Source organism: Hemitrygon akajei, chromosome 4 (assembly GCF_048418815.1).
Source record: "Hemitrygon akajei chromosome 4, sHemAka1.3, whole genome shotgun sequence".
NCBI lineage: Eukaryota > Metazoa > Chordata > Chondrichthyes > Myliobatiformes > Dasyatidae > Hemitrygon > Hemitrygon akajei.
In genome coordinates this window covers 148,225,248-148,369,426 of record NC_133127.1, presented here as the reverse complement: position 1 = coordinate 148,369,426, position 144,179 = coordinate 148,225,248, and the positions used below count along the sequence as shown (strand labels likewise).

The following is a 144,179-nucleotide window of genomic DNA, read 5'->3' as shown; positions in this document are numbered from 1 at the left end:
CCAAAAGATATAACATTCTGCAAGAAGAATATTGATCATGTCATGACTGGACTGCTTTAACTGTGGAGGTCAAGGTTCTGGAAGCAAATTGGAAGACACAGGATATATATATCACAAAGAGGAAGAAGTATTCTAAAGACAAGATGGCGCAACTGTGGCTAACAAGAGAAGTCAAAGAAAACATCAAAGCCAGAGTGAGGCATATAATGGAGTAAACATTAGTGGGACGTGAGAGGATTGGAAAGCTTTTAGAAACCAAAAGCAGGCAACGAAAAAGTAATTAAGAAGGTAAAGATAGAATATGAAAGTAAGCTATTTAATAATACAAAAGAGGATACCAAAAGTTTCTTCAGATATATAAAGAGTAAAAGAGAGGTGTGAGTGGATAACGGACAACTGGAAAACAATGCTGGAGACGTAGTACTGGGGATCAAGGAAGTGGCAGATGAACTGATTAAGTATTTTGCTTCAGTCTGCACTGTGGAAGACGTGCAGTATGGTGGAAGTTCCAGGTGTTAGGGGTCACAAAGTATGTGAAATTACCTTTATTAGAGAGAAGGTTCTTTGGAAACTGAAAGGTCTGATGGTAGATAAGTCAGCTGGACCAGATGGTGTACACTCTAGGGTTCTGAAAAATGTGGCTGAAGAGATTATGGAGGCAATAGTAATGATCTTTAAAGAATCACTAGATTCTGGAATGGTTCAGGAAAGTTGGAAAATTGCAAACATCTGCCCACTCTTCAAGAAATGAGAGAGGTAGAAGAAAGGAAATATTAGCCAGTTAGTCTGACCTCAGTGGTTTGGAGGATGTTGGAGTCGATTATTAAGGATGAGGTCTCAGGGTACTTGAGGGCACATGATAAAATACGTCGTAGTGAGCATGGTTTCCACGGGGGGAAATCTTGCCCGACAAATCTTTTGGAATTTTTTGAAGAAATATCAAGCAGGATAGACAAAGGAAAATTTGTTGATGTTGTGTACTTAGATATTCAGAAGACCTTTAAAAAAGGTGTCACACATGAGGCTGCTTAACAAGCTACAAGCCCATGATATTACAGGAAAGATTCTAACTGTGGCTGATTGGCAGGAGGCAAAGAGTGGGAATAAAGGGAGCCTTTTCTAGTTGGCAGCCGGTGACTAGTGTTGTTTCACGGGGGTCTGTGTTGTGACCGATTTTTTTAATGTTATATGTCAATGATTTAAATGATGGAATTGATGGCTTTGTTGCAAAGTTTGCAGACGATCTGAAAATAGATGGAGGGGCATGCAGTTTTGAGGAAGAAGAGGGGCTACAGAAGGACTTGGACAGATTAGGAAAATGGGCAAAGAAATGGCAGATGGAATACAGTATGAGGAAGTGTATGGTCAGGCACTTCAGTAGAAGAAATGAAAGAGTTTACTACTTTCTAAATGGAGAGAAAGTACAGTGAAAGTGTACTTGGGAGTACAAGTACTCCCAAGTACAAGGGGACTTGGGAGTCCTTGTGCAGGTTTCCCTAATTTGCAGTTTGAGTCTGTGGTGGGGAAGGCAAATGCAATGTTAGCATTCATTTCAAGAAGACTAGAATATAAAAGTAAGGATGTAATGCTGAGACTTTATAAAACACAGGCAAGGCCTCACAGAGTATAGTGAGAGGTTTTGGGCCCCTTATCTTAGAAAGGATGTGGTGAAAATGGAGAGGGTTCAAAGGAGGTTCATGAAAATGATTCCAGGATTGAATGGCTTGTCATATGGAGAGTGTTTGTTGGCTCTGGGGCTACGTTGAAACCTATTGAAAGGCCTTGATAGAGTGGATGTGGAGCAGATGTTTCCTATGATGGGAGAGTCTAAGATCAGAGGACACAGCCTCAGAATACAGAGGCATCCTTTTAGAATTGAATAAAAACACAAAATGCTGGCAGAACTCAGCAGGCCAGACAGCATCTATGGGAGGAGGTAGTGATGATGTTTCAGGCCGAAACGTCGTCACTACCTCCTCCCATAGATGTTGTCTGGCCTGCTGAGTTCTGCCAGCATTTTGTGTTTTTATTTATCTCCAGCATTTGCAGATTCACTCGTGTTGCTTTTAGAATTGAATTGACTTTATTTTAACATCCTTCACATACATGAGGAGTAAAAATCTTTACATTACATCTCCATCTAAATGTGCAATCATAGTAATTTATAATAATTTATAATAAACAGAACAGTCAATGTAACAAAGAAATACGCACAGATGAGTGTGAGTTAGTCAGTCTGTTGGCCTGGTGGAAGAAGCTGTCCCGGAGTCTGTTGGTCCTGGCTTTTATGCTGTGGTACCATTTCCCAGATGGCAGCAGCTGGAATAGATTTTGGTTGGGGTGACTCAGGTCCCCAATGATCCTTTGGGCCCTTTTTTCACACCTGTATTTGTAAACGTCCTGAACAATGGGAAGTTCACAACTACAGATGCGCTGGGTTGTCCGCACCACTCTCTGCAGAGTCCTGCGATTGAGGGAAGTACAGTTCCCATACCAGGCAGTGATGCAGCCAGTCAGGATGCTCTCAATTGTGCCCCTGTAGAAAGTTCTTAGGATCTGGGGGCCCATACCAAACTTTCTCAACCGTCTGAGGTGGAAGAGTTGCTGTTGTGCCTTTCTCACCACACAGCTGGTGTGTGCAGATCACGTGAGGTCCTCAGTGATGTGGATGTCGAGGAACTTAAAGCTGTTTACCCTCTGAACCCCAGATACATTGATGTCAATAGGGGTTAGCCCATCTCCATTCCTCCTGATATCCATAACCAGCTCCTTTGATTTTGCGACATTGAGGGAGACGTTGTTTTCTTGATACCACTGTGTCAGAGTGATGACTTCTTCCCTGTAGACCACCTCATTATTGTCTGTGATTAGGCCAATCAATGTAGTGTCATCGGCAAATTTAATTAGCAGATTAGAGCTGTGGGTGGCGACACAGTCATGGGTATACAGGGAGTAAAGGAGGGGACTCAGTACACAGCCCTGAGGGGCTCCTGTGTTGAGAGTCACAGGGTTGGAGGTGATGAGGAGGAACTTCTTTAGCCAGAGAGTGGTGACTCTGTGGGATTTTTTGCCACAGGCAGTTGTGGAGACCAAATTTTTATTGTATATTTAAGGCAGAGGCTGATAGATTTTTGATTGGTCAGGGCATGAAAGGATATAGGGAGAAGACACGGGATTGGGGCTGAGAGAAAAATTAGATCAGCCATGATGAAATGGCGAAGCAGACTCGATGAGCCAAATGGCCTGATTCTGCTCCCATAGCTTATGGTCTTATGGAATTATATTGACCATGAATTTTCTCACCATAGGGCATTCCATGTGGCTGCTGTCAATCTCTGTCATATCTACCAATCTGCTGCTCACAGTGGCATCAGAGAGATGAATCAGGATCTGCATTCACAAGATCTTTTCATTTACTTTGGTTTTAATGGTAAGCAGAGGGCACCTCGAGCAGTGGCTACCTGAGGGCAAGCACACTTTGATTGTCATGGATAGTGTTGCTACTTGACTGTTCCAGTGATCTGGTTGTAATCTTGTCTTACGTTGTTGTCCATGTTGAGGTTGTGCATTGTTCCCATGGTCAGGTGTTCCTGTTCCCTTCCACATCCCAAATCCGTGCTCTTTGATAAGCCCATAAGACATAGGAGCCGAATTAGGCCATTTGACCCATTGAATCTGCACCACTATTCCATCATGGCTGATTATTAACTCTCTCAACCCCATTCTCCTGCCTTCACCCCTTAACTTCTGACACCCTTTCTGTCATGGACTTGAAGCTGTCACAGGGTTTTGATTGGAATGTGTGACTGTCCTAGTGTGCTAGGTTAATTGGATGCTATAAAGCAAAAGTACTACTAGTGTAGAAGGATGGTTGGAGAATGAGGGGGTAGTTTTTGGGTATGTGGGAGAGAAGCGGCTACAGTGAAATTAGTAGGGTTCAAGATTGTCTTGAGTGTCACATTAACTTGATAGACCTAATGACCTCCTCCTATGTTATAAGAACATATACATCCAAATGGGTGTTATGGTAGTGTAGAAGTTTGCCATCTGAAAGATTGAGGATTGGTTCCTGCTGCTGTCTGTAAGGAGTTGTATGTTCTTCCCATGACCAGATGGGTTTTTCTCCAGGTGCTCCAGTTTCTCCCCACATCCCAAAGGCATACAGTTAGGGTGAGTGAGTTGTGGGCATGTTATGCTGGTGCCTGGAGAATGCAGAGACTTACTGGCTGCTCAGCACAGTCCTCACTAATTTGATTTGATGCAAAAGACGCATTTCACTGTATGTTTCGATGCACATGTGACAAATAGAGCTCATCTCCATCTCTTTATCCTTCAAAATGATTCCATTTAATAAACCAAACATTTAGATACCAGACAGACTTCCATTCCCTTGGTATGCAGGTTGTTAATCATGAGAAGAATTTCCAAATGGGTGAAATGCCCTTTTCTGGTAACCATGCATGAATCCTTCATCCTGAGGATACCTATGCTACCAACTAGCTTTAGCAGTCATTTCTGTCCAAATCGATAGATTCTGGGGGGAGAAATGTTATTCTCCACTTCCCTCCTTTCTCACATAGATATTCTGTCTAACGATACTGGGCAGGGTCAGACGTTGGAAGAATCAGGAAAAGAAAGAAGTTGTTCAAAGTTCAACGTAAATTATTATCAAATTATGTATATGTCACCATATACCACCCTGAGATTCATTTTCTTGCAGGCATTCACAATGGAGCAAATCAATACAACAGCATCAATGAAAAAATACACATATACAGCACTATGCAAAAGTCTTAGGACATATATATAGCCAGGGTGCCGAAGACTTTCGCACAGTACTGTAGTAATTTATGTATTGCACTGTACTGCTGCAAAATATAACAAAGTTCATGACATATATGAGTGATGATAAACCTGATTCTGGTATGTATCTCTTGTGGACTAAGAGTGGCAAAGAGGCAGAGAGAGGGAAATCATGGTTGAGAAAAGGAGAAGGGAGAGAGGAGCGAGTGGGAGGCACCAGAGAGATATTCTGTAATGATCAATAAATCAATTGTTTGGAATTAAATGACCTTGTCTGGTGTCTCAGGGTTGGATATGTCTGCACCCACACCACCCCGCCCCGGCACTCTTTCTCTGCCACCTGCTCCACACCCCTCCCACAGCAATTCACCCTCCTCATTCCCAAAATCCTTTGATCCCGCCAGATTTACAAACTCGCTCTCTGCTCCATGTTGACAAACGCAGTACTGTTCAAAGGTTTTTGGCAACCTAGCTATAGTTATATGTGCCTAATACTGTACAAAGACTGACAAACAATCAATGTGCAAAAGAAGACAAACTGTGCAAATACAAAAAAAGCATTTATTTATTATTTTTTTATTTGTTCATTGGAAGTCATTGATCTCCTGAAGATGAGACTTTGTTGCTGATGTAGGATCTGGTGATCCTTGCCAAACATGACAAGCAGTTGCTGCCTCTACAATCCCCTTGTGTTAAACTTGTTTTAGTCAAAAAGTTCCTGCTGCTGCCTTAAGTCTACCGGCTGCCATCATCCATCCATCCGGTAATGGACAAAATTCCTCGGAACTTCTCTCTGCCATTTACTGTCAAATTGTCATTTTGCGAACCAAGTTAAATGTAAGCTTCTGTGTGCCCAGTGAGTTGCATTGAATCCATTTGTTGGTTAAGCACCTTGTTTAAGGTTTCAGCTAAGTTGTAATGTCAGGATAAATCTTTTAATGTCACAATATAACGTTGATTGTTTCTCCTATTCTTGAATGCTTTGAGTTAAACCTGTAACTCTCAGCTTTTTCAAATAGCGGAGGATTACAATAAGCCTGCAATTTCTGCAGGGTTTTTGTCAATGGAACACTTTTGGCTTTCTGTAGGTCTACAAGATTAGTGATCATGTCCTAGGTCTTACAGCCAGTCTCTGTCACGGCCAGTTTATGCAATCTGAAAGTATTATTTGCTATCTGCACGTTTTCAACTCTACTTAGTCATCAAAAAATCTGTATCTTATCAATTTACAGTGAGGAAGATTCAAATGCTTGATTTTATACATATAGGTGCTTGTATAACCTATGCTAAGAAATCATATCATTCTCCTTCTGTCCTAAATAATCAGACTGCAAAACCTGGTGCGAACCTGGTGTCCATGGACCCCTCAGTTAATGGTAAAGGTCTATGGCATAAAAGAAGATTGGGAAACCCTGCATTAGACATACCTAGCTATGCTCACTTTGGGGTTCCATTCTTTTGTTATCAACATCTCTCTCTGGTCTGCAGATAACTGATGTCTGTCTTTTTATTTTAATTTAAATTATATACAAATGATGTGAAATCAAAGTTCAAAGAAAATTTATTATCAAGCTACATATACATCACCATATACTACCCAGAGATTTGTTTCCTTGCAGGCATTCACAGCAAGACTTACAAGCAACCAATGCAAAAGACGACAAACTGTGACAGCTTAGAGATAGTTTGACCACCAAAGTCACTTTCTTCTCCCCACTTTGGAGTCTGAGTTCCTGTGGCCAGTACCGTTTCTCCAAACTCTTCTTCGGTCTACTATTTTATCGCCAAGCTGATACTGATTAATTTGCTGCCAGTCGAGGCGTAATAAAAGTTAGTCTTACTTTGGTGTTGTAATGCTTGTAAGATGCATCTATAATTATCTGATTAAGGAGTTGGAGCTGGAGCTGGATGAACTCCAGATCATTCAGGAGGCTGAGTGGTTGGATGACAGGAGATACAGGAAGGTAATTAAACCCAAGGTGCAGGGCACCGGGTGATCGTCAGGAGAGGTAAAGGGAATAGGCGCCGCAGGGAACCGTACTCTCTCCGGTCCTGTTCACCCTGTACACATCAGACTTCCAATATGACTCAGAGTCCTGCCATGTGCAGAAGTTCGCTGATGACACGGCCATAGTGGGGTGTGTCAGGAATGGACAGGAGGAGGAGTATAGGAAACTGATACAGGACTTTGTGATATGGTGCAACTCAAACTACCTGCGTCTCAATATCACCAAGACCAAGGAGATGGTGGTGGACTTTAGGAGGTCTAGGCCTCATATGGAGCCAGTGATCATTAATGGAGAACGTGTGGAGCAGGTTAAGACCCACAAGTATCTGGGAGTACAGTTAGACGAGAAGCTTGACTGGACTGCCAACACAGATGCCTTGTGCAGGAAGGCACAGAGTCGAATGTACTTCCTAAGAAGGTTGGCGTCATTCAATGTCTGCAGTGAGATGCTGAAGATGTTCTATAGGTCAGTTGTGGAGAGCGCCCTCTTCTTTGTGGTGGCGTGTTGGGGAGGAAGCATTAAGAAGAGGGACGCCTCACGTCTTAATAAGCTGGTAAGGAAGGCGGGCTCTGTCGTGGGCAAAGGACTGGAGAGTTTAACATCGGTAGCTGAGCGAAGGGCGCTGAGTAGGCTACGGTCAATTATGGATAACTCTGAACATCCTCTACATAGCACCATCCAGAGACAGAGAAGCAGTTTCAGTGACAGGTTACTATCAATGAAATGCTCCTCAGACAGGATGAAGAGGTCAATACTCCCCAATGCCATTAGGCTTTACAATTCTACCTCCAGGACTTAAGAACTTTTTAAAAGCTATTAATGCTTTTTGAGACGGTGATTTAGATGTATATCATATTTTTTTTTACTGAGTTAAGTATTGTATGTAATTAGTTTTGCTACAGCAAGTGTATGGGACATTGGAAAAAAAGTTGAATTTCCCCATGGGGATGAATAAAGTATCTATCTATCTATCTATCTATCTATCTAGGCAGTATCCCTGTGGCCATTCCCTGCAACAACACATATACCCCTTTGGATACTATTTGGGGGATGACCTAGCAGAGGAGAGCCAGAGCAGTCACGTCTCTGGCACCGAATCCGGCTCTGTGGCTCAGAAAACGTGGAGGGAAAAGAGGCGAGCTGTAGTGATAGGGGATTCAATAGTTAGGGGAACAGACAGGAGGTTCTGTGAACGAGGACAAGATTCCAGGGTGGTATGTCGCCACCCGGGTGCCATGGCCAGAATCATCTCAGATTGAGTCCACGGCATTCTTAAGTGGGAGGGTGAGCAACTAACGTTTGTGGTTCATATCTGTACCAATGACATGGGTAGTGTTACGTACCCCGTAACTGGGTCACTTACCTGCAAAGATAGAGAGGTCCGTTGAAGTCTGACAGTACTATTTTTAACAGTATTTATTGATAAAAATACACAAAAATAATATCAATGCAAACATACAGATAATATACGTCGTCAATACTAAATCTAAAAGCGCGGGTATAATAATAATCAATAAGAAATAGCTCTATCGTTGTCTAGGGGATAGTGTATTGTCCGATGGAAATATAAAAGTCACTCAAGTTCATTCAGGCTGCAGCTTTTGGTTGGAGAGAGAGACGGATTTTTAGAACTTGCCCGTTTTCCTTTTTATGATGTCGATCCTTCGAAATGTCGTCGGTGGTGATCTCTTCTTTAGCTAAGGCGTCTTCCGTGGTAAGGCCCCAATCCCAGGCAACGGGAAAGGACACACGTGGGCCCTCCACCGGCTGTCGCTATTAAACGCTGTCACGGGATTTCTAGCATTTCTCCTGGTGCGTCTAAAGGGGTTGTTCCCCAGACCTTCTTTTATCCTTACTCACGGGGTCTCAGATGTTAATCAGGTTGGAATGATGCCACCCCTCAACCAGCCCACTTTTGGTCATTCCCTGAGGGCTTCAAATAAATAGTACAGTACTCAATACACAATTCCGTCTCCAAGAGACAATGGCCATTTCCCGTGGCTTTGTATCGCTGAGGGGCCAGGACATTTCAAACCCCTTGTGGATTCTGCGTCTCTCTCTCATTTCCTGGGTCTCCTGACCTGAATTAATAGCGATCTTGTGATTCTCAAAAAGGAGGGGGCTACTTTGTACCCTTTGGCCCCTCAGAGTTGGGGCACAGGCGTAACACCCCCTTTCTTCAACACGTTTTTACCATCGGTAAAAACAAAGTAATACAGAGTCTTACAGGATTTTAGAATCTAACACAATACAAAAGTTTTTTTTTCTACAGAGTAATACAGTTATACATTCAATTCAGCATCTAAACAGTTACCGATTACATTGTCACTTCCTTTAATATCTTAACATCTTGTACCTTACTAAAGTCTTGTAGCAACAGACTCCAGTTTAATAACCACCTATTTTTATTTCTTATTTTCTTTAGCAAACAAAAACTAAAGAGTTGTGATCTTAGCTTACGGGTATACTACAAAAGTTCATGCAAATACTAATCTTTATGTTACTTTCAAACTTAACAGTCAAGCTTCCGTGGGGGTTGTCTTTATTATTCACAGGCTTTGTCGAAATCCCGTAAAACCGGCTTCTGCTATTTAAAAATGGCGTCCCATTAACCCTTGCCTCTTTTCCAGTTAATTCCCATGTGGGGAGCTTGTGCACCCTGGCGAAATAGGCTTTCGCCCGCTCCTTTCATAGGAGTTATTTTATCAACAATGTGTTCCAAACTTAGACCATTTTCCGAATTTCCACACAATTCTTTAATTTTACGCAAGTTGCTAGTTTTCTCTTCAGGACCCTTCAGGCGATTAGGTCTCAATGCCAGCGATCCCTCTTTGTTCAAACAGCCTTTCGAGTTCTGCGGTTTCCAACCACACCCTGGAATAACAATAGCGTGTGGCGCCCCTTTAACTTCCAACTCAATCTGTAATTGATTCACAGGCACCGTGTTACCAAGCCATTGTCTCTGTAGCCTGGTTGCTGCGTCTGACATCAATTCAGACTTTAAATTTTCTTCATTCGATTTGGAAACTACACTTTTCCCTTTTCCTTCAATAATAATATTCACCTCACCACCTTTTATCTCCTCACTAACTTTTAACACACCTTCGAACACCAACAACTGGGAATTCTCACTTCCCACTATTACCAAGGTTAACCCTTTCTTCACTGAACCAAGTCCATCTGACCCACAAGGACTGCATTCCTATTTAACTGAATCAAATACCTCAGACTTTTCCTGAGTTTCATTACTAGGTTCAGTAACACGTGCATCCACTTCTTGAACACACTCAAACGGGACATTTGCCTCTTCCAGGCTTTCAATACCCGTCCCCTTTTCAAATTCTAAGTTCCCCTGATCCTCCCAGTTACTCTCTGGGCAACTCCCTTCCGGAGTAAACTCAACCCCGCGGGCTGAAACAACCTCATCTGCCAACCCAGCAGACTCCTTCAAGGTAATGGCATCCTTTTCATCTAGGACTGCCCTCATTTCATTATCGGGAACACCTTTAGAATTTTCAACTTCTTCAAACAGTTCTGCCAAACCAGACAGATCATCCATGTCCAACTCTGGACCGTTTAACAGCTTTATCTGTTTCTCATCTTTATTTCGTGCCTCTATAAATTTTCTCCTTGCTAAGGGAAGGTCTACCTCCTCTCCCTTACTCTCTTTCACTTTACTACTCTTCGTTTTACCACCCTCTAACTCCTCTTGGTACAGGGTCAGTAAAAACGTCTCGTGCAATTCGATACTAGCCGGATTTAAACTGCTCTCATTCTCAGCTGCCTTTCTTAACATGCTGCGAGTGATCGCGCATGCGGGATAGATCTTGGAATCTAGGGGCGGGACCTCCACCGGCTGTCTCGTTAGCTTCATTGCTGACCAAACCTTACCACCGGCTAAATCATTACCCAGAAGGACGTCCGCGTCAGTTCTCGGGAATTCAGATCGCACCCCTATTTCAACTGGTCCAGATGCCAGCTCACAATTCATAATGATCCTATGCAAGGGCACCGTTTCTGTCCCTTTTCCTATTCCTTTCACAGCTACCATTCCCGTCTTGTGACCAAAATCCAGTACCTTACTGCTAATCAATGACAGTTCAGCTCCCGTGTCTCTCCAGATCCGCACGGGAACTGGTGGGTCTCCCTCTCTCACAGACACGGTTCTGTTTGACATACAAGTCTCAGACCCTTCTCGTACTCTGTCTACCTGGGGCTCTCTTGTCGATTTACTGATTACCACGGCACATCCTATAGGGACAGCTGCTTTCCATTTTCCTGTCTCCTTCCTCAGAGCAAAGCAACTAGATGCAATATGTCCCCCCTTTCCACAATTAAAACAGGTCAAGCCCGGAAATCCCTTTCCGTCTTGCCTCTCCTCAATCTTACCACTAGCTCCCGGCAGGACCTCTGCCTCAGCCGGCGGGCTTTCTCTATCGTTCCCATGGTCTCTCTGGTAACTTTTATTCGAGGAAAACTTTGTCTTGTGGGTTAGGGCATATTCATCTGCGAACCTAGCAAATTCGGAGATGGACTTATTCGGCTTCTCATTCAAATACATCCGGATATCATCCAAAACACAACCTTTAAATTCCTCAATCATTATTAACTCCCTGAGATGCCAAAAATCTTCTTCCACTATTTCTGCTGTACACCAACGATCCAAGAGCACACCCTTCTCATAGGCAAACTCGGTATACGTCTGATTCCACCCTTTCTTTAAATTTCTGAACTTTTGTCTATACGCTTCAGGTACCAATTTGTAAGTCCGGAGAATGGCCTCCTTTACTTTCTCATAATTCTCAGACTCCTCCTCCATGGACAACGCCGCATATGCCCATTGTGCCTTCCCTTTTAACACACTTTGTAACAGCGCCACCCACTGCTCTTTGGGCCACTTCTGATTCACTGCCACCTTTTCAAGAAGCAAGAAATAACTATCAATATCCGTCTCCTCAAACGGAGGTACTACCCTCAATTCCCAACTAATATTAAACTGCTCCTCTTGGTCTGACCCTTGAGCTCTTCGCTCTTGCCTTAACTTCTCCAAATCCAAGTCATGTTGCCTCTGTTTCTCTGCCTCCCTTTCCTTCTCGGCTCTTTCCCTCTCTTTTTCAGCTGCTTCCAGCTGTTTTAACTGAATTTCATGCTCTCTTTTTTTCTCAGCCCTGTCCTGCTCTTTTTCAGCTCTTTCCTACTCCCTTTTCACCTCCAACTCCTTTAGCTGGAGCGCATGCTCCCTTTGCTTGTCAGCCCGTTCTTTTTCTCTCTCGGCCCTTTCTTTCTCTTTCTCAGCTCTTTCCTTTTCTTTTTCAGCTGCTTCCAGCTGCTTTAATTTAATTTCATGTTCCAACCTTAATTTCTCCAACTCTAACTGAGCCGTCCCACTAGCTGGTACCTTTTCAGGGATATTTTCCAATACCTCAGCTGCAAACACATTCTTCCCAATATAATACTGAGTTATGGCCCTCCGCACCTCCCGCTTTTTCATCGACAACCTCACGTCTGCGAGATTTAGTCCCTTCGCAATATTTATCAAGTCCGATTTGGTGGCCGCCTCTAGCGCCTCCACAGTCGGGTTTTCTATAAAATCACCCACGTCCATCTTTGCTGGTTTCCCGTCTGGCTACCCGCGTAACCAGATCCAAGTTTGGACTTACAAGCCCGATTCACTGGCTCCCCAATTTGGTATCAAATCCCGAGACGAGAACCCCAAGTTGTTACGTACCCCGTAACTGGGTCACTTACCAGCAAAGATAGAGAGGTCCGTTGAAGTCTGATGGTACTATTTTTAACAGTATTTATTGATAAAAATACACAAAAATAATATCAATGCAAACATACAGATAATATACGTCGTCAATACTAAATCTAAAAGCGATGGTATAATAATAATCAATAAGAAATAGCTCTATCGTTGTCTAGGGGATAGTGTATTGTCCGATGGAAATATAAAAGTCACTCAAGTTCATTCAGGCTGCAGCTTTTGGTTGGAGAGAGAGACGGATTTTTAGAACTTGCCCGTTTTTCCTTTTTATGATGTCAATCCTTCGAAATGTCGTCGGTGGTGATCTCTTCTTTAGCTAAGGCGTCTTCCGTGGTAAGGCCCCAATCCCGGGCAATGGGAAAGGACACACGTGGGCCCTCCACCGGCTGTCACTATTAAACGCTGTCACGGGATTTCTAGCGTTTCTCCTGGTGCGTCTAAAGGGGTTGTTCCCCAGACCTTCTTTTATCCTTACTCACGGGGTCTCAGATGTCAATCAGGTTGGAATGATGCCACCCCTCAACCAGCCCACTTTTGGTCATTCCCTGAGGGCTTCAAATAAATAGTACAGTACTCAATACACAATTCCCTCTCCAAGACCAAGGAGATGGTGGTGGACTTTAGGAGGTCTAGGCCTCATATGGAGCCAGTGATCATTAATGGAGAACGTGTGGAGCAGGTTAAGACCTACAAGTATCTGGGAGTACAGTTAGACGAGAAGCTTGACTGGACTGCCAACACAGATGCCTTGTGCAGGAAGGCACAGAGTCGAATGTACTTCCTAAGAAGGTTGGCGTCATTCAATGTCTGTAGTGAGATGCTGAAGATGTTCTATAGGTCAGTTGTGGAGAGCGCCCTCTTCTTTGTGGTGGCGTGTTGGGGAGGAAGCATTAAGAAGAGGGACGCCTCACGTCTTAATAAGCTGGTAAGGAAGGCGGGCTCTGTCGTGGGCAAAGGACTGGAGAGTTTAACATCGGTAGCTGAGTGAAGGGCGCTGAGTAGGCTACGGTCAATTATGGATAACTCTGAACATCCTCTACATAGCACCATCCAGAGACAGAGAAGCAGTTTCAGTGACAGGTTACTATCAATGCAATGCTCCTCAGACAGGATGAAGAGGTCAATACTCCCCAATGCCATTAGGCTTTACAATTCTACCTCCAGGACTTAAGAACTTTTTAAAAGCTATTAATGCTTTTTGAGACGGTGATTTAGATGCATATCATATTTTTTTTTTACTGAGTTAAGTATTGTATGTAATTAGTTTTGCTACAGCAAGTGTATGGGACATTGGAAAAAAAAAGTTGAATTTCCCCATGGGGATGAATAAAGTATCTATCTATCTATCTATCTATCTATCTAAGAGACAATGGCCATTTCCCGTGGCTTTGTATCGCTGAGGGGCCAGGACATTCCAAACCCCTTGTGGATTCTGCGTCTCTTTCTCATTTCCTGGGTCTCCTGACCTGAATTAATAGCTATCTTGCGATTCTCAAAAAGGAGGGGGCTACTTTGTACCCTTCGGCCCCTCAGAGTTGGGGCACAGGCATAACAGTAGCAAGGGTGCCAAGGTCCTGCAAAGTGAGTTTAGGGCGTTCAGTGCTAAGTTTAAGGATAGGACCTTCAGAGCTGTGATCTCAGGATTGCTCCCCGTGCCACGTGTGTGGTAGTGAGGCGAGAAACAGGAAGACCATACAAGTTAATATGTGGCTAAGGATATAGTGCAAGATGGAGAACTTCATATAATTAGATCTTTGGGCTCTCTTCCAGGGAAGGTGGGACCAATACAGGAGGGACGGATTACACCTGAACTGGAGGGGACTATTATCCTTGTGGGAAGGTTTACAAGTGCCGCTTGGGGTATTAAATTAGAATTGCAGGGGTGTGGGAAGCAGACCACCAGAGCAGATAGTGGAGAGGTTGTGGGGAAAGGTGTTGTTAAGTCTTCATACAAAGTCAGTAGTTGAAAGGTTGAGCATGGTGGCACTAATGTTTTGAGTTGTGAATATTTCAATGCAAAGAGTATTTTAGGAAAGACAGATGAGTTTAGGGCATGGATCAGCGTGTGGAATTATGACATTGTAGTGATTAGTGAGACTGGGTTGCAGGGGTGCTTAAAGGGGAAAGGGTCACATTACCAGTTAGGAAAATAGACCTTCCCAATAGTCAACAGGATTTATAGGAGCAAATTTATAGAGAGATTGCAGACTGTTGAAGGAAAGGTGACTTTCCACATATTGACTCGCACTCCCAAACTGTAAAAGGGCTGGATGAAAATGAGTTGGTCAAATGGGTTCAGAGAAGTTTCCTTAATCAATACTATGAGCTTCAAAACATGGGTCTACAATTTATTGCTGATTAACACAACTAACTTGAATGTTTAGGTCGCACGTTTAATGATTTACATTAACAACATGTGCTGATGATATTAAACCTGATTTTGAACGCTTGTACACTTCCCATTTTCAAATTTACACGCAGATTTGAAACACTAGAGTCCAGATGATACCTAATATTCTTCACAGGCCCTGTTTTGAAAATTTCCCAGCATGGATTAAACACAAGAAGTCATGATGAATGACTTAATAAAACGTTTTTGTACTTCCACTTAAAAGACAGTTTATTAAAATTATTATTTCAACACAAAATGCACTCTCCTCAGATCAGCTCCATTCTTCAGGTCTAAATATCAGTAAAAGCTTAAGCTCGTTAGGCTGAGTGCAATGGTATATAATGGGAAGGGAGATACATTGAAGAGCCAGCATTTCAAAGCTATGAAGTGCACAACCATTAAGTGATGAGAAATGGCCTAGGAGAATCTGGTTGAGCTCTTTCTCTTGGGAGTGAAGGAGGTTGGGAGATGACTTGATAGAGGTGTATGAGAGGAATAGATTGAGAGGGAAGCCAGAGGCATTTTCCCAGACAAAAGTACAAGGGGGCATAATTTTGAGGTGATTGGAGAAAAGTATAGTGGGGATGTCAGAGATAAGTGCTTTGCAGAGTGGTGATTGCATGGAATGAGCTGCCGGGGGTGCTGGTAGAGGCTGATACATTAGGGCTTTTAAGAGACCCTTGGAGAGGTATATTGATGATAGAAAATGGAAGGCCACGTGGGAGGGAAGGGTTAGATTGATCTTAGAGTGGGTTAATAGGTCAGTACAATATCATGGGCTGAAGGGCCTGTATTGTGCTGTAATGTTCCATGTTCTTGTTATGCCATTGTGTAAACTGAACTTTTGAAGGTGCACAGATGTACACACCTGATGAAATATCAGCAGCAGAAGAACTGTTCATTTATCTTTCAACAGCTGGGCAATTTGGTGTCTCTCTTCCCTGTGCCAGCAGTCACATTTCATTAATGCTCTCAACTAATACTATCTCTTTTAATTTCTCATCTAAAAGGGGCTCTCAGAGAAGGGACAACTCAGCTCATCGCACAGCTTTCCTCTTATTTCTCTGTCTCTTTAAGGAGGTAGCCATGATCATTGCGGTTGGAGAAAAGCAGGGGATAAGATTCATGAGTATCATAATCAACCACACTTTGGAGCTGATGCAAACATTGCCAGAAAAAAACATGATGCCTACAGCATGAATCTAATTATTTTCTCAATCACCTGATCCACTGCAGTGAGTCAATCATTTTCCTGGGGTAGCTCCATTCAGTATTACTTGGCAAACATGCTTTTGTGCAAGTCTGTTCATGTTTTTTTAGATTAGCTTTATCTGTTACATATGGCACACACACACATTATCAAAAGTTTTAGGTGAAAGATCACAAACTTTTCAGTAGTGCCAGCAAATGCCAGAGGTGTGTGCGCGTTATATTTGCACGACGAAGTATATTACTTACCCCGCTGCTCCAGGCAGTGCAATCCCAGTTCCTCTCCAATTTCCCCATGTCATGTGGGCCCCACCACCGACTCACCCTGCCTTGCGCAGCTGGATCCTGGACTTCCTGTTGGGTTGCCGGAAGGTGACTTCTGCTCATCTGACCCTCAACACAAGAGCCCCCTCTTTTACTCTGTGTACACCCATGACTGTGTCACCATCCACAGCTCCAAAATGCTAATTAAATTTGCAGATGATACTATATTGATTGGCCTTGTCTCAAATAATAATGAGCCAGCCTTTAGAGAAGAAGTCATAACCCTGACACAGTGGTGTCAAGAAAACAACTTTTCCCTCAAAGTTGCAAAAACAAAGGAGCTGGTTGTGGATTACAGGAGGAATGGAGACAGGCTCACCCCATTGACATCAACGGATCTGGGGTTGAAGGTGAACAGCTTCAAGTTCCTTGGCATACACGTCACTGAGGATCTCACTTGATCTGTACATACCGGTGTGTGGTGAAAAAAGCACAGCAGCGAATCTTTCACCTCAGACGGTTGAAGAAGTTTGGCATGAGTCCTCAAATCCAAAGGACTTTCTACAGGGGCACAATTGAGAGCATCCTGACTGGCTGTACCACTGCCTGGTATGGTAACTGTACCTCCCTCAATTGCAGGACTCTGCAGAGAGTGGCGCAGACAGCCCATGTATCTGTAGATGTGAACTTCCCATGATTCAGGACATTTACAGTGACAGGTATGTAAAAAAGGGCCTGAAGGATTATTGGGGACCCAAGTCACCCCAGCCACAAATTGTTCCAGCTGCTACCATCCAGGAAATGATACCACAACATAAAAGCAGGACCAACAGGCTCTGGGACAGCTTCTTCCACCAGGCCATCAGAATGATTAATTCACACTGATACAATTGTATTTCTATGCTATATTGACTGTTCCGTTGTATATCTTGCTGTACATACTATTTATTACAAATTACTATATTTGCACATTGCAAATTCAGATGGAGACATAAAGTAAAGATTTTTACTCCTCACGCATGTGAAGGATGTAAGAAATAAAGTCAATTGAATTCAATTCATTTCAGCCACCTACACTAACTTACAGTCATTGATTAATATACCAGCCTATCAATGACATGAGTAAGAGGATGAGCTCAGGGAGTTAGGCGCTAAGTTAAAGGACAGAACCTCCAGGGTTGTGATCTCAGGATTGCTACCTATGCCAAGTGCTAGTAAGATCAGAAGTAGGAAAATCATTGAGCTTAACATGTGGCTAAGGAGTTGGTGCAGGATGGAAGGTATAAGAGTTTTGGATCATCGCTCTCTTCTAGGGAAAGTGGGATCTGCACATGGGATGGTTTACACCTGAACTGGATATCCTAGCAGGAAGGTTTGCTACTGCTGTGGGGGGGGGGGGGGGGGGGGTGTTTAAATTAGAGTTGCAGGGAGGTGGGAACCAGAGAGCCAGAACAGATAGGGGAATGGTTGTGGAAGAAGATGTCAAGCCTGCAAACAAAGTTAGGAATCAAAAGATTGAGGATGGTGGACTGATGTTCTGTGTATATTTCAATGCAAGGAGTATTGTAGGAAAGGCGAACGAGCTTGAGGCATGGGTTAGCACAGGGAATTATGACATCGTAACCATTGGTGAGACTTGGTTGCAGGAGGCGCAGAACTGGCAGCTCGATGTTCCAGAGATCCGATGCTTTAGACGTGATAGGGTGCGAGGGATTAAAGGAGGAAGGGTGGTACTACTAGTCAGGGAAAATGTCATGGCAGTGCTCAGTCAGGACAGAGCGGAGTGTTCACTTAATCAGAATCAGAACCAGGTTTAATACCACTGGCATATGTCACGAAATTTGATTAGTGAAGATTTATGGGTGGAACTGAGGAATAAGAAAGGTATGACCATGTTAATGGGATAATATTGTAGTCCATGGGGGGAAGCTGGAGCACCCGGAGGAAACGGGGAGAATGTACAAACTCCTTACAGGCAGTGGTAGGAATTGAACCAGGGTTGCCTGTACTGTACGCTGTTCTACTAACCACTATTCTGCAGTGCCATTGCAGCAGAAATATTTGTACAGAGATCACAAACTGTTGCAAGAAACATAAGATTATAACTTCCACATATTGACTGGGATTCTCATACTCTAAAAGAGCTGGATAGGAAAGAGTTTGTCAACCGTGTTCAGGAAAGTTTCCTTAATCAGCACATAGAAGTCCCAGTGAAAGAGGATGTGATACCAGATCTCCTGTTAGGGAATGAGACAGGGCAGATGGTTGAAGTTTGTGTAGGGGAATACTTTGCATCTAGTGATCTCAATGCCATTAGTTTCAAAGCAAGTATGCAAAAAGATAGGTCTGATCCATGGGTTGAAATTCTAAATTGGAGAAAGGCGATTTTTGATAGTATCAGAAAGGATCTGACAAGTATGGACTGGGACAGGCTATTTTCTGGCAAAAGTGTACTTGGTAAGTGGGAGGCCTTCAAAAGTGAAAATTTAAGAGTACAAAGCTGTATGTGCTGTCAGAATAAAAGGTAAAAGTAGCATGTGTAGAGAACCTTGATTGTCAAGAAATATTGAGGCCCTGGTTAAGAAAAAAAAGGTGGTACATGGCAGGTAGGAACAAATAGGGTGCCAATGGAGCATAAGGAATAGAACATAGAACGTAGAACAGTACAGCACATTAAATGCAAGAGGACACTGAAGAAAGCAATCAGGAGGGCTAAAAAAAAGGCATGAGATTGCCCTAGCAGTCAAGATGAAGGAGAATCCTGCCAATATATTAAAAGCAAAAGGATTGCAAGGGACAAAATTGGTCCTCTGGAAGATCAGAATGGTAATCCACGTGTGGAACCAAAAGAGATGGGGGAGATCTTAAATGGGTTTTTTGCATCTGTATTTACTCATTTGATGGAAGTGAGGAAAAGCAGCAAGGTCACGGACCCTATACAGATTACAGAGGAGGAGCTGTTTGCTGCCTTGCGGCAAAGTAAGGTAAATAAATTCCCAGGGTCTGACAAGATGTTTCCTCGGACCCAGTGGAGGCTTGTGCAGAAATTGCAGGGGCCCTAGAAAAGATATTTAAAATGCTCTTAACCATGGCTGAGGTACCAGAGGGATAGCTAATGTTGTTCTGTTGTTTAAGAAAGGCTCTAAGAATTAGCTAGGAAATTGTAGGTCAGTGAGCCTATCATAAGTAGTGGGAAAGTTATTGGAAGATACTCTAAGGAAACAGATATGTAAGTATGTATGCATGGTAGATCATGTCTAGCCAATCTTATAGGGTGTTTCAAGGAAGTTACCAGGATTAATGATGAAGGCAAGGCAGTGGATGTTGTCTGCATGGACTTTAATAAGGCCTTTGACAAGGTCCCACATAGGAAGTTGGTCAATAAAGTTCAGTTGCTAGGCGTTCAAGATGAGATAGTAAATTATATTAGACATGGGCTTCACAGGAGAAACCAAAGAGGGGTAGTAAATAGATACCTTTCTGACTGGACTAATGGTGTGTTGTAGGGATCGGTGCTGGGTCCATTGTTGTTTGTCATCTATATCAACTATGTGGCTGATAATGTGGTAAACTAGATCAGCAAATTTGTGGATAACACCAAGAGTGGGAAATTAGTGGACAGCTAGAAGACCATCAAGGCTTGCAGAGGGATCTGGACCAGCTGGAAAAATGCACTGAAAAATGGCAGATGGAGTTTAATGCAGACAAGTGTGAGCTATTGCACTTTGGATGGACCATCCAGGGTAGGCGTTACACCGTGAGTGGCAGGGTACTGAGGAGTGTGGTCGAACAGAGCAATCTGGGAAAACAGATCCATAATTCCTTGAAAGTGGTGTCACAGGTAGATAGCGTCATAAAGAAATCTTCTGGTACATTACCCTTCATAAATCAAAGTATTGAATACAAGAGATCGGATGTTCTGTTGAAATTATATAAGATGTTGGTGAGGCCTAATTTGGAATATTGTGTGCAGTTTTGGTCACCTACCTACAGGAAGGGTGGAAATAAGATTTAAAGAGTTCAGAAAAAATTTACAATGATGTTGCCGGGGCTTGAGGATCTGAGTTATAGGGAAAGATTAAATAGGTTCGGACTTTATTCCCTAGAGCATAGAAGATTTGATAGAGGTATACAAAATTATGATAGGTATAGACAGGGTAAATACAAGCAGGCTTTTTCCACTGGGGTTGGGTGAGACATACTAGGAATCATGAGTTAAGGGTGAAAGGTGAATTGTTTAAGGGAATCATGAGGGGGAACTTCTTCACTCAGAGGGTGAACAAGCTGCCAGTGGAAGTGGTGGATGCAGGGTCAATTTCAACATTTAAGGGAAATCTGGATAGGTACATGGCTGGGAGGGATATGGTCCGGGTGCGTGTTGATGGGTCCAGTCAGATTAATGGTTTTGCCGCAGACTAGATGGGCCAAGGGGTCTGTTTCTGTGCTGTAGGATGTAGAGGACACAGTTGAACCCCATGCATTAACATGGAGATCATGTGCATAAACTGCACACAGACAGCAGCTGAACCGGGATCAGACCTGCGAGGAAAGAGCACAACTGCTGAGCCACTATGTTAATGTCCAAAGATACTTTGAATTGAGATTGGTCTTCTTGAAAACATCACAGATCCCTTTTCAGTATTTCGGTCTGGAAATTAACTGCCCCAATACTTCTTTAAAAACTTTTCGATCAACTCTGAGATACTAAATTTCCTTGAGAGGAGGATCTTATTTGGCTTTAGCACTAAATGGATCAATGTTGAAATCTAATTTCTAAGCAAAGGTTCCTTCCCTTGGGTTTCCTGTCACTTACAGTTCTTTTCCACATGCTAATACCTTCCAATGGCTCATTGCCTGATGAGACATTTAAAGGTGTAAACCATCCCCATCCCTCACCACTTTCTGCCGTTTTTCTTATTTGTTCAAAGTCCCTTTAGATTTTTGTCTCATTATGAATATTCCCACCTTACCCTAATCCAAATATTCTAATTCATGACCCACAGACAACATTCTCATGAAACTGGGGATTTGTTTATTTTCAGATTAAACTGCAATTCCCAATTCAGAATTTTAAAAATACCTTGAGAAAAATAAGAAAACTTAACAAAGATGTTCTGGTCTAGAATAAATATTACCATTTCATTTTATTCCTTCTTTAGTCAGTTTTATCTGATCATAAATTATTGGATTTGCAATTTGCTGCAGGTAACTGTAAATTGTTGCCGAAATTACACTTCTTATGTTATCAGAAACAACATGAACATGTAGATAACGAAACTCTGTGTGTGTGTGTGCAAGCGTGAGCATGTGTCTGTGTGTGTGTGTGTGTGTGTGTGTGTGTGTGTGTGTGTGTGTGTGTGTGTGTGTGTGTGTGTGTGTGTGCGTGAGTGTGAGCATGTGTGTCTGTGCATGTGTGTGTGATTCATTTATGCTGTTTAAGTGCAGAAGTTGGCTTCTGTAGGAGCTGGGGAGCAAAAGAAAGAAGTAGTCTGTTTTTTTCCGATTAGCATTGAACTATTTTTGTGTGAGAGCAGTGGGGGTTTGCTTCGTCTGTGCCAGCACGTAAAATGATATTCCTCTGCCTTCTGTTCTGCTATGATTGACATTCTTTTCAAACTCCACATCACTGCTTTGCCTCATCTTATCATTTATCTCTCTTGTACCTTGAGCTAATATCAGAAATATAACGTTGACCTTTATCTGAGCATGACGATGCTCATCATAGGTCACATGACTCTATTCTTGCCTCTGTGAGAGGATGTTGGGTCTAGACCCACTTTGGTGATTTTTTTTCATTTTAAATTTTATTTGTAAAGAGATAGCAAGAAATACAAAAACAAACCACAGTGAACGGCTTCCTTTGCATTGGTAGGGTCATTCAGTCTATACATTCATAGTTTCCAGTTCTGTATATTTGTGATGTGAGCACGTTTTGTGTACAGGGAGCACAATTGCCATCCTCTGTGCCACCCCCACCCCCCATATGCTACAAAACATCTTGTGTTTAAGAGGCTTTTACACTGGGCTTAACATCTTAGTGCCTAGTGGTACAGGGGCCTTAGGCTGCAGTCCTTCCCCTCCTTTGTGTTGGCTGCACCAGTGTATCCCTCAGTATGAACTCCTGCACTCTGGCATTCCCTTATGGATGTCTTGATTTAATGAGAAATTAAGTTTCAGGAAGACCAAAGTGTGTCTCTCACCATGTTGGTGATCTTCCAGCACCCCTGGATATCGATCTCTGTAGGTATCCCTGGGAAAAGTCTGCAGAATACAAAATCCTCTGTCATGCAGCTGCTCAGGATAAGCCCCACGAAGGTACCTTACATCTCTTTCCAGACCTTTGCAAATGCACAGTTCACAAAAAGGTCTCTCTCAGCAGCCATTCCAGGGGCAGGGTCCATTGGGACTGAGACTCCAACCATGCAGGAAGGATCTGATGAGTGGAGTTCCTCTCACTGCCAGGAAGCAAAGACTTATTGCTTATTGGTGAGTTCTGCTCGTGCGGCATTATGCCAAATGGCTTTGACTGTCTACTTGGGGCATAAAACCTCATGGAATCTACCACATCCTTCTCCCGCCGTGCTTATAGGACGTTCAGTGCTAACCTCTGCCTGATGGACTTGTGGGGAGTCCGCATTTTCTTAATTCCCAAAATAAACTTTGTTCATAATAAAATATACATTTGAAAAGAAACACGGTGCAAGTCTTTATGATCTTAGTGTCATTTGATCAATGCATTCAGTAGTATTAGCACTTGTTTTAATCATTTGACCATTATTACACTTATGTATGGCTCTCTGGGGAGATACATACTTTCACTGGCCTTTTCTCCTTGGAGCGATGGAGGATGAGAGGTGACCTGATAGAAGTGCATATGATGATGCGAGGCATTGATCATGTGCATAGTCAGAGGCTTTTTCCCAGGGCACAAATGGCTAACACGAGACTGCACAGTTTTAAGGAGCTTGGAAACAGGTACAGAGGAGATGTCAGCGGTGAGTTTTTTACACAGAGTGATGAGTGCGTGGAATGGGTTGCTGGCGATGGTGTTGGAGGCGGATATGATAGGGTCTTTTAAGAGACTCCTGGATAGGTACGGTACATGGAATTTAGAAAAATGGACGGCTATGAATAACCCTAGGTAATTTCTAAAGTAAGTACATGTTCGGCACAGATTTGTGGGCAGTAGGGCCTGTATTTTGCTGTAGGTTTTCTATGTTTCTATTATTTAAGAGCCTTCCCCACCAGACTCAACCCCTCAATGTCCATTAGCAGAAGATCCCTAGACTTTAGGCCTTCCCCACAGGGCATTAGCTGAACCAAGCCTCTGTGCATCTTTTAACACCTGTTGCTGCAGCCTGGACTGTGGCAGTTGACAGCATTCCCTGGCGGACATTTTGCTATGCTGGAAGACCAATGAGTTTTGGGCAGGTTAAAGAGTGTCTTTCACTGAGTTAATAATCTTCCAGCCGGGGGCGGGGGGGGGGGGGGGGGGTGTGTGTGTGTGTGTGTGTGTGTGTGTGTGTGTGTGTGTGTGTGTGTGTGTGTGTGTGTGTGTGTGTGTGTGTGTGTGTGTGTGTGTGTGTGTGTGTGTGTCTGTCCCTGGCAATATCCCGTAGATCAGAGAGCCATCTGTACACACCTGCTTGAGATGAACTGAGCCGAAACCCCCTGCATCCTTTTCCAGACTCTCACAGCAAATCCACAGTCGGCAAAGAGGTGGGTGACTATCTCCTCCTGAGTACAGTATATGTTGGACATTATATTTCGACCATAAAGGAAGGGTCTGACTAGGACGTCCCTTAGCATTGCCGACAAAGCAAGTTGACGGTGCTTGTTGGTCAGTTCAGGTGACGAGGAATTCGGACAGATGATCTGGACGGTACACTATCCACTGGGTCGTTGTCCCACAGTACCTGCAAGACATCAGCACAAAGATCTAAGATGTTTTTTTACTTCAAAATTAAATTTTACTCATAATGAAAAAGAACAAACAGTGTAAAACATTTTACATTCATGGTCAATATATTCAGAACTGTAACTTACTTTAAAAAAACACGGAACCATTGCCATTCATGTGGCCCTCTGGTGACACACCATTGCAATGTATTGAGACAAGGACTCTTCATGCATCCTAGATAATCCGCAGGGACTTGCCCACAGATCTACGTGTGAAACCTGGCCATTCTTTGCTCTGCAGTACAGACTGAATGCTGCACTGCTAAAGGTGCCACGTTATGCCATGCTTCCTCTTTCAGACCACGCGGCACTAGTCTGAACGGGAAAAGGTGGTTGCCTCCTACCTACTGGCAAATATCTTTTCTTCCTGTCATCTATCACTGAGACTAATTATCTGAATATTATCACACTTTTGCTGTGGAAAATTGCAATATGCAGTTTGGCCCCCTCATTTTCCACGTTACATCATCGGTTGCATATTAATAGCAGCTTGATGATAGTATAGTACTTCAACGGGACTTCAGACTATGACACATTCTGCAGACACAAGAGAATGCAATTGCTGGAATCTTAGAAACCAACTGCTGGAAGAACTCAGGGAGTCAAGGAAAATCTGTGAAAGCAAAGAGATGGTTTGATATTTCAGGATGAGGGGGATTCTGATACAGGGGTGAGAGAGATTGGCTGGTTGAATGGTGTTGCAACAGCAACCTTGCACTCAGTGTCAACAAGACCAAGGAATTAATTGTGGACTTCAGGAAAGAGAAGTCAGGAGAACAATACATTAGTCTGAATTGACGGCTCTGTGATTGGGAAGGTGAGGAGCTTCAAGTTCCTGGGTATCTACATCTCAGAGGATCTGTCCTGGCCCAACGCACTTATGTAATCACAAAGAAGGCACGCCACCAGCTCTACTACACTCGGAGTTTGAGGAGATTTCTTATGTCACCAAAGGCTCTTGCAAATTTCTGTAGATATACAGTGGAGAGCATTTTGACTCGTAATGCCGCGGCTAGGTATGGAACCCCCAACGCAGAGGATTGCAAGAGGCGGTAGAGGATTGGAGACTCAGGTATCTCCATGACAGGTATAGGAGGAAGCTTGAGTGGGAACTCCAGCAGAACAACATGAGAGAGGACTGGAATGGGATGAGGACCATCACTGGGTTCTGGCAAACTAGCAACAGAGGAGCTGAAGGCAGTGTGGACAGGGCCAATGAACTTAACCTGTTCTTCAACAGATTTGACACTGTGGCCCCTGCCCATCCCCCACATGATTCATCTGTTGTCGGCCCCCAACCAACACATACTCCACTCTCCCCTCCTACCCCTCCTCACAGCCCCCCACCCTGCTCTCATGACTACACCCCTCCCCCACCTGAAACCACCACGGTGGGCTTCACAGCTGAACAGGTGAGAAGACAGCTGAAACGTCTCCACCCAGGTAAGGCTGCAGGCCCAGATGGTGTCAGCCCCAGGGTGCTCAAAGCCTGTGCCCCCCAGCTATGTGGATACTTCACCATGTCTTCAACCTGAGCCTGAGTCTCCAGAGGGTTCCTGTGCTGTGGAAGATGTCCTGCCTCGTTCCTGTACCGAAGACGCCGCGCCCCAATGGCTCCAATGACTACAGACCGGTGGCATTGACCTTCCACATCATGAAGACCCTGGAGATACTTGTTCTAGAGCAGCTTCGGCCTATGGTTAGGCCACACTTAGACCCCCACCAGTTCGCCTACCAGCCCCGACTAGGAGTTGAGGATGCCATCGTCTACTTGCTGAACCATGTCTACGCCCGCCTGGACAAGCCGGCGAGCACTGTGAGGGTCATGTTTTTTGACTTCTCCAGTGCGTTCAACACCATCCACCCTGCTCTGCTGGGTGAGAAGCTGACAGTGATGCAGGTGGATGCTTCCCTGGTGTCATGGATTATTGATTACCTGACTGGCAGACCACAGTACGTGTGCTTGCAACACTGTGTGTCAGACAGAGTGGTCAGCAGCACTGGGGCTCCACAGGGGACTGTCCTGTCTCCCTTTCTCTTCACCATCTACACCTCGGACTTCAACTACTGCACAGAGTCTTGCCATCTTCAGAAGTTTTCTGATGACTCTGCCATAGTTGGATGCATCAGCAAGGGAGATGAGGCTGAGTACAGGGCTACGGTGGGAAACTTTGTCACATGGTGCGAGCAGAATCATCTGCAGCTTAATGTGAAAAAGACTAAGGAGCTGGTGGTGGACCTGAGGAGGGCTAAGGCACTGGTGACCCCTGTTTCCATCCAAGGGGTCAGTGTAGACATGGTGGAGGATTACAAATCCCTGGGGATACGAATTGACAATAAATTGGACTGGTCAAAGAACACTGAGGCTGTCTACAAGAAGGGTCAGAGCCGTCTCTACTTCCTGAGGAGAATGAGGTCCTTTAACATCTGCCAGACGATGCTGAGGATATTCTACGAGTCTGTGGTGGCCAGTGCTATCATGTTTGCTGTTGTGTGCTGGGGCAGCAGGCTGAGAGTAGCAGACACCAACAGAATCAACAAATTCATTTGTAAGGCCAGTGATGTTGTGGGGGTGGAACTGAACTCTCTGACGGTGGTGTCTGAAAAGAGGATGCTGTCCAAGTTGGACAATGTCTCCCATCCACTCCATAATGTACTGGTTAGGCACAGGAGTATGTTCAGCCAGAGACTCATTCCACCGAGATGCAACACTGAGCGTCATAGGAAGTCATTCCTGCCTGTGGCCATCAAACTTTACAACTCCTCCCTCAGCGTGTCAGACACCCTGAGCCAATAGGCTGGTCCTGGACTTATTTCCACTTGGAATAATTTACTTATTATTATTTAATTATTTATGGTTTTATATTGCTATATTTCTACACTATTCTTGGTTGGTGCGACTGTAATGAAACCCAATTTCCCTCGGGATCAATAAAGTATGTCTATCTGTCTGTCTGATAGGCACAATCCTCTCTGCCATTGAGGACATCGACAAGATGTGGTGCTTCAAGAAGGCACCATTAAAGATCCTCACCATCCAAGACATGCTCTCTTCACATTACTACCATGGTGGGGGGTGTGAAGACCCACACTCAAAGTTTTAAGAACTGTCTTCTCCCTCTGCAATTGGATTTCTTAACGGTTTTCATGAACACTACCTTGTTATTTGTCTTTTGTACTATTTATAACATTGTAATTTTTATGTATTATGCTACACTGCTGCTGCAAAGCTACAAATTTCATGACCTCTGTCAGTGATAATAAACTGATTCTGATTCAGCCTCTGTCACACCACTCCCTCAATCCTATATACACTGGCACTTTTCCTTTTACACTCAGTCCTGATTCTGTGCCTTGACCTGACACATTTGCCATTCCTTTGCCTTTTCAGATGGTGCATGACCTGCTAGGTTCTTCCAGCAGTTTATTTTTTGCTGGTGAAAGATTCTTTCAGATGATCTCACTTTAAAAATAATCCTGCCAATTTATTTTGTGTACTTTGTGCTCCGTAGGCTGACTAACACAGCATGGATACAGGCAGAGGTATACATTCTCAGCGTGTTTTCGGTTTGACCCTAATTATTCTTCCAGCATTCATTAACAATTCACACGTGGCATCTTTGCACCTCATCCAGGCACGCGCCAAGGTAATTGCAATCAAGTAAAAGACCAAAAGGTTGAAATTAAGCTTCAATAAAAGTGGGGATCTTAAGGATGATCTTATAAATGTGGCAAATAAATAATCAGAATTCTACACAGTGAAACCAGAGGAGTGCAGTATAACTTTACAATATTTGTATAAAACTTCCATAGCTTTATGTAACTTTGGATGTAAGGTCACTGCTGTCACCTTCTTCTTAGTCAGGCCCTCGGGGCTGAGGATGATCCGCTTCCACCCCAATTTCATTTATTCTGAGGTAGTTCATCCTCTGCAGGGCAGACTCAATGGGCCAAATGGCCTAATTCTGCTCCTATGTCTTATAGTCTTAATGAGACTAATGTGGAAGTGCTGACTCTTCCATAGATGGAGCCTGACAGACGGCCAGGTGGTTAGTGTGTGAGTTCAGGTGCTCCTTTTGGTGTTTTTCCCATCCTTCCATGTACTCCTGATGCATACTCTCAACGTTACCCGGAACGTTCTTTCTCCACCTTGAGCAGTCAAGGACAAGGAATTCCTAACGGTTAATAATGATTTTGCATCGTTGCACCGTTTCCTTGGTTCATTGGGAATATGCTTCCTGTGAAAGGGCTTGGAGTAGACAGTCTGTTGTGAGACTCTGGCATTGTACTGACTGGGTGTAATTTGGGCCTCAGTTCTGGGAATATTGGCCTGGGGGAGGATACTGATGTTGGGTTGCTTACCTGCCAGTGAATCTGGAGGATTTTGCAAGGAATGCACAGGTGGCATCTTTCCATTGTCTTGAGGATTCTGCTGCAGGTTTGCATATCTCAGAGGTAGATATGACAGATCTCTACTGCCCGTTGACCATGAGCTATGCTCCAGGCCTTAGGTCTTGACTTTCAAGTATCCATTTCCTCAATTGGCCAAAGCTCCACCTGGCACATTTTGCATGATCAATGTCCGACATTTTCTGCGTGTCCTGAGATAAGTGGGGCACACTTTGCAAGTTCGTACCTTGAACCTTCATCGTTGCAGTGCAGTGAAATGCAGCAGGGGCAGGTTAGTGAGGAGCCTTCTCGTGTGATTGTTGAGTCTAAGATAAACAATGGCCTGGTGCTTGGATGAACAGAAGAAAGACAGCAGCAAATTATTATCCACAACATACCAGTGAAACCCACTCCTGCGAGCTACTACTCAGTCACTCTATTCTCAATACTCTTAGCCATTAGCTAGGTGATGAAATGTGTCAACAACAGTATTGTCACCTTAAAATACATCTCCACACTGATCTCCCCCTGGTGCTCCCCTCCCCCTTTCTTTCTCCCTAGGCCTCCCATCCAATGATCCTTTCCCTTCTCCAGCTCTGTATCCCTTTTTCCAATCACCTTTCCGGCTCTCAGCTTCACCCCACCCCCTCCGGTCTTCTCTTAACATTTTGCATTTCCCTCTCCCCCTCCTACTTTCAAATCTCTTACTATCTTTCCTTTCAGTTAGTTCTGACGAGGGGTGTCGGCCCGAAACGTCGACAGCGCTTCTCCCTATAGATGCTGCCTGGCCTGCTGTGTTCCACCAGCATTTTGTGTGTGTGGCTCTCCACACTAATGTTCATTTTGGGTTCTGATGAAGTCGCACAGTTCCAGATTGCATTCTATATTTATCTAAATATGGGCAAAGGCACCTGATGTAAAGATGGTCGCTAAGTATCTGATCAACAGGAAGCCACAATAAAAACAAAATCAAAAGAGAAAACTAGTCAGGCTGCCATCGTGCCAGTTGTGAGCTGATCACCTCAACTCTAGAACACCACCACAGCAATTCCTTAGGCCAGACTAAACTATCTTCAGGTCTCTTTCCTTAGTATGTCAGAAATAAGAACATCATTGATGGTTGCATAATGTAAATTTAATTTACGATTGCTGATGTAACGAACTAGCTATGTCCATATTTAGATGTGGGAATAGTTTGTTAAACAGTAAATAATATTTGGGCCGACAAGTGCCAGGCAATCTCCATCAACACAGGGTTGAGCCACTAGCTTTTACATTAAATGGCGATCCAGTGTTGGTCCTTCAGTATTGACGTGCTGGTCGCCGTCACTGCCTGAAACAATAGGACCAGCCGGAAATATAAACTGTGGTTGGAAAAGCAGGTCTGGAGCTTATCTGAGGAAATGTGCTTGCCTTCTTACTCTATCCATCATCTAAAATGTACAAACCAGGAGAGGAAATCGAACTAACTCTCCACTAGCCTGGATGAATGCAGTTCCGGCAACATTTAACACGTTTGGCATCATTCTGGAGAAGCCAACTTCATGACTCCCTCCATCACCTATGTAATGAAGATTCAGTGCATCTCATCTACAAGATGCACTCCAGGAGCTCAACAAGTCTGCTCACAACCCCCAGACTCAATACTCAACACCTCGCAAACTTCTGAACTTTATCACTAAGATGCATGTTCCCTTCCCAGCCACACACCATCCTGACATGAAATTACATCACTTCTCCTTCACTTATTAGAGGGCCTAATCTTGTATCTCCATACTCAATTATTCTAGAAAGGATAAAAACAGAGAAAGCTGAAAGTAGGTTCCGCTGCTTGAAACTGTGGAGTATTTTTGTTCACTTTTTATTTCAGAACTCCAGCATCTGCAGTTTTTAAAAGTTTTCACCAGAAGGACTGTAGTAACTGAAGGTGGAGGCTCATCATCCCCTTCCTAAGTGCAAATAGAGATGAACAATAAATGCTAACCATGTGAAACCATAGTTAATTTAATTTAAAAACAAGGTTCCACAAGCAACAATAATAAAATGATCAACTAAATTATTTCAAAGGTTTCAAAGGTACATTTAATGTCAGAGAAGTGCATCCTGAAATTCTTTCTCTTTGCAAACATCCAGGAAAACAGAAGAGTGTGCCCCAAAGAATGAATGACAGTTAAACGTTAGAACCCCAAAGCACCCCCCAGCTCCCCCCTCCCACGCACAAGCAGCAGAAAGGCAATGACCTCCCCACCAGCAAAAAAGCATCCACACCCCCCCTCCAACCACTCAGGCATGCAGCAAAACATCAATAAAGACACAGACTTGCAGTACCCCAAAGACTACTTGTTCACCCAGTAATTTGACATACAACAGGCTCTCTCTCTCCCTAATGAAGGAGAAAGAGATGTCCCTGTTTCACAGCAAGAGGGGAGACATAACAGAACAACTCGCTGATTTATGATGTTAAAAATCTGTTCTGTCACCTTTATAGAGCTCTGTACCCAAAGAACTCGGGTCTCTGGGCACACAGCCAGCAGCCAGCTCACTGCTTTTGATCTTCTGTCTCCCTTGACACACCAGTTTCCTGCAGAGGCACCGACCTCGAGTCCGCCAGCCTCCAGAGCCACGCAATCCCGGAACCCTGAAGGCACACTCATCTTCTAGGCCGCGCCCTTGGCTTATCAAATAGCAGCCAGTCGTGAGACCCCGAGAACAAGTCCCATTTCCATAAAGAACCGAAGTCAGGGTGTAACTCCAGGTCAGGGTCTTCAAAAGAACCCTGAAAGGGGAAAATAGAGACATTAAAGATAGAAATAGAGCTATTTTTGAAGATGTAAGCAAAGGAGTCACTGTTAGGCACCACTGTCCTAAGCTGCACCTATTTGTGTTGTTAATAAATTGGATGCATGATTGGAAAAGGAATCAAGTAAAGAGGGGATTTAAGACAGTTGTACTCAGTGACCACTTTATTAGGAACTCCCTGTTGCCCAGTCACAAGGTTTGACATGCTGTGCATTCAGTGCTGCTCTTCTGCAAACCATTGTTGTAACTCATGGTTGTTTGAGTTACTCTTATTTTCCTGTCATTTTGAACCAGTCTATCCATCCTTCTCTGGCTACTCTCGTTAACAAGGCATTTTTGCCCACAGAATTGTCACCCACTGGATTTTGTTTTGTTTTTCGCACCATTCTCTGTAAACACTAAAGAGTGTTTGAATGAAAATCCAGTTTCTGAGGCTACGTCCACACTACACCGGATAAATCCATAACCAAAGCTTTTTCTCTTTGTTTTTACCCTCCGTCCGCACTAAAACGGCGTTTTCGTCCCCCGAAACCGGAGCTTTTCAGAAATGCTTTCCATCCAGGGTGGGTATTTTTGAAACCGCTGCTCAAGCAGATCAGTGTGGACGGGGTAACCAAAGAAATCAGAAAATACTATCAGACAGCAGCGCGCTATTTCATTGTTTTCTTGAATGCAACCTAACAATTTCAGAACAGACGGCAACGAGACTGACGCCAGAAGAGTTAGAAATGTACTCACCAAATACTTTGACCCATAACTTACTGAATAAATAAGTATACTCACTTTGCCCTGTTTTCTGTCCTTGCTCGTATGAAGGTGGTTTACCTATTTATGCAAATACTTCTCTGACAATAGATGTGTAACAGCCTAATGTAACATTGTATGGAGATACAAGATAACACTGATGCAGATATTAAAACATTTATACATTTAACAAAGTGCTTTATTAATGCAACAGAGTTACCGTAGATGTCGGATTATAAGCCGCTACTTTTTTCCCACATTTTGAACAGCTTTGAACACTGCGGCCTTTACTACGGTGCGGCTAATGCATGATTTTTTTTCATGCCGCCAAAAACATTTTGCCTCGTAACAGTAGACCAATAAAATTGATGAGTAGTTCACAGAGGTCCAATGAAATTGTACGATAAATCAAGCGCACTTTCACAATTAAATTATTGTAAATCAGTCATTTGTACTCACCCTCATCAACATGGAAAACACTCGAAGAAAAGCATTGTGCTGCCTTTATGGCAGTTATTTAGTTTATAATATTTTCGCTTAGTAATTCATTTTCTAGTTAAAGTTAGAAGTGTTTTAACTATATTTGTTTTCTGTACTACATCGCGGGATGCTATGACGTCACACCCAGTTTCGCCGCGTCTTGTGGGAAAAATACCGGTTTGCGATAAACGGGAAGGAGGGGGGCGAGCGCATTACGCGAGCGGCATTAGATCTGAGCGAACGCTGCTTTTAAGTTAAAGGCGATCAATAACTTTTCCTGGTAGGCTGCAGTATATATATTTTTTACCAGTCGTTAGGAGATATTGGAATGTTGTTCAGTAAAAAAGTATACGCAACGTATATTTAAAAGTAGCCGCGTTACAGGCACGGTTCGAAAAAAAGCATTTGCAATATGTATTTGTTTATGTTACCATATGGATTTAATTAAAAGTTAAAAAATCCTCACGTGTAATATCTTTCTGTGTAAATATCTCATATTACAACGTGGGACACCTGCGGCCGAAAATCCGGTGCGGCCTAAAATCCGGTGCGGCTTGTACAAGTACAAAATTGATTTTCTTTCTAAAATTAGAGCCAGCGGCTTTTAATCAGGTGCGCTCTGTAGTGCGAAATCTACGGTAGTCAGTTTTTCAATGTTCGTTGTCAGCCGGGTCAATCTGTCCGTGAACTCCCTGTCGGTTGCCTCCATACGCTCCAGTATTTGTGTTTTTTTACTTTCAAGTTCTCCTGTGTGAGAGCCAACACCTGTCCGTCGTTTTAAGTTTTTCTAGTCTGTAACTACACAAATGCGCACTTTTACGGCGAGATTCGACACCAAACATGTTGTTTGTTTTCGGTAGATGTGTCCTGCACATGCACAGGAGGAGGAGATTTGCCGAAATCTCCGTTTCAATGTGGATAGAGGTATTTTCAAAAATGCATAGTGTGGACGCCTATCATTTTTACGCAAAACCGGCATTTTCAAAATTATCCGGTCTAGTGTGGACGTAGCCTGAGATACTCAATCCACCCCAAATGGCACCAACAATTAACAGTCATTCAACATCATTATACCCACTGTACTAATCAACAAGTTACAAAACCTGGGCCTCTGTATTTCCATCTGCAACTGGATCCTTGATTTACTCACCAGGTGACCACAGTCAGTGTGCATCGAAAGCAACATCTCCTCCTTGCTGATTATCAACACTGGGGCATCTCAAGGATGCATGTTTAGCTATTGCTCTACTCTCTTTTCACCCACAACTGTGTGGCTAGGAGCAGTTCAAATGCCACCTACAGATTTGCTGATAACACAACCCTTATTGACAGAATTTTAGACGGCGACGAGAATGCAGACTAGGAGCGAGACAGACCAGCAGGTTCAGTGGTGTCCCAACAAGAACCTTGAACTCAACGTCAGTAAAAGCAAGCAACTGATTGTGGATGACAGGAAGGGTAGAGGGAACACACACCAGTCCTCATTGAAAGATCAACAGTGGAAAGTGTGAGTAGTTTCACGTCCTGGGTGTCAACACCTCTGAAGATCTATCCCGTGCCCAACATATTGATGCAATTACAAAGAAGGCACAGCAGCTATTTTTCATTAGGAGTTTGAGGAGACTTGGTTATGTCACCAAAGACTCTCGTGAAGTTGTACATTTGTACCATGGAGAGATACTCTAACTGGTTGCACCACTGTCTGTTATGGAGGGGCCACTACACAGGTTCAAAAAAAGCAGCAGAATGCCGTAAACACAGCCAGCTCCATCATGGGCACTAGCTGCCCCAGCACTGAGGGCATCTTCAAAAGGTGATGCCTCTCAAAGGTGGCATCTACCATTAAGGACTCCTAACACCCAGGACATGCCCTCTTCTCATTGCTACCATTAAGGAGGGGGTACAAGAACCTGAAGACACGCTCAAAATTTTAGGAACAGCTTCTTCTCCACTGCCATAAGACTTCTTAATGGACAATGAGCCCACGTAATCTACCTCATTATTCTTTTCCTCTTTTTGCTCATGTTTTGCCCTCCTTATATAATTTAATGTTTTAAATATATGTATTTTTAAATTGTATATTGCAATCTTCTGCTGCCACAAAACAATATATTTCCTGACGTACGCCATCGATATCAAACCCGATTCCAATTCAGAATCTGATTCATTCCATGGTCAAAGTCACTTACATCACATTTCTTCCCATTGTGATGTTTGGTCTGAACCTCGTGACCGTGCCTGCATGCTTTTCTGCATTGTGCTGCTGCCCACCGATCCCCCTAAACTGTGCAGCCTCACCGTAACGGTAATACTCGCACGCACATGGCCTTTGTTACCACGCATTTTCTTTTATCTAATGCTTTTATTAAAGTGCCGTGCAGATTTCAGTCCCTGTAAAAATTTCCTGCTCAGAAGCAATGGCACAGCTGTAAAATAAATCAGAACTACGGTTGTTGCTGCTACATAACTGGCTGCTTAGATGTTTCCATTAATGAGCAGGTGTGTAATAAAGTGGCCGGTGAGAGAACCAGTACGGCGAAGGAACTGAATCTGGGAAGTCTGAAATTTTGTGAGACTGGAGATTACAGATATATAACTGCACCAATATTCCATCTAAAAAAATGGAATTAAAGGTTTCAAATTATGTGGTGCAGTATTTGACAAAAAATAACCTATTACTGCTGATGCAGAGTGTATATCTGAAAATTTCACTAATCTGTTTGCTCCATGGATATGTCTCCTAAATGTTTTCCACTTGCGTTTTTAATTTCCAATGCCTGCTGGATTTTTATTTCGCTTTTTTTTGCGACATTAGTTGAAGTGTCGTTTGTTTACTATATACCAGGTTGCCTCTAACCTTCTATTCAAGGACATATTTGCAACAGTTCAGATTCACTGTTTAAAGAGGGGGCAAGATTACCGCTTTTGGTGATAGCAGTAATCCCATCTGCTTTAATAAATTCAAACCAAAAGTAGCAATTGTCTGTTTTGCTCAGTTTCCTGTAAAGGAGAACATTTCAGCCCATTAAAAGACTAAAGCTGTGAAGTAGTGGGGGAGAATGAAACACTCAAATGTCAATCAGAGCTCATTCGTCATTTTGAAATGCCCGATTGTACGGGCAGGCAGCCTCAAGGCATTTACCACACGGCTGTGAGAGAAAGCTGGTATTTTTATGGTGCATACACTTACCGGAGCGCTCTGCATCTGGTGAAAGAAGGGTGTGCGAGAGCTATTATTTAGGGCAGATAACAGGAAGTTGAATGCAGACAAAGCCCCACCCACTAACAGCATGGTTGCTGCTGAGGCAAGTGTGAAGCGAACAAAGAAATGACAAGCAAAACAGTAAACTGTGCTGGTAACATTCCAAGCGGTATACTTTCCCTGCTCATCTGGCTTACGCTAGCTGGAAAATTTCAAAGCTGATTTGATCTCTGAAACAGCAGCAAGGTGTTGTTGCCTATTTGCAGGTAAGTCCAACAGCGTCTCCCTTGTAGATGAATAAAAATGCTTTCCGTGCTCTCTTTATTTCTTAATATTGGGGAATGAATTTAAAAAAGGCGGTTCTGAGCTTGGTGTTTGACTAATGATCATATTTGGACCACGAGAACCGTAGTCTCCTAGTACACAACCTTGTAAATGTCTATTTCAATTATTTTTGAAGCTTTGAATATATCCTACACAGAGGAATAAATTTGCGGGCAAGACATACGATCGTGTCTTCTCAAGGTTGTTTATGTCTATATATTCCAGATGCTGCGTTCGGAGTATTTTTTAAATAAACGCCGAGCTCTCTGAATTCCCGGTATTTTTATAGTGTTCTGTGCATAATGCACTTCCCATGTTGACCCATTGTCCCAGACTGCAGGGACTCCGCTTTCTGGCTGACAATCTGCAGCCAGTCCTGCTTTCTGTTGGGTTCAAAAGGGAGATTATTTCGGTACTTTCTGCTCATAGCAGCATTTCTGGGACATGAAATATGTTGATATCTTCTCAACTGGTCAGAACTAGTCCAGGATAGAATTATGAACGGAGGAATATCCGTGAGCATTTTCTGCACTGCCTACTATCAGCAAAACTTGTGAGATGTGGAACTTGGCTGATGTTCGCCTTCCTGTCAAGAATTAGCGTTACGTAGAAAATGTTATCAATTTTCAATAGAGAACTAAACATTAAATGTCAATGCTTGTGACATTTAGAAGACTAAATAGGTGTTTTCAATGTAAGAAAGCCTTTCTGCTGCTCTTAGCTGCTGTATGAGGTGGCTTCCCCAACAGATATCCTTGCAGAATTCATTAATTACCCAGTATAAAAGCAAAAAGTGGGTAGGATTTTGTTGTAGAGCAGATATTTTACCAAGGCTTGGATTTAGATTTTTTTTTACAATTGCACTGAAAAATTTAAAACTGTGTAAATAGAATTAAGTTATTAAAAAGTAGATATCCACTCTAGCAAATTCTAATCTTAATTACATCTTGATGTTTGCTGAACAGCTTGATCCAATGATCTGTTTTTCAGAAGTTATAAGTGGCAACTTTTTTTTACAACGCCAAAGCAGCCATATCCTCTTTTTCGGCCTGAATAATGTTAGCTGACTGATTGGGGTGGTAGACTCAAGTCTTACCCTGAGTCCAGAAGATAAATACTCAGGAATTGATTAACCACGCATCTGAGCATGTCAGTTATGGTGGCAATTTATCACAATACTAAGAAAGTTCTGTGTAATCTTTGGGATGAAGCATTAATCTGATGTGCCTACTCTGCTGTCTTCAGTGACACTGGACATATTCCAATACCTCTCCTTCACTACTGCAGCAGCAATTTGCATTTATATAGCAGTTAATAATAAAAAAAAGCTTTCACAAGAGGCTTCAGAATGGTATTATGAAAGAAAAATTGATAGAGCTGTGTGAGGACATGTAAAACACTTAACCAAGATATTGATCAAACAGGCATTTTTTGAGGAACGTTATTAAGGGTGAGGAATTGGGTAGCTAGGTCAAGGATTTATAGTGAGGATTGCAGAGCCTGGGGACTGTGAAATAAAAGGCACTGCGATGAATCATGGAGAGGTTAAGTCGGGATGTGCAAGATGTCAGGATCAGAGAAGCAGAGAGATCTTCGCAAGGTTTTAAGGTTGGCAGAGATTACAGGGGTAGAAAGATACGAAGCTGTGATATTTGAAAGGTATGGGAATTTTAAAAAGAGGCATTGCTGGGTGAGAGCAGCAGTTGTTCCTTCAGTGATTAGGTGATGGGACCTGAAAAATTTAGGATATGGTTGGTAGACTTTAGTGATTAAGATTCTCGTCACTTCCTCAATTCACTCTTTCATGCAAAAGATTCTTAAAAGTCCAACAACACCAGGTTCACAAACAGCTTCATAGCTACAACCATCAGGTTCTTGAATTCACCTTCCTCAGTAACAGAATACCAGAGACCGTCGCTAGCCCTACCTCAGTAACAGAATATCACAGACTGTCGCTAGCCCTTCCCCAGTAACAGAATATCACAGACCATCACTAGCCCTACCTCAGTAACATAATATCAGAGACCGTCTCTAGCCCTACCTCAGTAACAGAATATCACAGACCGTCACTAGCCCTACCTCAGTAACAGAATATCACAGACCGTCACTAGCCCTACCTCAGTAACAGAATATCACAGACCATCACTAGCCCTACCTCAGTAACAGAATATCACAGACTGTCGCTAGCCCTACCTCAGTAACAGAATATCACAGACCGTCTCCAGCCCTACCTCAGTAACAGAATATCACAGACCGTCTCTAGCCCTACCTCAGTAACAGAATATCACAGACCGTCTCCAGCCCTACCTCAGTAACAGAATACCAGAGACCGTCGCTAGCCCTACCTCAGTAACAGAATATCACAGACCGTCACTAGCCCTACCTCAGTAACAGAATATCACAGACTGTCGCTAGCCCTACCTCAGTAACAGAATATCACAGACCGTCTCTAGCCCTACCTCAGTAACAGAATATCACAGACCGTCTCCAGCCCTACCTCAGTAACAGAATATCACAGACTGTCGCTAGCCCTACCTCAGTAACAGAATATCACAGACCGTCTCCAGCCCTACCTCAGTAACAGAATATCACAGACAGTCTCCAGCCCTACCTCAGTAACAGAATTTCACAGACAGTCTCTAGCCCTACCACAGACTTGTTTCTGATTTTATTTTTTTCACGTCTTGTTTTGCACAGTCTTTTTCTTTGGTGTCTTGTATCATTTATGTTCTGTGTGTATTTGAATATGTGCCTAAGATGCTACAGCAAGCAGGGTTTTTTTGTACCTTTACCTCCCTGTACTTGTGTACTTGAGAATAAACTCAATTTGACTTGATTTTAGTTGAAACAAAAAGATGAAAGGTTAACTTCATTTGTCACATGTACATAGAAACACAGTAAAAACCTGTCATTTGTCTCATCGACCAACACAGTCCAAGGATGTTCTGAGGGCAACCCGCAAATCTTGCCATACTTCTGGTGCCAACGTAACATGCCCACTAATTACTAACTCTTACTAAGCCGTATATCTTTGAACTGTGGGAGGAAACATGGCACAGAGAGGAAACCCATAGCACCACAGGGAGAACATACAAACTCCTGACAGACAGCAGCGGGAATTGTACCCTGATCGCTAACCTCTCTGCTGCTCTGTCACCTCTTCCTTCTCCTCAATGGCATACTTATCCATCAAAAGAGTAACTTCTCCAACATCCATGGCAACATATTTGTCCCTTGACTCTCCTTTTGGGGTCTCTGTCCACCTTACCTCACCATAGGAGTCTTTATTGTACATTGTCTTTCTATCCACTATTTCCTCACCAAGGGCCCGCTTCCCTTCTGAAGAAGTCTTCCTTTATTTTTGATTGCCACTAGATTTTCCTTCCGTTAAATAGAGTCCCTATTTTTCCTTTACCTAACAATTCCACAGTATGTCTGTCTGTCTGTTCTGTGCCTGTTGAGTCACAACAGTGCTGAAATGAGAGCAAGTGGAAGTTATGATAGACTGGCTCCTTATATGATCCAAAAATGAATGCCTTCATTGCCTGGCTAAATTACCTGATTGTATCATTGGTGCTATGAAAAGTCTCTGCCAAACTTTTGCTAAGGGTAATGGTACATGTAATTAAATTCAGTGGTTATTTCTCACTGACTATTTCATCCTTTCTTTGGTCTTAATTCTATCATAATTTATCTCCTTTTTTCCCCCCATACTTAATGACTTCCTTCATATCTTCTATTATGTTCTTTAACAGTTGCTTCAGGATTTTCACTCTGTAAAGTATGTGGTAAACTGATTGTGAACAATAATTGTTACATAAAGGCTTGAGGCCCTTTATGGATTTTGACAGAAAGTTGGTATGCTACAATGTTTATGGAAAGTTCCAGAAAGAGGTCTGTCTTTGATAGAGCACTTGAATAAACTACACACACTTTGCATTAATTCCTCGTGTCTTATATGTGTACTTCTATATGTTACACAGTGAACTGTTGGAGGTTAAGAGCTGTGCACTTATGAGTATGCGAGAGATCACCATCGTTGAAAGTGACAGCATTGTCCGGGAGGTTGAGTGATTATTTGACACTGAATGAATTTGTGAAACTATGATTGTCGTGGTAAGTCCAAGGTGCAAACTTAAGCACAAGGAATTTTTTTTTAAAAGAAAGGTAGTTTGTGTGAAATCGAATGCTAATGAGGTCAAGTCTGGTATTTGTTAATGTGGTAGATGGTACAAAATGGCAGGCCTGTCGCACACACTTGATTTAGAAACACAAAAGAACAGGAACCCTTCAAAAGGATGAAATAGTTTTCAAAGTGGAAGGTGAGGGCATCACCCATACTTGTCACAGAAGAGGAGTGGGAGCTATTATTAGTTGTGTTCAGTTATGAGGTCTTGTTCATTTTTGTTAGGTAAACCATGACGAGGATTACAAGCTGGATTTGGCCATTTTATGACCTTGCTTTACTGATCCAACAATAGTGCCATTTAGAATGTCATGGTGTGCAATTGTTTGGTCTCAGAACATCTACTGGGTTAAGTATAGAATATCCAAGCAAATCACAATATTGGATATCTTGTCAAGATAACTCTAAGAAACCACACTGAACATTGGAAACAGAATATAGAAGCATAGGTCATATAAGATGGTTTTGAAGCAATTATATGAATACACATCAGTTGGATGGATGGATTCAAATGGAGGTTGGATTGAATCATTAAGCCAGTACAACTAGCTTACAACAGACAGTACAACTAAGCCTGTATAAAGTGAGGATACTGGGTAGTAAGACAGGAATTGCAAAAGAAGATTATGGATTTACATCATGTTGAGCATAGTCATAGAGGACATGAGGGCAGTAGCTGGAAGACTTATTCATTGGCCTAGCATTGAAAAACAAGACCATTCAGGAGATGTGTACATCAGGCTTGCAGCACCCAACCAGGTATGGAAATGGCTTACAATACCATTCCAGCAGGTCTGTATTGGTTAATTGTGACAGTAAAATGGGCATTGTCATAGCATTAATGAACAGCCATTCGATGTGGCAAGAGGTAAAGCATTTGGGGTAATGTGTACCCCACAATACTCATTAGAGAGGGTAAACTTTGTCTTTACGATATACATGGACTTCTACATGAATTTGTTGTGGATGATGGAAAACAATTTATGACTGGCAATGGAAAGAAACTTCCGTTTCGTTCACCTTGCCATGGATTTTCAAATGGGGAAGCAGAAAGTTCAATTCAAATGGTAAAGAGTATGGTTAAGAAGGAGGATATTGGAGGGCAGTGTAGCCTTTATCATTAAAACGTTGACTTCCATGTCTGCTCTGCTTTATGTCACCACACTCCAGAGCAGAATATACTGTACATGCTGCTGAAATATTAATTCAAAGCATCACAATTAAGTATTGTTCAAGCAAACAAGAGGAAATCTGCAGATGCTGGAAATTCAAGCAACACACACAAAATGCTGGTGGAACACAGCAGGCCAGGCAGCATCTATAGGGAGAAGCACTGTCGATGTTTTGGGCTGAGACCCTTCGTCAGGACTAACTGAAAGAAAAGATAGTAAGAAATTTGAGGAAATCTCTTAGTATCTTTTCTTTCAGTTAGTCCTGACTAAGGGTCTCGTCCCAAATGCCGACAGTGCTTCTTCCTATAGTTGCTGCCTGGCCTGCTGTGTTCCACCAGCATTTTGTGCGTTGTTGCCTAAGTATTGTTCAACCTAATTTGGAAAAAAAAGAAGTGGGGAGAAGTGGTTTAAGACTGGAAAATCATCTTGCTTCAGTTAGGATAAGAAAAGGTATGGCTTGTAAGTGATAGAAAGTGGTGTGTGAGCAGCTGATGTGTCCGGATTGCTAGGATTTCTCAGGACCCATGCTGATTCTAATGAATACTGGGTATGGTGTGAAAATACCTGACTATATGCTTCTGAAAGCATGTTTATAAATATAGACTGTCCTTGATTAAAGGACAGGCTTTATTTTTCATAGCCATCCCTAAGTCGAATTTGCCCACAAGTCCGAAAGTACACAAAAATCACGCTATGGTAATTGTATATGGTATTGTGATGCATGGCGTTAAAACACTTAAGACTGATCAAAAATAAACCAATTATCAAAATTGGAGAGAGCAAGGAAACTAGTTCTACCATTCATTGGAATAAATGTATGTACGCATGTCAGATTTTGAATTTAGTAATGGGAATTTGTGTGTACGTAGAGGTGTCAGTAAATTGGGCATTTTTAATCCATAAAGGGCCTGTACTGAGTCACATAATTCAAGGAATTTTAGGAAATCGGGTTGTAGTGTGATGATTATAAGGCAAAACTCGCGTTCACATTTTCATTGGATGTGTTGTACTGTAATCTTATAATGGATTGAATTTATGTTATTATATTCTAATTGATTATTGTCAAACATGCCAAGAAACAGTGGGGGGGGGGGGGGTGAAGAGTACGTGCCCATCTAGACTGATCATTCCAAACGTGTACATCGAGGTATTACAAAGGAAATGACCATGTCCCATGCAGGATGTAGTGCAGTGCAGGTAGACAAGTGAGATGCAAGGATCATGATGACGCAGACTGAGAGCTCAAGCGTTCATCTTTATTGTTCAAGATTATGTGTTGAGCTTCATAGTAGAATGTGTATTGTGACATGCCATTCCAGAACCTTAAAGCATCACAAGATATCACTGGGGCTTGAAGCAGTTGAAAGAACTGTCCCATTCCAGGAAGCTTCTCAGTAAATTATACTTCAACCTTTTCTATTTGCTTTTAATAGTTATGAATCTATTTCTACCATTTTTTCAGATAATACACGTAAAACTTTATTGACCCACTGAAAAATACTCTTGATTTTTAACATTTTTTTGCCAATTATTTTAAATAGTTAGTTATTGGCCTACTAGCTGAAGGGGGTTTGGTATTAAGTGGGGGAAATTATCTCAGCCCTCAGTATATTATTAGGTTTCTTGTTATCCTCCCTGCTCTAAAGGGGAAAAGAATCCAGCTTCTCCAATCTCAGCACATAATTAAGTTTACATATCTCTTGTATCAACCTGTTAAACTGTCAGGATCAAATTATCATAATTAGGCATAATTATCTTTGAATCAGACACTTGCGGGTTCAAGTTCCACTCTAGAACCTTGGGCACAAAATCTTGGTTGACATTCCAGTGCTGTATAAATGTTGTGCTGCTAAATTTCCAAATGTTTGGAAGTTAATTAGAGGCTTTGTCTATTCTCTCAGATTGATGTGAAAGGTCCCAATGTGCTAATTGAAGAACAAAGGATACCTGTACATCCTGGTCAGTGCTTATATCTGAGCCTACATCATATGATAATGTCATGTTCCTTGGAGGAATTTTGCTGTACACAAATTGGCTGTCTTGTTCCTCTCAGCAGCAACAATACTGCAAAACCTAATCGTTTTCCTAAACATGGTGCCCAGAATTATAGAAAGTATTCTGGCTAAGCCTCCAGCAGAAATTTGGAAAGGTGTAGCATGATGCCCAATTTTAGTATTCAAAGTTCCAGTTTAGGATGTTGCATTCTCCTGTACTCAAGGAGCCCTCTCACCTTCAGAAATTTGTGAGTATTACTCATTGTTTTTGTGTCATCTCAAAATAATACCCTTAGATTATATTGCTTCTTCGTGCTGTTTCTCTTCAAGTGCACGATTCCATACATTTATATTAACTTGGACATTCCACATGTCTGCTGCTTTACCTGTCTGCATAAGTTTGCTCCTATCACATTCACTTAACTGTCATAGGATCTAATTTTTGTATCTCCTTGCACTAAAACACAGTGGGCGTACCTTCATCACAAGGACTACAGCAAGGCTTACAAACAACTGAAAGGCAGTCAAGAATGAGTACATTTTTCTGGACTTTTTGGTGACCCCTGCTTGCCAAAAATGGGTAAAATAACCCACAATACCAATTCTGCATTGTCACAAATCTCAGTGTTAAGTATCATGGCCTGTTAAGTCTATCTATAATAATCAAAGCAATGATCCTAATATCAGCCTCTGCTGTTAAGGTTTTATTGATTGTTAAAATTAATTAGTAGTTAGTTACTGGTAGAAAGTACCAGGGAGAAATTGGATTTTAAAATATATTTTGTAACATTATTTTTATGTTGTTTTTTGGCAATTAACAACAATGCAAGTCGTGTTGGTTCAAAGTTATTAAGTTATTTGATAGGCTCAACATTCAGGACATATTATATAATGTTATCATGCATAGTATAAAAATTGAGAACGAAAACTCTTCCACAGTATAATTGTAACTGTGTAATTAACACAATGTAACTGCACTCTGATTAATAACATACAGTGAACTTAACATATAATCACTGCCTAGCTTCCCTACCTCCACCCTTTAAAATACTTTTTATGGAATTGATTTAGATTGTTTGCTGTTCCTGGTGAACCCAAATGCAGCATGAAGCACTCTGCTCTTTCACAATGTGATTGTATGTTTATAAACTCAGCTTTTATGCCCTTTAAGAATTTGGAGACCTCCACCTCAGAACATTCAGGTTAATGAGATCCAGCAACTATAGTTGCTGGAGATCTGTTCTAAGAGTTTTTAAAGATGAATTAAACATAAAAATTGAGCATTCTGAAAAGACTAGATTCATAACTTTTTTTCCATTGGCTCATTCGTCCCCTTGTGTTCTTAGAAAGTTCAGAATGAGATTTAATATCACTGGCACTTGTGAAATCTGTAAGCCTATGGCAGCACTGCAATGAAAAAAACATGATAAATGTAGAGAAAATGTTTAAAATGTCTATTAAATAGTTAAGTTAAAATAAATAGTGCAAAATAACAGAAATAAAGTAGTGAGGTAGCGTTCATGGGTTCAATGTCCATTTAGAATCAGATGGCAGAGGGGGAAGAAGCTGTTCCTGAATCACTAAGTGCGTGCCTTCAGGCTTCTGTACCTCCTACCCGAATAGTAAAAATGAGAAAAGGACATATCCTGGTGGTGGGGATCCTTAATATTGGACACTGCCTTCCTAACTCACTGCTCCGTGAAGATATCTTGGAAACTATGGAGGCTAGTGCCCATGATGGAGCTGACTACTTTTACAACTCTCTGCAGCTTGCTTTGATCCTCGCAGTAGCTCCCCCACCAATGGCAGAAGGCGATGCAGCCAGTTAGAATGCTCTGCATGGTACAACTGTCAAAATTTGAGTGTTTTTGCTGACATACCAAATCTCCTCAAACTCCTCATAAAACATAGCTGATTTCTTGCTGCATCGATATGTTGTGATCAGGTTAGGTCTCAGAGATGTTGACACCCAGGAACTTGAAATTACTCACTCTCTCCACTTCTTATCCCTGGTGTGAATTCCCTTGACTTACCCTTTCTGAAGACAGCAGTCTGTTCTTTGGTCTTACTGACATTGAATGCAAGGTTGACTGCAGCACCATTCAATTAGCTGGTATATCTGACTCCTGTACACCTTCTCGTCACCATCTGAAATTCTGCCAGCAATGGTTGTAGCATCAACAAATTTATAGATGACATTTGAGATGTACCCAGCCTTACAGTCACGGATGTAGAGAGAGTAGAGCAGAGGGCTGAGCAGCCATCCCCGTGGAGCACAGTGTTGATCGTCAGCAAGGTGGAGCTGTTATTTCTCATTTGCACAGATTGTGGTCTTCCGGTTAGGAAATCGAGGATCCAGTTGCAGAGAGAGGTACAGAGGCCCAGGTTCTGTAGCTGTAGGAACTGTAGGAATGATGCTACTGTATTAAATGCCGAACTATAGTCAGTAACCAGCATAGTGACATTGGTACTTGCTTTGTTCAGGTGATGCAAGGATGCGTTGAGAACCTTTGAGATCATGTCTGCTATAGCCCTGTTGTGGTGATAATTCTAGAAACCACTTCTTTTGTAACTGTAATTGCCAACTTCTTGATTCCAATATTGTTTCTGTAATACAATGGATGGTACTCAAGGTTTTAGGGAAATATGAAAGATTCAAGCATTGCTTTCCGGTATTCACACATGACAGAACACTTCAGATGAACCGGGATTTATTTCCATTCCAGGATGCAGGACAGGGAACTAATTTTGCTATTCACATGTACACTTGTGGCAATGTAAAGTTAAAAGGGATGAGATATTGCATGCTGTTTTCAAATACGTAGATTAATTACAGTATGTGATACAAATATATGATGGTTGATATGTATTGTTAACTCAAAGAAACTCATAATCTGCCTACCCAACAAAAGGTAAACATATCCCACTTGAAAGAGGAAATAGAGTTATAATGTTATGGTACATTTATGTGCACAAATGCAGTATTAAGAATCCAAATTCATTTTGTACCGTAGCCAAATTTTGTACAAACCAGATGGTAAACAGTGATTGTCAGCTACTGTCATCTTAGAAGCAATTAAATGAGTTTTGCTTGACTTAGAAACATAGAAACATAGAAAATAGGTGCAGGAGTAGGCCATTTGGCCCTTCGAGCCTGCACCGCCATTCAGTATGATCATGGCTGATCATCCAACTCAGAACCCTGTACCTGTTTTCTCTCCATACCCCCTGATCCCTTTAGCCACAAGGGCCATATCTAACTTCCGCTTAAGTATAGCCAATGAACAGGCCTCAACTGTTTCCTGTGGCAGAGAATTCCACAGATTCACCACTCTCTGTGTGAAGAAGTTTTTCCTCATCTCGGTCCTAAAAGTCTTCCCCTTTATCCTTAAACTGTGACCCCTCGTTCTGGACTTCCCCAACATCGGAAACAATCTTCCTGCATCTAGCCTGTTACAGACTTGTAACTGTGTTTTGAATAATTTCCGGACTATTGCAGTTCAGTAAATATAGTTAACATCACTGCATATTTTTGCCCAAAATGTTGTGCCAGAAAATTAAGGGTTATGTTTTCCTCCTTTTTTGGTGAACTGTAATAACAGAATCTCTCCACAAATACAGTGAGTGATTCAAAACATTGACAGAATATTTTGTTTGTGAGTAAAAAAACCCCAGATATTAAACGGAGTAGCTTCTTGCTTCTTCTCCACAATAAAAATCAGATGGAAGATGTCCAATTGAAATATTAGCTATAATTATTTTACTTCCTTTATTGCAGTCACTTCCAAAAATGGTTCAGTATGCTAGGTGTCACCCTGCGGCTGGAAATTGGTGCAAGATGGATCTGCAATCAAAACGTAAAAATGAAAACGTAGAAGTTGTGCATTTGAGTAATGGAAATTCAAGATGTGTATTGATTTGCCACTGCCAAGCATACAATGAATATAGATATAGGCTGATGAATATAGATGATATTGGTTGAAACTTTTTAGTCCCGCATTCTGTCATTCCCCAATTCCAGTGGTCTGGCAAGTTTTGAACCTGTAGTACAAATCTATACCAATTAATTAATTCAAACAGATCTAACTATGATCTAAAATGAACTAAAATCTGTACTAATCTGTAGCTAACAACCTACCAGTGCAAGATTTGTGACCTTGGCTATCAGTGTTTCAGAGTTAGAAACTTTGTTTTATAGACGGTTCTTGGAGCCCTTGTGTGACCCAGAGAGTGTTTATACACATAAAAAAGTTCTCCTGCTCTGGGGAGGGTGATCATGGCCAATTTTTGTAGTCTGTACTGGTCTGGCACCAGTCAGATCCTAAGGCTGGTGGACTAGAAACTCTTAACCTTAATCTTTGCTGTCAGATATAATTACAGTGCAATTTGTTCAACTGTGAAAAGTATGAAAAAGTACAAAGGCACTATGCCATTGTGTATCATTCCTCCCCCTATTTACTCATACAGGTCATGTATCCAAAATGCTTGGGGCTGGAAATGTTTCAGATTTTGAATATTTTTGAATTTTGAAATATATAATGAGGTAGTTTGGGATCGCCGTAATTTCTGACTCTGAATTTATGTGCAACTGGTAAACAGTATTTGTCTTACACTTGTTCATCACACATATATAGTGATGAACAAATCAGCGTGTTAGATTTTCATCAGAGGATCTTGGCAAACTTGTCAATGAAATTCTCTGTTGGTTCATGTTCAGCAGATGCTTTATCACCACAAATCTTTTAAAATTTAATGCCTTGCCTTTTCTTAAATTTCTGCAACCGGCCTGCTGAATATTCACAATTACCTTCAATTTTCAGTTCATCATGGTAGATCTCTGCTTGTTTCATGATCCAGCATACCATTAAAAAGGCACATGTTCAGTCCGCTGATGAATCCACTCTTTCAATATGCAATTGAAATCTTCATTTTTTTTGCTTTTAGCAATGTTATTCTATTTGTAATTAAATTCTGCTCATTACATAGGTAAGGTCACTTCTCAGAACTGTCTGTAGTGCACACTTGAGCATCACCTGAGAACGTGGAATTTTCCATTTGTGATGTCAGTGCTCAAAAAATTTAGAATTTCAGAGGTTTTTGGATTTTGGAAATTTGGATAAGGAGTGCTCAATCTGCAGTGTATTCTGGCGAAATGCACATGCATGTTGATCAGTTGGCATTGTAAACAATTTAAATAACTTGCAACAGATGCTTATCATGCCACACCTACTTCATCATAAATGTGAAGAATTGTGTTGCTTGTTACGAACCTGAAGAATTCAGTTCCAACAATGATTTGCCTAATAACAAAGTCTATGGTAGCCACAGTAGTACAGAGTGTTGTGTATTTAATATTCAGCAATAGTTTTGTAGTTAGACACTGGGCCAAAAAGTATCAGCAACATTGGATTAGATGGGTACCAAACTAAGATATTCCCCAAGAACAAAGTGCAGAACCTTCTTGCTGGCTTTCCCCAATTCCACCATTGTTGTGCCCTTCACTGTCTGTACATTGAGAGTTCCTGAACTATGTCATTGCCAGCTACAGAATAACTGTAGGATCTGGCCCTCTGCATCATTAACTTTCGAATCAGTGGTTGACTAGAGAGGTACTATCACTGCGGTGCTTACAATTACAATGCTAGTTTGTAATATCCCAGCTATCAAACTCGATACCAACTGAGCAATTGGCAATAACTATAATTCTTAGAGCTTTCCCATTTCCTAAACGCAAACAAAGCTATAAATCTAATAAATGTCAAATTCATCATCAACCACATTTTGTTGTGTATTATTTAATTCTTTGGTGACAGTTACATTGTAAAATATTAATGCTTTTGCCAAAAATTGGTTGATTAGCTCTAAGTTAAAGGACAACAAATCAGGGTCAATGGGATGGAGAGTATGTGAAGAAAAACTGACCAAAGTGGCTAGCAGTAACCAATGTACCTAGAACATTGTGCTAATCAATCCTCTGGATGATATTTCAATATAAGAAAGGAGAAAAGGAACAAATCTAATAACTCAATGATTTTGAAAACTTATGCTGATTTTTTTTTAGTTTAGAGTTATGCAGGTAAAACCTACCAATTGTTAAACATACCCATTTAATCAATTTTTCTTATTTTAATCACAAATGATTAAAATAAGATGATGAAATCTCTGTTTCTGAAAAGCCCAGTTTTGATTTAAAATCCTGTGCTGCAAAGTTATTACCACCAATAGATAAGTTGAAAGGAATTACTAATGGTAACAATGCATTCTGCTTTCTAACTATTTTCATACATGCAATCCTAGCTTAGGGGTCGTGCAACTTCGTAGTAGTAGGCGTGAAGAAACATTTGAACAACTGTTAGATGATAGTATCTATCATCAGAGAACCCCACCACCCAGGTCATGCTCTCTTCTCACTGCTGCCATCAGGAAGAAGGTACAGGAATCTCAGGACTCGCAATATTCTGATTCAAGAACAGTTATTACCCCTTAACTATCAGGCTCTTGAACCAGTGGGGATAACTTCACTTGCCCCATCACTGAACTGTTCACCCAACCTATGGATTCTCTTTCAAGGACTTTTCATCTCATGTTTTCGATATTTTTATTTTTTTCTCTTTTGTGTTTGCAGAGTTTGTTTTTCTTTGCAGATTGGTTGTTTGTCCATCCAGTTGGGTGCGGTCTTTCTTTGACTCTTACGGTTCCTGGACTTCTGAGTATGCCCACAGGAAACTGAATCTCAGTTGCATATGGTGAACACATATATTTTGATGATGCGTTTACTTTGAACAAGAGAGTAGCTTGTTGCCCATCAGAGGCAGGAAATATCACACCAGTGTTGTTGATCACATTGGAAAGCAACTAGTCCGACTTGAGCACCATGTTTTGAAGGTGGTGAAATACATGAAGACTTTTTGACAGTTTCTAGAGGGAATAGAATGGTTTTATTTCGTTCTCATCTGTGTAGTCGTGGAAGCATGAATCTTGCAAAAAGCTGTAAAGAAATACACATCTGCTTTAATCGCTTGTTAAAGATTCACCATTTTTTGCATCTGTGTATAAACTTCTGAAAATGAAATGTGGTAATTTCTTCTTAGAAAAAAGGCTAATTCTGCAACCAGGCATGGGAGTGGAGATGGATTAGAAATAGACCAGGTGGACAGACTGTATCATTCACTCTATAGAATACCATTAAAATCTTATGTGAATATTAATATTATTGACCATGATAATCTGTGCATTCCACATGATCAGAAACTAATTGAATTCTGACACAGTTAACAATAAGCTATCAAAATAGAAAAGAACTAGGTCACCAACTGTGAAATGCTTTGAGACAACTGTCCCATTAACATTATTGTTATTTGAAGATAAGCTTTCTTCAGTTCAATGTTTTTTTTTGTTATGAGTGCAGACTAAAGTTAATAATTTTGAAGGAATAACATTGGGTCAACATGTCCCTTTCTTTAGAAAGTAAATTAAAATATTGGTTCTTGCAAGATGTAAGAGCTAAATGAAAAATTATCCATCAACAAAGTTGTGGAAGCCTGATTTGAAATCTAATCACAACTGTTGTGTGAAGGGTGAGTGGGTGAGAAGTGCAAACAAGATGGTGTCTATTCTAACTCCAGGGATTTTAGAGGCTGGGTTCCTCTCCTATGTTCAAGTGAAAGGCTTAGCTGATGAGAGAGCTGTTATTTAAGATAGCAGGAAGGACTCAGGCCACCCTTGCATGGGAAGTATTTACAGACTAGATGGGAGAAAGATCTGGAGGTCACTGTCTTGCATCGGAGTCGTATGATTTCCTTGCAGTTGGCCGCTGAGACTACAGTGAGCTTGAAGCTCACAGTCAGCAGTTAAAAGTTGGGTGGGTTTCTGAATGCTATTCCCAGGGTATGACAGCACCAGGTCACCGCTGTTTGTTATATACAGGTCCCTGATTATTGGGATGGTGTCCATATGTGGTGATGCACCCAGTCAAATGTTGCCTTTGGAGATGTGTATGATCCATCGATAGTAGAACTTTCTGCTGAGCTGTCAGTGTTGGGAACTCCATCTCACAATTTAGTGTCTTTTGAAGCTTTCTGGGGCAGGTGCTTCAGGTGTACCACCTGACTTCTAGATGGCGGATATTTTAGTTTTAACTTTCAACAGCGGTTATCAGTTGTTGATGTGTGGCTCTGGGGTTAGAAATGGGGTTGGTGGTTGAGTTTACGGAAGTTAGGGCATAAAATAAAAATTCCTTCACTGCTGGCACCTTCTGATGGGATCCCGAATGTCATCCTGCTATCACCCTTCCTGACAAGTTGAACTGTGCCTGCCTGCCCGTTTCCCTTTGCAGGTGCTTGAACGTTCCTGGCGCCTGGTAAGGAGCCAATGGCAAGGTCGATCTCATCTTTCCCTTATGGATACGAGGGACTGCAGGTGCTAGAAATCTTGAGCAATGTACACAAAATGCTGGAGGAGCTGGGCAGATCAGGCTGCATCTGTGAGGGGACCATCTTAGCCCATTGAGTTCTTGCAGCATTTTATGGGCATTTCCCTTATAGAGCCTCGTTTCTGTTCCTTCAGCTGCCCCCAAAAAATATGAAGGCTTAAAATGTCCAGCTCTCTCGTTGCTCTCTGGCCGCATCCTTCCTGCTTCCAGTGGCAAAAATCCAGATGCTCACCAGATCTCTGACGTTTTTATGTGCTCTCTGCTTCCCTCTATTAGGAACCCAATTCGGTTCAATATCTAGCAATTATAATGTCAGCCAGCATGAATGAATCGGGAATGGACTGCAAAACACCTGACTGCCATTTTAATCAACTGCTTACCCTGTTCATTACAGTCACCATGTTTAAAATTCAACCTCTGTTGTTTAGACCTGGAACTATTATATCTCACAATTCACTGACAGGAATCTTTGTCTTTAGTGGTTATGATGTAGCAAAGCAGATTATCGCATGATTGATTAGCAGCTATCATATGCATCTCGCTCCCTGCCAATTAAGCAGCTTTTTATGGAGTAACTATTAACACTAGGGACTGGATCTTTATTTCCATAGCAACAATGATAGAAATATGTTTGTATATGGAGAGCCTTATAGTGCTTTGTTTTGCAAAATTGGCAGTGATAGTTCTGGTTCATCAAGTAGGTGACCTTAAAACAATTTTTGATTATTTGATTATTGTTAGACTGATGAACTGTATTTCGTGGTTTCATGCAATAGAAATACAGAACAAGCCCAGGTGTATCGTTTGTTCTGCATTGTTTTTATTAACCTAATATTGTTTTCTGCAAATAAGACTTCAGTTTTCAGTAAAAAATTAGCTCAAAGAGAAGTAACTTGAAATTGGTCTCATGGCATAAGGCCCTTGCTGTACAGTAATTGGGTCTTAAACTTGACATTTTTGAACTTCCAGGTCTTATTAAAATTAAACTAGTGACTTCTTGGAGATCATCAAGAGTGAAAATTCCCCAATCTTTCCTGTGAATGACTGGACTGATTCCCACCCACCTCAACCTCTGGCCAATCCCACTCATCACTAAAATGTGCTCAATATTTCTCAAATGATTTGAGCCTTGGGCTATATTTCAGCTAATGACTACTAGAACACATATAGAGTAAATTAAGGAGAAAGGAGAGACTGAGGTTGCTGATGCAGTTGTAGAGGTGTGGAGGAAAATCTGAGGTTTTGCATATTAGACGCAAAGGGCAGAGATGGCTGACCTGAGGTTGGATGGGGCCTGGAGATATTTATGCTGTCTGACCTCTGGAATCTGGGATAACATGAATCTAGAATAAGGAAAAAGATGTAAGTTTGAACTCTAAAGATGAATGTTCAAAGATGACTGCAGAATCAGGTTTAATATCGTTGTGAAATCTGTTGTTATTGCAGTAGCAGTACATTGCAATACGTAGTAATACCGTAAAAACTATAAATTACAATGAGTACACTGTATATAAAATTAAAGAAGTAGTGTGAAAAGAGAGGAAAAAATACTGAAGCCTGTTTCATGGCATAGTTGTCTAGAAATTTTATGGGAAATTTGGTATAAAGCAATGTTGGTACATAATAATTTTACCTCCTGAAATTCATTCCTAGGAAGTTAGTGGGACTGAACTTCACCACTGACACCACTTATGGTTAGACTAATGACTTAATTTCAGGACAACTTTATTTTCTCTATGTTCATCTGTGTTGCTCTGTGTTTAAAAACCCCACCTAAAGACCCACCCTGTAATGCCTACCATGCAGGACCCTTTTACACAAATACCATTTTATTCATCCCACATTCCCAAAGTTCTTCCTAGGTTCTTCCACTCATTTACACGTTGGAGGCAGTTTACAGTAGCTCATTCCCAACTCCCTAATCCACATGTCTTTGGGATATGGGTAGAAAGAGGAGCAAGAAGAAGCACTGGAACTGGAAAACTTTGTCTTGCAAGGGCGTTGCACGGTGCCCTGGGCTAGAATAACGTCACACAGTAACAATGCAGAATAGAGTCTAATAGAAAAAATATAGTGCAGGTAAACAATAAGTTACAAAGTCATAATGAGGTGGATTGTGAGGTTAAGAGTCAAACATGTCATACTAGGAAGCTAGTTGATAGTTTTAAAACTGTGGGCTAGAACTCGTCCTTGAGCCAGGTGGTACTTGTGCTCAGCCGATGGAAGAAGAGAGAGTATCTATGGTGGGTGGGGTCTTTGATTATGCTCACTGCTTTACTGAGGCTGAGAGAAGTATAGATAGAGTTTCTAAAGGGAGCTGGTTTCTGTGATGCGCTGATCTGTGTCCACAACTCTCTGCAGTTTCTTGCATGTCATACTAAGGAGCAATTTAATAGTTTTATAATAGTGGGATAGACACCGTCCTTGAGCTTGGTGGTATGTGCTTTCAAGCTTTTGTTATCTTCTGTCTGATGGAAGAGGGGAGATGAGAGAATATCTGTGGTGGTTGGGGTCTTTGATTATGCTGGCTGCTTTACTGAGACAACGGGAAGCGTAGACAGAGTCCATGTGCCTGATGTGCCGAACTGTGTCCGTAACTCTGCAGTTTTTTGCGGTCACGTGCAGAGCAGTCGGCATACCAAGCTATTAGGCGTCCTGATAAGGTGCTTCCTGTGGTACAAGTGTCACGTGGTAATAGGGAGCATGTACACACTTGGCAGGGAAAGTTCTTAGCGCTGGATTAAACCCACTTTGAGGCAGTGGCTCTACTAGTTGCATCTCTCTTTTGCCCAGATCTACTGGACTTCCCCCTTAGCTTGTTGGCGGCCGCCGAAACCCTCTGTAATAGTTCTATCTTTCAAACTGTACTTATCCGACGTCCTTCACAGCTCTCAGCAGGTAGCCAAGCTCATTCAAAATGCTTGTTCCCAAATCCAGTCTTGGACAACTACCCGCCCATCTATTAACCATGCTCTTGTCAATCTCCGCTTGCAAATTACTAACAAGTCGCTGGGGGGAAGGAAAGAAGTTCATTGTCATTGTTAGGAAAGGGGAGGATTTATCATACAATGATATTGCTGCTTTTGAAACCTGAGGTGTATTTCCTATTTTTGAGTAGAAATGTGGATCTGCTGTGACTCCTGAATTTTAACATCGAAAAGGACCATCTTGTATTTTGCCCATCTGGTTTGAATTATCTGTTTCATTAAGAAACTTGATAATACAAACCCATAACAAATGGAAAAGTGGGCAGCTATTGTACGCACACTTACTGCTCCTGCCTGGCTTTTCTCATTCTTTGCAGCCAGACATTGCTTCACTCCCAAGTGTGACTCGGGTATTTGCACAAGTTTATACATTAAACTCCTGTAAAACAAACCTCTGCTCTGAACTTGTTACTCATGCGATCTAGTTATCACTATTACTTCTGCAGGGGTAGTGTGTGTCTAGTTATTGCCAATCCCATTTCATAAGATGCAATTTTAAAAAAGTTTTTGATGCACTTATCAATTTCAAGTTGGAAGCAGTCCATCCTCAATTTGGTGTTACAGGCGAGGCTGGCAGGCCTGTCTAATGGCTATCATTTAGAATTAGCATATTTGTCTATAAATAGCATTTCATCCATTACACAGTGATGCATATATGAAAGTATAATTATTTAAGATGCTTTTCAAAAAAAGATTTTGTATTTGCATGTTAAATTGATGAAGTAACTGCCCTAAAGGGAAATCGAGTGACCTCAGTGCATAGAGAAAGTGAAAAGTCCGGAGGCCCTCCATCAACCCTGGGTCTCAATCCCAAAGCAGCTCTAAATTCATAAATTCACAGCTTGGCAGGTAGGCCCATGGGATTGGATTTATTATGCAGACTCTCCGACTGATCAATTCAGCTGTGTAGTATAATGGTTCCTGTGCTTCAGTAATGCACCATTATGGTCACTTTCTATGAGCTGGCAAATGAAGGGCAGCCAAAAGAAATCTGTGTGGACAGTCGGGGAACTGGTGTGCACAGTTGCAGAGCAGGACAGTGGGGAACAGTCTGCGAGAAGGTGGCCGTCCATGTTCTCACCAACATATCAGATTCAGAAATGTTTGTGTTATAAACTTTTCATTCCATTCAAAAGAGGACCTGTGATAGATATGTGCACAGATATCCATCATTATGCAATGCCTGAGTAGATCCCAGGCCAAGAAGACCAGCGATTGAAACCAGCTTCAGGTAGGTGAAGATATAATTTTTAAAAATGCCTTTTTTGGCAAAGCTTTGGATTACTCTCTCATACAGCACCAAAACAGGCCCTTCAGTCCAACTCCTCCATGCTGACCAAGGTGCCTTCTTGCACTGCTACCATTTGCCCTCATTTGGCTTGTATTTCTCTAAACTTTCCTATCCATGTACCAGTTCAAATATTTCATAATTGCACCCACCTCTATCACTTCCCCTGGCAGTTCGTTCCATATACCTACAGTTTTCTGTGTGGAAAATCTTGCCCCTCACGTTCCCTTTTAATCTTTTCCCTCTTACCTCAGATTTTTGTACCCTTTAGCTTTGGACTCCAGAGTGAAGACTGTGATCACCTTATCTATATCCCTCCTGATTTTATAAACCCTTTCAAGGTGCTTACTTCTGGGAACCAGTCTCTTCTTGTATCTCAAGTCTCTGGTTTTAGCAACCTTCCTGTGAAACATTAGGCCCTGGGGATTTATCCACCTTGATGCGCATCCATTCTGCCATGACCTCCTCTTTCCTGATATTGATATGTCACTGGACATCATTATTCTCTTCTGAATTCCCTAGCTTCCATGTTCTTCTATGTACTGTTACAAACCCCGTAACTGGGTCACTTACCAGCAAAGATAGAGAGGTCCGTTGAAGTCTGATGGTACTATTTTTAACAGTATTTATTGATAAAAATACACAAAATAATATCAATGCAAACATACAGATAATATACTTCGTCAATACTAAATCTAAAAACGCAGGTATAATAATAATCAATAAGAAATAGCTCTATCGTTGTCTAGGGGATAATGTATTGTCCGATGGAAATATAAAAGTCACTTTAGTTCAGTCAAGCTGTAGGCTGCAGCCTTTTTGGTTGGAGAGAAAGACGGAGGTTTAACTTGCCCATTCCTTTTATGATGTCAATCCTTCGAGAGTTGTTGGGGGACTGATTTCCCCTTCGAGGTTAGCTAAAGCCGTGCTTCCGTGGCAAGACCCACCAATTCCGAGGCAAATGGAAAGGACGCACGTGGGCTGGTTCCACTGGCTTTTGCTGTTACGCTGTTACAGGAGTTCTAGCATTTCTTCTGGTGCGTCTGAGGGGCTGTTCCCACAGACCCTCTTTTATCCTGACTCACAGGGTCTCAGATGTCAATCAGGGTGGGATGATGCAATCCCTCCACCAACCCCCCCCCCCCTCGGTTCATTGCCTGGGGGCTTCGATGCATCGTACAGGATTCAATACACAAGTCCGTCTCCAAGAGACAATAGCCGTTATCAATGGTTCCGCCTTTCGGAGGCCAGGACACATTCCAAACTCTTTGTGGATTCTGTATGTCTTTCTCTCATTTCCTGGGTCTCCTGACTCGAATCAATAGCGATCCTGCCATTCTCAAAAAGGAGGGGGCCATGGGCGTAACAGTACAAATGAGAAATACTCATTTAAGAGATTGCCTATCTCACATAATTGGTTACACTGATCTTTAAGGAGACCTACTCTCTCCCAGTTATGCTTGCGTTCTTAATGTACTGAAGAATCCCTTGATATTCTTTATCTGCCAAGGATATTTTGTCTCCTTTTTTCCCATAGTGATATCTGTCTTAACTGTTCACTTTCATTAATACATTCTTTGTATTTGGGGCATTTGCTAGATGCCATCTGTGTGTACGTAACATACTGTATACCTGTTTCTTTGTTTTGACCAGAACTTCAATATCCCTCAGCAGGCAGTGGTCCTTCATCCTGACAGCCTTGCCCTTAACCTTAACAGGAAAGCACTTTTAAAAGACCTTTGAATTTTTTAGGCAACTTATTTTGCCTCCACAGTATGGTTAATTGTCATTTGAATATGCCTCATCAAAAGAATTTTTTTGTATTAATATTCATTGATATTTTCAAAAATAAGTTTACTTCTTAAGTTTTTAAGAGCATCTTAAGAATTAAAAGAACCCTGAATCAAAAATTGAGACAAATTTATTTTTAAAGTAATTATTGAGCTTGATACCTTTTGGAGTGTGTTCATGTTTCGTGATAGTTCTTGATTACTAATTACATGCATATTCATTTCAATATTGCTGGAGTACTGTAGCATTTTTGTAAACAATCTTTACAAATGGATTGTAATGCTAAATCAAAATATGAACAGGATGAATATAGTACAGTAATTATGTTTTTTAATGACAGGAAAATAGTGTGCATTAAAAATATAGCAAAGTTTTGTTTTCCATTTTTGATTCAGGACATCCCAAATAATAGTGTTGCACATGAGCATAAAAATACTCAAAATAGAAATAGGACAACTTAGTCCTAAGGCCTCTCAAGCCATCTGTGTTATTCATTAAGATAATGCTTATTCCTGTACTTGATAATTCCACCTTTCAATCCAGTCCTCATGCCCTTGATAATCTATGGGGGAAAGAAAAATCACAACTTCATTTGAATAAATTCAGAAATAAAGATTTCTGGCCCTCTGAAACATAGAATTTAACATGGGTGAACAAGTTTCTCCTGATCCAGGTCCAACTAAATGAAGCTGGCACTCTTACATGTGTCAATATGATCACCTTCAATTCATCTGAGTTCCAGTGAGTATAGTCTAATCCTGCATAATCAGTGCTCTAAAGGCACTCTCTTATTCAGGAATCACTGTAATAAACTTATCACACTGCTTCTGAATCAAGTGTAAAATTCCTTAGCTATGGAGACCTGAACTGCATACATTATTCCAGATGTATCGTCAGCAAAGCTCTGTACAGCTGTTGCAAATCTTCTTTAGTCTTTTACACTGGTCTCATGTGCAACATCCTATTTTACTTACTGATTCTTGTATCTGTCTGTTAACCCAGTGTTTCACAGAGGTATTCTCAAAAGCAGCATTTCACCATTAAGAGAAATGTTTTTCCAGCTCTTTCTACAAGAACCTAAAAAGAAAAAAAGCTGTCTTAATGGCGAAATGCTGCTACAAAACACACAATCTCTCATTTCCTCATGATATATTTTATTTGCTGTATTTTTACCATTTGCTTACCCTGTCCATGTCACCTTACAGATTCTACATTCTCTGTCGCAGCTTAGCTTCTGCCGAGTTTTGTGCTTAGCAAACATCTCTACGTTATACTCAATGTAGAGTACATCTATCATTAGTATCGATTGTAAATGCTGCTGCTTTACTGATCCATGTAGAACCTGCTAATTACAGCTTGCAGCTAAAAGCAATCTATTCTTTTTTTTTTGTCCATTTACTAATCTTTAAATGATGAAAAATTATCCCCACTTAATTGTGTTCAGTAGCATATCGGCTTTCTTTAAGTCTGTCTTTTAATTTCTGTTTTAAATATGTCACTTGCCAATTTAGAATAGAACACCACTATATTTTACGGCTATACAACTCTTCCCCAGAGGATCCCTAAATAAAAGATCCCTAATTAATTTTGTCTCATTACGCACACTAAAATCATCAAAAACAGTTTGTTCCCTGGATGGCTCTATGACAAATTGCCTGAGGAAGTTGTTTCAAAACCACTCATAACATGTCCTCAAAACAGCTTTTCCCAGTTCAATTTATCCACCTTGTATTATAAACTGAAGCCCTTGTGTGATTTCTTTATTAACTTCATTACAGTGTCCTTCTGATTAATATTTAGTCTAATTGCAGCTCTCAGTTAATCCTGCAAGAGCTTTTTGTCCCTTGTGATCTCATATCTTTGCCCAGGTTGATTCCTCCCATCTATAACAACTACAGCAAATTTAGAGGATTTAATAAATTACTTTCATGATTTGAATGGAACAACTGCATCACATTATGCAATTATGCTCAGAACCATTGGGAATTACACCTGTACGTTATATAATTTTGTGTTTAACTCTCCCACTGAAAGGGAAATTTGCAATATATTGCAAGCAACTAGTGATACCCTGGATGTAGTACAGTAATCCAAATATTATCTGTAAAGCTGGACACAACTGTGGAGAATATTCTGCTGGAAGGAATGAACCAGTGCATTTATTTGAAGGATCATGTAATACTTCACGGTTATATATGGAAATTTAACCCAAGAGACAGGATCTTATTCTGTGTAATTCCCATAATTCATTCAACAAAGGTCATGTTGCATCAAAATGAATGTTCTGACTAACTGACAGTTGAAAGGAAACAGACCGCTTCAGTGTAAAGTGTTAAACACATTAGCTGTGTTCCGGCACTGCTTTGACCTATTGATCTTTAAAACAATAGTGTTTCTTGTAAAGGCTTCATGAGAATTAATATTGCATGAACCAGCATCTGCTGGAGGTAGCAGTCCAGGATTTAGGAAGTCTTGCCCATTGCTTTATGTTTTTCCTTCTGCCCCAAAGCCAATGCATGCACACAATGTACATTATTCTTGGTTGGAGAAGGACTAGACAAATTATGATGCTCCCTTCTCCAGCTTGGATTAACTGATTTAGCAGCATAACCTCAAGACCAGTTTTGAGAGTTTGATATTGTACTGTAAAAAGACTTGGTTATCAGTCACCTCGTGAACTTTGACTTTTCCCATGTTCCCTCTAGAACGCTGCAAGTGCAGAGAAGTGCTGGTGGAGTGAAAGGTCAGGGGATAATTGGAACCATGAGCAAAGAAGTAACTCTGTCACTGTTTGGAAGGCATGCAATCTGTTCTTAGTTCTACATTTGAGTTATGAATATTTATAACGGAAAATCCCTGTTCGATCATTGTCATGCTTAAATAATGACCACCTTCTGTTAGCGACGCTGCAGCTTTTCTGGAGGTGGGTGTAATTTCAACATGACAAGTTTGCACTGCAGTTTCCATTAAAAACATGGATATTTGAATTTATAATGTAATATGCTGACAGGTAGGGCACATAAACTGAAGCCATTTTGTCGTGTTACTATTGTAGTGAGTCTCTTATGATGTTGTATATGGAAAGTCACGTCCTGAAACATTTGAAAGGTCAACCCAGATTTAAGACTGGGAAGGTTGTGAAAAAACTGTGGTCACAGAGGGAAGGTTAAATAAAATGGATTAATGATGTAAAGGGAGAGACATGAACAGAGTTAAAATCTGAATGGGGAGAATAGAGGAGCGTTAGAGGTGGAGGAGAGGACAGATAGAGGAGATTAGGGGCAGCATCCAGGACAAACAAAGATCATGGTAATTGAAAACCATTATGGAGGGAGCAGAGGAAGTGCTTGGGATGATGGAGTAAAGTCAAATGGTTGCTATTGTTAGTAAGTTTGGTTAGAGTTTAGCTGCACTGTGACAAAACACTTTTAAGTTTGGCATTACTGAGAAAAGCAAGGAATGATCAATAGGTAGGGAGGAGATCAAAGTGAATGAGAGAGGAAAAACAGGTATACAAGTGGAAGAGTAGGAAAGGGAAGCAAAATTGGAGAAGAGGATGGAGTGAGGAAAGCTGATGAGAGAAGAGGAAATAGAGTAGCATTTAGAAGAGGTCAATTCTCAGAAAAATTTAAAATGTTAGATCATTGTAAATAGCTTTGTGGGGCTCATAAGTGAATCCCACAACAGCCTTGATTCTAAACTACACAACTGGGAAATTAAGTGTATAGATGTGCATATCATTTATGTTTGAAAGTCACATAGAGGAGGCCATGCTGGTTAGTCATGTGTCTAATAACAAAATCATCTATGCATGAAGCAAAGTATTTTGTGCTCTCACACTGGGGAAATCGACATTTCTGATGAAAAGCAGAAAATTAATTGCTAGGAAGCAGGTTTCTTTTAGTGCTTTTGTTCTGTGTGCACGAGCTGCACTGAAATCCCTGTAGGTAACTGATTAGTCAAATTGTAAATCGATGTTCTAGTACAAAGTAAGTTACTTGATGTCGCATTTTTAATGTAGGGGAACACTAAATAAGTATCCCAACTTTCCCTTTGGGTTGAATCGCTACTAACGAGAGAAATGGTTCTCAAGTGTTATACCTTTTAACCAGATTCTAAAATGGTCGGAGCAGAGAGAAAATATTAACAATATAGTTCATTTGATGATGGACTTGCATAAGGGCGTGTCTAGCATTGGTGGGAGAGGGTTAGTAGTGGTGTGATAGACATATAGTGTGACTGTCAAAGTGAGGCCGGGATTTCTAGTAGGGTGAGGATCTTTGGGGATGAGGAGGTGATTCACTAGGCCTTTTTCAGATCAACTTACTTCCAGCTATTGTTTCTGCCTTGATGGATGGAAATTCTGGGGATCTTCAAGTGCCTCACAGATTTTCTTACGGTGTCATAGAGTGGTCTTTGTAGGCAGCTTTGTGGAATTCCATCACTCCAGTTGCCCTGTCCCAGCTACTACACTTGTCAACATTGTGATCACTAATATTGCAGAAAGAATGGTAAGCAGTTGTGTCAAACACAGTTTTTACTTAGAGTCATCTCCGCGTACAACAGACTCCAAAACTTTTATCAGTTCCAAGCATTTTTTTCCCTATTCTGTACTTCAACAGCAGCTGACAGGACATTACTATAATGAATACACTATTTTTAAAAGTGTGATTTTTTTTGCGTGAACAGCAGATTTGTATCATTCCAGGAGCCTATTAAGTTTTTATTAAATAAAGAGAAAATGAGATGAAATTTTTATTTTATTTCTTCAGTGTTAACCAAAATCAAAACAAAAATTGAGATGTTGCACTTAGCTATATAAAGAGTGAAGAAATTTTAAATACAGCATAATATTTATGTTTCTCTTCTGTGTGTTATAATAGGGAAGAGAGGGTGGATAATTTCTTTCCTTAGCCTGTAATAATCTTTTAATTTTTTAGCCTCTTTTACCTCCCATGTTGTTCAGGCAGTTATTAGTGTGACATAAAGCTCAAGGTAAATTTATTATCGAAGTACATGTATGTCACCGCTTACAACCCTGGGATTTGTTTTCTTGTGGGCATGCTCAGTATTTCTAAGAAACCCAATAGAATCAATGAAAGACCACACCCAACAGGATGGATGAGCAACCAATGCGTTAAAGACAACAAACCATATACCCCGCCTGGGCTGGATGCTTTCCATAGGTTCATCATCCTGAAGGATGCTCTCAGGTCAGCCTCAGAGATGGAATTCACTGAGCCATCGGGAACTGTGGGAGTCCATGAAGGTTCCTCCATGTTTTGACAGTCAAAGCAAGCATAGAGGGCATTGAGCTCACCTGGGAGGGAAGCTTTGTTGTCGCCTGCGTTGCTTAGTTTCACGTTGCCAGAAGTAATAGCATTCAAGCCCTGTCACATTGTCGATGAATCGTTTGGTCTGGAATTGCCACTTAGCATGTGAGATGAGTTTATGGAAATTGTACCTGGACCACTTTTAAAAGTTGTGTCTTGGTTGCCAGATCTGAATGCCTCTGATCTAGGCCTCAGCAAATTGGTTCATCCAGGGCTTCAGATTGGGGAAGACTGAATGATTTTGTGGGGATGCCACTCATCTACAACTGTTCTTATAAAGTCTGTGACAACTGTGGTGTATTTATTCAGATCCACAGATGACTCCTTGAACAGGGCCCAGTCCACAAAACTCAAACCAATCCCATAACCAGTCCTCTCTCTTCCGTGACCGCTTCCTTATCACTGGAGCCTTGCTCTGCAGCCTCCACCCATATGCAGGTAGGAGAAGGACGGCCAAGTAATCAGATTTCCCAAAATGCAGTCTCGGCATGGAACAGTAGGCATTCCTTATCCTGGTGTATCAGTGGTCGAGTGAGTTGGGACCACTGGTGCTTAGGTTATATGCTGATGAAAACTGGGCAGAGATTTCTTCGAACAAGCCTGATTGAAGCCCTCTACTATGGCTTGAAATGAGTCAAGGTGGGCTGTTTCTTGCTTGCTGATGGCAGCATTCAATATCTTGAATGCCCGATTTACATTGGCTTTTGGCAGTATGTATGGCTGCCTACCTCTAGCATATGCAGATTATTTCTTTGTTAAGCTTATAGATGGTGGATTGACGATGTATGGGAGTTTCAGAAGCCCAGGGCAATCACGAGCTGATGGCAGCTAAAGTGTGAGGCTTAAAGAGATCTGCAAGAAGAATGGGATCAAATCCTCTCGGCATATGTAGCAAATATGTTCATAGAGCTGGAGGGTTAAAACAAATATTAAATGAACTCTATCTATACTACTCGCTACCTCTGTAAAGCAGCCAACATAACCAAAGCCGCCTCCCACCTTAAAAAGCAAGAGAAAATCTACAGATGCAGGAAATCCAAGCAACACCCACACATTGCTGGAGGAACTCAGCAGGCCGGGCAGCATCTATGGAAAAGAGTACATTGATGTTTCGGGCCGAGACCCTTCATCATGTCTGATGCTGCCCGGCCTGCTTAGTTCCTCCAGCATTTTGTGTGTGTTCCCTGTGAAACACCACTAGTCACGGGCAGCCAACCAGAAAAGGTTCCCTTTATTCCCACTCTTTGACTCCTGCCAATCAGCTACCACTTTATCCATGCTAATTTCCTTTCTGTAAATTCACAGACTCATAGCTTCATGAGTCCTGATGAAGGGTCTCGGCCCGAAACATCGACTGTTTACACTTTTCCATAGATGCTGCCTGGCCTGCTGAGTTCCTCCAGAATTTTGTGTGTGTTGACTCCTCCCACTCTGGACAGTCTCTCCTCCACCTCCTCCCATCAGGCAGAAGATACAGAAGCCTGACTGTATGAATTGCCAGGCTCAAGGAAGGCTTCTGTCCTGCTGCTGCAAGACTAATGAGCAGTCCCTTAGTACAATTACCGGTAGATGGATTCTTAATCTCACAATCTGTATCTGACAATATTGCCTGCCTACACCGCACTTTCTCTGTAACACTTAATTCTGTTAGTTTTCCCTTGTTCTGTCTCAATGCACTGACGTAATGAAATGATCTATATGGACGGCATGCAAAATGAAATTTTTCAATGTACCTGTGACAATGATAAACCAATTTGAGTAGGCAGCATTTTTGGGAAACAGGTCCAGTATGCGTACCTGCATGAACAAGTAACTGTTACCGTCTGTCTGAAGCAGTACAAAATCTGTTTCAGTGCTGTCTAGTAGCCCTCCTGCAATGCAATGTAACATGTCTGTGAGTTTAAATCCTACAATAAGAAATAGAATACAATATGTAGATCTTGTCATTCGAGAACTCGTATCAGAAAAATGACTATTGATGTTGTTGGATTGTTGGTTTAACACGCAGTCCTTCAGGGCAGGGCTTTCTAATATTACTTTCTGGATCTGCATGTGATTACATCTTATTACCACATTTCAGTGGTGGTTCTCAATGTCAGCAGTGGCTAAAGACTGAATACAAAATACTTGATTCAAATCACTTTCTCCTTCTGACTACTTACTGCTGTTTTGTTTTGCCTGTTGTACGTGAGTGTAGTTTTATACCTGCAATTTTTGGGATGAGAGACGAAGAGGAAAAGAAAAGAGTTCAGCTATAGTTTTTGGACAAATACTAACCTAGTAGCTTAAAATTACTGAAACAGATTATCATGATCACAATGAAACTTTGTCCTAATCATACAGTAAATTATCCAGTCAAAGAGATGTAATGACACATAGAAAATGTTAATAAAATTTTAATATAGCTGGCATATTTTTAAAAGCTGTCATCATACATGGATAAAACTACATTCAGTGAATTAACATTTAAACATAACCATCTTACGCATATCCAGTGTGATTTTTGAGGCAGATGGTCAGTGTATAAAATGAGAACCCTCTGCATAATTAATAGTTTCAATAACCATGACAATAATCAGCATATAATTAAGATGACAAAATAAAATTTATGAATTTCTTCTTTGCCCCATTCACAATAACTTGCAACATTTTACAGAAACATGTTTTCTCCTCGAACTTCTATGACACGGATGGTATCAACACTAAGAAACAGCAAATGAGCACAAGCTCACAAATATTTATGGCTACAAAATTCACAAATCTTTATCCAAATATTCAAGATACAGAATAAGATTCATTATCACAGGTTTAGTATGAAAAATAAGTTACCTAGATTGGGGAGCATGCCTCATTGGTTGAGTGAACTCGGCCTTTTCTCCTTGGAGCGACGGAGGATGAGAGGTGACCTGATAGAGGTGTATAAGATGATGAGAGGCATTGATGGTGTGGATAGTCAGAGACTTTTTTCCAGTGTTGAAATGGCTAACACGAGAGGGCATAGTTTTAAGGAGATTGGAAGTAGATACAGAGAAGATGTCAGGGGTAAGTTTTTTTACGCAGAGAGTGGTGAGTGCATGAAATGGGCTGCCAGCGACTATGGTGGAGGCGGATATGATAGGGTCTTTTAAGAGACTCCTGGATAGGTACATGGAGCTTAGAAAAATAGAGGGCTATAGGTAACCCTATGTAATTTCTAAAGTAAGTACATGTTCGGCACAGCATTGAGGGCCAAAGAGCCTGTATTGTGCTGTAGGTTTTCTGTGTTTCTAAATCAACACAAAACTCTTTTTCAGGTTTTGTTTCTCGATGTATACGCAACTGACATGACTTTGCATTACAGAGAATACAGTAATGTTCATTTTCTAGGAATGCAACTTTCCTGTAATGCAGGGCTCACCTCTATAGTTGACTTTTACTGATTGCTCTAATAACATTTTTTATTTGGTATGACTTTTGATGAGAATTTTCAGTAAATACTTTTATTGTTAAAGTGTTATTTTAGTGTATCATAATACCGTGCCTTCTGCCAGTTTATTTTTTCCAGATTACATTTTTAACCAATTTCCTCTTAAATGCCTCAAATTCCTCCCTATATTTCCACTTTGGAACAGTAGCTGTGCTCCTCTGAGCCTCATCCTGACCTCACTTGACATTCACACTGATTTTCACTTTTGGCACTCAGGATATAAATTATTGGTCGATTTAGCTTTCCCCAGATTTAGATCTGCTAATTTCCTTAGCTCTGCATATTGAATCTGAGATGTTGACCATCATCTATGTGGTGGTGTGTAGGGGCAATGGCAATGGGTGATGCCAACAGGCTCAATAAAGTGATTAGAAAGGCTGGCTCTGTTACAGGAGTCAGACTGGCCACACTGGAGGGAAGCTGTGGTAGAACAAAGGAACCTATGGAAAATCCTGGCAATTCTGGACAATGTGTCTCACCCTCTGCATGTCACCTTGGCTGAACAGAGGAGCACTTTTAGTAATAGACTAAGACAACAGCGCTGCTCCAAAGATTGCTATATGGGATCATTCTTACCCTCGGTCATTAGGCTCTATAATGCATCAACCTATAGGCAAGGAAGTGATGACCACCTCCTTTTAGACAGTTTGAGGTAATTTATTTTTTATTCTTTCTTACTTCTCTTCTAATATTTGTATATCTGTACTTGTAATGACTGTGACACTGTAATTTACTTTGGGATCAATAAAGTATCTATCTATCTATTATATTGATTAAGGGGAGTGACTTACAACCTCGAACGCATAGATATCTTAGTAGTCCTTTTCAAGTTGAAGTTTATTGTCATCTCACTGTATGTATGAAACAATGAAGCAAAGTTCTCCAGACTGCAGTGCACCCACAGTACATATGTCACACACGTCACATAAAAAAAAATATTAGTATATAATTAAGATGACAAATAAGTTAATAAAATATAATTCAAAATGCACATGAAGTTCACAGCCCAGGTAAACAGTAAGTAACTTGTCCGAGTAATGGGACCTTGGCAGTGGCAGGGTAGTCATTAGTCTCACAGCCTAGGAGAAGAAGCTGTTACCCAGTCTGACAGTCCATGTCCTCCTGCTATTGTACCTCCTTCCATATGGTAGTAGGTCAAAGAGATTGTGGGATGGGTGGTGGGAACCTCAACAATGCTTCAGGCCCTTCTTATACAACACCCCCCCCCCCAGTAAATGTCACAAATAGGGTGTGAAGGGAGAAATCTGGTGATTTTTACCATACTCTAGGGTTTTGCAGTCCGATGCCTTGCAACTTCCATTTGACACAATGATGCAGCCAGCCGATGGCGCCCCTGTAGCAAGTTGTTAAAACGGGGGCATGGAGCTTTGCACGTCTCATTCTCCTCAGAAAGTGTCGCTCCTGCTTGATTAACAAGGCAGTGTTGTGGGTCCAGGCTAGATTGTCCTTTATGTGCACACCGAGGAACTTTGTGCTCCGCTGCAGAACCATTGATGTGCAGTGGAGAGTGGTTGACCTGCACTTCCCTGAAGTCCATAATAATCTCTTTTGTCTTGTCCATGTTGAGACTCAGGTTGTTGTTCTCACACCATTTTACAAGTCTCTGTAGCTCCTCTCTGTGTGCCAACTTATCATCATTGCCGATGAGGCCGACCACTGTTGTATCATCGGCGAACTTGACGATGAGGTTTGAGGTGGACCTGACAGTGCATTCGTGAGTCAACTGCGTGAGCAGCAGACTGAGCACGCAGCCTTGGTCCTCAATACTTGGTCACCAATATTCAGTGTGATGGAGCCTAAGATGTTGCTTCCAACTCACACTGTCTGGGGTCATCAAGAAGTCCAAGATCTGGTTACAGAAAGGGATGATGAGTTTACCCACCAGTCACTGAGGGGTGATTGTGTTAAACCCTGAGCTGAATAACATCTTGGCATGTGAAGCATTGTTTTCTGGGTGGGACAAGACAGAGAGAAGGGCTGACGCTATGGCAAATTCAGTAGACCGATTATTTATTGTTGTCAGATGATGCACTGAATTTTTAAGCTGTTAGTAATCATTGTTTTATACGTTTATTATTGCAGATGTCTCAACTTAATACCTTCTGAGAAAATATGTGATTTATCTAAATAAAATTTATATTTAAAAATCCACTGTCCAACAGAAAATGGCAACAATGATTAATCATATTAAAGAACGCTAAAATAAATTAAAAATAAGTATATGGTCATTATGCAGCAAGGAAACGGGCTCTTTGGCTCTGCTGGTCCTTGCCTCCTTGCTAGCCCAGTTGCCCGTGTTCAGCCCATAACCCGCCAGGCCCTTCTGTCTGTGTATCTAACCAAATGCTTCTTAAATGTTGCAATGGTACCCACCAGGATCACGCCCTCTGTCAGGTTATGTATTACAAACGTAAAGTAAACAAAGAGGAGCAGGAGGATGGGCTGCGGAGTCTCTCTGCTATTAAACATGACCATGTCTAATCTAGCAGTGGACTCGGCTTCAGCTACCTGCTCTTTTCTCCACAACTCTCAATTCCCCTGCTGTGCAAAAATCTATCTGACTGAGTCTTAAATGTATTTAATAAGGTAGCATCTACTTCTTCTCTGGGTAGAGAATTCCACAGACTCACTACTGTCTGGGAAAAGCAGTTTCTCCTCATCTCCATCCTAAATCTATTCCCTTGTATCTTGAGGTTGTGTCCCCTACTTCAAGTCTTACTTACCAGTGGAAACAACTTTCCTCCCTCCATCTTATCTATGCCTTTGATAATTTTATATGTTTCTATAAGATCCCCTCTACTTTTCTGAATTCCAGCGAGTATCGACCCAGTCAACTCAAATTCTCCTCATAGAATAACTCTCTCATAAAAATAAAGATGTCATTGTGGGGTGATAGGAGCAAATGAGGAGAAGTTATAAACTAGTTCGTCCACAGTTGTTCTGAGCATGGTATCGGTAGCGCTGTTGTTCCAGTTTCAAAGTTCAAAGTAGAGTTATTAACAAAGTGCATATATGTCAGCATCTACAATGCTGAGATTCATTTTCTTGTGGGCCTTTTCAATAAATCCATAATAGAACAACAGCAACAATAGAATCTCTGAAAGGCCTCACCCACTTGGGCATTCCACCAGAGTCCAAAAGGCAGCAAACTGCGCAAATACAAACAGAAAGAACTCTCAGGTTCAGCCAGCGGCTTAATCTATGGGAGACAGCCCCCGGCCCCGCCAAGCTTGACAAATCTTGTTTGGGTGGGTGCTGTGTGAAGTGTTCCTCTGTTACAAATGAGAACCATGAAATAACAAACAGCACAATTAAACAATTGAGCTTTATAATTTTTAATTTGACTATAGAAAGAAACAAGCAAGAAAAAGGGCCCGTTCTCATGAAACAGTCCAATGCGCAATGTTGGAGCTCACAGTTTTCCCGTCTGTTTGTTCTCCATCAATTTTCCCTCCGGGTGTTGACTCCCGACCCCTTTCCAAGTCCACTCTGTCCTGCAGTCTATGGCCTCCCCATTCTGGCATCTTCTCTCTCCATCTTCTGCCAAAGAAAAGCCCGCAAAACCCTCTCTCAGGCACATAAGAAAGAAAACTCACGCCTTTCATTGGATGGTGCACATTCCAAAGCCCTCATTATCTCTAGTCAAAACCCAAACATTGCTGCTACAGAGAAACCATTACATTAGCAGTGAAACATTACAGAGTGTTACATAAGTAAGCAATAAATATCAAGAACATGAGATGAAGAGTCTTTGAAAGTGTTCATAGCTTGTGAGAACATTTCAGTGATGGGGCAAGTGAGGTTATCCTCTTTGGTTCAAGGGCCTGATGATTGAGGGGTAATAACTGTTCCTGAACCTAACCTGGTGGTGTGGGTCCTTAGGGTCCTATACCACCTTCTTGATGGCAGCCGCAAGAAGAGCACTTGTCGTGGGTGGTGGGATCCCTGATAATGGATGCTGCCTTCCTGTGACAACTCTTGGTGGGGAGGGCTTTACCAGTGAAGGACTGGGCCGTATCCACTACTTTTTGTAGCATTTTCCATTCAAGGGCATTGGTGTTTCCATGCCAGACTGTGATGTAACCAGTCAATATACTCTCTACTACACATCTATAGAAGTTTGTCAAAGTTTTAGATGTCATGCATTTGGCAGAACAAGCATGAAATCAATATTACACACTCATATCCATTACAATCTCTACTGGGCAAAATCAGAAAGGGGCTTCTATAAAATACACAAAATTAGATTTCATCAGCCACTGCAGACATTTCACTTCTGAATAAAACTCAGAATTCCAATCCAACAGTGATATATGAAATAAATCAATTGATAGAGTAACCTCAGGCCTCTTGAGAAACAGGCGTTCAAAAAGGATCATCCAGTGTTTCCTAAGAGAAGCAGCTAATATTCATGCTTCTAAAGATTATACAGCAAATTCATATGGAAAATATGATTGTTGAGGAAAAAATGTCTCCTACATTGTCAAGACATTCACTATGTGGGTTCACATTAAAAATATCCTCTTGAGGATTAAAATCAGGGGAATCTTTCTGTGCACCCCTTAAGTTATCAGAAGTCAATGAAAATTGCTTTTTTAAACTCTTGATTTCTTACAAGTCATCCATAATCTCACTTGAACCACGGACAGCAAGTTCTGCATTAACAGACTGTAAGTACAGGAAAACAGAAGTCACACTCTGTGATTTGTGCAGCACGGTAGTGTAGTGGTTAGTACAACACTACACAGTACCAGCAGCCCAGGTTCAATGCCTGCCACTCTCTGTAAGAGTCTCTCTCTTTCTCTCTCTCTCCCCCCCCTTTTCTCTCTCTCTCTCTCTCACTCACTCACACACACAGACACACACTGTGATTAGACAAGGGTTAAATCGGGGGTTGCAGGCCAGTGTGGCAGCAAGGGCTGGAAGGGCACTTTTCACTCTGCATCTCGATGTAAAAACATTTGAGTATTTTATCAATACAAGCAATACAGGTATTGGAAGTGTATTTGCCTAATTTGGGCATTCTTTCTGTAAGAGATAAAGCACTTCATATGATTTAGGACTGCAATGTGAGTACATGGTATTATGAAAGACAGGGCACATAAAGTGTTTCGCACAGAAATTAAAGAACAGAAAATCATTGTGAACATGGTGAAGTTTTTTGCCTGCTGTTCAGTGGTAACTCTGGGCAATTTCTGTTTTGTCAAAGTAAATGGAAAGGATAATGATTAGTTCTGCATAAATGAGCAGAAATGCATTTAAATGCAAATATTAAAAATTGCTTTCTGAATTTAATAGCTTCTTAAAAGTAACACCATACCTACTCCCACCTCTATCAAAGTTAATAACCTACTTTTGTTTCCCTTTCCTTTCTCCTCCCACTTCTCATCTTACAATCCATTTCTCTGTCTTTTCTATTTATCTGCTTGTTTGTTTCTTCCTTTCAGTCTATTTATTTTTCCTTGCATTGCTTTGTGTTTGTCCTTCCATCTGCACTCACTGGTATTTAACTCCCCAGAGCTTCAGTCACCTTTCTGCTTTGTTGCTTCCTTGAATTCACTGTTGCTCTTTTTAATCTTTTTTTTAAGAATATTCAAGTGTGAGCTATTAGGAAGCAGATTTAGCCTAAACATAAATAGACCACTTTTCTAAGGAAACCCTTTTCACCTACTTTGTAGGGGGCAACACAGTCATTTTCATAGATTGGAGAAGGCACAAGATAGTAAGCTGAATACCAGGAAATGACTTCAATGCTCAGCTTCGGAAAAAGACAAAAGGTACACATAAGTCCAGTGGTAGTCAAGAGTTTGAAACAATGAGCCCTTGCTTCTCAACTTCTTCAAAGTCAAGGTCAAGCCAAAGAAAATTTATTATTAAAGTAGGTATATATCACCACACGGACACTTCTCTGACTTTAAAGTTAAAACTGACTCTGTGTACAGTATTTGGGTACACAGATGGAGCTTTAACTTTAATGTCAGGGAAGAAAAATGACCATTTCTCAAAGCTGAAGCTAGAATTTCCTGTGTAATCAGAAAAAGTTAAGCCAGGGGAATAATCACTATTTCTGAGTAGTGTTTGGTTAGGAGAATCTAGGTCCCGATGCTCTTCAGTGTAACTAATGCAGCTGTTTCTTTGTTTCCAGCCTTCCCTTTACTCCAGCGTTCCCCAGCAATGCTTTGCAGTTCTTTCAGAGGTAGTGCTGCTATGGAGCCTGACTGGGCAGAGGTTGTTCCCTCTCGCTTCTTCTGGACTCTTCATTGTTCCTGATAACGATTCAGAAGTCACACCCTCCTCCGCCACAGCCTACAGTGTCATCTTCCACCCTCAGAAACTGAAGTGACTGCATCTCCTGGTTTAAGACGTAGGTGAATCATCTGTGAAGAGCTGAGTAAAGAAATCCTTTGAGACTTTATTTTAACTAAAGATAGATCTCATTAGAATGAACCTGATTGGGTTCTACCAGTGGAATGCAGCGATAGCGGCAAAGGTAAATAGCAGTGGCAAAGCCTAAATACTAATTGTTAGCAAGCAAAATTAAGAAGAAATGAGATGCTTTACTAAAATAAAAATGATTAAGAAGATCAAGATACAAATGGCCAAGATAAAATAGAGCTGGAGGCTAAAAATATAGTGAGAGTGATTTCTCTTGTTGATGAATTAAGCTAGTTGTATACAAAGACAAATTCAAAGTAAATTTATTATCAAAGCATGTATATGTCACCGTATACCACCCTGAGATTCATTTCCTTGCAGGCATTCACAGGAACTCAAAGAAGTGTAATAGAATTTGTGAAAATCCATTGTATTTTTTTGCACTCTGTTTTCTTTAGTAAAGCAGGGAACTAGAGGAAGTATGTGTTCCGATGTGAAGATGAGAGAGCAGGACTACTGCAATGGGGCTGCATTTAAAAAAATTCAGAAGTAAAAACTACAACATATGTTATTTAGAAGGGCAGAAGAAAGATGCAGGGGATGTACTTATTAGAGATAACAGTGACAGTCAAGAGCTGTGATGAGTGCAGGTGAGAGAAATAGAAGATGTGTTGATAGAAATAAAAAAAACTAATTGCAATTATTGGGATAGGCTTATAGGTCAATTTTACAGCTCAAGAGAGGTTGAAGGAAGAAAAATAGATGTAAACATGGGAAATTAATAGTACAAACATGGTGAAATTACAATTGTCTTGAAATTAATTGCTCAAAAGCTTTTATTTGAAGGAGTAATTGATCTGATTTTCTATCTTGTGTGTGGATTTAGGATAAATAGAACAGAAGACACAAGAAATCTTTTAATCAGTAGTGACCATAATTATATCTAATAATAGCAATTAAGTAAAAACATAAGGTTGACAAATAACAGGATAATAGTTGGGGAATAAGCAGATTTTAAAGCATTAGTAGTAGAATTTATGAAAATACTATTAGGAAAAAATGATTGAAAGTAGCAAAGGAAAATGTATTGCTGTAAGATGCAGGAATAAACTAACTATATTGAGACACCAATGGTAAATAAAGATAAACAAAGAAGGTGCACAGTAGGATAGTAGGGGGTAACAAGGCCAAGAAGAAAGAATATGAGGCTAGAAGAGGCCAACAATATTAGGTAAACAATGAGAAAATATAACATTAAATTATTGAACATAATATGTAATAAAATAATCTATTAATGCAATATTAAAAAGAAAGGCCAGGGATAGAATAGGGGCACTACTGAATAAATAGAGTAAAATTACAGAGAAGTTTCAAGCATATTAAATAAAAATTTTGGTTCTGCATTTATTAACAGGTATACACGACATCCCAAGGTGAGATTGATAACTTTACACCAATATTGAAGATAAAATGGAGAGGATCATTATTTAATCTAATCAAATTCAATGAGGGGAAAAAACCTGCACTGGATTGATTGTGCCTGTGAATTATAAAATAATCTAGAGACAAGGTAATAAGGGCAGTATTATGCATTCAATAATTCTGGTAGTTTGCTAACAATGGGAAGAGAATAGGTTTTCCAACTTAATTTTACTAAAGCAGAAAATGAGAAATGAATATAGATAGTAAAAATCTGTTAATTGGTGGACAACCTGATTACCTTTAGGGAAATTCTTCTTGTGACTTTTCAAAAGGGTTCTTTCTAAAGATAACTGGAAATTGGTAACAAAATAAATGTTCATTGTGTAGATTCCAAATGGCCTTTGATAGGTCTAGTATAATAATCAAGTAGCAGAATGAATAAGAATTTGCCTTCAAGACAGAAAACAGTATGTGAGCTCGATTTCAAAGTTTAAGAGAAGTTTGGATAGGTACGTGGATAATAGGTGTATAGATGACTTTGGTCTGAGTTCAAGTCAATGGGAATAGGCAGTTTAATTGGGTTGGCATGGACTAGATGGGCTAAAGGGGCTGTTTCTGAGTTGTACTCTATAAGAGGGGTCTAACGTAGTTAGAGCTAGGAAGTGGAATTAGTCACCACCTATTTTAAAGATTTCAACTTTGGAAGCAAAAAGAATAGTTTCTAAATTTGTAGAAATTAGGAAAACATTACTAACAAGCTTGAAGAATGGACATTTAATTGTACATCAACAGAAATGGAATGAATCATTGCATTTTGGTAAGAAGTGACAAAGATCGAAGTAGTGTTTTTGGTAACTGACAAAACCATAGTAAACTCCATGAATGAATTTGCTAACTGATATGTTTTCACCACAACTCTCCTCACCCGGCTCCCACTCCTGCTGTCCCCCACAAAGATACATTAACTTTCTATTACAAGTCCAACAATGCTTATGAAAAGTAGCCAAACGGGCAGTCCCTGGGTTACTTGAGAGTTCAGTTTCTGTGAGCAGTCTATAAGCTGATTTATCCATATCAGAAATGTCAGCCTGTCCACATCATATTGCTTCTGCTTATACTTCCTACTCGCCCTCACACTACCCATGTTTAAATTAATTAATTGTATCCAGTTGTTAATGAGTGCCACAAAACATTTTATTATGACTAATCTCATGATCTTAAAAAAATAAGCTTTTTAAAAAAATTGTACGGGAGACGTTCCTTAAAGTTGAATATTTGTAAATGGGGTCTTCTGTAACATGGCCCCCCCCCCCCAATATTTGAAAACTGAAAATCTAAATGGGTAGGAGATTGGGAAGTACAAATACACAAATTATGCCATGTAATAACACAAGGTAATAAAGCTACAAAGAACAATAAATCCTGAATCAGTAGTGTACATACACGTAAAGGAATAGAATTGAATAGTAGAACCGCTGAGCTTAAACTGTATCAGACTTCAACTGGATCATGTTTGAAGCATCATTTCCAGTTCCATAACAAAAATAATAGAGAGGTTATGCAGGAACTGAACAGGGCACAGCAAATATTGAGAAGGATAATTCAAGAAATAAAAGGATAGGATCATCAGGGGAACAAAGATAAATGATTATTCAGTGGAGATTTTAAATTGGTAAATTGATTTATTATTCTCACAATTACTGAGTTACAGTGAAAAGCTTTGTTTTGCATGCCATCTATATAGTTCAAAGTTCAAAGTAAATTTATTATCAGAGTACGTATATGTGTCACCATAAACAACCCTGAGGTTCATTTTTTTCAGCCACCTGCAATGAATCCATAGAATAATAACCATAACAGAATCAGTGAGAGGCTGCACCAATTTTAAGCGTTCAAGCAACTGTGCAAATTGTCATTTCTTTAGAGAGTGCGTCAGAGAAAACAATAACAAACAAACCGCAGTATAAAGTATAATAGTTCCAAAGAACTTGCAGTGCAGACGGACAAGAGGGTGCAAGGTTATAATGGCGTATGGTATACAATGAGGTCAAGAGTCTAGACTAGGGGATTGTTCAATAGGCTTTGAAATCTTTTGAAAGATTTTGATTGCAGGTTCGGAGATGGTGTTTTGACTTGAATGGCAGAGCAGAGCAGAACTGAACGCTATCAAAAGTCAATTGGAAACTAAGTAGTGACTTCAAAAGAAACTCCTTTATAAAATGAGTTTGGAATTTGCTACTGACTGCAGTGAATTTTATAGATGTATTAGCTACCTGTTGGAAAAGACCACAGAGCTTTTACAGATACATACGTCAGGAAGAATGGGAGGAGTTGGAGTAAAAGACTTGCGTCTCTGCTGCGTGTTCTCTCTAAGCAGAGTTTCAGGACTAGAATTTTAACTTCACTGGTTCTAGTAACATTCTTGGGAGTGTTGCACAGTGATTTTGTTGGCAGTTGTGAATGTAGATTGCTGATTGAGTTATTAAGGTAAGGGAAGCTTTTTGATTATTCGTAAACTTGAGCATAGATATGTCTTTTTCTGCTCTGAGGTGCTTTTCCCCTTTTGGCTTTCTGACCATTGAAGGATGCCTTATAAGCCTTCTTTTAAAGTTGTTGAACTGTTTTGGATCACTTAAAAGTCTTAGCGTAGTTCAATGATAGTGCCTGTCTCTCGAGTCAGATGTCCAAGGGTTTATGTCCCATTCCTAAGACTTGAGTATAAATTCACTTTAACAATTCAGCCCAGTACTGAGAGACTACTGCGTGGTCAGAGATGGGTTTTTTTGTGACTTATTAAAATTCACATCTATTAGATCATTGTCAACACCTAGCTCTGCATATTTATCACCAAAACTACTGTACATGAGAGGATACCATATCCTCTGACCCACAAAGATATCCTCATTCAAGCTATTAGCGGTGATTTTTAAGATGAATAATTTCCATTGGAAAATGATGTCAAGACTAGAGAATGATATTTTAATTCATATGTCACTGCTTTGTAGCATCATTACCAACTGTGGTCTGTGATAGAATTTTGACTAGAGGCATTTCTTCCTGGGAAATAGTAGTATTGGCCATTTAAAAGAGCAACTCTGAAAGATTTATACTTTAAAATAGATTAAGATAAATTTGATTTGTTTAAGATTTACTTCTCTGGTTTTGATGTTTTTGTTTTAATCAAATATGTAATTTTACTTTACTTTTTTTTAGCTGGCTTTTTCACACTCCAGCTGTGCTGAATCCAAGAGGAGTTTGGTGCAGTTTGGACAATGAAAGCCAAGGCCAAGCAATGGAAGCACCTAGTGCTGATTGGGATACTGGCATGGGCACTCGTCGTCTTGCTGCTCTTTACATATTTCACAGACTTCAAAACAGATGAGCGTCCAGCCAGCTTTTTCACAAATACTGAGACAAGAAGGCTCTTCCCCATACAGGGTAAACTGAGAGCCATTATGGGGGCCTTCCAAAATCCCAGGGTCTCAGCAAGTCACAAGGCAAATAGTCTTTTCTTTGAGGATGATGAAGATTCTGTGCGTTCATTGCGTTTAGATTATTTGAATGATCCCAGTCTAAAATGGACCCAGGAGGAGGACAGTGGCGAACTTAAAGTCTGGAAAGGTGTGAGGAAAAGACAGATCGGTGGACAGCTGCAAACTCAAAACCAGGAGATGGATAAGATAATTAAAGTTATCAATGAAGATGACAATTCTTATGAAGAAATAATTATTCAAAATGCAAAGTCTAGGCCTTATGAAACAGTTATTCAGAATAAGGAAAGTTCAAATTACCCTCTTGACCCTTTACATGAAAATCTAGATTCATTTGACCTAGAGGACATGGAGTTTTCAAAATCCAGTTCACTGCTTGTCAAACTGTGGAGGGGAAATATGTCATCTGAAATGCTGAATCCTCGGTTACAAAAAGCTATGAGGGAGTATGTGAATGAAAACAGACATGGTGTCAACTATCAGAAGAAAGGGGAAGCTGAAAGGATGATTGGAGAAGATCTCCTCTGCCAACTGAAAAACAAAGTCAAACTAAGGACCCTTGATGGGAAGGAGGCTCCATTTTCTACATCTGGTTGGAGAAAGCACATTCCTAAAATTCCTCTGAGCAAGATCAGGGTTAACCCACAGGCCTTCAGGAATTGTGCTGTTGTTGCATCCGCTGGTGCAATACTGAATTCCTCCCTTGGAGAAGAAATAGGTAAGAACAAAATTTTTATCACTTTCGGTTACTGACTGGGAATTTTTGTTGCGGCACTAGTGTATAAAAAAACAAAATGTTTAGGGGCAGAGAAAAACAAAACAGGTGGTGAAAATAAAAGTATTTCTTTATATTGGCTGTAAACTAAGCTTCAATGCAGAGTGGAAGATTAATGCGTACTTAGTCGAACAATCTCAGGCTGGGGGATGTGCTGGAAAAATTTGCGAGAATGGCACACTCAAAGATAGAAATGCAGCACTGAAATTTGGTCTTAGTGTTTATAATTTAATTCAGAATTTTAAGACTAAACTGCATAGGTAGTTAGCAACCAAATAATCAGCAGTTAAGCCAGCAAGAACCAACCAATCATCAAAGTTCCTCCTACATGCAATGGATGTGGAAGATCTGGCCCAAGTGTAAGGGGAAGCAGGTTTTCTTTAAGTTAAGTGAATTATTTTCAAGCAAGTCAGGTGGATTAGTTTACACAAAATGTTAAATCAATTTGGTATGTAAAACAATTTTAAGCAGGCACAGTATTGCAGGCAGTATGGACACCTGTAGAATGTGGGTATTTGTAGAGAGCAATGTGATCCAGTGAAACCAAACTATTGGTAATTGTTTGCACATAAGAGAATTTTTGACTTTGATTTTGAGTCTGTTTGGAGATGCTGCAAAAAAAAAATGAGTAGGAGGTTTGTTAATTAGAGATTTTAATTCAAGACCCTGACTCAGTCCTTAGTAATAAACGCCAAGTGCTGGAAAAACTCAGCATCTCTGGAAAGAAAAACAGAAAATGTTTCCAGCCCAGGAGCTTCCATCAAATGAAGAGACTGTTGAAAGGTCTTGGATCTAAAATTGCTAACTGTCTGTTTTTCCAAAGATGCTGCCTGACCTGTTGAGATTTCTCAGCACTTTCTGCTATTGTTTTGGATTTCCAGAACCTGCAGTTTTTTTGTTTGTTTTCATTGACTGATGGATTGGGTTAGTGACCAGGTACGGGAGGCTGGCAGGCAATGATTGAAAGATGGGCAGTATTGGGGGACCAGTCTCTGTGGTGTCTGACTGCTGAGACCATATGCTCCAAGCGAGAGAAGAATGGGATCTAAATGCTGCCGTCCACGTAGGAACCAATGGGTCATAACATGAGGTGCTGGGAAGCTTGAGCGACACACCCGAAATGCTGGAGGAACTCAGCAGGTTAGGCAGAATCTACGGAGAGGAATTTTGGACCATCAGCACAGACGGAGTGAAGAATATCGCCAGCTATATCAAGTCACCTGTAGCCCATCCTCAGCAAAGCAGAGGCAAGCTGCTCCAAAGCTGTCTCAAGGTGGTTTGAGTGACACAAAACAGGCAAAGTATAATATTCTACCCCAGGGTCAGGGGAAGTATCAACTCTGCAACCACCTTATTAATCAGCTTACAAGGTTAATTAATTTCAACAAGATTTATGCTGATTGTTTACCTTTTGGTCCTCCAGGGTTAGATAGATAGATAGATAGATACTTTATTCATCCCCATGGGGAAATTCAACTTTTTTCCAATGTCCCATACACTTGTTGTAGCAAAACTAATTACATACAATACTTAACTCAGTAAAAAATATGATATGCATCTAAATCACTATCTCAAAAAGCATTAATAATAGCTTTTAAAAAGTTCTTAAGTCCTGGCGGTTGAATTGTAAAGCCTAATGGCATTGGGGAGTATTGACCTCTTCATCCTGTCTGAGGAGCATTGCATCGACAGTAACCTGTCGCTGAAACTGCTTCTCTGTCTCTGGATGGTGCTATGTAGAGGATGTTCAGAGTTTTCCATAATTGACCGTAGCCTACTCAGCGCCCTTCGCTCAGCTACCGATGTTAAACTCTCCAGTACTTTGCCCACGACAGAGCCCGCCTTCCTTACCAGCTTATTAAGACGTGAGGCGTCCCTCTTCTTAATGCTTCCTCCCCAACACGCCACCACAAAGAAGAGGGCGCTCTCCACAACTGACCTATAGAACATCTTCAGCATCTCACTACAGACATTGAATGACGCCAACCTTCTAAGGAAGTACAGTCGACTCTGTGCCTTCCTGCACAAGGCATCTGTGTTGGCAGTCCAGTCTAGCTTCTCGTCTAACTGTACTCCCAGATACTTGTAGGTCTTAACCTGCTCCACACATTCTCCATTAATGATCACTGGCTCCACATGAGGCCTAGATCTCCTGAAGTCCACCACCATCTCCTTGGTTCAACTGGCTCTAACTGCCCACCTGCTACAGGTCCTCCCACACTGTGGCTGGGTCTAACTGCCCACCTGCTACAGGTCCTCCCACACTGTGGCTGGGTCTAACTGCCCACCTGCTACAGGTCCTCCCACACTGTGGCTGGGTCTAACTGCCCACCTGCTATAGGTCCTCCCACACTGTGGCTGGGTCTAACTGCTCAGCTGCTGCAGGTCCTCCCACATTGTGGCTGGGTCTTACTGCTCAGCTGCTGCAGGTCCTCCCACACTGTGGCTGGGTCTAACTGCCCACCTGCTACAGGTCCTCCCACACTGTGGCTGGGTCTAACTGCCCACCTGCTACAGGTCCTCCCACATTGTGGCTGGGTCTAACTGCCCACCTGCTACAGGTCCTCCCACATTGTGGCTGGGTCTAACTGCCCACCTGCTACAGGTCCTCCCACATTGTGGCTGGGTCTAACTGCCCACCTGCTACAGGTCCTCCCACATTGTGGCTGGGTCTAACTGCCCACCTGCTACAGGTCCTCCCACATTGTGGCTGGGTCTAACTGCTCAGCTGCTGCAGGTCCTCCCAGGTTACAGCTGGGTCTTACTACCCGACTGCTACAGGTCCTCCCAGGTTACAGCTGGGTCTTACTGCTCCGCTGCTGCAGGTCCTCCCAGGTTACAGCTGGGTCTAACTGCCCACCTGCTGCAGGTCCTCCCAGGTTACAGCTGGGTCTAACTGCTCAGCTGCTGCAGGTCCTCCCAGGTTACAGCTCGGTCTAACTGCCCTGCCTGCTCCAGGTCCTCCCAGGTTATGGTTGGGTTGAACTGCCCTGCCTGCTCCAGGTCCTCCTGGGTTACAGCTGGGTTCCGTTCCTGCAATCTGTTCAATACCCTAACAGTTCACAGTGGCTCCGCAGTGGCTAGCAAATCCATACTGTCAGTCTCCCAAATGCTCAATCGCAGGTATAGGTTATATATTAGTCAGGTGTAAATATAAAGGGAGCTACTTAGATCCACATTGTTGTGACTGTGACGTTTTCACCAATAACATCTGGAATTTATAGTCCATGAGTCAGGTTAATTACCTTGTGAGACACAACTTTGACATATGTCTGTTGGCTGATGACTGGAGAACGATAACTTGTAATCTTAGGGTTCTGTGCCCGCTCGTACAAGAGGTGGAAGAAAAGCCCTGTGAATGAGAGCTTTTAACATTTGGGGGAACATATGAAGAGGCAAGAGGCAGGAGAGACGGATGGCTATGTTTGCAAGCTGAGTTTGTACGTACAGTGCAGCATTGGAGTAGAATTAGGAGGAGGTTAGAGTTAGAATCCTGGAGCAGACTAGGATGGAAGAAAGAAATCTCAAACTTGGTAATGATGAAACCTTCCAATCTTATTACTGATCCTTCCCATTACTTAACAAATAGTTCAGAGGTAAAATAAGCCTGCAAAATTAGAACTATTCATTCTTTAGGCATTTTTATAGCTTTTGTAAGAAATGATTCAATTGATGCATTTTTTTCCTGAGTTAGTAGCTCTACCAAGAACACATTTACCTAATTCTAACACTCAAGTGAAGTTAATTTTTTATAGAACATGGCTTATATGTGTGGTTTGCATCCAGTCATCATTTTGTGAATGGAATTATGCATTGGGCTTCTTCACTCCATCTGTTAAAGCCTGGACCTTAATTCCCCACACCCCATGATGCAGCCCACCCCGTGTTTTCTGCATCGTGTAGGTGTTATTTGATGGGATGGTGGTTATGGCTAAGTGATCCTTCTGTTAGCACGTGGCTTCCTCCTGCTTAGCGCCTTCCACGATGCACCTTCCCATTTTTCTGTGATCATACACCAGGGATTTCCATCAGTGGTAGAAAAGATTGCATTTTTTCCCTGGAGAGTTTGAGAACATACGAAGTAGCTTCTATGTCTTCTTGGAAATCTCATGCCACAGTGAAGATCAGAGTAAAGCACTTGTTTCGGGAGCCATGTGGACTATTTTACCCAGCCTTTTGGGGTGATTGGAGACCATTGCTGTGAATGTTAGGATAATGACTTGGCTTCATCCATACCACGATTGGATTTGATGATTTTGTGGAAGCTTGTTTATATCTTTGCAACATACTTGTTAGACCACAAGTGTGGTGCTGGCTTTTAAATCTTGTTTCAACCCCTCTTTTCTTTGAGTGCTTATTATTCTGGAAGTTTGTCATCGAAACATCAGTTATAATCGATACCTGTACCAGGCTGGAAGCCCGCAAAGAGTTTATTTGTCATAGATCCTTATACATACGTGTTGTAAATGGTACTAAGAGACCACACTGAAGGTAGTAAATGTACATCAACAATTACACTCCAAAGGCTTCCCTTATTACCGGAGCTATACAGAGAGTCTGTTTAAAAAAAACCTTTCCTTTACATAACTGCAACTATAAGGAGTTAAAAAATGTAAACTGGGTTTCAATGTAGCAAGAGTGAAACAGTCACAGCATGCTTGACCCCACTCCTTTCTCATTTTGTGGTGGCAGTTTTGGAAATATTTTAAAATTTTGTTCTGAACGGTACAGCTTTAGTTGCTCCATTATAAACAGAAAGGACAGCAGTTGCTGGAATCTAAAGCAAAATAGCAACTGCTAGAAGAATTCTGCAGGTCAAACGTCTGTTGCTAAGTTGTGACTTTCCTATCCTGGAATCCTGAAATCCCTTCTTCAGCAAAAGTGGTTTCTCCTCTGTTACGTTGTTTGGAGACTTCATATGCATTTCCTCCATTCCCTACTCTTCTGCTCTCAGATCTTGATGCACCATCAATAACTCTCTGAGACGTGAGGCGAGATATCGGCTTTTATTGACTGGAAGAAAGAACAAGCAGTAGTTGACCACCATACTACATCCTGGAGACAGAGAGGCCGGGCTCAGGCCTCAATCGCCTCTATACAGGGGTCTGTGGGAGGAGCCACAGTCAGTGGGAGGGGCCACAGGAGCAGTCAGTGGGGGGGCGTGTCCAGACAGGTATATGTAGTTCACCACAGACCTCCTCCACCCACCAGATAAAGCAGAGAAAGAATATCCTTGGTCTTCACTTCTTTCTTCCTGCTACTCTCCACATTCAGCGCATTATTGTTCATGACTTCCACCAGCTCCATTGAGATCCCACCATCAGCTGCATCTTCCCCTTTGTACTTTCAGCAGGGACCACCTTCTCCATGACTCCCTGGTCCACTCACCCCTCCTCGTCCTATCCCTTCACGCTTTCCCCAGCAAACATAAAAAATGCAACATGCATCCCTTCACTTCCCCTCGCACTACCACATAGGAATGTAAACAACCCTTCCAGGTGAGGCAGGTGTTCACACCCACCACCTCAACCTAGTCTGTTGCATTCAGTCCTTTCAATATGGCCTCCTCCACATTGACGAGACCAATTGTAGACTGGGGAATGGCTTTGCAAAGCGATCTCTCTGCAATGAGCATCTTGAACTTCTGGTTGCATGTCATTTGAATCCCCCTTCCCATTCCCATACTGTATTTCGCCCTTTCCACTACCACGGTGAAGCCGAACACAAACTGCACACTGGCTCCTGATGCGATGTCTGAATCTGAAACACTGACCTTCGCTTCGCCTCCAGGGACGCTGCTAGACCTGCACTCTAACAGCTGTTTGTATTTTGCTTTGCTCCATTGTGTTTTTCTGTCTATTCCTGGAGGAATATTAACTCTATTAGGTGGTTGCCTCAAATTTCATGCAGTGTCATAGTTATATTAAGTATAGTGTGGAAAAATGCTGGGGCGGCCAACAAGTGCATTTCCATGTATCGTGGAAGATCTGATGCCCACTGTGCCAAAACTGAAAGATCTATTCTGCCATCTCGTGGACAATAAAGGGTTATACACATTTGTAATGCACTGTATCCACAGTAGTCAATTGGTATGAAATTAGTGTGAATGTTGTCATGTTGCATTCTCATGTTTATAATCCATCACAATTGCTTAATGATACAAATTTACTTGTTTGGTCTGATAAGAAGTTAGCAACCTGTGAATGAATTTCAGCACCATACTATTTGTTAACTTATCTCACTCCATTATTTTTTATTAAATTCCACCCTGGACTTCTGTCAATTATTGGTGTAGAGCACTTTTAGAGGTGGAAAGAGAAGTGAATTAGGTAAAATTTTCAGGTGGCATCTTTGTCTAATCACAATTTTTATTACTAGAAGCACCATAGCAATGGAAAGTAATGTGATGGTAGGCTTCTTCAGTTGTGTTTTAAGTACCTTTGTTATGCCTGTGTTTTTTAAATCTTGTTACATTTATACATTTCTGCAAATGATGAAGTAAGTTTTTGTATAGCTGCTTGGCTTGATCAGTAAGCAGTGTAATAAGTTGGAAATAAATCAGGAGAATGCAATTAAAACTTCTATACTCGCTGATGGCTATTTTAATGGTATCTATACAAATGCCAAGGTAAAGTCTAAATATATATTATTAGTTCTCATTTTCAGAAAGCACGTCAAATAAATGGATCAATGCAATTCCATTCTCTACAATTCCTGAATAAGTGTGAAGGTAGTTTTGCTTTATGTTTTCCAGATTCCCATGATGCGGTTCTAAGATTTAATGCAGCCCCTACGCAAGGATATGAGAAGGACGTTGGAAGCAAAACCACGATCCGTGTTATTAACTCACAAGTGAGTGATCACCACTTTTCTGTATCTTGTTTCAGCTATATTTCCTTTACACTATAAAATATTCACCTGCAGGACAGCAATCACATGTAAACTAAAATAATTTCTTTTCCAGTTTATTTATTAATAATATCTTTATGTAGGTTATTACAAATAAGAAATTATTGCTGTGGCGGTGTGGAAGAAAATGATAAAATTAAGATTAATTTTGAGTTAAGTGTTGTTGTCAAGCTTGACGAGCTAGGTATTGCTCAAGACCTGCGTCATGAGGGTGACGGGATAAGAGGCAGACACTGCTTTACTTGTGAGCTGACAATAGTCAGACATAGATCATGCCAACAATGAGGTACTACTGAGCTGTTTCCGAGATTGTCTAGCAAGTAGCAAATAGAGGAACTAACTGTAGACGTGTATCTCGGATTTTGTGTGTCACGTGGGAACGTTAATAAACTTGCTGATACCTAACAAGTTCCTTGAAAATCGCTGACCAAGTATGTTTAGCTGTTGGCTATTGCCCAAAATTTCCTGTATAAATCTAAGATATAACCTGACATTGTTAGAGTCATAAGACAACGGCTGCCCGTGATCACGTAATAAAAGGGTTAACTGTATACTGAGGTCTGTGTCTTTATTTCTGTTCCCTAACAGAGTAAAGTCTCTCACAGTGATTGGCGACGAAATTCTTTTAAGGCAAATCAGAGTAAATTCTTCTATAGGCAGAAACTTTCTGTTAGCATGTCCCTTTAAGTAGCTTGAGGTTGCACAGAGGGAACGGTGTTATGGCTAAGGATGGAATAGAGCAAATCTGTTCATTTACAGTCAAAGGCAGGACATAGAGGGATTTTATTGTTCGCATTTATCATAATATTGTCAGTGTTTCATTTTTGGCAGCTCTCCAATTTTATGTAGATAATTGTTAAATGTTTTATGAAAGCTTCAAATTTTCTGAAACATATTTTAAAAAATTACACCAAAGATGTATTCTAACACAAATAACAGAAACGTAATGTGCTGATCCCATTGATAGGGGAAAGGTTTTGGTTTTACACGTTTGACCACTGGATCTCTCTTTTGGTGATGTCTGCTGGTGAGATTGACATCAGCTGAACCAGTCATAGAAAGAAAGTAGTAACAATTGATTACGTTTCAGCTCTGTGTTGTCTGGAGCCATTAGCAATGTAACCTTGGACCTGTTTTTGGCCCTCATCTATTTGTTGTCCCTCTGATATATCACGTATCTTTAGAGGTGCAAATCCATAGCACCCTGAATGTGGCAATGCAATTGGGTAAGTGATAATAAAGGTCTTCAGCATGTTTGCTCTAATCAGTGAGAGTATAAAAGCTGAGAGTTGTGTTACTGTCTATTTTAAGTCATTATTACCTTACAACAATCAAACTCATGAACCAGCGTGAATGACTTCAATCGCCACTACTCTGAACTGATTTTTCGACCTACAGCTCTACTTTCAAGGACTCTTTACAACTCATGTTCTCAGTATTTTTTTATTTGCAGTTTTTCTTCTTTGGCATGTTGGTCATTCTTTATTTATGTTTAATTTTTTTTTGTAAATTTCTATTGTATTTCTTTCCTGTAAATACCTGCAAGAAAATGAATCTCAAGGTAGTTTATGATAACATGCGTACTTTCAAATTTTGACTTTAAAACTTCAGTTGGGCCACACTTGGAGCATGATGTGCAGTTCTATTGCCACAGTACAGGAAGGAGTAGACACTTTGGAGAGAGTGTAGAAGAGATTCACCAGGATTGGAGAGGCTGAATACACTGAATTAATTTCTCTGCAGCCCTGCAGTCAATAGAAAATCATAAAATCATGAGAGGTGTAGAAAGTGTAGACTTCAGTTTTGAAATATAAAACACTGGAGGGCATAGATTTAATGTAAAGGGGAAATTTTTAAAAAATTGCAAAGCAAGTTTTTGAACAGAGGGTGCTAGATGTCTGGAACAAGCTGCCAGGGTCACTGTCGAAGCAGATACAATAGCAACATTTAAGAGCCACATGAACGGGCAGGAAATAGATACAGACCATGTTGCAAGCAGCTGGGATTAGTTAAACAAGCATCGGCATGTTGGGCCAAATGGCCTCTTTCTGTGCTGTACTTCTGTATGTTCCACAGGTTATCTACACTGAATCTTTTAGGAGTATGTTCAATGTCCTTCAGCAGTTGGGGTTGGGAATTAAAATCCAAGGATTGTGCAAAGGATACTGTAAGACACTGAGGCTAACCAGCTTCCTCTGTAGACTGGGAGAAGCAAGAATGCATCCTTTCACACACTATTCCCAACAAACCAGATCCTGGGATCTGAATATCAGGTTGCAATCAGAGTTCCTCAACCCTCTGATTAATTGAATCCCAGTGCAATCCCTCAAGATTTGTGGAACTAAGATCCCCAGAAATCTGGGTTTAATCTCCTGCCAGGAGTTGGGGAAGGAAGACCTTTTCTTGCATCAGATAAGCCCCTGCATCTAGATTCAGAGATGAAATTCAGAACCACTCCCCTCTCCCATTCCCAGGTCAGAACTTGAGTGTAGAGCATCCATTATGCTTCCCACTTGACTGGAAGCAAACTCTGACAATAAGTTAGCTTCTGGGCTGGTTCCCTCTCAAAGCAAATCAACATGTATATGCTTTTGAGTTAACACTCCACAGCGTGGAGATTTCTGCTTTTCACATCAAAAACTTTACCACAATCCCAAGAACCCAAATTTTATATAACTCCACCAAGTTAGGACTTTATTCCCTGGAGGGAGCATAGGAGAATGAGGGGAAATTTGATACAGGTGTACAAAATCTTGAGGGATGTAGGTGGGCTAAATACAAGTAGGCTTTTTCCACTGAGGGTGAAAGAGACTAAAAAGCCAGAGGCCTATGGGTCAAGGGTGAAAGGTGAAATGTTTGAGGGGGATCTTCTTCATTCAGGGGGTATTGAGTGTGTGGAGCAAGCAAGTCGATGTGGGTTGGATTCCAACATTTAAGAGCCGTTTGGATAAGCGTATGCATGGCAGGGGGGGTATGGAAGGCTCTGGTCCAGGTGCGGGTCAATGGGGCTAGGCAGAATAATAGTTCAGCATGGACTGGATGGACTGAAGGGCCTGTTTCTGTGTCGTGGTTTTCCATAACTAACCAGTGGTAAACCAACTCCCTGTTTAAAATCAAAGTTAAGTTTTTTTTGTCATAAACACAAGTACATGTGTGCACAGGTGCACTGAAATAACAGTTTAACAATCTGCAACATCACATGCACATAGCATCAGATACACAGCCCTCACGAGAAAATCGTAAATTACAAACATTAAATTAGACAAAATTATACAAGAAGGAACACAAATTGAACAAATTTTCCTGTGTGAAACCTCAGAGAACTTGCACGGTCCTGCAGTTTTATAAGAATTATAGCATCCTATGGTGGCTGCAGGTAAGAGCTGAATTTTTTTTATTGCTGTGTAAAGCCACTGTTAGGAATAAATTGTGATGGCTTTTACAACTGCCAATTAGCTCTGATTATGTTGACACTTGCCATCAGCATTGCTCATGTAATTCACCAGAATAATTACACCTATACAGATATATGAGTGAGAAATTGTTTCACTAATCACTCCTGCAGATAAGATCATGTAAATTGCAATGAAAAGGCGACTGTTAATCCATGCTACACTTTTCCAGTATTCAACTTAACCTCAATCGCTCCGAGCTTTACCTTCATACCGTTCTTTCAGGGCTTTAGTTAGATCCTTGCAGATCAACTTACTATCCCCAGAGTCACTTAACATAGATCGTAGAACAATACAGCATAGTACAGGCCCTTCGGCCCACAATGTTGTGCCGACCCTTAAACCCTGCCTCCCATATAACCCCCCCCCCCCCCACCTTAAATTCCTCCATATACCTGTCTATGGGATGAGATTGCTTTCTTAAAGTTCCTTGGAGTTTCTCCAGATGTCTATTAATTTCAGCAAGATACCGGTGATGATACCAGAGGAGCAGTATACAAAATATCAGTGTCTGGCCTCTTTGCCACTCCTGTGGATATCCTGCTACTGCTCTGGCAACCATCAGCAGGGAGAAGGAGGGAATGGTTGTAGCAATCTTCGGAACTGGAGATATTAACATGTAGCGTTGGTTTGTATATTCTATTTTGTTCAACTGGATAACTAGAAGATTATAAGGCTAGCAGAAAGGAGCATAAGAATGAAATTAGGAGAGCCAGGAGGGGCCATGAGAAGGCCTTGGCGGACAGGATTCAGGAAAACCCCAAAGCATTCTACAAGTATGTGAAGAGCAAGAGGATAAGACGTGAGAGAATAGGACCAATCAAGTGTGACAGTGGAAAAGTATGTATGGAACCAGCGCAAGTATAGTGGAAGTACTTAATGAATACTTTGCTTCGGTATTCACTACGGATAAGGATCTTGGTGATTGTAGGGATGACTTGCAGCAGACTGAAAAGTTTGAGCATGTAGATATTAAGGAAGTGGATGTGCTGGAGCTTTTGGAAAGCATCAAGTTGGATAAGTCACTGGGACCAGATGAGATGTACCCCAGGCTACTGTGGGAGGCAAGGGAGGAGATTGCTGAGCCTCTGGCAATGATCTTTGCATCATCAATGGGGACAGGAGAGGTTCCAGGGGATTGGGGGGTTGTGGATGTTGTTCCCTTATTCAAGAAAGGGAGTAGAGATAGCCCAGGAAATTATAGACCAGTGAGTCTTACTTCAGTGGTTGGTAAGCTGATGGAGAAGATCCTGAGAGACAGGATTTATGAACATTTGGAGAGGCATAATATGATTGGGAATAGTCAGCATGGCTTTGTCAAAGGCAGGTCGTGCCATACGAGCCTGATTGAATTTTCTGAGGATGTGACTAAGCACATTGATGAAGGTAGAGTAGTGTGTATGGATTTTTGCAAGGCATTTGATAAGGTACCCCATGCAAGGCTTATTGAGAAAGTAAGGAGGCATGGGATCCAAGGGGACATTGCTTTGTGGATCCAGAACTGGCTTGCCCACAGAAGGCAAAGAGTGGTTGTGGACGTGTCATATTCTGCATGGTTGTCGGTGACCAGTGGATTGCCACAGGGATCTGTTCTGGGACCTTTACTCTTCGTGATTATTATAAATGACCTGGATGAGGAAGTGGAGGGATGGGTTAGTAAGTTTGCTGATGACATAAAGGTTGGGGATGTTGTGGATAGTGTGGAGGCCTGTCAGAGCTTACAGTGGGACATTGATAGGATGCAAAACTGAGCTGAGAAGTGGCAGATGGAGTTCAACCCAGATGAGTGTGAGGTGGTTCATTTTGGTAGGTCAAACATGATGGCAGAATACAGCATTAATGTTAAGACTCTTGGTGATGTGGAGGATCAGACGGATCTTGGGGTCCATAGGACAGTCAAAGCTGATATGCAGGTTGACTCTGAGGTTAAGAAGGCATACAGTGTATTGGCCTTCATCAATCATGGGATTGAGTTTAAGAGCCAAGAGGTAATGTTGCAGCTATATCGGACTCTGGTCAGACCCCACTTGCAGTACTGTTCTCAATTCTGGTTGCCTCACTACAGGAAGACGTGGAAAACATGGAAAAGGTGCAGAGGAGATTTACAAGGATGTTGCCTTGATTGGGGAGCATGCCTTATGAGAATAGGTTGAGTGAATTCGGCCTTTGCTCCTTGGAGTGACGGAGGATGAGAGATGACCTGATAGAGGTACAAGATAATTAGAGGAATTGATCATGTGGATAGTCAGAGGCTTTTTCCCCAGGGCTGAAATGGCTAACACGAGAGGGCATAGTTTTAAAGTGCTTGGAAGTAGGTACAGAGGAGATGTCAGAGGTAAGTTTTTTATGCAGAGAGTGGTGAGTGCGTGGAATGGGCTGCCGGTGACAGTGGTGGAGGTAGATATGATAGGGTCATTTAAGAGACTCCTGGATAGGTACATGGAGCTTAGAAAAATAGAGGACCATGGGTAATTCTAGGTAATTTATAAGGTAAGGACATGTTCGGCACAGCTTTGTGGGCTGAAGGGCCTGTATTGTGCTGTAGATTTTCTGTGTTTCTATGTTTTCTAACTACTTAAATAAGACAACAGGCAAGGCAAGCTTTGTCATTTTATTTCTTCCCTAACAGAGTCACACAGCACAACCCACAAAGACACCATCAAACAAGCACCGACTTGCACTAATCCTATACTACTTCCAATTTATCTTCCTCACAATCTCATTAACTCCCCTCGGATGCTATGATCTGTATACACAGGAGCCAATCAATCCACCAATCAGAACGTGATTGGGAGGTGGGCAGAAACTGCAGCAGCTGGGGGCAAGCCCATGTAGTCATGTGAAATCCACTAGAGGTCAGAATGAGCCCAGCATGCTGGAGCTGCTAGATGTGCAACTTTCCTTTGGAAAATATTACAGATTATGTCCCTGATTGTGAGGAAAGCCAGGGAGAAGTGATGACGCCACCCCCCCACTTTTGCAGGTTTGAGGACAGCACTCCCCACCCCTCCATTTCAGTGAGAGGCAGGGACTTCTGGTTCTCGTTCACATGTAGTGTTCGTTTATGCATTCCTAGTCTATACTTACCATATTCGCTGAACTCCTGGTGTACAGTCAGCTCAGAACTTCGCTGCGGAGAACCCCGTTCTGAACTTCCATTCACACTGACTGAACAATTAAAAACAACAGCAAGAGGAATGAGTCATCACCTGGCAAACTCTCCCACCTCATTCTTCCGAAACAAGAGCATAAATGTACATAACTGTCAAGAATGTAAGGGCAAGGATGACAGTAAAGTAGAATTGTTATCCATACAATTTGCGTAGTGCAATAAAATGTAGGCTCTAGCAAAATTTTATTCTTTCATTCCATCAGAGAGAACTTGGAATACTTTTACTGTCAGAGAAAACCAGGCTCAGACATATTCTGGCACGCAACCAGTCACTTGCATATTCCCAAGTGTACACGTTAAATAGGAGAGATCGTGGTATTGTTCTCAAGGAGTTTCAGCACAGGCATCGTTTCATTGATGTGTATCTGTTTTTGTGACTTCTGCCTGATGGCAGAGTAGGTGGGATGTCTTACTGAGGCAGTGAGAAGTGTAGACAGAGTCCAAGGAGGAGAGGCTGGCTTCTGTAATGTGCTGAGCCGTGTCCGCAACCCTCTGTGCTTTCTTGCGGTCATGGGCGAAGCAGTTGCCGTACCAAATCAGGATACATCTGGATATGATGCTTTCCTCGGTGAATTGATAAAAACTGTTATGGGTCAAAGGGGACGTGCAAAATTCCTTTCGCTTCCTAAGAACATTGAGGTCCTGGTGAGTTTTCTTAGCAAAGGCTTCAAAATGGTTAGATCAGGACAGGCTATTGGTGATGCTTTCTCCTAGGAACGTGAAACACTCAACCCTCTTGACCTCATCACTGTTAATGTCAACAGAAGCAGTTGCACTACCCCCTTCCCAAAGTCAATAATCAGCTTTTTGTTTTACTGGCTTTGAGTATATGTTAAAATATTAATTTAAAACACACTTAACTGAAATAAATTGATTAAAATCACTGAGATTAAGTAATATAAAGGTTGAAATAAAAACTACTTGCAATTAACTTCTCCATCAAGATTGGGATCCACACTCAACTAAATGGAGCTGACCCACATAAGGGGTCACTTCAATAAGGCCTTTGACAAGGTCCCGCATGGGAGGTTAGTTAGGAAGATTCAGTCGCTAGGTATACATGGTGAGGTAGTAAATTGGATTAGACATTGGCTCAATGGGAGAAGTCAGAGAGTGGTAGTGTAGGATTGCTTCTCTGAGTGGAGGTCTGTGACTAGTGGTGTGCCACAGGGATCAGTGCTGGGTCCATAGTTATTTGACATCTATATCTGGATGATAATGTGGTAAATTAGATCAGCAAATTTGCTATGATACAGAGAGGTGGAGTGGACAGTGAGGAAGGTTTTCAAAGCTTGCAGAGGGATTTGGACCAGCTTGAAAAATGGGCTGAAAAATGGCAGATGGAGTTTAATACAGACAAATGTGAGGTGTTGCACTTTGGAAGGAAAAACCAAGGTAGAACATACAAGGTAAATGGTGGGGCACTGAGGAGTGCAATAGAACAGAGGGATCTAGAAATACAGATACAAAATTCCCTAAAAGTGTCATCACAAATAGATAGGGTAGTATAGAGAGCTTTGGGTACATTGGCCTTTATAAATCAAAGTATTGAGTATAAGAGTAGGAATGTTACAGTGAGGTTGTATAAGGCATTGGTGAGACCAAATTTGGAGTATTTTGTGCAGTTTTGGTCACCGAATTACAGGAAGGATATTAATAAGGTTGAAAGAGTGCAGAGAAGGTTTACAAGGATGTTGCCGGGACTTGAGAAACTGAGTTACAGAGAGAGGTTGAATAGGTTAGGACTTTACTCCCTGAAGCGTAGAAGAATGAGGGTAGATTTTATAGAGGTATATAAAATTATGATGGGTATAGATAGAGAGAATGCAAGCAGGTTTTTTCCACTGAGGCTAGGGGGGAAAAAAAACAGAGGACACGGGTTAAGGGTGAAGGGGGAAAAGTTTAAAGGGAACATTGGGGGGGGCGGCTTCTTCATATAGAGAGTGGTGGGAGTGTGAAATGAGCCACCAGATGAAGTGGTAAATGCAGGCTCACTTTTAACATTTAAGAAAAACTTGGACAGGTATATATGGATGAGAGTGTATGGAGGGATATGGTCCAGGTGCAGGTCAGTGGGATTAGGCAGAAAAATGGTTTGGCACAGCCAAGAAGGGCCAAAGGGCCTGTTTCTGTGCTGTAATGTTCTATGGTTCTATATGCATCCAGTCTCTACACTGAGGACATCTGAGCTCCATTCTTGGACTCTGTGATAAATCCATTTGTGAAGCATGGTCAAATGTGCTGACAGTTCTCTAAGTAATGATCTACAATAGGTAAATATAGTTCAGGCCAATGTGAAACATTTTACAGAGAAACTAGAAATCACATTTTGAAGATAAAAATTCAAAGATCATCATTAGTTCAAGCACTAGTTATCATCCTGCCTTTTATTACAAGAACAAATCTCATGTCAAAAGATGATTGTGACATTTGCAGAATGGCAGGAGACATGATCAATGGATTAATTTTGCAGGGATAGTTACTGAACTGTTGCAAAATAAAGCTTCATTGCAGAGTGTGGAATTAGTGAGCATAAAGGATTAAATAGGATTATTTTGCGTGGAGACTATTAGAACATATTTAATACTGAAACATATTAAAGACCCCATCTTTAAACCTGGGATAGTTTTTGAAAGAAGTAGATCAGGGTGAGTTACAGGTTCATTCACTGCTTCAGAAATTCCACCGACCAGTCAGCAGCTTCCATATTCCAGCACCATTAAGTCGATGGGTAAACAGGGGAATTTTATTGCTTGTTCATTGATAGCCTCACTTAAAAGCGCCATAACCATGCTGAACTCCCTCTCTCGAATGATCCTTTTAATACAGTAAATGTAGTAAATATAAGACTCTGATATACCAGAAACACCTGTGGCCAAATTGCAACTGTTCTGAAGAACACTAAAGGCCCTACTCTATAGAAATCATATGCATTCTATTACAATATGTCATCTTGCTTATGAGGAATGTACTCGGTCAGATGTGTTAGAGGAGCATGGAGCGTCAGCAACATTTCCATGTTGTCTTGAATGGATGATGGTGGTTACCATGTCTGAAAGAAATTAACCAAGTGATTAGAGCAAAAGATTACCCTCTTAATAATATGGTCTCTGCATCATGCACATCATCCACCTACACTGCTTTCTCATTCCGTAAGGATCTTAGCAGAAGCACCTTTTTAAAGGAACAGTTGATGGGGCTGATAGTGCATTATAGTTTTGGTGTTTCAGTTCACAAGCTATTCTCATAAGTGTACCTGAGCTTACTATATCATCGAGTGCTCAATGAAGGCTCCTTGGTAATTCTATAGCTGCTGTGGAGAATGGGTTATGAATCTTGCTTATTTAATTTCAGTGATTGGTTTACACATGCTAGTGTAGACCATGAAGAATAAGAACTGTTGAACAAAATGTTGGAAAGCCAGATGGGGACTTTTCTAAGCAGAAACCCTTTCCTGACCTGTAACTTATCATCTAGAAGATTCTTATTTAAATAGAAGGGTTGTGGTTTTAATCAGAACTTGTTCTTTAACTGGCACACACGGGTTAACTTCTTACCGAGCATAACCTCTTATCATTAGAGTTTATGAACAGCTTAAGGTGTACAGTACAAGAATAAAAGTAGCCATTGCTATATTATTATAATGAAATGTATTGCTTTTCTGCTATCCATATATCCATTTTTATATAAATTAAATTTATACAGTATTTCTCTTCGGTTCAACATACACTGATTATCTTTTGAATAATTAAACAAGATTGCATAATTTCTTTTCACTATTTCATGTAGTATTTAAGGGATTTGACTTACCACTTCAATTGCTCTGAATAAGTTAAGCATATGAAGTTATACTACTTTAGCCAGAGGTTGGTGAATCTGTGGAACTCATTGCAACAGATGGCTGTACAGGCCAAGTCACTGGATATATTTAAGGCAGAAGCGAATAGGTTCTTGATTAATCAGGGCATCAAAAGTTACAGGGAGAATGGGGTTGAGATAATAAGTAAGCCATGATGGAATGGTGGAATAGACCCAAAGGGCCAAATGGCCCAATTCTGCCCCAATGTCTTATGGTCTTATTACTTAAAGTTTTAAAAATGGTTTCTATTTCCTTATTTCTAGATTCTTGTTAACCCGGAGCACAAGTTTAATAATAGCACTCTATTCAAGAATGTGGTTCTAGTGGCCTGGGATCCTGCACCTTACTCAATAAACTTGCTGAAGGTAAGAGGGACAAATGGAATTTTTGTGCTGGATATTTAATCAGTGGAATAGTTTACATTAGTGGAGATTTTGGGAGTGAAGTTAAAACACATGTGTGTTAATATATAATGTGGCCAGCACGACTGATCAAGGGTGATCATTGTTTCACCTTAGTTCAGTTCTGATACATCTATCTCTGTGCTGGACAGGTTTAGATTTGAGACCCAGTTCTGAAACTATAATAATTTGGTAATGCTGTATTTATGAAGCTGTTTCAGTTAAGCTGTTAAACCAGCCCTCTTATTGTTTTCCCCATTTTATGTTTCAAAAAACCTGACCAAGCAACTTGAAGAGAAGCAGGGTCTTGGCTTTCCATCTGGACTATATCTATCCTCGATTTACTTCATTACTATTCAAGAAGATTAGAAATGTACAAATGGTTTCCCTTAGTATATTTGCCAACATTTAAAGATGATTTGTCAACTTAATGAGCTTTGGGACACATTGAGAATATATAAATACGAGGCCATTAATTCACAGAGCAGGGCTAAGTTGTCTTAAGAAATCAAATGATCAATGTAATCATTTTGAGCTGCAGACTCGCCATTAGCGGATTTGCCGTTTGTTATTAATTCTCCTCAGCATTCTCTATAATATTGGAAAACAACATTGCAACAATGGAATGCTGCACAAATTAGCATCAGCCTACACATCTGACAAGTCATCATCCCACACAAATTACACCCAGCAACAGCGTTAAAAAAGGCAAACTCTTGTTGGTGAATATAGATAACGCATGTTTTTATTAAAGGAGTTTATGATGAAGTACCCGAGGAATTATTTTCCAAGACTAGGTTAAGAGATATTGTAAACAAGGAATTATGCAATGAGAGATTAGGGTTTGATAATTAAAGTAGTTCAAGAAGGAAAATGATGATTATATAGAACACAGGTGAAGATAAACATTGTAATGAATAAAATAAGATGTATGCATAAAACAGTTATCTGTAATTATTTTAAGTTGGGTCCCCTTCAAATTAACCCCGCATCTCCATTCCGGAAAGTCTAATTCCTCAGTTACTATATTTATTTTTCATTTCATCTACCACACAGAATTGCCTGTAGCTACATTAGCCATAGCAACACTTCCCTTTAAGAATTTGTATACATGTGCATTTTGTGCATTTTTTAATACTTTATGTGTTGGGGTCCTCTCCCCTTCACTTCATTCTTTAACCTCCTGATTTCAGTAGAGGTTGCTGTGAAGCCATCATTTTTACCACCACTATTCTTAGATTTTTTTTTACTCAGTCAACGTATGTTTTCCAGTTTCAATAGTTTCTATATTTTTAATATAATTTCCTGCATTTTTTTTACTCTGTTTTCTGGATTATTTTAGAGACTGTCCAATTCTTGCTGCTCGCAGTATTCTTCCTTTTCCCCTGCTTTATCCTATTATCTGCTGAAAACATGGTAATTGAGTTTATATCCATTAGGCCCAACAAACTGAAGCTCTGCCTCATGGTTGGTGAGGATAGAATTCCTGAATTCCATCTGTTTGGCAGATTTTATCTGTTCATTTTTTTCATCATCTGCTGCAACGAGTTGCATTTTGAATTAAACATGCCCCTGGTGCATTTCACTTGAGTACTGTATTTACATGGCCGTAATGAAAAGTAATCTCACCAGAAATCCTGTTTCAGGCTGAAATTGAATCAGACTTAAAACTTTCTTCCCCTTAAATAAGGATGTGCCCAAAATGCAAAGGTAACTAAAAATGTGTCATTTGCACATCATCAGGTGGTGGTGGTTGTTAATACAAATGATTCATTTCACTGTATGTTTCAATGTACATGTCATAAATAAAAGAATCTGAACCTGACTCTTAAGCTGCTGCTTAAAATCATGCTACCCTGATGGTGAACAATAAATTTGGATAAATAGACAAAATGTCAGCCAGGCTCTATCAACAGAATCTTTAACATTAGCATAATCTTTTCCTGAACATTACAAGTCAATGTCTCTTAAAAATTCACCTTGTGCCCATTTTCCCGTTTATTCAAAACTGAAACAGTTGTTAGGTAACTCCTTGGCCTCAAAAAGAAATCTGCTGAATCTTTTCTGCTTATTGAACCTACACTGGTTAAACTATGTGTATACCTGTCTGGACACGCCCCTCTGCTGACTGCTTCTGTGGCTCCTCCCACAGACCCCTGTATAAAGGTGATTGCGGCACTGCTCCCCCCTCAGTCTCCGAGATGTCGTGCTCCCTTTTTGCTGCTAATAAAAGCCTATCGTTCACTTCCAGTCTCCGAGAGTTATTGATGGTGTATCAGATGGTACTACCGATCTCAGTGACTTCTGATGGCTAATGAAACAAGGATAACAACGAGATACTTATTTAGTCACTCTTTTTCTGGCAAATGATGATCACAAGCAATAGTCAATAACTTCCTTTTGGACTTTGGACTGTGGCAGGGCCCGGGTGATGTGAGGCAGCTGAGAGTGAGGAAGGCCCGAGTTTCGATCGATTTAAGCGCCAGGCCAAATTGGAAAGGTTGGGAACAGGCTGAATTGAGACAGCAGGGTCTATGCCCCAGAGTGTCTCGAAGCGACTGAACCCAGTGTTTGGTGATGATTTAGGCGCTGGTCCAGACTGAAAAGGTCAGGGTATCAGGACCATAGGCAAGGGTTGGGTGGGTTCAACTCGCTGCTCCATTCTGTGCTGAACTAAGGGTCTGCGGACAGAATAGTTTTTGTGGACTTCCGTTCAGAAAGCTATTTGCTTCTATTCTTTATTTGCATGATTTTTTTTCTCCCTTTGCATATTCACCATTTAGCAGTCTTTTTTTAAATGGGCTCTTTTCGGTTTCTTCGTTTCAGGCTGCCTATTAGGAGACAAATCTCAGGGTTGTATAATATATACTCTGATTGTAAATGTATTGTGAACTTTGAACTCGTTTACAGCAAGGCCATTATTTACTACCTGGGCCTTTAGATGTTAGCTATTCATCCATGCTGCACAATGTGGAAAACTGTTGTGAAGCCACTGTGCCCTCATCAAACATTAGTATCCATCAACACTGAATTGTCTTACCAGCACTTGGACTGTACTCTTGATAGTTCACGTTGGGGCACTACGATGGTTTTGTGGTTAGTGCATTGCTCTTACCGCTTGGAGTGTTCTGGAGTTTGGAGTTCAATTCCTGCGCTGTCTGTAAGAGTTTGTATGTTCTCCCAGTGACCACATGGGTTTCCTCCAGGTGCTCTGGTTTCCTCCCAAAGCAGATAAATTGGTCTTTGTAAATTGTCCTGTGATTAGGCTGCATTAAATAGGTGGGTTGCTGGCCAGTGTGGTTTGTTGGGTAGGAAGGGCCTGTTCTCTATTCTATCTCTAAATAACTAAAGAAGTGCTCATCTAGATATTTATGAAATATTGTCCTCTGTAATCCCTTGTGGATGGAAACTAATAAGTCTACTAGTAATGCCATTTTGGGGGTAGATGTGTTTATATAATTGGTTACTACATACCCCCAGTAGGTAACAGGAAGTTGTGGTCCCAGTGGTGGGATCCTAGAACAAGGATTTTGCTCCTCCTCACCCACACCTTGCATTTCCAGCTCATTAGTTCACTTTAGATGGTCGAAGACAGGAACATGAAGGTTGACTGATGGTGCCATGTCCCAGACAATTCACCACAGACAAAGGCTTGCAATTGAAATAATGGTAGTGAGGCCTTCACCCAGTGTTCAAGGTTTGCATTATGAACCATGAGTGCATAGTAAACAATTGTAAAAGTTGTATTGATTATGCACAGTGTATCCAAAGCTCACAAAACATTTCCAATCAATTATTGATCAATTATTCAATAACATGTGCACCACACAAATAGAGTATGTCTCATGATAGAACTGCTGGAACATTCACCTTGCCTCTGGTTCTACATTAGAGGATAATTTTTGCAAACTGCCATAGGAGCAGCACAGATGCCTGGTTATTTACAAAGCTCACTGAAATTTATTTCTTTACAATTCATGATAAATTTATAGAAAGAATGACTTTTCTTCCTGTTTTGAACTGCAGCTTTGAAAATGAGCATTTTGGTCCCCGTTTAATGCACACTCTATGTTCCACAGTGGTACAGGAAGCCGGACTACAACCTGTTCACACCCTATTTGCGATATCGAAGGAAGAACCCTGACCAGCCCTTCTACATTCTCCATCCAAAATTTGTCTGGCAGCTTTGGGATATAATCCAGGAAAACACTCAGGAAAAGATACAGCCAAACCCCCCCTCGTCTGGTTTCATTGGTAAGTCCACTTTTTCTCCTTTCCCAAAGCCAAGTACTGCAAATCTGAAATAAAACATGGGATGCTAGAAATAATTGACTGGTCTTTGTTGATAATCTTGTATTAGAAGTGAGTTCTACTGAGAGATAATCAACCCAACAAATAATCGTACTTGCTGCCTGCCCTGCTGAGAATCTCCAGCATTTCCGTCTTATTAATTCTCTCCCTTCTGGTTTTTCACACTATTGATGCTAAGTATAAAATTTTTGTGCCACTGGAAAATTTGGTTTTTACAAATGATATTGCTAGTAAAATTTGATGAGGATTTTTTTCTGTAAACTGAAAGAAACCTAAAATCGGCAGGCCATGATGACTCATATCCTACAATTTTGAAAGAAGGATAATATCAAAACCTCCAACCATGATTTATCAATATTGCTTCATTCAATATACAAGTCAATCGAAGAGATTGGACAGAATGGTATGATACATTAATTAGCAATGGACCTGATAGCCTAGTTGTGGCCAAACATTTATAATAATTAATTCAAGATAACAGAATGAATAAATGTAAGGAGTGAGTCAGCAGGAATACGTGGTATTGTGTTTGAAGGTACCAAAGTTAATATTGAGTAATTAACATTTAAAGACATTTTAAAGATGTTTTTCAATAACATTCATAAAAAGCAAATCCCTTTCCTAAAATCATATTTTTGAAGTATAATCACTTCTGGGAAGCATGTTCTCTGGCTCCCACAAACAGCAACAATAGTGATCTAATGACCAGCTTAGCTTTTATTGATGCTAAAATATTAGGCCTTGCAAGGGGGAAAGCTCCTGCTTTCATTTCAAATATTACTATGGTAGAATTTTAAGTTTGAAAAGCAATTAAAAGAAATTACAATTGATCATGTGATTAAAAATAATTCAAAGTTAATCATGATTTTAATCATATTTTGAAACAACTGGAGTCCACTTTGTGCCAAACCTGCACTGTTTATTATATTCAGAGCTTGCCCCTATCTGTATATTTCTAGTTTTGTAACCCAGTATGGGAGAGGGTGGAGGTCTGATGGGCATAGAGATTGTTCAACGTCTGAGAGGACGAGGCTGAGATGCTGCAGTCCAAAACAGGCATTCCAGAATTGCTTGATGGTTCATTGTCACCTAGAAACAACTGGAAACATATCTTTTTTTTTACTGTTTACTGAACCAAAGTTATCCATTTTGGCCGGGAGGAGTAAAAGAAGCATTTGTCTAGAAGTTGCAGATCTTTGAGTCTCAGTGGGATCTAGATGTCCTAATGGCTGATTCATTGAATGTTGGTATGCAGCTGCAGCAAGCAGTTAAGGAAGCTAGTAGAATGCTATTTCTTGATATGCAAATTGAACACAGAAGGAAGGTTATGCTTCAGTAAATCAGGAGCACTTCTAAATTCCATTCTGTCCAACCTTGTTAGATAACCTGTTTATTCCAGGTATTGGTCTAATAAACTTGCAAATTGCCTTCAGCATAATGTTAACAATTAAAAGGTTTTTTCCCCCTTCTAAATTATATGAAACTGGCCACATTTGCTTAATATTGAAACATGTAACAATAATTAAAATAAATAATTTACCTTTTTAATATGCAATGCCTAGGAAAAGTACGGGCATTTTGCAGACAAATTTGAAGTAACCCAATGATTGTAAATAAAATTGCAGCATTGTAGGTCATCATCCAACTGAATTTTTAGAAAGAACAGCATTTTCTCCCAAGTATTTTTCTGAATATCCAGTAAATTTAATTATAAGTGGAGCTAACACAGAATCAACTGACAACAGTTCATACAGAATTTCCCACAGACTGCAAGCTATACATCGCATAGAACTGTGGTCCCAACCAAACTTTTAATTTTAAGAAGAGTTTAAAATGTCACCAAGTGAATACTATTTAAGATCACAAGACATATGAGTACAATTGGGCCATTTGGCCCATCAAGTCTGTTCCACCATTCAATCATGTCTGATTTATAATCACTCTCAACCCCATTCTAGTGCTTTCTCCCCTTAACATTTGACACTCTTACTAACCAAGAGCCTATCAACCTCCATTTAAATACACCCAATGACCAAGCCTCCAAAGCCACCTGTGGCAACAAATTCCACAGATTCACCTTCCTCTGGCTAAAGAAATTCCTCCTTATCTGTGTTCTGAATGGATGTCTTTCTATTCTGAGGCTGTGCCCTCTGGTCCTAGATTCCCCCACTATAGGAAACAATCCCTCCACGTCCACTCTATCGAGGCCTTTCAATATTCAATAGGTTTCAATGAGATCCTCATTCTTCTAAACTCCAGTGAGTACAGGTCCAGAGCCACACACTCTGCTCGTATATTAACCCTTTCATTACCGGGATCGATCTTGTGAACCTCCCCGGAACCTTGCTAAAGTACAGCACACCCTTTCTTAGATCAGAGGCCCAAAAGGCTCTCAGTACTCCCAGTGTAATCCGACCAATGCCTCATGAAGCCTCAGTATTACATCCTTGCATTAGTATTGATGCACCATCAATAACTCTCTCTGAGATGTGAGGCGAGATATCGGCTTTTTTTGACTGGAAGAAAGAACAAGCAGTAGTTGACCACCATACTACATCCTGGAGAATGAGGGCCGGGCTCAGGCCTCAATCGCCTTTATACCGGGGTCTGTGGGAGGAGCCACAGGAGCAGTCAGCAGGGGGCGTGTCCAGACAGGTATATGTAGTTCTCCACAAGTATTCTACTCCACTTGAAATAAATGCTAGCTTTGCATTTGTCTTCCTTGCCACCTTCAAATGGAACACAGAACTCAGTTGAAAACATTTCACTAAGTATGCTAGCTTTTGGACAAGAGACATTATTTCCTGAAGGTTCTAGCAGAAAAAAACAAAATAACCAAAATAAAATACATTTATGCATCAGCTGTTATATCTTGTTCCTGAAGATTCTCAAGAGATAAATTATTTGAAAAGCTACCCAAACGATAAAAGCATTCAATGATTTAAACTGTTCCAACAGAATTGCACTACAATTAACTTTTGAAAGAACCTTTAAATACGATGTGCATGAAGCATTGTGATAGAACTCCTACTAAGAACATGTTCAGGTAGAATTGCAGTAATTTGCCTTGCTTATATTTAAACGCCAACAATTAGTAGTGTCCTTTGTGTAATGCAGAGAAATGCTGTCACTTTTGAGCTTCATTTTATCAATAGCCATTTCTTACCTATTTCATTTGTGACGTTACTCATTGAACATCTTACACATTTTCGGAATGCTGTAATGTGACTGAAGAAATGATATATAATTCCCTCATTATATGTGATTTACATTTAAACCAGTTGGGAACAGAACAGGCCCTTTATTCTTCTTACAACACACACAAAATGCTGGTGGAACACAGCAGGCCAGGCAGCATCTATTAGGTTTTTCTTCTTGCTCTTCAGATTGAGTCCCTTACACTCTAACCTCAGAAAATAATCACGATTAGACCATAAGACATAGGAGCAGAATTAGGCCATTCAGCCCATCAAGTCTGCTCCGTCATTCTATCATGGCAGATCCCTGATCCCACTCAACCCCATACACCTGCCTTCCCGTTATATCTTTTGATGCCCTGACCGATCAGGAAATGATCAACTTCCGCCTTAAGTACATATAACACTTACCTAACAGGCTGGTATATGTCTAGGGGAAAAGGAGATCCAGCCACTCACCAACCCCACCTCCCATACACGCAGGTGCTGTGAGAATCAAGTTTATGCCACGCGCACACACACCATATCAAATTCACACCAGATACCGCTATCAAATACACTTTAAAGATTTTACTAAAACTAAAAGAGTACTATGCAATACAATATATATATGAAGGAAAAGAAAATAAAGTAAAAGGCGCCAACTTATCAAAGTTCAGTCAGTTTAGTGCACATCGTTGGAGCTCAACCATCGAACCATTCGACCCCTCGTCACTTTCCTCTGACCTCCACGTCCTCGCACCTGGGACCACCCCCGGTGGTCAATCAAGCAGGACAGCACACGTCCACCTTCCTCGGCATCTCCTTCCCGCTTCCCCTGAAAAGACCACGAAACCCCCAAACTCCCAGCCTCACAAGACAAAATAACATTCCCCATTGGTTAACAAATGAATACAATCCCCATATCAGCAAGTCCAAAGCTAAACAACTGCGAGAGAAAACACTTATCAAACATAAAAGCAATCCTACTCTAGCAAACCAAAGAAGCCATTTTGATTAACATACACAGTACATTGTACAATATACACAGACTTGGTCTCCACCGCAGTCTGTGGCAGACCGTTCTGCAGATTTACTACTCTCTGGCTAAACAAATTCCTCCTTATCTCTGTTCTAAAGTGTCGCCCTTCAATTTTGAGGCTGTGCCCTCTACCTCTGGATACTCCCACCCATAGAAAACGTCCTCTCCTCATCTACCCTATCTAGTCCTTCAACCTTCGGTAGGTTTCAATGAGATCCCCCTGCATTCTTCTAAATTAATTAGAGTATCAAATCACTTATATATTTCTTCTTTGCTCCAGCAAAAACAATTACAGAATTGTATTAGCTCCATTCCCTGTCGTGATTCTTCTGAACATAAAACTCTAGTTAGGCCGCACTTGGAGTACTGTGTCCAGTTCTGGTCGCCTCAGTCTAGGAAGGATGTGGAAGCATTGGAAAGGGTACAGAGGAGATTTACCAGGATGCTGCCTGGTTTAGAGTGTATGGATTATGATCAGAGATGAAGGGAGCTAGGGCTTTACTCTTTGGAGAGAAGGAGGATGAGAGGAGACATGAAAGAGGTGTACAAGATATTAAGAGGAATAGACAGAGTGGACAACCAGCGCCTCTTCCCCAGGGCACCACTGCTCAGTACAAGAGGACATGGCTTTAAGGTAAGGGGAAGAAAGTTCAAGGGGGATATTAGAAGAAGGTTTTTTACTCAGAGAGTGGTTGGTGTGTGGAATGCACTGCCTGAATCAGTGGTGGAGGCAGATACACTAGTGAAGTTTAAGAGACTACTAGACAGGTATTTTGAGGAATTTAAGGTGGGGGGTTATATGGGAGGCAGGGTTTGAGGGTCAGCACAACATTGTGGGCCGAAGGGCCTGTAATGTGCTGTACTATTCTATGTTCTATGTGCTTTACCTTTCTTCAAAAGTAATATGCTCCCAAGCTGTTTTCAGTGTTAAGTATAACATAATGTCAGGATAGATTGAGACATCCCCACGACTTAGGAACAACTCCAGTGCTCTCTAATATCTCCGTACTTCTATGATACGCTATTTTATTGCAAGCACTCTATGAAGTGCGTAATTCTTGCCCAACAATATTTAACAGCATGGAAATTACAGGACGTTGTTATTCTTTCTTTTGAAGAATTCCATCAAATTTCTCTCTCCATCTCTCTTTGGCATGTTACACATGTCCACCACATAAAGACTGACACAAAATAGTCATTCAAGGCCTTTGCGGTTCCCACATTACCAAATATTAATTCCACCTTCTCATCTTCCAAGGGACCTATGTTAACTTGAGCCACCTTTTCTGATTTGTATGATTATAAAAACTTTTCGGATCTGATTTTTAATCCAATTATCACATGCAGTGTACTGCATGTATTCAGTGTGTTTGTTCCTCTTTGTCAGTGCTTTTATTTATGCTAGAATAAATTTAAAAATACTTCTTCTGACAGTGGTGGATTATCTGATTTGTATATATTAAGCCTACCATGCAATCACTGCTGCAGTAGTCACTCAAGTTGACAGCTTCCACAATTCCTTCATTACACAGTCAGCATGTTGCACCCATCAACCACAATTCACATCCCCAAACCGACTTTTTTATTGGTCTTGTTTGTGATTCTGTGCAGCAAACTGCGTCTTAAAAGTTTCTCAATATGGCATTTATGGTTGTTTGGAATCTGCCTGGCTATATAAAACCATTTGGATTACCGTCTCTGGTGCAGTTTTTCTCCATTTAATGACTCTGTACAATTGATACATTCCAAGCGAGCATTGAATTCAGACAGCTGACATATTTTAAAATGGCTGGATTCCCTTATTATTTTCTCCTACCCTCAGAAAAACGTTTTGTGGCAAGATAGACAGTAGAACAATGGCACAGAAGTCAGGAAATTCTTGTTCGGTTCACCCTGAGTGTTCCTGAACTTTGCAGCATCAGTATCACTCAGAGAGGCTCACCAAACAAAAAGACAGCATGGAAGTTCATCACTTTTCCGCTAGACACCACAGAAATGTTTGATTTAGTAATTATTGCCAAGCCATCTCTGGCACTGAGTATTTGTTTTCACAATAGGCTGTGTGTTAATTGCTCTTAGTGTGCAGCGATAAATAAATGCATTTTTAAAAAAAACATAAATATCACTCCTTTTGCTGGTCAGTGGCAAGTTGTCAGAGTTCCCTACTAGCACATGCTATCCACATTTGTCTTAATGTGGATCTCCTTGTAAAAAATTTCCTTTCCAAACCTGTTTCAAAGCTTAATGAGGTGATGGTAGGGAGATGGTGGTAAATGCCATCCACAGAGCCACTAAAATAGATGTTTCCTTGACCGTTCTGGTAAACACTAGTAGTTGAAGAGTCTCCTGCTTAAATGACGACAGTGCTATGAGATACATACATGCATTAGAGAAGCTTAATCCCCGAACCTGCTCACCAGTTGTGGCCTGCAGCAACACACACGAAATGCAGGAGGAACTCAGCCGGCCGGACAGCATCTATGGAAAAGAGTAAACAGTCGACGTCTTGGGCTGGGAAGTAGATTGGTGAAAGAAATAAAGGGCTAGAGAAAGAGGATTCTGATGGCAGAGGACAGAAGGCCATGGAAGGGGAGGAGCACCAGAGGGAGGTGATGGGCAGGAAAGGAGATGAGGTGAGAGAGGGGAATGGTGAAATGGGGGGTGGCATTACCAGAAGTTCAAGAAATCTATATTCATGCCATCAGGTGGGAAGCTACCCTGACTCAGAACATCATATGAAAATCCATGTTGATGCATTTAATTGGAATGCTTTTACTTTAGTATTTGATGTAAAAGATCAGTGATCACATATTCATCATCAGAAAGCAGACAATAGAATGGTTAAGAGGAGCAAATAACCTAATGGAAGCATAAAACTCCCTTCTTTATAAACACTATTCCAAATATTATTCAAACTTTTCATCGCAAAATAAACGCAGAGCTCACTGTTTGTAGAATTATTAACAAGTGAGTAATTAAGTGATATAGGTTTACAGAAATAAATAATGCACCACATACAAATCACATATTTTAGCAAAAAACATGTAAAACTTAGCACATGGACCACTGTTACTGAACATTTTATGAAAAGCCTTTCTGGCATTTACAGCAACGAGCCTTACAGGAAGATTCTTAGTAACAGAAGAACAAAAATAGATTGCTAATGGATTGGTAATGACACCACATTGAAGCTGTCTCAGATCAACGATGAAGATTAGCGAGCATTATAATAGATTAACAATCACTTGTACAGTTAGAGCCAGGTTTGTAATGTGATTCATTGGTACTGTTATTTGCAGAGCCATAATAACAAATACTAAAGAGCTTTTTAAATCTATAATCAATTTCCTTCATCTCAGAGGACTGAGAGTCATGAATTTAAATGACTAATTGAAATCCCAATTCAAAATTTTCTTTAAAACCATTGAAATGAACTAAAACATACAGCCAAAGGATGGGAATAAAACAAAATACACCATGGAATATTTTAAACCCTTGTAATAAATACCTTGCAATTATTTAAAATTACTATTTTTAAATATTGTGGCAGTCCATTGCTGATGTTTATATTTCCAGTGATTGGAATAGTTTTTCTTTGAATCATTTGATCATATTTCTTCCCCATTCTGATGTTTGGTCTGAGCAACAACTGAGCCGCTTGACTGTGTCTGCATGCTTTAATGCATTCAGTTGCTGCCACATGATTGTCTAATTAGTTTTTATATTAATAAGCAAATGTACAGGTGTACCTAATAAAGTGGCCACTGAATGTATTTCAGATAGTTACTTTGGAACTAAAGATTTGAAATATAATCAAAACTAATTAAGGAGGCATGAGGGATGGGTAGGCTGGAGATTGAGTACTAACTTTAGTCATAGATGAGCAAGAAACATTGCCATTCCTACCTAATTTATATTTTCTTGAACATTAAATAGTTCAATGACATGATGGTACAATTGTGGCCAACTGGAGAGATTTAGGACAGTGCCTTGGACCATTGAGTGTAAGACACGAGAGAATGGGACCAATCAAGTGTGACAGTGAAAAAGTGTGTATGAAACCAGAGGAAATAGCAGAGGTACTTAATGAATACTTTACTGCAGTATTCACTATGGACAAGGATCTTGGCAATTGTAGACAACACACACAATGCTCAGGGATCTGTTCTGGGATTATTATAAATGACCTGGATTATTATAAATGACCTGGATGAGGAAGTGGAGGGATGGGTTAGTAAGTTTTCTGATGACATAAAGGTTGGGGGTGTTGTGGATAGTGTGGAGGCCTGTCAGAGCTTACAGTGGGACATTGATAGGATGCAAAACTGAGCTGAGAAGTGGCAGATGGAGTTCAACCCAGATGAGTGTGAGGTGGTTCATTTTGGTAGGTCAAACATGAAGGCAGAATACAGCATTAATGGTAAGACTCTTGGTGATGTGGAGGATCAGTGGGATCTTGGGGTCCAAGCCAATGCTGTTTGAATTTCCAGCATCTGCAGATTTCCTCGTGTTGGCAATTGTAGAGATGACTTGCAGTAGACTGAAAAGCTTGAGCATGTAGATATTAAGGAAGAGGATGTGCTGGAGCTTTTGGAAATCATCAAGTTGGATAAGTCACCGGGACCAAATGGGATGTACCCTAGGCTACTGTGGGAAGCGAGGGAGGAGATTGCTGAGCCTCTGGCAGTGACCTTTGCATCATCAACGAGGACAGGAGATGTTCCGGAGGATTGGTGGGTTGTGGGTGTTGTTCCCTTATTCAAGAAAGGGAGTAGAGATAGCCCAGGAAATTATAGACCAGTGAGTCTTACTTAAGTGGTTGGTAAGTTGATGGAGTAGATCCTGAGAGGCAGGATTTATAAACATTTGGAGAGGTACAATATGATTAGGAATAGTCAGCATGGCTTTGTCAAAGGCAGGACATGCTTTATGAGCCTTATTGAATTTTTTGAGGATGTGACTAAACACATTGATGAAGGTAGAGCAGTAGATGTAGTGTATATGGATTTCAGCAAGGCATTTGATAAGGTACCCCATGCAAGGCTTATTGAGAAAGTAAGGAGGCATGGGATCCAAGGGGACATTGCTTTATGGATCCAGAACTGGCTTGTCCACAGAAGGCAAAGAGTGGTTGTGGATGTGTCATATTCTGCATGGTTGTCGGTGACCAGTGGAGTGCCTCAGGGATCTGTTCTGGGACCCTTACTCTTCGTGATTTTTATAAATGACCTGGATGAGGAAGTGAAGGGATGGGTTAGTAAGTTTGCTTATGACACAAAGGTTGGGGGTGTTGTGGATAGTGTGGAGGCCTGTCAGAGCTTACAGCGGGACATTGATAGGATGCAAAACTGAGCTGAGAAGTGGCAGATGGAGTTCAACCCAGATGAGTGTGAGGTGGTTCATTTTGGTAGGTCAAACATGATGGCAGAATACAGCATTAATGGTAAGACTCTTGGTGATGTGGAGGATCAGTGGGATCTTGGGGTCCAAGTCCATAGGACAGTCAAAGCTGATATGCAGGTTGACTCTGAGGTTAAGAAGGCATACAGTGTATTGGCCTTCATCAATCATGGGATTGAGTTTAAGAGCCAAGAGGTAATGTTGCAGCTATATCGGACTCTGGTCAGACCCCACTTGCAGTACTGTGCTCAATTCTGGTTGCCTCACTACAGGAAGACGTGGAAAACATGGAAAGGGTGCAGAGGAGATTTACAAGGATGTTGCCTTGATTGGGGAGCATGCCTTATGAGAATAGGTTGAATGAACTCGGCCTTTTCTCCTTGGAGTGACGGAGGATGAGAGGTGACCTGATAGAGGTGTACAAGATGATTAGAGGAATTGATCATGTGGATAGTCAGAGGCTTTTTCCCCAGGGCTGAAATGGCTAACAAGAGAGGGCATAGTTCTAAAGTGCTTGGAAGTAGGTACAGAGGAGATGTCGGGAGTAAGCTTTTTACGCAGCGAGTGGTGAGTGCATGGAATGGGGTGGCAGTGGTGGAAGCAGATACGATAGGGTCTTTTAAGAGACTCCCGGACAGGTACATGGAGCTTAGAAAAATAGAGGACTATGGGTAACCCTAGGTAGTTCTAAGGTAGGGACATTTTTTGGCACAACTTTGTGGGCCAAAGGGCCTGTATTGTGCTGTAGGTTTTCTATGTTTCTTTGTTACTGCCTGAGGAAAGTGTTTGCATGTAACGTACCCTCTGTGCCTTGTGCTCGATGCTCCCGAAGGAAGGTCCCTGCATTGGAATGGTCTCTCATTGTTGTTGGAGGATGGTTCTGTGGTTTGTGGATTGGACCCTGGAGTTCCGGTTATGATGTGTTTCTGCTTTCCAGTTGCTCCTTCTTTTGTTGCTATTTTAGGCAATTTTTGAATCAGGTTGTCAGAATCAGAATCAGGTTTATTATCACCAGCATGTGACCATATAGATAGATAGATAGATAGATACTTTATTCATCCCCATGGGGAAATTCAACTTTTTTTCCAATGTCCCATACACTTGTTGTAGCAAAACTAATTACATACAATACTTAACTCAGTAAAAAATATGATATGCATCTAAATCACTATCTCAAAAAGCATTAATAATAGCTTTTAAAAAGTTCTTAAGTCCTGGCGGTAGAATTGTAAAGCCTAATGGCATTGGGGAGTATTGACCTCTTCATCCTGTCTGAGGAGCATTGCATCGATAGTAACCTGTCGCTGAAACTGCTTCTCTGTCTCTGGATGGTGCTATGTAGAGGATGTTCAGAGTTATCCATAATTGACCGTAGCCTACTTAGCGCCCTTCGCTCAGCTACCGATGTTAAACTCTCCAGTACTTTGCCCACGACAGAGCCCGCCTTCCTTACCAGCTTATTAAGACGTGAGGCGTCCCTCTTCTTAATGCTTCCTCCCCAACACGCCACCACAAAGAAGAGGGCGCTCTCCACAACTGACCTATAGAACATCTTCAGCATCTCATTACAGACATTGAATGACGCCAACCTTCTAAGGAAGTACAGTCGACTCTGTGCCTTCCTGCACAAGGCATCTGTGTTGGCAGTCCAGTCTAGCTTCTCGTCTAACTGTACTCCCAGATACTTGTAGGTCTTAACTATCACTGGCTCCATATGACTCCATAACCGTATAACAATTACAGCACGGAAACAGGCCATCTCGGCCCTTCTAGTCCGTGCCGAACGCTTACTGTCACCTAGTCCTACTAACCTGCACTCAGCCCATAACCCTCCATTCCTTTCCTGTCCATATACCTATCCAATTTTACTTTAAATGACAATACTGAACCTGCCTCTACCACTTCTACTGGAAACGAGCTTCCAGTAGAACATGAAATTTGTTAACTTATCAGCAGCAGTTCAATGCTATACATAATCTAGCAGAGAGAGAAAAAAATTATTAAATAATAATAATAAACAAGTAAATCGATTGTGTATATTGAATAGATTTTTAAAATGTGAAAAAACAGAAATATTGTATATATTTTTTTTAAAAGTGAGGTAGTGTCCAAAGATTCAATATCCATTTAGGAATTGGATGACAAAGGGTAAGAAGCTGTTCCTGAATCACTGAGTGTGTGACTTCAGGCTTCTGTATCTCCTACCTGACGGTACAGTTGTCTTGCCGATAACAAACACTGAGCCAATCCGAATATGCCTGGACTCTTTCGATTTTGTGTTTTAATTTCTGTGTTTTTTTGCTTTTTTTGTTGCTCTTCGTGCAATTTGTTTTTATTGCATGTGGGGTGGGGGTGTGGAGTTTGATGGGGGTTGAGAGCCAGGTTAAGTAAATGCCCATGTCACATGAAGAATCAGGTTCCCAGGGTTGATCGAGAGACTAGGGCCCTGAAATGAAAACCAAGGACGCAGTGTTATTTTCAGGAGGTCCGTAATTATCTATTATGTTTGAATTTTTTTTTTGTGTAGGATCACACAATGTACATAATGGTGCTTTACAGATAATAGAGATTTAACACATTCCTATTTACTAGTGAAAGCTTCAGAGCACTGCAAGTTCAAGTTTCTTAATATCGGACTATACATATATACAACCAAAGAAAACAACATTCATCCAGACCACAGTGCACCCACAAAATATGTATCACACACAGCATATAAAACATAATATTACCACAAATAAGTTAATAAAATATAATTCAGAATGCACGTAGGTGCACAGCACAGGTAAAGAGCGCGCTGTCCTAGTGCCGAGACCTCAGTGGCGGCAGGGTATTCATTAGTCTCACAGCCCGGGTGAAGGAGCTGTGACCCAGCCTGGCAGTCCTCGTCCTGATGTTTCTGTACATCCTTGCTGACAGAAGTGGGTCAAAGAGATTGTGGGATAGATGGTAGGGTTCCCCAACAATGCTTCAGGCCCTTTGTATACAACATGTCACGGGGAGGGAAGCCCCAGTGATCCTTTCAACGGGTTTTACTATTCCCTGTAGGTCTTAAGGATGCGTACCACACGATGACGCAACCAGACAGGACACTCTCGATGGTGCTCCTGTAGAAAGTTGTTAGAATGGGTACAAGCCTCCATCTACTCAGAAAATGGAAATGCTGCAGGGCCTTCTTGACTAATGAGGAGGGGTGTGGGTCCAGGTTAGATCATCCCTTCTGTACACACTAAGGAACTTTGTGCTCTTCACTCTCTCCAGGGCAGAGTCATTGATGTGCAATGGAGAATGGTCGCCCTGCCTCCTCTTGAAGTGCACAATTGTGTCTTTTGTCTTGACCATGTCGAGACTCGGGTTGTTGTTCTTACACCGTTTGACACCTTCTCTCTGTATGTCGACTCATCGTTGCTGTTAATGAGACCAATCATTGGCCAATCTGATCCTACAGCTTGAGCTGGATCTGGCAGTGTGTGCCAAAAGCGCGAACAGCAGCGGACTGAGCGTACAGCTCTGGGGAGCAGCAATGCTCCCTGTGTTGGTGCTTTGGATGTTTATGACAAGAAGTCCAAGAACCAGTTACCATAGAACACTACAGCACAGTACAGGCCCTTCAGCCCTCCATGTTGTGCTGACCCATATAATCCTTAAAAAAAGTACTAAACCCACACTACCTCTTAACCTTCCATTTTTCTTTCATCCATGTGCCTGTCAAAGAGGCTCTTAAATACCCCTAATGTTTTAGCCTCTACCACCATCCCTGGCAAGTCATTCCAGGCACTCACAACCATCTGTGTAAAAAAAAACTTACCCCTGATATCTCCCCTAAACTTCCCTCCCTTAATTTTGTACATATGCCCTCTGGTGTTTACTATTGGTGCCCTGGGAAACAGGTACTGACTATCCACCCTATCTATGCCTCTCATAATCTTTTAGACCTCTATCAAGTCCCTCTCATTCTTCTATGGTCGAAAGAGAAAAGTCACAGCTTTGCGAACCTTGCTTCAAATGACTTGTTCTCCAATCCAGGTAACATCCTGGTAAATCTCCTCTGCACCCTCTCCATAGCTTCCACATCCTTCCTATAATGCGGAGACCAGAATTGAACACAATACTCTAAGTGCGGTCTCACCAGAGATTTGTAGAGTTGCAACATGACCTCTCTACCCTTGGACTCAATCCCCCTGTTAATGAAGCCTAGCATCCCATAGGCCTTCTTAACTGCCCTATCAGCGACCTTGAGGGATGTATGGATTTGAAACTCCAAGGTCCCTTTGTTCATCCACACTCTTAAGTAATCGACCATTAATCCTGTACTCAGTCTTCTGGTTTATCCTTCCAAAATGCATCACTTCAACTTGTCTGGATTGAACTCCATCTGCCATTTTTCTGCCCAACTCTGCAGCCTGTCTATATCCTCTTGTAACCTTCGACCACCTACAGCTCCATCCACAGCTCCTCCAATCTTCCTGTCATCTGCAAACTTACTCACCCATCCTTCCACCTCTACATCCAGGTCATTTATAAAAATCACAAATAGCAGGGGTCCCAGGACAGATCCCTGCGGCACTCCACTAGTCACCGACCTCCAGGCAGAATACTTTCCTTCCACAACTACCCTCTGCTTTCTTTCTTTAAGCCAATTTTTTATCCGAACAGCCAAGGTTCCACTGATCCCATGCCTCATGACTTTCTGGATGAGTCTCTCATGAGGGACCTTGTCAAATGCTCTGCTAAAGTCCATGTAGACCACATCTACTGCCCTACCCTCATCAATTACTTTTGTTAACTCTTCAAAAAACTCAATCAGGCTTGTGAGGCACGATCTTCCCTTCACAAAGCCATGTTGACTATCCATGAGTAGACTGTACTTCTCCAAATGCTCGTAGATCCTATCCTTAAGAATCCTTTCCAGTAGTTTGCATACCACTGACGTAAGACTCACCAGTCTATAGTTCCCAGGTTTCTCCCTATTACCTTTTTTAAACAAGGGAACTACATTTGCCATTCTGCAGTCCTCCGGCACTTCCCCTGCAGCCAAAGAGGATTCAAAGTTCATGGCTAATGCTCCTGTGATCTCTTCTCTCAATTCCCACAACAACCTGGGGTGTATCATATCTGACCCTGGGGATTTATCAATCTTAATGTTTTTAAGAAGATCCAGCACTACTTCTTTAATCTCCACACTGTCCAGCACACAGGCCCACTCTACTTCGACCTCATCCTGATCAAAATCCTTTTCACTTGTGAATACTGAAGCAAAGTATTAATTTAGGACCTCCCCAACCTCCTCCCCCTCCAGGCACATGTTGCCCTCTTTATCCTTCAGCAGTCCCACCTTCGTTCTCGTCATCCTCCTATTCTTCACATATGCATAGAACGCCTTGGGGTTCTCCTTAATCCTAGGCCTTCTCATGCCCCCTTCGAGCTCTCCTAAGTCCTTTCTTTAGTTCCTTCCTGGCTACCCTATATTTCTCATAAGCCCCTCCTACTTCCTGCTTCTTATATCTAACATATGCTTCCTTTTTCTGCTTGACGAGTTGCCTCACATGTTTCGCCAGCCACGGTTACCTTTTCCTACCATTTTTTCCTTGCCTCAGTAGGACAAACCTATCCTGAACCCAGCTCAAGTGGTCCCTAAACTTCCCACATTACTTCTGTGCTTTCCCCTTTGAACATCTGTTTCCAATTTACTCTCGCTAGTTCCTGCCTTATCCCTTCAAAGTTAGCCTTTCCCCAGTTAAGCACTTTATCATTTCGTCTGATTTTACCCCTTTCCGTAGCTATGCTGAAGCTAAGGGAGTTGTGGTCACTCTCACCAAAATGCTCCCCCACCAAGAGGTCTGTCACCTGACCAGGTTCATTACCCAGAACTAGATCCAGTATAGCCTCTCCTCTCATCGGCTGGTCCACATACTGTGTCAGGAATCCTTCTTGAACACACCTGACAAATTCAGCCCCATCTATTCCCCTTGCACTCTGGAGGTGCCAATCAATATCAGGGAAGTTGAAATCACCCATAACTACTACCCTGTATTTCCTGCTCCATTCTAAAATCTGCCTGCTTATCTGCTCCTCGATGTCCCGAGGGCTATTTGGGGGCCTATAGACTACTCCCAGCACAGTGATTGATCCCTTCCTATTTCTGACTTCCACCCAGACTGACTCCATGGACACTCCTTCTGCAGCATCCTCCTTTTCTAAAGCCGTGATACTATCCCTAACCAGCAATGCCACTCTCCCCCCCCCCCCCCCCCCTTTTCTACCTCCCATCCTATTCCTTTTAAAACACCTGAATCCCGGGACCTGCATCATCCAATCCTGCCCTTCCTCCAACCAAGTTTCAGTAACGGCCACAACATCGTAGCGAGTCCTAATGAGGACAGTTTCCCCATCAGCCTCTGAGAGATGATTGTGTTAAATGCCGAGCTGAAGTCGATGAGCAACATCCTGGTGTATGAGGCTTTGTTTGATAGGTGGGACAGAACAGAATGGAGGGCTGAGGGAATGGCATCATTAGTTGAGCAGTTTGAGGAGTAGGCAGAGCAGAAAGGGTCCAATGTAGGTGGAAAGTGGGATTTTATACAATGCATTTCCAGCCGCTCAACACACTTCATTATTGCTGAGGTCAGTGCCGCTGGGTGGTAGTCATTTAGGCCAGTTGCCATTGCTCTCTTGTTGGTGGCTGCCTTGAAGCCTGTCAGAACAGTGGACTGTTGCAAGGAGATATTAAAGATGTCCATTGAGATCTCTGTTAGTTGGGTCGCTCAATCCCTCAGCACCTGACCAGAGACAGAATGTTGTCTGGCCCAACAGCTTTGTGTGGGTTTGCCCTGGCTAGGATACTCCTCACCTCTACTGCGGTCAGACAGGGTCGCTGTTCCTCAGGGGGCAGGAGGGGGCTTTCCTCAACGTCCCCTCATTCTCTGCATCAAGTTGTGCATAGAAGGAATTCAGCCTATCGGGAGGTGAGGTGTCACTGTCGTTGACACACACAGGGATGACTTGTAATCTCTTATTGTTTGTGTAGCTTGCCACGTGTTCCACGTGTCCCTGGTGTCACAGAGGTGTCTGTAAATTTTCTGTGAATATTCTCATTTTTCCTTCCTGATGGCATGAGAGAGCACAACCCTTGTAGACCTTAGAATTGTATTATCCCCCAATCTGAAGACAGCATCTCAATCCCTAAGCAGTGCATGAACATCTACAGTCAGTCACGATTCCTGGTTTGTCCTGGCAGTGTAATGTTTAATCGTGATAATGTCTTCAATGCATTTTCCGTCGTAGCCAGTCACAGATCCCGCGTTTCATCAATGTTGACATCATGTTGATGAGCCCCTCAGTGCTTCTGGATCCTTATTGTTAAGAGCTCCTTTGTTTGGTTGTTGTATATTTGAAGTAGAGTTTGATGAGCTGGTAAAACTAGAACGCACGGCACAGATTATTACAGCCTGTCCAAGTGACATTATTCATATATACGTTCAATATTCTATTTTTTCCAAGTCTGAATCCTGATAGTTTAAAAATTATTTTTCAAGATAGCCATGAAGAATAGATCACAAAATGTGATCACAATACTCATAATTTTATATGCCTGAGTCATGTGCCATTTTAACCTCCTTTGCTCCAGGGAGAACACAACTAGCTTCTCCCATTTCTCCTTGTGACTGAACTGCTTCATCCCAGGCAATGTCGTGGTGAATCTGCCCTGCAGCCTCTCCCGTGTTATTACATCCATCCCACACTTTTGTGACCAGAAATGCACACAATACTCCATTTGAGTTCTGGAGAACTGTATTCAGTACTGCTTCTGTGTTCAGATCACCAGCTAATGAAAGCCAGTGATCTATGCCTTCTGAACCATGATATTTATTTGTATTGTACCTTCAAGGATCTATAGACTTGTGCTCCAAGGTCCCTCCGTTCCTTAATACTCCAAGATTCTACCAATTGTGTTGTGGACCCCAGCCTCATTAGTGCTTCCAAAATGTATCACCTCATGGTTGTCCGGATCAGACCCTGTTTTTTCAGCCCATTTGAGCAAAACATCGATTTTCCAAGACTACCTCCCACACTCTCAACATTTCTGCCAATCTTTGTGTCATCTGTGATTTTGCTGAAATTGCCTCCCACATCCACATCTAAGGTATTCATGTCCATTATAAACAACTAGGGTCCTAGCATTAATATTTGTGAGATAACATGAGTCACAGGTATCCAAATCTCAAAAGTAACCACCTACCATAGCCTTCTGCTGCCAAGCTAACTTGGGTTCTGTTTGCCAACTTAACATGTATGACATGAGCTCTAACTTTCTGAACCAGTCTCCTACTGAATGAGGGACATTGTCAAAGGCTTAACTGAAGATCATGTTAATCACACTCTTATCAATGCACTTTCACTGGTTCAAATAATTGTCAAATCGGTCAGACAGAATCTGCCTTTGGCTCAGCCACTTTGACTTTCTCTGGTTAGCTTCTGACTTTCCAAGTGATCATTAACTCTGTCGCTCAGAATTTTTCCTTGCCTGTCATAAAAATTCAAGTTTCATTTCAACAGAGAAAGAAAAGAGTAGGAGTGAGGAATAGATATTTTTAAAGAGTATATCTGCTAATCTTAAGATGGTGCAGAATGGACAAGATGTTAAGTAGTCTGTCTGGATTTCTTTTATTTTGTAATGCTTGCTTGGATTTTAATTCTTTCCAAAAGAAAGTTGCGGGCTAATAATTGCAGTGATCATTTTTGAGAAAAAGTGTGATTAATAAAGTAGTTAATAGTTGCTTTTGCTGCCAGCAAGTGGTCATTGTGCTTCACCAGCACCATCATAAACCAGAAGGGAATGAAAAGTAATGCAGGAATTTAAAAATGTACACTACACAATGGATCACATCACATTTCTCTGCATTAAACATCATCTGCTATCCCTCAGCACATTCCTCTAATCCGTTTATGTAATGCTGCAATATATCACCATCTGCTTTGCAGTTCACAATACTGTCAACTGCAAAGCGGAGAGTGATATATGACAACATTACTGTCAAGCAAATTTTTCACTTGTGTCACCATGTCCAGATCATTAATATAAATAAAGATAGTTAAACCTCAAACACTGATCCCTGGAAAATACCACTATTTACTTTTCCCCAGTCCGTGAAGTGAGCTTATACCATGACACTGCTGTCTAACTTCAAATATTCAATTATAAAAGTGCTTCATCTTCCCTGATTGCAGAATGTATCACGTGTCCTATTGAAGTCAGGATGGAGTGGAGGAAATGCAATTGAATATTGCTTAATGAGAAAAATGAGAGACCAAAATCTGAATCAGGTTTAATATCACTAGTGTATGTTGTGAAATTTGTACTTTTGTGGCAACAGTATAGGGGAAGAAGTTAGAAACATAGAAAACCTACAGCATAATACAGGCCCTTCGGTCCACAAAGTTGTGCCGAACATGTCCCTACCCCAGAAATTACCAGGGTTAACCATAGCCCTCTATTTTTCTAAGCTTCATGTACCTATCCAAAACTCTCTTAAAGGACCCTATTGTATCCACCTCCACCACTGTTGCCGGCAGCCCATTCCACGCACTCACCACTCTCTGCATAAAAAAAACTTACCCTTGACATCTCCTCTGTATCTACTCCCAAGCACCTTAAATCTGTGCCCTCTTGTGGCAGCCATTTCAGTACTGGGGAAAAAGCCTCTGACTATCCACATGATCAATGCCTCTCATCATTTTATACACCTCTATCAGGTCACCTCTCATCCGCCATCACTCCAAGGAGAAAAGGCGGAGTTCACTCAACATATTTTCATAAGGCATGTTCCCCAATCCAGGCAACATCCTTGTAAGTCTCCTCTGCACCTTTTTTATGGTTTCCACATCCTTCCTGTAGTGAGGCGACCAGAACTGAGCACAGTACTCCAAGTTGGGGTCTGACCAGGGTCCCATATAGCTGCAACATTACCTCTCAGCTCCTAAACTCAATCCCACGATTGATGAAGGCCAGTACACCGTATGTCTGCTTAACCACAGAGTCAACCTGCGCAGATGCTTTGAGTGTCCTATGGACTCGGATCAAGATCCTCTAATCCTACATACTGCCAAGAATCTTACCATTAATACTATATTCTGCCATCATATTTGACCTACCAAAATGAACCACCTCACACTTATCTGGCTGAATTCCATCTGCCACTTCTCAGCCCAGTTTTGCATCCTATCGATGTCCTGCTGTAACCTTTGACAGCCCTCCACACTATCCACAATACCCCCAACCTTTGTGTCATCAGCAAACTTACTTACCCATCCCTTCACTTCCTCATCCAGGTCATTTATAATAATCACGAAGAATAAAGGTCCCAGAACAGATCCCTGAGGCAATCCACTGGTCACGGACAACCATGCAGAATATAACACGTCCACAACCACTCTTTGCCTTCTGTGGGCAAGCCAGTTCTGGATCCACAAAACAATGTTCCCTTGGATCCCATGCCTCCTTACTTTCTCAATAAGCCTTGCATGGGGTACTTTATCAAATGCCTTGCTGAAATCCATATACACTACACCTACTGCTCTTCCTTCATGAATGTTTTTAGTCACATCCTCAAAAAATTCAGCCAGGCTCGGAAGGCTCAACCTGTCCTTGACAAAGCCATGCTGAGTATTCCTAATCATATTATACCTCTCCAAATGTTCATAAATCCTGCCTCTCAGGATCTTCTCCATCAACTTACCAACCACTGAAGTAAGACTCACTGGCCTATAATTCTCTAAGTTACCTCTACACCCTTTCTTGAATAAGGGAACAACATCCACAACCCTCCAATCCTCTGGAACCTCTCCCATCCCCATTGATGATGCAAAGATCATCGCCAGAGGCTCAGCAATCTCCTCCCTCGCCTCCCATGTTAGCCTTGGGTACATCTCATCTGGTCCTGGCAACTTATCCAACTTGATGCTTTCCAAAAGCTCCAGAACATCCTCTTTCTTAATAGCTACATGCTCAAGCTTTTCAGTCCGCTGCAAGTCATCACAACAATTGCCAAGATCCTTTTCCATAGTGAATACTGAAGTAAAGTATTCATTAAGTACCTCTGCTATTTCCTCCAGTTTCATACACACTTTCCCACTGTCACACTTATTCCTAAAACATTGAGTGTGTGCCTTCAGTTTGCTGTACCACCACGTTGATGGTAGCAATGAGAATAGGGCGTGTCCTGAGTGATGGGCATCCTTAATGCTGGTTGCTGCTTTTTTGAGGCATCACCCTTCGATGATGTCCTTGATGTTGGGGAGGCCAGTGCCCAAGATGGAACTGACTGAGCTTATAACTTTCTGCAGCTTGTTACAATCCTGTGCAGTGGCCCCTCCATACCAGATAGTGATGCAACCAGTTAGATTGCTCTTCACGGTACATCTATAGAAATTTGTGTCTTTGGTGACGTGCCAATTCTCTTAAACAAATGAAATATAGCCACTGTCATGCCTTCTTTGTAATTGCATCAATATGTTGGGCCCAGGATACATCCTCAGAGATGTTGATACCCAGGAACTTGAAACTGCTCACCCTTTACACTTCTGATTTCTTGATAGGGACTGATGTGTGTTCCCTTGACTTACCCTTCCTGTAGTCCACAATCAATTCCATGGTCTTACTGACATTGAGTACAAAGTTATCGTTATGACATTACTGATCTATCTCGCTTCTGTACGCCTCCTCGTCAGTGTCTGAAATCCTGCCAACATTAGTTGTGTTGTTGGGAAATTTATAAATGGTGTTTTGAGTTTTGACTAGCCACACAGTCATGTGTACAGAAAGTAGAGCAGTGGGCTAGGCACATATCCTTGAGGTGCGCCATTGTTGATTATCAGCAAGGTGAAGATGATATTTCTGATCTGCACAGTCTATGGTCTCCTGATGAGGAAATCAAAGATCTATTTGCTGAGGGAGGTGCAGAGGCCCAGGTTTGAAGTTTATTCATTAGAATTGAGTGTATGTTCGTGCTGAATGCTCTTATAGTCAATTAACAGCAGCCTGACATAGGTATTACTATAGTCCAGGTGATCCAAGGCCGAATGGAGAGCCAGTGAGATTGAATCTGCTGTAGACCTATTGTGGCGATAGGCAAATTGAATCAGGTCAGGCTCTTCCTTAGGCAGTAGTTGATTCTAGCCATGACTCAATCTCTCTTTCAACTAGAAGAGAAACATCCTGTAGTTTTCAGCTGAATCATATAACATCCATTATAAGTGCTTTTGTGCAACAAGTTAACACTTGCCCGGAGGTGATTAGTGGATTTTTCAACCATTACGAGGTAAAATATTAAGATCAAGTTCAGTCTTTTGAGATAAATTTTAGTTAAGACTAATAAGTTTCAAAACAAAATTCAGCAGATAAACATCAGTATGAAATAAGTAAAATAAAAACAGGAGGAAACCATTCAGTCCTTTCAGCTTGTTCTACTATTCAGTAACAGTCCTGGCTGGAAATGATCTCAGTGCTACCTTCCTGTTTAATTTCCTCAATCAATCAGTTTATTGTATTCATTTACTTTTTGAAATACTTGCATTGGAACATTAACATTTTAATCAATTGAAAAAATACTTGCGAAATAAACAGATGAGGAATGATAGATATTTTCCATACCAATACCTGGTGATGAAAGTATGGATTATATGATCACAGGTTATTCATTAATTTAAAATTTGTTAAAGTGGTACTGTACTCAGTTGTCATCCTGTACATTTGGTAAATCAAAATTGTCATTGGTGCTGATCACAACTACCATCCCATTAAAAGTATTTTTTAATTAAATGTAGACTGGTTATATTAAAATGTTTTAAAAGGATTTCTTCATGAAAACTGTGGTAATTATTTATTTTATTTCTTTCCCCAGGAATTCTCATTATGATGTCTTTGTGTGATAATGTCAACATCTATGAATATATTCCTTCCATCAGACAGACTGATCTCTGTCACTACCATGAACGATATTATGATGCAGCCTGTACCTTGGGTGCCTACCACCCATTGCTGTATGAGAAACTTCTAGTGCAGCGAATGAACAAAGGGATGGAAGCAGACTTGTATACAAAAGGCAAGGTCATTCTGCCTGGTTTTAGTACTATGAAGTGTTCTAGTGAACAATGAATCTTGTGTTGCAGGAAAATTACTGATTCGTACATGATATATACACTGAAACTTAAATAAAATACTTGAACTGAGTAGTTAGGATTAACCTTTTGGGCAAAATCAAGATAATGAGGTATGGAGACTGCAAACAATTTTGTTTCATTATAATGAAGCGTTTGTATTTTGTAAGAGAATAATGTGTTGCAACACACTCATAAAGGACTGTCTGAAATGAAGTCAAATTTCAAGTAGAGATTTTGTACCACCATAATTTTGTTAAGAGCTTATTGTTTGAATGGGGCCTGTGTAGCTTTTAGTAAAATTGCATCATTAATTTTACTTTCAATACATAGGCTTAGTGATGTTATAAACAGATGGAACACTTAGAAGCATATTTGACTTTTACAATAATTACTTCCAGAAGTTTTCTACGATGAATTACATTGTAGCAAACTTCAATCAGTTTTCAACTGTGCAAAATAACTTCCACTAAGACATGAAAAATGTGCAAATGGACCTATTTCTAGGCTCTAACAATTATAAGATGAAAGTGACATCTTGCGGAACGTCTTTATCACTGAATGGAAAAGAATAGCAGGCATGATGTAAATTGGAATGCTGATTTGCTATCAGCCTGACTTGAACTTTATGTGAAACTTATTTTATCCTCTAAGAATTTGGTTTAAAATCAATCCCTACTCCAAACATTTAGGGTAGCCTTTCAATTGGAAGGAGAAACAGGTGGGATCTGATTATTCAGCCTCTGCCCTATATTCCAATGTAATGACCAAAGAAGAAAGATCCAAACATTAGACTGGCCCTTATGTGTGTCCAGAAATTTCACTTTATATATTGTATTACATTGTGCTGTATAATGTAAAATATTAAATATGATTTATTTGACATTAGAGATCATGCCTCTAATATTAGTGTTCACTGAAAGATCAGAAATAAACAGGGTTCCCATAGAATGTAAAATTCACAATGTAACTATGTAATAAAACAGTCACTACATCATGTTACTGAGAATAAGGAGTGAAAATTCAAAATGCAATTTTCTTCCACATTTAGAAATTTATTAGTTGTATTTAGACTAAATTAGCTTTTATCATTGGAATTTAATAGCAAATGTGGAGAAATCTCAATTTAAACCATCAATGTCAGTATCTGGTACAGTAAATTCCAATATTACTGAATTCATTCTCTGAGGACAGCTCTTGTAATGCATCCTGGCATTGCCAAAAAAAACCCCACAGCGCACAGCAAGAGAGATTATCGTTGGTTTTTAACCAAGTGGAAGTGTGTTATGGGAAAATAGTATAGTTGGAGAAAAGCTTATCATTCAACTGACACGCCAAAAAGGTGTTTCCACAGTCTTGGATCGTGGAGGATCCAAATGGCAGCCTCACTAGCAAATGCAAGCAACAATGGGCCCTGCCCCTGGGCTTTATGGAGGTTCACTGGCAACCTGAAAGGGTATGCTTAGCCTTCTGAAGCTGTAAGTTAATTCCTGGGCTTCCATATTTCTCAGTGCATTTGACAGCTTACATTTGATCTATCTAATAGCAACTAGTTGCCTATTCAAAACAATGGAAGGTCATAGCTGGCCAAATGAAGGAGCAGAAGCTCGGGTGAATAGATTTTCTTAGTCATATTACAGGAAACCATATAAAATACCTATTATTTAAGTACTGGAAATCCATTAAAATAATAATGTAATTTCAAAGTTGCAATAAACTACCAACATTCTATTTCTCCCAAGTTTTATAACAGCATAATTCCAAATGTCATGCTCACTTAAGTAAACACACAACACACCCCTGGTTTCCATATCAGAAGTACCTCATTCCATAAATAGATTAATAATGTAACGTTAATGCAAAGTACGTACAAAAAGCTCCAAGTTTTAGAAAAAGCCTTGGTGTTTTCTTAATGTTGCATGCTAGTACTCAGATTCAGTCCTGAAATCAAGAAAGATTGATTTTCTTAGGAAATCTTGAACTGCTATAACCTTGAGCTGAGTCATTATCAAAGATGCAAATTTTGAGAAGGTAGATGGGGAGCAGATATTTTCTCCCAATAACTTTTGCAAGGGATAGAAAGGAGTCTCAATAGAAGGAGGAGCTGTATGGCTTTGGAGCCTGGAAAAAAATGATTTTACTAGCTAATTCAACAAGTTTCGACTTCAGTACAATGAACATTGAATAAGAAGCAAGGCAACGTATTGGCTCATATTTATAGAAGGCATAAAATGAGAGCGTGGAGTATCACAGGCCAATATGGCATCAGCTTTGAGTATTGTAGTAATTACCTCATTACAGAATTTCCTCAGAAATGATCCAGTACATTCATTCCAATGTTATCTTGTGGTGAATTCTCAAAAATGATATAATTATTGAAAATTTGTATAGTCCAATTATTAAATACTTATCTAGAATAGAAAATCAGAATTCTGTGTCTGTAGTTGTAAAATAATAGATTTTAAACAAACTTAAATTTCAGAACATTTTCAGATATTATGCTTGCATACAAATAATGAAAAGTTAGTTCTTAATAATGTATCGGATATTGCTAAACTATTAGAAATTTTATATTTTTACTTTTTAACCCATCTTTCTCTTTTGGGCCAGTGACCTGGACATTGAATGGGTATTGGGGGACAGCAGTGATTTGCTTGTTTAAAGGGTGTACCTTTGGGCAGAACACCTTGATGCCTGGGGTTTTTTTTCAGAATGCAGTGTTTAGAATGCAGTGGAGGGCCTCTTGGATCTGACAGATTCCTTAAGTTCAAATTTATTGTCATCTGTCCGTAATATCTACAACCAAATGAAACAATGTTCCTCTGGACCATGGTGCACCCACACAACATATATCACGCACAGCACATAAACCAAATGATCACAGTATAAAGAAGTTGATAAAATATAGTTCAAAATGCACGTAGTAAAGCGCAGCATAGGTAATTAGTAATCAGCTCACTGTCCTAGTGATGAGGCCTCGGTAATGGCATGGTATTCAGTAGTCTCACAGCCTGAGGGAAGAAGCTGTTATCAAGTCTCGCAGTCCTAGCCCTGATGCTTCTGTACCTCCTGCCTGATAGTAGTGGGTCAAAGAGATTGTGAACTGGGTGGTAGGGATCCTCAATGATGCTTTGAGCCCTTCGTTTGTAACGCTGCTGGCAAATGTCAAAAACTGGTGGGGAGGGAGACCCTGGTGATCCTGTCAGCAGTTTTCTCTCTCCTCTGTAGGGTTTTGCGGTCCGATACCTTGCAGTATCCGTACCAGACAATGATGCAGCCAGCCAGGACACCCTCGATGCTGCTCCTGTAGAAAGTTGTTCAAATGCGGGTTGTGGAGCCTTGCACACTTCAGTCTCCTCAGAAATTGTAGATGCTGCTACGCCTTCTTGACTAGCAAGCAGGTGTTGTGGGACCAGGTTAGATCATTCATTAAGTGCACACAAGGAGCTTTATGCTCTTCACTTTCTCCACAGCAGAGCCATTGATGTGCAACAGAGAGAGGCTGACTTGTGCCTTCATAAAGTCCACAGTCCTCTCTGTTGTTTTATCCATGCTGAAAGTCAAGTTGTTCTTGCACCATTTGACAAGCGTCTAGATGTCAGCTTGACGTGCTCAGTTCCTGTCAGATCAGGAGCGCACGAGAAATGGCTGCTTTGTAGTTAGTTCTGATCCTTGACTGTGATATATGTTGGGATGGGCTGTAAGGGAAGAAGGGTTGAACATGATCTTTGGGTGTTAGAAGGCATCTCGTTACCAAATCTGGGAGAGATTACAACACCCGGGAACGAGTCTGAGTGGGTGAAAGACTGCTGGTGATATGCTTGGGAGGGTGCAGAGGGCACACCTGCTCCTGTTCCCTTACCAGGAGTTTAATGAAGATAGTTGCCACCTTCTTGAAACTATCCCTAGCTCGCTGCAGCTGTTGAGTTTCTGGGGGCATGGGAAACTGGCCATCACTAGTGAGGTAGATGAAATCAGAACTTCAAGCCTCTCTAACTTTTTTAATGTCTGTCCGTTGACAGTCTGCAGATGTTAGTGGCTTTCTGACCACCGTCGACCTACTTAAATTTAACCATCCGTCCAACCTTCTCCTTCCTCACCATATGCTCCCAAACTCTGTGTTCCCAACAATATTTTCAAAAGGTCATGTTAGAATCATAGTTATTTCTTTATGTTCTGCTAGTACTCCTGGCTGAATTTCCACATTATTTTATACTCTCTTATTCCCTTGTTCCATAAAAATGACTTTGCCATATTAGTATACCAAGACTCAATATTCTCATAAAATCCTTCTACTGTATACTTTGTCTTTAATAGAGTAACTTTTCTTCTAAATGAGCCACTGAAGGTTAAGCATTTGCTCACTAATAGTGTCAATAGCAATAAATCCAGTGCAATTCCTAATGCACTGAATTTTATCATCATGGTGAGTTGTCCTTCTATATGTATCTTCTATCTGTGCTGGTATTAGCTTCTGTTCCCAAGTTTACCAGACACTCAAGGGTGAAGCCTTTGTGTGCAAATGCCAGTTGTCAGGGTTAAGATGAAGTTTTACAAGACTTTGACGACTATATTACTCAGCTGTTGAATATATCCAAATTACTGTAGGCTCAGAATCAAGTCAACATTATTAAAACTAAATTAACTAAAAATTGTAAACATTTAAACATTTACAAAAAATTGAAAAGCAAAAAAACTTAAATTTACTTAAATACTTAATCATAAACATTTCAACAAACTAATTAAAAATGTAAATTAACTAATACATACTTTTGTGCCAATGGTTGTTTCTTTCCATCGAATGAATAAAGAAACTATTCTTGCACCAGTTAAGGACATTTGGAAAACTTTCATTAATGTGCATTCTGACTTCATAATACATTTTATTAAAATATTATCTACAGCAAATTCAGGACAGTGTATTCATCCTAAATATGATTATGGAGAAGAGCTAGCAGTTACATGAATAACTGTGGATATTTTCCCACAAAATGTAGGCTACCAACTTACTCTAACAGTAATAATGTCTGACTTGTAAACCAAAATCAAATTCATAACACAACAGAAAGATGGGTTAAGAGGTGTATTCCAAGTACTGTTTCAAAAGTGTTAATTTCAACTTTTCGTCACACCATGGAAACACATTGATTTCAAAACTCTTTGCTGTTCTGGATTGGCATTAGATATTATAATTGCTTTGAAACTTTAAACTTCTAGTGTTAAAATTGTGGTGACAGATTGCTCTGATTTGAGCAATCCATTAAAGTGGGTATTGTTCTGTATTCATGAGTGCTCTTATATAGACACTAGTACAAAATGTGAAAGTGAACTGGTCTCTCTATTATGTTTTATAGAATTTTACCTGAAAGTCTATGTTCTGCTCAGCATAAAATATCTTTTGGGTTCTGTTTATTAACCCTTGTAACGGTTTCAAATGTTACGCACTGTAAATATTTCAAAAATAGCCTTAAAATACATACTATGGTCATGTTTTCAATATTTGATGTAAAAAAAAGTTTGGTGCTTGAAAAGAGTAACATTTTAAAACAAATTTCAAAGATATATGAGCCACATTATTTTGTTTAAATTTGATTTTCTGACATTCTCAACTTGCATTCTTTGAGTTAGTATCGAATTAGCATTATTATAGCCTAAAACTGTTGATCTTCATATTTTTACATTTTGATTTTATATATTTTATGTATATATACTGTATAGAACTAATAAACATTTTTATCTTCACTCTCCTATTTGTTAAGAAATTTGCTTTACAAGCAATAGATGTGCAATGACCTGTGGCACATAAATAATTTAAAAAAAGGAAAAGTTTCTATGCAGAACATACTTATTACCAGAATAAGATGTGAAGGAAACCCCATAAATTCCAGTGGCACTGATTAGTTATGCTGGGTATCACCCCTTAGATCCTGTGCCGTCGTTGAGCAAAATTAGGAGCACAGTTGAACTAAAGTACTAAGATTCAAAGCATGATGCTTGCTCCTTTCTATTTCTGATAATCTTTAGTTTGTTACTTGCAGTTAAAGTTGGTAATATTTATTTTTTTTTTGGTTTAATAGATAAATTAAAATGAAGTAACAAAATTAGCCAAGTCATTCATTATTGTTACTTGGAAATATGTCACAGTTGTTGTTAACTCAGAATCCTAGAACTCCCTACCCAATCTGGTGGGAGCACCTTCAAGTGCCCTCTTTGGAACAACAAAAAGTGGGCAGTAATTGCTGTTCTTATCATCTTGCAAAAATGGGTTAATAAAAAGTAGACTGACCAAAATGGCTTTGAATTAGTTTTCCTCTGAGCTGAGTTCAAATATCTTTCTCTGCAACTACATGAATTTTTAGTGAAATTCTGCAAATATTATATTTTTATTTATTGCATGATTTTGCTTTCACTTAATAAATCTTTGATGTCTAGAAATTCCATGACACTCTTAGAGATCATTAATATTTGTAATGACATAGTTGGCAATGCTTTTGACACTAAATGTCAAAGGGATATGGTTAGATTGTCCAATTTCTGATCATCAGTCCCTTAAGTCCATGCTACCATTGAATGTTATCTGGTTGCTTGTAAATGTCATCCATCCTCCTCCTGTAGTGTAGCAGCAAGAATGAAACCACATTTTGACCAGATCATTGGGAACCAGCAAGCCACCAAGGAGAGGAGAGGTCATCAAAATGTCCTACTGTTACCTCCAGAGCATCTTAGGCACTGAAAACACTGAGTCACCCCTACAACAATGTTGGAGATTGTAGGGCTGGAAAAACAAGCCTGTTTTAGTCTTGTTCGTGGAGCTGACACCAAAGTCAGGAGCTTGATGTTTGTGGGGAAAGCTCTTATCCTCTTACCATCCCTTATTGGCTCATACCTTAACTGAAATACCTACGGTGTAGGGATGGGCAACAAATGCTGGCTTAGCTGGTGACATCCACCTCCCGTAAACGAGTAAATTTTTTAAAAGTTTAAAAGATGGGGAAGATATTGCATGTGTTCCCTTTCGGTCGGCTATTCACAATAAGGACCTTTTGGTTTTGGATGCCGATAACCTGCAAATTTCAGGAGTGAAGATTCTTGTTGTTTAATTACAGTTACATGTTCTGCATAAAATAAATTGCATACCATCTATCTGGAAACCCACAATATCAGCAAACTCACAAATGCATGTTGCTTGATGTTCTCACTTCAAGAAGAGAATGAATCGGTATGTCCTTGAGCAAAAGTCTGCTGTAATCACCATGAAGCAATTGTGGGCAGCATGTAAAAAATAATATTCTCACTCCATAGAATAAGTCTGCAATATAAAAGGGCCACAGTAACCTTTACAGCCATAAAGCAGGGTCATCTGGGACCAGCTCTGTGGCTTCAGTTCTGCCCGCACCGTGTGACAGATCTCCGCCATTAGTTCCCTAAAGAATGTGAGGCCTTGAATACATTCCTCTAAGAAAGGTGCATAAATGCAATTTGCTCCATGAGGACTCCAACATCATTGGTCTTCTGCCTAGATCCTTTCTACCCTTCTCTCCTATTCTTTATGATTTGCCCTTTTGTTCAGGAAGCCTGAAGGAACTCACTATCAATCCATTCCACATACATGTGGACACCACACATCTGCTACCTTGCTGCTGAGTTACACTTTGCTGCTGAATTTCTAAGAATTAGAAGATGTGCTAAAACCGAAGCCCATTTGTGCCATTAAAAAGTAATATTTGGAGATCCTAGGTGAGCACAACCAAAGATCTCTGTAAATCCACATTCTGCATACTCTTTATGCAAAATTTATTGACTCAAAGAGATGTCAGCATATAATACCCCAAATGAGCAGGTCATTGAGAATCTTTTTGAATAGTACAAGTGTGTGAGTGAGACAGAGACAGACATTCCTCTAATTACCATCGCATGAGGAACAAAACTCACCGGCTGCCCAATCTATATGCTTAAGGGCATGAAACATCTGCCGCCATACTCCCCAATTTCTGCAAGGCACAAGATGTGCATTGCGTTTTTCAAGTAGAATTGGAAGTAAACCAGCAGAAATAGCATTCTCTGATGACAATTTAAAAGCAAAAGAATGCAGGTGCTGGAAACCTTAAAGACAGAAAATGACGTAAATGTTCAGCCTTCTGAGGCAGGATAGAGCTAGTTTTTAAGTCTTCACACTTGAGATTGTTGGGTACGTGGAATACACCGCCAGTGGTGGTGGTGGAAGCGGATTCAATAGGACCTTTTAAGAACCTCTTAGATGGATCTTAGAAAGATAGAAGGCAATGTGCTAGGGAAATTCTAGGCAGTTTCTAGAATAGGTTACATGGTCGGCACAACATTGTGGGCCGAAGGGCCTGTAATGTGCTGTAAGTTTCTATTTTCTATGTTCTGATATCATTTCATTGATATTTGGAAAAAAAAGTGAGAAATTAAGCAAATTAAACTGCAGAACAAGTGGGGCAAGGTGGAGAGATCAAAAAGAGAGGCTTTCACAGAGGCAGAGACCAGGAGAGGCGGGTGGTGCAAAAGAACAAACTGCTGGAGGAGCTCTGAAGGGTCAAGCAGATCTGTGAAGGCAGAGGTCGAGACACTGCATCAGGTGGGTGCCTCCTGGAAGAAGATAAAAATACATCTCTGGATGAGGTGCAAATTTTAAAAAGGTGAATGAGTTGCGGAATGTAGCAGGAGAAAAAAATGTTGAAATGAGATACAAGACTGAGAAAGCTGATTATCTAAAACTGATGAATTCATTGTTGAGTCTTGAAGCTTTTCAATGAAGCAAGCACAGATTTGATGTATTAAATGGCCGCCTTTCTGTGGTAAACTTTATGATTCTGTGGGTTGATGGAATGATTATAAACATTCCGATAAAATATGGTCTACACATCTCAATGTTGCAGCCTCTCACTCACTAAGGGCATTTGGCAAGTGGCATAACTTCAAGTGTCTATTTATAAATAAATCAGCATTTTTTGTCTTTATAATAAGCTTCATTGTTCTGTCTCTGAATTCCTTCGTGGGTTTGCTTGCTGATATATATTCCCTCTCCCTTATTTGGATTGCAGCCATATATTATTTTTCATTTTTGGATTAACAAGACTACTTCCAAAATATTTGACTGTTCTCTTCACAGATGTTTACTGATATAAGTTATGCTTTTAGGTTTCTGTGATTTCAAACATAGCTTACTATGAGCTGGGAGGCTGTTAGTCAATTAGGTCCATGCTGGCTCCCAACAGAGTAATCTCCTTCTCCTTCTGCATTTCTTTGCAGACCTACAAGTTATCTTCCTTCATGCACCAGTCAAATTTCCCATTTATTCCTTTTAATCATATTCCTACCCAAAGGGATCATTTATAGGAGCCAATTAATCTACTCCCAGATCTTTGGGATGTGGCAGCAAACCAGAGCACCTGGAGGAAACCCACACTGTTACCGAGAGTATACGCCAACTCTGCACATTGGGATCAAAGCCTAAGCCACCAGGACTCTGAGGCAGCAACATTAACTGCTATGTCACTGTGGTGCCTTTACTGTGATTAAGCACGTGACTTTAGTCATGGTATACCAATAGCAACTTTTTCAGAGGAGTGTATAGTTGGAATAGTTACATTGGAGAAGTCGTAATTTCAGGTGATTTTCAAAGAGTTTTCTCATCATCTGCTGTCCTCTGACTTTATTTAACACATCCTATTTATTGAGGTTGGATCTCATGTGGAAGATTTGGCCTTCCATAGCAAACAACCGTTGTCTGTTCAGTACACTACTGAGTAAAATACATTGTGGGTGTGGCACTATGTCCTTCTCTCTGTTATATTGTTGTCACCAAGAGAGTAGATTCCCATTTCAGTGAACTTTACAGTCCTTCCAAAGTTTGAGCTGAGATCATTTCTTACATCACCATTGTAAAAGCACCTGGCAGATCAACCAAACTCTTATTATCTACCCGTCAATAACAGTTTGAGGACTGATGGATGTTAAAAAACATGATCATTAATAACTTATTGCTGTGTACCTGTATGCATTGCTCATTTTGATAACATTGTCCTCAGTGAAATAACTGTCAATCATGTGAACACCTATCAAAGTCCAAAGTTGTTTTTTCAAAAAAAGTTCATCTTCAGCTCAGTATTTTTAAGCACAAGTTCCTTTAAAGGTGCGACATCTTCAAATTCTGCAAATATATATGGATAGTTTACTTATGCATTACTATATTGTTTATTATATAACTTACCTCCTTCATCATTAGGATTTACAGTATGTAGATAATTAAATCATATATAGAACTCCATTTTGCAATGGTGGCTCTGAATGTTATTTAGCTTGGTTTACCAAAGTTTGCAAGAGTTTCACAATTCCATCATGCAACGAGCAAAGGAATAAACCAACCACCAGTAATCACCATGAAAATGACATTGCATTTGTTCCGACAAACTGCAGTCATTTTGATTTTGTCAACCCGCTCAAATGAGAATCCACAAACCAATTTGGTCTACTTTTGAAATACACTTATTTACACCACCCTGTCATGCTTGCAAATAAATCAAGTCTTTTTAATACCACCATAAATCTGCACAAGCACGACAGAATATTCTTAGGGATTTATGAAATCGTGGAGACAGGAGTTGAAGAGTTTTACAGCTCTGATTGTATATATCTGGTACAATTACATCATTTGCAGCTGACATGGCATTTGTTTCAGTGAAATACAATTTGTATAAATTACTGTATCATGTCTGGGTTATGGTATAAATCAAATGGTAGAGAAGAAGTAGTATCATTTAGAAGGGAAAACAAAAGTGACCAGCTGAGTAAGTGGATGACATTAGATTATTTCAGAATTAGAATCAGGTTTAATATCACTAGTATATGTCATGAAATTTGTTGTTCTGCGGCAGCAGCACATTGCAATACAAAATAAAAAGCTATAAATTCCAATAAGAAATGTATACTGTATATATACAGTGGACTCCAGTTAATTGAGCCATCTGTTAATCAGGGCAGCTGCTTATTTGGGACAACTCTTAAAGAACAAAAACTAATCAAGAAAGTAGCCAGGATTCCCTTTGTTTATTTAGGACACTATGCCACTTAATTGGGATAGGAGACTATTGCCGAATAGTTTCTAACTAGTGTTAGTCGGGTGTGCTTGTATTCAAAAAGCAGATATTTTTGTCATTGATAATTGGTGAGAAATAAACAGTAAGACAATTCAAAATTCACCAAGTTTTAAGCATTGAGGCTTGGAGATGTGAGGAATGGCAGAGGGTGAAAATAAAATGATTTCACTACTTCAACAAGTTAGGAACTATGAAGAATTTTAAGGTATTGTTAATCATCTTGAATGCTACAATAAAAATGAAGATTTGTAGGTGGAAAGCATTATGTGAAGAAGGTAACACCAGTGAACAACACAACCAAAGGAGATGTCCTTCAGACTGTTCATGAAACTGTTCCTATTACTACTACTTTCAAAAATGATTCTGCTACTAACTGCATGTGATTGGAGCCTGCGATTTACATTTTGATGGTGTGATTGAGCCATCTGGCACTTTGCTGTCTTTGAGTGAGTTCGGTGAGATTTTGAGGGGAGTGTGCGGCCGGAAGGCCAAGATATCTGCAGACAGGGTGAGAGCTCATGATCAATTCCATTTTCCACTGATATCACTGATTAAAGCATCAAGCAAGATTGAAATCAATGAGGATGAGAGCGGAAGGCGAGCAAGTTTGGAACAGAAGAGACTGGGTGGGGGGATGGTTTATCTAAAAGAAGTACCCAAAATTATAGTGGTTTACACTGGGTTGATATTAACTAACTTTATAGTAAATGTGTTTTAAAAAGCATCAGATTTTGGCAAGAGATAAAAGTTAAAAGTTCTAAGTAAATTTATTGTCAAAGTACCTACAGTATATGTCACCAAGTACGATCCTGAGATTAATTTTTGCTAGCATTCTCACTGGAACAAAGAAATAGAATAGAATCAATGAAAAACTACAAAGACTGTCAATCAATATGCAAAGGAAGACAAACTGTGCAAATACAAATAATAATAATAGTATTAATAAATAAATAAGATTGAGAACATAAGTTGTAAAGTCCTTGAAAGTGAGTCCATAGGTTATGGAATAAGTTCAGTGCCGAGGTGAGTGTAATTATCCATGTTGGTTTCATGTCTGACGACTGAAGGGTAATAACTGTTCCAGAGCCTGGTGATGTTGGACCTACAGCTCCTGTACCTTCTCCTCAGTGGCAGCAGCAAGAAGAGAGCATGGCCTCAATGATGGGAGACCCTGATTATGGATGCTCTGCTTTCTTGTGGCAGCGTTCCTTATAGATGTGCTCCGTGGTGGGGAAGGCGTTTCCTGAAATGGGCTGTATCCACTACTTTTTGTAGGGTTTTCTATTCTGGCATTGGTGCTTTCATACCAGGTCGTGATGCAACCAGTTAGGGTACTCTCCTCTGTGCACTTACAGAAGTTTGTCAGACTTGCTGAATATGCAACCTCTAAGAAGGTCGAGGGGCTGCCATGCCTTCTGTGTTATGGGCCTTAAATAATAACATCAAGGAATTGAAAGTTACTGGCACTCTCTAGATCTGATCCACTAAAGAGGGCTGGCTTATGGACCTGATGTGGCACCATTCAACCAGATTTTTAATCTCCCTCCCATATGCTGATTCATCACCAGCTTTCATTCAGCCAACAACAGTAGTGGTGTTAGTATTGGAGTATAAAGTTGCATTGTTTGCTGTGTAACCAAAATTATGTAGTCAGCTTTGTATTTGCTATTTGCTATGTATGTATCCAATTTAGTAGGAGAATGAAATCTCTGTATTGTCTCTGTACTATTGAACACATCAGTAATTTAAGAATGTAGCCAAATAAGAAGGTAATGGTGTGTTAATGAGAGGCTAGCTAAGAGATAACTGTGGCCAGGGATGAGGTAACACGTGGCCCAAAAAGTAGATTAGAACATGATTAAGTTAATGGGTAGAAACAATAGTGGGAAGTCGGGAGCTGATGTACTGGTGATACGCAACTGTAGACCGATTGGATATGCTAATGCAATTAAATCAGGAGATTGCTATAAAAAATGCTATGCACAAGGATCGGTGGGCAATCAGCAAATAGCTCACTGACTGTCTCAGCTTTGATTTGCAAATTAAAGTTTAACACTTCTTGAAGAATCTTCTGCGTCTCCTGGTCGTTTGTGGGGCACAAGAAACCACGACAAAATTGGCGTAATTGGCAGGATCGGAAAGAGGCCTGCGGAAAGGAAACGGCAGATTGGGGACGCTTCCCAGTCCTCTAGGGACCCCCACAGGGCTAACAGAATTAAGGGTGCACCCAAACAAAAGGCAAGCGCTTTTTGCGACAATTTGGACTAAGAATTCTATTGGTTTTGGGGAGGTCTTGGAGTCTCAGACGTGCGGAACCACTGCCGAAGGGTCTCTCCGGTCCAAAGAATCTGGCAGAATTGGGGGTTAACAGGAGGCTCAGAGGATTGATCAAGAACACTGCAGTGAGGGTAAGTACAAATAAGCTAATAAGAAGTTAAGTGAAGAAAAATTCCACGTGGTGTTGGTAAGTCCCTGTGGATACCGCTTCGTATGAAACGAAGGTCTGAACGGGCAGGGAAAGGAAAAATAGAGAAAATCCTCGTGGATACCGCCTTAAGAGATAAGGGTCTGAATAGACGAGGTGCATAGAGAAAATCCCTGTGGATACCGCTTCGTATGAAACGAAGGTCTGAACGGGCAGGGAAAGGAAAAATAGAGAAAATCCTCGTGGATACCGCCTTAAGAGATAAGGGTCTGAATAGACGAGGTGCATAGAGAAAATCCCTGTGGATACCGCTTCGTATGAAACGAAGGTCTGAACGGGCAGGGAAAGGAAAAATAGAGAAAATCCTCGTGGATACCGCCTTAAGAGATAAGGGTCTGAATAGACGAGGTGCAAAGAGAAAGTTCTGTGGGTACCGCTCTAAGTAGAGGTCTGTACGGGCAGAACAGAATAGGAAACAAGGACAGTCCAATATATAGTTTAAAGCACTGGTAGATAGATGATAGACTAGGCATAGAATTAGAGTAAATAATATTATCTAGTAAACGAACTGTGAATCTCTGAAATACCTTAAAAAGAGAGAACAACATGACAGGTAAAGGAACGGCAGTAGAGATTCTGAGCAAAAGAAATCCCGGTAAATAAATATGAGATCACAAAAACTTCAGAAAAATGGGAAAAAAGAACCAAAAACCTGGTCACAAAGTGGCCAAGAGAAGGAATGTTTGATGTAAGTTTGTGCGAAGAAACGGAGGGACTAATTAAAAATTACAAACCAAAAGATAAATCTAAGAAAAGAGGGCAAAAAAGAGAATGAGAAATGGAAGTGCTAAAGCTCTTCAGAACGGAGGGAGAAAGGCTGAGGAGGACAGGTAGAATATTGATTACAAGCGAGGAAGACACTAAGGTGCTGGAGAAACAGCCTGTTAGAGGGAGAGGAAGGTACACTGAGAAGCTGCCTTCAGCTCCGTACCCGGACGTGAAAGAAACAGAAAGGCCCCTTCCCTATAATGAGGAAGGAACCCCTAAGCAGTGCCCCCTGCTGACGGGAACAGTAAACATGCAGGGAGAAGTACAAGTTTGGGATAATGAGGAGGAAAAAAGACAATACGAGAAGGAAAAAGCGGTGATATGGAAGGAGATACAGGCAGAAAGGATAAAGGTGGAACAGGCAAAGAGAGAAATGAAAGAAGAGATTGAATGGATGAAATACTTTAGAGAGGAAAAGGAGTATGAGGAGTATCGGTTATACCATTGAAATCAACAGACTAGAAAAGAAAGTGGCTCATCAGGGCAGGAAGAGCTGAGGCATTCAAGAGGAAGTGGAAAAAAGATAGGAGATGAGAGTCTTGGAGAAACACAAGAGAGAAGGGAATCAAGCACGAGTAAGGATCATGAGGAGTCCCTGCCACAGGTGTACAGACACAGACAGGAAGAAAGAGAAGGTGACTCATTGGAGGAGCAAGAGTTAAATGGAGAGAGAGGGGATGCGAGAATCTGTGGGGAAGAGGTAGGAGGCAGAAGCCTAGAAGAGCAGAAGGAGGCGGTAGGGAAGCGACTTGCGGAAGTAGAGAGAGAGCTAGATAAGTTACTGAGAGGGGATTGCCAGAGGAGATGCGAAAAATACTCCAGGGGCCAACCAAGTATTGAATCAGGCCAGAAAGGAAGGACTCCACAGGGAGACCGAGGGAAGAAGAGGACCCCGGAGAAATTTGTGTGGGAGGCAGTAAAGACATACCCTGAGACAGATGGGGAGTCAGGTGAGGAGGAGAGCCAGGGCAGGTGGGAAGAAGGAGGAAGAATGATGCCGTTTAGTTAAAGGATCAGGACAAGTGCAGTATATCCCTTGGGGATCCCAGGACCTAGAAGGGCTGAAAAACACTCTGCCCAATCTACATGAAGGAGCAGGGAAATGGATTAGAGCCTTTGAAGAAGAAACGGCGGGACGGTTATTGGCTATGGGAGATTTGAAGGCACTATTGATAAGGTTGATGGGAACCTCCAAATTTAACGAACTAATGGAAATGTCTGGCATAGTAAACTCGAACGACCCAAGAACTGATGGAGTTGGGTTTGACAGAGTGAGGCAGAGGGTATGGCAGGCCCTCAGGAAGCTTTATCCACCCAAAGTGGACCCCAAAGCCTTAAAGGGGGATCCACTGGGAGACACTGAAAACCCAGCAGCCTACGTAGAAAACCAGTTGAAAAGGTGGAGACTGGAGACTGAGCAAGAGGTGAAAAATAGCTTATTTATCACCACACTGTTCCGACATAGCATTTTGGATGCAATGCCTCCGCAAGTAAAATCCAAACTGGAGGAAGTGGTTGGGCTGACGTCAATGACCCCACAAGAATTTAGAGACCACGTAGTCAATGCGGTTGAGAAATACCGGAAAGACAAACGAAAGTTGGCTGAGCAGCAGGAAGAGGTGCAAAGAAAGTTAATACAAATGCAGCTCGAAGAACTCAAAAGGAAGGAAAAAGAGAAAAGCAAAAAGATGCTGCCAGCAACCACCGGTCCGAGTACAGCCATTGAACTGGATGAAGCACCACTATATGGAGGAACTGATCATACTGTAAGACAAGGGCCGGAAAACCCCATGCCAATAATCAACGTCTTTGGAGGAGCATTCCCACAAATGCCCTATCAGGAACAGACTAAATTCAAACAGCCCAGACAGGACTGGAAGTCCCAAGGAGGGGTAAAGAGGAGCTATGGGCAGAGGGAACCAGTGAGGAAACAGGGGGAAAGAGAGGTAGAGAGATTGTGCTGGGGATGTAATCAGCCAGGTCACATGAAAAGAGATTGTCCGTTTATACCATGGCCTATCACACACCAGCAGGAACCGATAAGAAAGGAAGTTAAACAGAATGCAGGGTTCGGACATCAGTTATTTGACTGTTAAGAAAGTAGACTCGGAGGATGGGGAGCATGGCTGACTAAAATGGCAATAACTGTCAGTATTGTATTGTTGAGCTGTGCGCTTGTGCTGTGCTGTTTTCTTCCTTGTCTCAAGTCTCTTGTAGTGCGTGCTGCAACCAAACAATTTCCGATGCTCCTGGCAATTACTGAACCAAGCTTAGTGGAGAAAGAAGCACCGAAGATGTATTGTTACAGCCTACAACACCTGCAGGATGAACAAGAGCAAAACAACAGTGTGGGAGTAGATTGTAAGGGCTACTGAGTTCCCCCCCCCCCCCCCCCCCGTCTCAGGTACAAAGGGACAGGTTTTTGGCTCAGCGGCCCAGGGTAACAGGGAGAGAATACTTTGAGGTCTTGGCGCAGAAAATTATAGTTTAACCCAAGATTTGGGAATAAGTGCTTGAGTTTATTGGGGCTTTTGTGCGCGGACTCTTAGTCTTCTTTCTCTGTGTGAGACCCTATGGGTCTCAAAGGGGGGATATATTGGAGTATAAAGTTGCATTGTTTGCTGTGTAACCAAAACTATGTAGTCAGCTTTGTATTTGCTATTTGCTATGTATGTATCCAATTTAGTAGGCGAATGAAATCTCTGTATTGTCTCTGTACTATTGAACACATCAGTAATTTAAGAATGTAGCCAAATAAGAAGATAATGGTGTGTTAATGAGAGGCTAGCTAAGAGATAACTGTGGCCAGGGATGAGGTAACACGTGGCCCAAAAAGTAGATTAGAACATGATTAAGTTAATGGGTAGAAACAATAGTGGGAAGTCGGGAGCTGATGTACTGGTGATACGCAACTGTAGACCGACTGGATATGCTAATGCAATTAAATCAGGAGATTGCTATAAAAAATGCTATGCACAAGGATCGGTGGGCAATCAGCAACTAGCTCACTGACTGTCTCAGCTTTGATTTGCAAATTAAAGTTTAACACTTCTTGAAGAATCTTCTGCATCTCCTGGTCGTTTGTGGGGCACAAGAAACCACGACATTAGCAAACTTAAATCTGGCATTGGCATTGTACTTAGCCTCACAGCCCAAGTATAATAGAGCAGGAGGTTAAGCACACAGCTTTGTGGTGCAATTGTGCTGGTGATGGTGATTATGGAGGAGGAGCTGTTGCCAATCTGAAGTGACTGGTCTGCAAGTGAGGAAATTGAGCATCTAATGGCACAAGGAGGTATTGAGGGCTAGGTCTTAGAGCACATCGATTAGTTTCATGGGGGCGATAGTGTTGAATGCTGAGCTGTAGTCAATGAAGAGCATCCTGACGCATGCATCTTCACCTTACAGACGATCCCGGGCCGAGTGAAGATCCTGGGCTGAGTGAAGATCCAGTGAAATGGCAGAGGTAAAAGGTTTAGAGGCAATGCAAAGAAGAAAGTTTTCCCCCACAGCGTGATGGGAATCTGCAACACGCTGCCTGAGTGGATGGTGGAGGCAGGTGTTCGCACAACATTTCACCAAGACATAGAAGATGTGGACTGAGTGGAATGGGTTAGTACACAATACTGTGCAAAAGTCTTAGGCACCGTGTATATATAGCTAAGGTGCCTTAGACATTTCCACATTTCTGTATTTACCAACATGGACCGGAGAGCAACTTTGTAAATCTAGCTGGAACTTAGGATTTAGGGAATGTTGTGGGGTGTGGAACAGGTGACAGGAAAAGAGTACCAGGGGCATGGGTGGGTGGCCCGGGCGCAGACACACCCAGCCATGAAACACCAAGCAAGGTCATTTGATTCCAAACAATTGGCTTATTGATTATTACAGAATGTCTCTCTGGTGCTTCTGACTCCCTCCCATCTTGCTTCCTCGTTTTCAAACTATCACTCAGTCCCCTGTCCCTGCCCCATTCCTACTCTCGGTCCACAATAGGTACTCAAATCAGAATCTGGTTTATTATTCTCATATATGTCATGGAATATGAGGTTTTTTTTGCAGCAGCATCAGTACAATGAAAAACATAAAACACTACAGTACCATGCAAAAGACTTGGGCACCCTAGCTGTATATACATGCCTAAGACTTTTGCAGAGCATTGTAGCTGAGTATTTGATGGCTATCGTGCACATGGAGAGCCATAGCGCCTATTTCTGTGCAATGTGACTGTAATTTGCTCAGCATCACTTCCCTGGTAATTGTCATTATCTCAAGTTCCTCATACTTCCCAACTTACAGCGCTTTTGTGCTGTGTTACTTGTACTCTTTATCATGAAGACTGGATTAAGTGGTCTCTGACCACGTACCATAAAACAGTTCCATCTCTCATTTGCACTTACTTAAATTTGTTAGCCTTCCGTTGAAAACCTGAAGACAACTTCTATCAAGGGAACAACATGACATGTTTCCATTTCCGCTCTCTGTTCTCTCCAGTTGCTACCAGCAAGCAAGTACCATTCGTGAATGCAAATGCAAGGCTCCACTCTGGTCATTTTATTTTAAAAGTCTATTATTCTTCCTTTCTTCCATATAAATTATCCTGAACATTTGAGTGGACAATCCACCAGATTTATTACTCAGAATAGCAAGGCAACAGTCAAGAGTATTGTTCACTCACCCATCTCAGATCATAAAGTGTCTGCCCATAGCAGAAAACCATGGTAAGATTAGGTGAAAGCAGGCAGAAGATAAAGAGGCAAGAGATATATCATTCCAAATGTGGGGTTGCCAGTGAATGAAACAGCTGATTTTTGTCACCCATAAGCACTCCAGCCAAAGGGGGCACTGTCTAGACAAGGGGCATAATGATGTAAGAGAGACCACAACTGAAAGAAGAAAATGACCCATTGGTATTAATTATATTTAATGAAAGTACGATGAGGTTGAATGCTTCCAGGGATAATTAATCTAATTATTGAAAATGTGACACAAAATTTTAATGCTTTTGAAATACACAGAGTTTTTAATTCATTCAGAGAGTAGATGAAGAAGAGTTAAATCTAAAGGTGGAAGCATTTTTTTTTAGAGAAAAGGTATCAACGAAAAAGAGAGGACATAATGGGATAGGAGTCACGTGAGGTTGAGAATATTTAGTTCTCGGAAAGGAGAAGTGAGGAAGATAGATTCTTTCTCTTTCCATTGGCAACAGTTTTCTAGGAATTCCTTATAGGGATAGATTAACATTTCCACAAAATTCTGATATCAATAATTTCTATTTGCATTACACTACTACAGGAATAATATCCTGAGTGCTAATTCTGCGTATAATCAGATTAATAAAATACAGTGAACAATAGGGCCCTGGGGATTGTTGTAAAACAGAAGGAGATAAGACCATAAGATATAGGAGCAGAATTAGGCTATTTTGCCCATTGATCTGCTCCACCATTTCATCATGGCTGATCTAATTTTCCCTCTCAGTCCTAATCTCCTGCCTTCTCCCTGTATCCCTTCATGTCCTGACTAATCAAGAATCTATCAACCTCTTCCTTAAATATACGAAGTGACTTGGTCTCTCCAGCGACCAGTGGTGACGAATTCCACAGATTCACCACTCTCTGGCTAAAGAAATTCCTCCTCATCTCCATTCTAAAAGTAAGCCCCTGTATTCTGAGGCTGTGTCCTCTGGTCTTAGACTCTCCCAACTTAAGAAACATCCTTTTACATGCATTCTACTGAGGCCTTTCAGCATTCAATAGGTTTCAATGAGGTCACCCCTCATTTTTATGAATTCCAGTGAGTACAGGCCCAGAGCCATTAAACGCTTTTCATATGACAAGCTTTTCAATCCCGGAA

The 144,179-nt window shown here is 41.0% G+C and overlaps 1 protein-coding gene across 3 annotated transcripts; it reads left to right on the top strand.

Annotated features, from left to right (window-relative positions):
* Positions 1 to 35,943: 35,943 nt before the first annotated feature.
* Positions 35,944 to 129,690, top strand: LOC140726765 (beta-galactoside alpha-2,6-sialyltransferase 2-like). 3 transcript variants are annotated; one of them, XM_073043564.1, is made up of 8 exons: positions 40,325 to 40,457; positions 43,601 to 43,658; positions 73,156 to 73,374; positions 78,021 to 79,016; positions 85,828 to 85,925; positions 96,729 to 96,830; positions 100,946 to 101,120; positions 123,695 to 129,690. In XM_073043564.1, the coding sequence occupies exons 4-8, from the start codon at positions 78,080 to 78,082 to the stop codon at positions 123,946 to 123,948; spliced, it is 1,566 nt and encodes a 521-aa protein (XP_072899665.1). In that variant the 5' UTR covers positions 40,325 to 40,457; positions 43,601 to 43,658; positions 73,156 to 73,374; positions 78,021 to 78,079; the 3' UTR covers positions 123,949 to 129,690. The 3 variants fall into 3 exon arrangements, with proteins under 3 accessions (XP_072899663.1, XP_072899664.1, XP_072899665.1); XM_073043562.1 differs by lacking the exons at positions 40,325 to 40,457; positions 43,601 to 43,658 and adding an exon at positions 35,944 to 36,283; XM_073043563.1 differs by lacking the exons at positions 40,325 to 40,457; positions 43,601 to 43,658 and adding an exon at positions 35,944 to 36,283 and having other exon boundaries at positions 73,156 to 73,500.
* The last annotated feature ends 14,489 nt before the right edge of the window (positions 129,691 to 144,179 follow it).

Bases quoted from the DNA above. Each gene is read 5' to 3' on its own strand.
- LOC140726765 (XM_073043562.1), top strand. From the start codon at position 78,080: ATGAAAGCCAAGGCCAAGCAATGGAAGCACCTAGTGCTGATTGGGATA. The intron at 79,017-85,827 runs GTAAGAACAAAA...TATGTTTTCCAG, and splicing joins CTCCCTTGGAGAAGAAATAG to ATTCCCATGATGCGGTTCTA. The intron at 85,926-96,728 runs GTGAGTGATCAC...CCTTATTTCTAG, and splicing joins TCCGTGTTATTAACTCACAA to ATTCTTGTTAACCCGGAGCA.